The sequence below is a fragment of the Ceratotherium simum genome, chromosome 14 (genome assembly GCF_057802395.1).
Source record: "Ceratotherium simum simum isolate JZ-2026a chromosome 14, ASM5780239v1, whole genome shotgun sequence".
NCBI lineage: Eukaryota > Metazoa > Chordata > Mammalia > Perissodactyla > Rhinocerotidae > Ceratotherium > Ceratotherium simum.
In genome coordinates, this window is record NC_141913.1 from 60,717,544 (window position 1) to 60,861,722 (window position 144,179).

Consider the following 144,179-nt stretch of genomic DNA (forward strand, 5'->3'; position numbering starts at 1 on the left):
CCAGCACAATCGAGACCAGCGGCATAATATCTGACTTTGCTGCTACTAAAGCATTGGGTAGCATCCCCAGAAAACCCGGCTCACAAAGAAACTAAAACTGGCTCTTCAAGGGCCCGCGNACAATCTCACCCNTNCCNNAANGCATCCTAAANTCACCAGACAGAAAGGTGCTCACTGNTTTGGTGACNAGAGACTCAGCTAATAGGCCCTGAGTGCATCTCGGTGAGGGTGAGACCTCTCCAGGGACTGGGACATTGGCGGCGGCCATTGTTGTGGCCTGGTGTGAGCGTGCTGACACAGACGCCATTGGAGTTTTCCCTGAGACCTGCTAGCCCAGGGTCTGCTCCACCCGCTAGAGCACCGATTTAATCCAGCTCAGCCAGGGCAGGCAGCCCACCCTAGAGACTGGCCCCACCCAACAACAAGCCCTCAGGCAACGTGTGGGCCTGCATAGATTGGTGACTGGATTTTCTGCAGCCTGGCAACTGAGCTGACTTGAGCGGGGCAGGGTGTGCACAAGGAGCGGGTGGAGAGTGTGGGGTGGTGGCGGAGTGTGTGGGGCTCCCGCCGTGGAGAGACTGGGTCCGCTTGGGGAGGTCGGGCGCCACACGGGGCAGGACTGTGTTGACTGTGTGTGTGGACCTGTGGGCGGCAGGGCTTGTCAGCTGCAGAAGACTTGTGCTTCTCAAAGACCCACATAGGAGGTTTGCCCCACCTTCCAAAGCCTGAAACAATTGGGTGCTCCTGTGCCTGAGGCCAGCCCCACCCAGCTGCAATCCTCAGAGAGCTGACAAGAGACCTAATAGGCTAGAGGTTTACAGCAATTCTAAGGCCCTGAGCCTAACAACCTGCCACGCTGGGGGCCTACTCACTTAAAAGAAATACTGCAACACAGATGTGGTATTAGAACTTGCAGCCAACTGTGCTGGGGCTCCTCACACCTGATAAAGAGACTGAAGGGCCCACAACAACTACAAGCAGCTGAGCATTACAACAGCTGGCCAGGAGCATAACTCAGCCTCCCTGGGCACCTATAGGGAGAGCTAACAGGCCACAATAGAAGCACACACGTAGCCCACATAGGGGCCACCCTGGAACATTGAGAACTGAGGGAAGCACACTGGAAGCCTCCTAAGCCATCACTTACATAAGGTCACCTATCCAAGAGCAGGAGACGAGCTGACCTACCTAATACATAGACACAAGCACAGGAAAGAGGCAAAATGAGGAGGCAAAAGAATACATTCCAAGTAAGGGAACAGGACAAAACCCCAGAAAAGGAACTAAGTGAAACAGAAATGAGCAACCTACCCGACAGAGAGTTCAAACTAAGAGTGTTAAGGATGCTAACTGATCTGGGGAGAAGAATAGGTGAACTCAGTGAGAATGTCAACAAAGAAATGGAAGATATAAAAAAGAACCAATCAGAAATGAAGAATACAATACTGGAAATGAAAAATTCATTAGAGGGACTCAAAAGCAGAGTAGAGGATACAGAAGAACGGATCTGTGAGCTGGAAGAAAGACTAGAAGAAATTACCCAAGGTGAACAGGTAAAAGAGAAAAGAATTAAAAAGAGTGAGGACAGTCTAAGGGACCTCTGAGACAACATCAAGCGCACTAACATCCGTGTTATAGGTGTCCCGGAAGGAGAAGAGCGAAACAACCGGGCAGAGAAGCTACTTCAAGAAATAATAGATGAAAACTTCCCTAACCTAAGGAAGGAAACAGACATCCAGGTACAGGAGGCACAGAGAGCCCCAAACAAGATAAACCCAAAGAGGCCCACACCAAGACACATCATAATCAAAATGTCCAGAATTAAAGATAAAGAGAGAATCCTAAAAGCCACAAGAGAATGTCAAGTTACATACAAAGGAAACCCCATAAGGCTATCAGCTGACTTCTCAGCAGAAACCTTACAGGCTAGAAGAGAATGGCACGATATATTTAAAGTGCTAAAAGGAAAAAACTTACAGCCAAGAATACTCTACCCAGCAAGGTTATCGGTCAAAATGGAAGGAGAGATCAAAAATTTCCCAGACAAGCAAAAATTAAAGGAGTTTGTCACCAAGAAACCAGTGTTACAAGAAATGTTAAAGGGACTGATTTAAGGGGAAAAGAGAAGACCACAAATAGGAAAAATTATCTATTTCCACGATTAGAACGTAATGGATACAAATGCACAAAAAAGAAGTTGGATATGATATCAAAAACATAAAAGGAGGGAGGAGGGTAGTTAAAGAGTACAGCTTTCAGACAGAGGTCAAACTAAAGTGACCATCAATTCTGTATAGAAGAAGTAAGGAACAGAGAAGGACTACTAAAACACTGAGGGAAAAAAAAAAAAAGTTGAAAAATGGCAGTAAGTACATACTTATCAATAGCTACTTTAAACGTCAATGGACTAAATGCTCCAATTAAAAGACATAGGGTGGCTGACTGGATAAAAAACAAGACCCATATATATGCTGCATACAAGAGACACACTTCAGACCTAAAGACACTCACAAACTGAAAGTGAAGGGATGGAAAAAGATACTCCACGCAAATGGCAATGAAAAGAAAGCAGGGGTAGCAGTACTCATATCAGACAAAATAGACTTTAAAACAAAAACTGTAAAACGAGACAAAGAAGGGCATTACATAATGATCAAGGGAACAATCCAACAAGAGGATATAACACTTGTAAATATCTACGCACCCAATGTAGGTGCACCTAAATATATAAAGCAATTATTAACAGACATAAAAACAGAAATAGACAGTAACACAAAAATAGGTAGGGACTTTAACACTCCACTTACACCAACGGATAGATCATCCAAACAGAAGATCAATAAGGAAACATTGGCCTTAAACGACACACTAGAACAGATGGACCTAGTAGATATATACAGAGCATTCCATCCAAAAACCGAAGAATACACGTTCTTTTCAAATGCACATGGAACATTCTCCAGGATTGATCACATATTAGGCCACAAAACAAGTCTCCATAAATTTAAGAAGATTGAAATAATACCAACCATCTTTTCTGACCACAACGGTATGAAACTAGAAATCAACTATAGGAAGAAAATCAGAAAAGCCACAAATACATGGAGATTAAACAAAATGCTACTGAACAACGATTGGGTTAACGAAGAAATCAAAGAAGAAATCAAAAATACCTGGAGACAAATGAAAATGAAAATACGACATGCCAGAATTTATGGGATACAGCAAAAGCAGTTCTAAGAGGGAAGTTTATAGCAATACAGGCCTATCTCAACAAACAAGAAAAATCTCAAATAAACAATCTAACAATGCACCTAAAGGAACTGGAAAAAGAAGAACAAACAAAGCCCAAAATCAGTAGAAGAAGGGAAATAATAAAAATCAGAGCAGAAATAAGTGAAATAGAGACCAAAAAAACAATAGAAAAATTAATAAAACCAAGAGCTGGTTCTTTGAAAAGATAAACAAAATTGACAAACCTTTAGCTAGACTCACCAAGAAAAAAAGAGAGAAGGCACAAATAAGTAAAATCAGAAATGAAAGAGGAGAGGTTACAACAGACACCTCAGAAATACAAAAGATTATAAGAGAATACTATGAAAAACTATATGCCAACCAATTCGACAATCTGGAAGAAATGGATAAATTCTTAGAATCATACAACCTTCCAAAACTGGATCAAGAAGAAGTAGAGAATTTGAATAGACCAATCACCAGTAAGGAGATCGAAACAGTAATCAAAAACCTCCCCAAAAATAAAAGTCCAGGACCAGATGGCTTCCCTGGTGAATTCTACCAAACATTCAAAGAAGAGTTAATACCTATCCTTCTCAAACTCTTCCAGACAATTGAGGAGGGGGGGAAGCTCCCTAACTCATTCTACGAAGCTGACATTACCCTGATACCAAAACCAGACAAGGACAACACAAAACAGAAAATTACAGGCCAATATCACTGATGAACATCGATGCGAAAATCCTCAACAAAATACTAGCAAATCGCATACAACAATACGTTAAAAAGATTATACACCATGATCAAGTGGGATTTATTCCAGGTATGCAGGGATGGTTTAACATTCGCAAATCAATCAACGTAATACACCACATTAATAAAATGAAGAATAAAAATCACATGATCATCTCAATAGATGCAGAGAAAGCATTTGACAAGATACAGCATCCATTTATGATAAAAACTCTGAATAAAATGGGTATAGAAGGAAAGTACCTCAACATAATAAAGACCATATATGAGAAACCCACAGCTAATATCATCCTCAATGGTGAAAAACTGAAAGCTATCCCTCTAAGAACAGGAACCAGACAAGGATGCCCACTGTCACCACTCCTATTTAACATAGTATTGGAAGTCCTAGCCAGAGCAATCAGGCAAGAGAAAGAAATAAAAGGGATCCAAATTGGAAAGGAAGAAGTGAAACTGTCACTATTTGCAGATGACATGATTTTATATATAGAAAACCCTAAAGAATCCACCAGAAAACTTTTAGAAGTAATAAACGACTATGGGAAAGTTGCAGGATACAAAATCAACATACAAAAATCAGTTGCATTTCTGTACACTAACAACGAAGTAGCAGAAAGAGAAATTAAGAATACCATCCCATTTACAATTGCAACAAAAAGAATAAAATACCTAGGAATAAACTTAACCAAAGAGGTGAAAGATCTGTACACCTAAAAACTATAAAACATTGCTGAAAGAAATTGAAGAGGACACAAAGAAATGGAAAGATATTCCGTGCTCTTGGATTGGAAGAATTAACATAGTTAAGATGTCCATACTTCCTAAAGCCATCTATAGATTCAATGCAATCCCTATCAAAGTTCCAACAACATTTTTCACAGAAATAGAACAAAGAATCCTAAAATTTATATGGAACAACAAAAGACCCCGAATAGCTAAAGGAATCCTGAGAAAAAAGAACAAAGCTGGAGGTATCACACTCCCTGATTTCAAAATATACTACAAAGCTATAGTAACCAAAACAGCATGGTACTGGCACAAAAACAGACACACAGATCAATGGAATAGAATCGAAAGCCCAGAAATAAACCCACACATCTATGGACAGCTAATCTTCGACAAAGGAGCCAAGACCATACAATGGGGAAAAGAAAGTCTCTTCAACAAATGGTGTTGGGAAAACTGGATAGCCACATGCAAAAAAATGAAAGTAGACCCTTACCTTACACCATACACAAAAATTAACTCCAAATGGATTAAAGACTTGAATGTAAGACCTGAAACTGTGAAACTTCTAGAAGAAAACATAGGCAGTACGCTCTTCCACATCAGTCTTAGCAACATCTTTTCAAACACCACATCTGACCAGGCAAGAGAAACAATAGAAAAATAAACAAATGGGACTACATCAAACTAAAAGCTTCTGCACAGCAAAGGAAACCATCAACAAAACGAAAAGACAACCTAACAATTGGGAGAAGATATTTGCAAACCATACATCTGATAAGGGCTTAATCTCCAAAATATATAAAGAACTCATGCATCTCAACAACAAAAACTACCAACCCAATTAAAAATGGGCAAAAGACCTGAACAGACATTTCTCCAAAGAAGATATACAGATGGCCAACAGACACATGAAAAGATGTTCAAAATCACTAACTATCAGGGAAATGCAAATCAAAACTACAATGAGATATCACCTCACGCCTGTCAGAATGGCTATAATTAACAAGACAGGAAACAACATGTGTTGGAGAGGGTGTGGAGAGAAGGGAACTCTCATACACTGCTGGTGGGAGTGCAAACTGGTGCAGCCACTATGGAAAACAGTATGGAGATTCCTCAAAAAATCAACGATAGAACTACCATATGATCCAGCTATTCCACTGTTGGGTATTTATCCAAAGAACTTGAAAACACCAATTTGCAAAGGTACATGCACCCCTGTGTTCATTGCAGCCTTATTCACGATAGCCAAGACTTGGAAGCAACCTAAGTGCCCATCAAGGGACGAATGGATAAAGAAGCTGTGGTATATATACACAATGGAATACTACTCAGCCATAAGAAACGACGAAATCCAGCCATTTGTGACAACATGGATGGACATTGAGGGTATAATGCAAAGTGAAATAAGTCAGAGGGACAAGGTCAAATACCATATGATTTCCTTCATTAAGTAGTAGATAATAACAACAATAAACAAACACATAGGGACAGAGATTGGATTGGTGGTTACCAGAGGGGAAGGGGGGAGGGAGGAGGGTGAAAGGGATACTTCGGTACATGTGTGTGGTGATGGGTTGTAATTAGTATTTTGGTGGTGAACATGATGTAGTCCATGCAGAAATAGAAGTACAATGATGTACACCTGAAATTTTTACAATGTTATAAACCAATGTTACTGCAATAAACAAAAATAAAACACAAAAAAAAAAAAAAAAAAAAAAAAAAAAAGAAAAGAAAAACATTTGGAAATGCTAAATATTGATAATAGCTGCCAAACTTGTTTCATCTACATAATTTGGGGGAATGTAAAGAAGTAATTAATGGAGATAGTTGTATTATATGGTCATTGTATTGGCTTTTATTCATAGGAATTATACAGGAGCAACATTTAGTACCTGAGTTTACTGGTCTACATATACTTAAGATGATCAGAAGTTCATTCTGCCATTTTTAGCTTATATATGTAAACATCATGAAAATGGCAAGCTATATACCTTTTAATTCCAGATGAAAGGCAATATCTGCAAGTATATTATTATTATTATTTTTTTTTTTATTGCAGTAACATTGGTTTATAACATTGCAAAAATTTCAGGTGTACATCATTGTACTTCTATTTCTGCATGGACTACATCATGTTCACCACCAAAATACTAATTACAACCCATCACCACACACATGTACCGAATTATCCCTTTCACCCTCCACCCTCCCCCCTTCCCCTCTGGTAACCACCAATCCAATCTCTGTCCCTATGTGTTTGTTTATTGTTGTTATTATCTACTACTTAATGAAGGAAATCATACGGTATTTGGCCTTCTCCCTCTGACTTATTTCACTTTGCATTATACCCTCAATGTCCATCCATGTTGTCACAAATGGCTGGATTTCGTCGTTTCTTATGGCTGAGTAGTATTCCATTGTGTATATATACCACAGCTTCTTTATCCATTCGTCCCTTGATGGGCACTTAGGTTGCTTCCAAGTCTTGGCTATTGTGAATAAGGCTGCAATGAACACAGGGGTGCATGTACCTTTGCAAATTGGTGTTTTCAAGTTCTTTGGATAAATACCCAACAGTGGAATAGCTGGATCATATGGTAGTTCTATCCTTGATTTTTTGAGGAATCTCCATACTGTTTTCCATAGTGGCTGCACCAGTTTGCACCCCCACCAGCAGTGTATGAGAGTTCCCTTCTCTCCACATCCTCTCCAACACATGTTGTTTCCTGTCTTGTTAATTATAGCCATTCTGACGGGCGTGAGGTGATATCTCATTGTAGTTTTGATTTGCATTTCCCTGATAGTTAGTGATTTTGAACATCTTTTCATGTGTCTGTTGGCCATCTGTATATCTTCTTTGGAGAAATGTCTGTTCAGGTCTTTTGCCCATTTTTTAATTGGGTTGGTAGTTTTTTTGTTGTTGAGATGCATGAGTTCTTTATATATTTTGGAGATTAAGCCCTTATCAGATGTATGGTTTGCAAATATCTTCTCCCAATTGTTAGGTTGTCTTTTCGTTTTGTTGATGGTTTCCTTTGCTGTGCAGAAGCTTTTTAGTTTGATGTAGCCCCATTTGTTTATTTTTTCTATTGTTTCTCTTGCCCGGTCAGATGTGGTGTTAGAAATGATGTTGCTAAGACCGATGTCGAAGAGCGTACTGCCTATGTTTTCTTCTAGAACTTTCACAGTTTCAGGTCTTACATTCAAGTCTTTAATCCATTTGGAGTTAATTTTTGTGTATGGTGTAAGGTAAGGATCTACTTTCATTTTTTTGCATATGGCTATCCAGTTTTCCCAACACCATTTGTTGAAGAGACTTTCTTTTCCCCATTGTATGTTCTTGGCTCCTTTATCAAAGATTAGCTGTCCATAGATGTGTGGGTTTATTTCTGGGCTTTCGATTCTATTCCATTGATCTGTGTGTCTGTTTTTGTGCCAGTACCATGCTGTTTTGGTTACTATAGCTTTGTAGTATATTTTGATATCAGGGAGTGTGATACCTCCAGCTTTGTTCTTTTTCTCAGGATTCCTTTAGCTATTCGGGGTCTTTTGTTGTTCCATATGAATTTTAGGATTCTTTGTTCTATTTCTGTGAAAAATGTTGTTGGAACTTTGATAGGGATTGCATTGAATCTATAGATGGCTTTAGGAAGTATGGACATCTTAACTATGTTAATTCTTCCAATCCAAGAGGACGGAATATCTTTTCATTTTTTTATGTCTTCTTCAATTTCTTTCAGAAATGTTTTATAGTTTTCGGTGTCCAGATCTTTCACCTCTTTGGTTAAATTTATTCCTAGGTATTTTATTCTTTTGTTGCAATTGTAAATGGGATGGTATTCTTAATTTCTCTTTCTGCTACTTCGTTGTTAGTGTACAGAAATGCAACTGATTTTTGTATGTTGATTTTGTATCCTGCAACTTTACCATATTCGTTTATTACTTCTAAAAGTTTTCTGGTGGATTCTTTAGGGTTTTCTATATATAAAATCATGTCATCTGCAAATAGTGACAGTTTCACTTCTTCCTTTCCAATTTGGATCCCTTTTATTTCTTTCTCTTGCCTGATTGCTCTGGCTAGGACTTCCAATACTATGTTAAATAGGAGTGGTGACAGTGGGCATCCTTGTCTGGTTCCTGTTCTTAGAGGGATAGCTTTCAGTTTTTCACCATTGAGGATGATATTAGCTGTGGGTTTCTCATATATGGTCTTTATTATGTTGAGGTACTTTCCTTCTATACCAATTTTATTCAGAGTTTTTATCATAAATGGATGCTGGATCTTGTCAAATGCTTTCTCTGCATCTATTGAGATGATCATGTGATTTTTGTTCTTCATTTTATTAATGTGGTGTATTACGTTGATTGATTTGCGAATGTTAAACCATCCCTGCATCCCTGGAATAAATCCCACTTGATCATGGTGTATAATCTTTTTAACGTATTGTTGTATGCGATTTGCTAGTATTTTGTTGAGGATTTTTGCATCGATGTTCATCAGTGATATTGGCCTGTAATTTTCTTTTTTTGTGTTGTCCTTGTCTGGTTTTGGTATCAGGGTAATGTCAGCTTCGTAGAATGAGTTAGGAGCTTCCCCTCCTCAATTTTTGGAAGAGTTTGAGAAGGATAGGTATTAAGTCTTCTTTGAATGTTTGGTAGAATTCACCAGGGAAGCCGTCTGGTCCTGGACTTTTATTTTTGGGGAGGTTTTTGATTACTGTTTCGATCTCCTTACTGGTGATTGGTCTATTCAAATTCTCCACTTCTTCTTGATCCAGTTTTGGAAGGTTGTATGATTCTAAGAATTTATCCATTTCTTCCAGATTGTCGAATTGGTTGGCATATAGTTTTTCATAGTATTCTCTTATAATCTTTTGTATTTCTGAGGTGTCTGTTGTAACCTCTCCTCTTTCATTTCTGATTTTACTTATTTGTGCCTTCTCTCTTTTTTTCTTGGTGAGTCTAGCTAAAGGTTTGTCTATTTTGTTGATCTTTTCAAAGAACCAGCTCTTGGTTTTATTAATTTTTTCTATTGTTTTTGGTCTCTCTTTCATTTATTTCTGCTCTGATTTTTATTATTTCCCTTCTTCTACTGATTTTGGGCTTTGTTTGTTCTTCTTTTTCCAGTTCCTTTAGGTGCATTTTTAGATTGTTTATTTGAGATTTTTCTTGTTTGTTGAGATAGGCCTGTATCGCTATAAACTTCCCTCTTAGAACCGCTTTTGCTGTATCCCATAAATTCTGGCATGTCGTATTTTCATTTTCATTTGTCTCCAGGTATTTTTTGATTTCTTCTTTGATTTCTTCGTTAACCCAGTCGTTGTTCAGTAGCATTTTGTTTAATCTCCATGTATTTGTGGCTTTTCTGATTTTCTTCCTATAGTTGATTTCTAGTTTCATACCGTTGTGGTCAGAAAAGATGCTTGGTATTATTTCAATCTTCTTAAATTTATGGAGACTTGTTTTGTGGCCTAATATGTGATCAATCTTGGAGAATGTTCCATGTGCATTTGAAAAGAACGTGTATTCTTCGGTTTTTGGATGGAATGCTCTGTATATATCTACTAGGTCCATCTGTGCTAGTGTGTCGTTTAAGGCCAATGTTTCCTTATTGATCTTCTGTTTGGATGATCTATCTGTTGGTGTAAGTGGAGTGTTAAAGTCCCTACTATTATTGTGTTACTGTCTATTTCTGTTTTTATGTCTGTTAATAATTGCTTTATATATTTAGGTGCACCTACATTGGGTGCGTAGATATTTACAAGTGTTATATCCTCTTGTTGGATTGTTCCCTTGATCATTATGTAATGCCCTTCTTTGTCTCTTTTTACAGTTTTTGTTTTAAAGTCTATTTTGTCTGATATGAGTACTGCTACCCCAGCTTTCTTTTCATTGCCATTTGCGTGGAGTATCTTTTTCCATCCCTTCACTTTCAGTTTGTGAGTGTCTTTAGGTCTGAAGTGTGTCTCTTGTATGCAGCATATATATGGGTCTTGTTTTTTTATCCAGTCAGCCACCCTATGCCTTTTAATTGGGGCATTTAGTCCATTGACGTTTAAAGTAGCTATTGATAAGTATGTACTTACTGCCATTTTTTAACTTTTTTTTTTTCCTCAGTGTTTAAGTAGTCCTTCTCTGTTCCTTACTTCTTCTATACAGAATTGATGGTCACTTTAGTTTGACCTCTGTCTGAAAGCTGTACTCTTTAACTACCCTCCTCCCTCCTTTTATGTTTTTGATATCATATCTAACCTCTTTTTTGTGCATTTGTATCCATTACGTTCTAATCGTGGAAATAGATAATTTTTCCTATTTGTGGTCTTCTCTTTTCCCCTTAAATCAATCCCTTTAACATTTCTTGTAACACTGGTTTCTTGGTGACAAACTCCTTTAATTTTTGCTTATCTGGGAAAATTTTGATCTCTCCTTCCATTTTGAACGATAACCTTGCTGGGTAGAGTATTCTTGGCTGTAAGTTTTTTCCTTTTAGCACTTTAAATATATCGTGCCATTCTCTTCTAGCCTGTAAGGTTTCTGCTGAGAAGTCAGCTGATAGCCTTATGGGGCTTCCTTTGTATGTAACTTGACATTCTCTTGCGGCTTTTAGGATTCTCTCTTTATCTTTAATTCTGGACATTTTGATTATGATGTGTCTTGGTGTGGGCCTCTTTGGGTTTATCTTGTTTGGGGCTCTCTGTGCCTCCTGTACCTGGATGTCTGTTTCCTTCCTTAGGTTAGGGAAGTTTTCATCTATTATTTCTTGAAATAGATTCTCTGCCCCCTTGTCTCGCTCTTCTCCTTCCGGGACACCTATAACACGGATGTTAGTGCGCTTGATGTTGTCCCAGAGGTCCCTTAGACTGTCCTCACTCTTTTAATTCTTTTCTCTTTTACCTGTTCACCTTGGGTAATTTCTTCTAGTCTTTCTTCCAGCTCACTGATCCGTTCTTCTGTATCCTCTACTCTGCTTTTGAGTCCCTCTAATGAGTTTTTCATTTCCAGTATTGTATTCCTCATTTCTGATTGGTTCTTTTTTATATCTTCCATTTCTTTGTTGACATTCTCACTGAGTTCATCTATTCTTCTCCCCAGATCAGTGAGCATCCTTAACACTCTTAGTTTGAACTCTCTGTCAGGTAGGTTGCTCATTTCTGTTTCACTTAGTTCCTTTTCTGGGGTTTTGTCCTGTTCCCTTACTTGGAATGTATTCTTTTGCCTCCTCATTTTGCCTCTTTCCCTGTGCTTGTGTCTACCTATTAGGTAGGTCAGCTACGTCTCCTGCTCTTGGATAGGTGACCTTATGTAAGTGATGGCTTAGGAGGCTTCCAGTGTGCTTCCCTCAGTTCTCAATGTTCCAGGGGTGGCCCCTATGTGGGCTACGTGTGTCCTTCTATTGTGGCCTGTTAGCTCTCCCTATAGGCGCCCAGGGAGGCTGAGTTATGCTCCTGGCCAGCTGTTGTAATGCTCAGCTGCTTGTAGTTGTTGTGGGCCCTTCAGTCTCTTTATCAGGTGTGGGGAGCCTCAGCACAGTTGGCTGTAAGTTCTAATACCACATTTGTGTTGCAGTATTTCTTTTAAGTGAGTAGGCCCCCAGTGTGGCAGGTTGTTAGGCTCAGGGCCTTAGAATTGCTGTAAACCTCTAGCCTATTAGGTCTCTTGTCAGCTCTCTGAGGATTGCAGCTGGGTGGGGCTGGCCTCAGGCACAGGAGCACCCAATTGTTTCAGGCTTTGGAAGGTGGGGCAAACCTCCTATGTGGGTCTTTGAGAAGCACAAGTCTTCTGCAGCTGACAAGCCCTGCCGCCCAGAGGTCCACACACACAGTCAACACAGTCCTGCCCCGTGTGAGCGCCCCGACCTCCCCAAGCGGACCCAGTCTCTCCACGGCGGGAGCCCCACACACTCCGCCACCACCCCACACTCTCCACCCGCTCCTTGTGCACACCCTGCCCCGCTCAAGTCAGCTCAGTTGCCAGGCTGCAGAAAATCCAGTCACCAATCCATGCAGGCCCACACGTTGCCTGAGGGCTTGTTGTTAGGTGGGGCCAGTCTCTAGGGTGGGCTGCCTGCCATGGCTGAGCTGGATTAAATCGGTGCTCTAGCGGGCGGAGCAGACCCTGGGCTAGCAGGTCTCAGGGAAAACTCCAATGGCGTCTGTGTCAGCACGCTCACACCAGGCCACAACAATGGCCGCCGCCAATGTCCCAGTCCCTGGAGAGGTCTCACCCCTCACCGAGATGCACTCAGGGCCTATTAGGTGAGTCTCTTGTCACCAAAGCAGTGTGCACCTTTCTTTCTGGTGATTTTAGGATGCTTTCTGGAACGGGTGAGTTTGTGCGCGGGCCCTTTAAGAGCCAGTTTTAGTTTCTTTGTGAACCGGGTTTTCTGGGGGTGCTCCCCAATGCTTTAGTAGCAGGCAAGGTCAGATATTATGCCACTGGTGTCGATTGTGCTGGGTCCACAAAATGCCCACAGCGGGGGCGCTCCCGGCTCAGGGCCCCGCGCCTCCAGGGAGGCTGCGTACCTGTGAGCTGCTCCCGGCGGCCGTGACACTGGCGGCTTGTGAAGGCGGCGTTTTTCCTCTCCAGAAGGGAGTCTCTGCCTCTTCCACCCCAGTTAGGATTGTCCGTTGTTGCAGGAGTTCCTCTCATCCAGTTTTCAGTTCTGTCTCAGGGGTAATTTTTCCACAAGTAGTTGTAAATTGGCTGTGTCCACGGGAGGAGGTGAGTTCAGAGTCTGCCTACGCCGCCATCTTGACTCCCTCTGCAAGTATATTAAAAAGCATATCAAGAACTCCTGTTGGAAATTTGTGACTCACTTTCAGATAAAGTGGTCATGTTGAGGAGTTCTAAGAACTTGAACTCTCTGACTTCCATGTAAAGAGAAGGAAATGGGAATGACCATGAAAAGTGGCAATCATAAATGTGGGATTATATAATCACATGAGTCTCCATCAGGGCTATAGCTTTCTCTTGGGTATATAGGATAGTTAGCTTAGAAATGCCTTACACATTTACAGTAAACTTCTACTCTTCCAGAACAATGTCATCATGCTCTGACCACTTATGAATACATACCACTTTCTGCTTTCATATTTATTTTAAAAAGAAGTCAAGATTGGACTTAGCATCAAGTTGGAATAATTCCTTTTTATCTATTGTCTGACAATCTCTGTCTTTTCTGGGTTTTTTTGTTTTTTTGTGTAAGGAAGACCAGCCGTGAGCTAACATCCAATGCCAATCCTCCTCTTTTTAGCTGAGGAAGACTGGCCCTGGACTAACATCTGTGCCCATCTTCCTCTACTTTATATGGGACACCGCCACAGCATGGCTTGCCAAACGGTGCGTTGGTGCGTGCCTGGAATCCGAACTGGCGAACCCCGGGGTGCTGCAGCAGAGCACGTACACTTAACCACTTGCACCACTAGGCTGGCCCCAATCTCCGTCTTTTCAATGGAGTGCTTAGCCCAGTCATATTTAATGTAATTCTCAATAAGGTTAAATGTGCTTTGGCCATTGGGCTGTTTTCTATGTATTGTGCATTTTTTTCCTTTGTACCTCTTTACTGTATTCTTTTATGTCAATTTTTTTTTATCTTACCAATTTAATTCCTCTGTTGATTTTAAACGATTTATTTGTTGTTTTTCAGTTGTTTTCCTGGTGGTTGCTCTAGAAATTTCACTATGCAGCTCAATTTATCACAGTCTGCTTAAGGTTAACACTGACTTAATTCAGATAAAATAAGACAAATTTGCTTCAATACACATCCATTTTTCTCCCCCCACTTTGTGCTATAATTTTCATATATATTACGTCTATATTTGTTATAAACCCAACTGTGAAGTATTGTGGTATTGCTTTCTGCAATCATGTTTTTTAAAAGAAATTTTTAAAAAGAGAAAAATATATTTACACCATCTTTTATATTTACCCACATCTTTACTATTTCTGGTGGTCTTCATTGTTTCCTAAGGATTCAAGTTATTATCTTGTGTCATTTCCTTTTAGGCTGAAGTCCTTTAGTACTTCTTGAGGATCAAACCTGCTAGCAATAAATTCTTTCAGTTTTTGTCTATCTGGGAATGTCTCTATTTTGCCGTCTTCTTCTTTTTTTTTTTTTTTTGTATATAGAATTCTAGTTTGACAGGTTTTTCTTTGTTTTAGCATTCTTATTTGTCATTCCACTGCTTTCTGGCTTTCATCATTTATAATCATACATTAGTTACTTATCGTATTATTGTTCCCCTGTGTGTAATGAGTCTTTTTTTTCTTGCTGCTTTCAAGATTGTTTTCTTTGTTTTGGCTTGTAGCAGTTTGATTATGATGTATCTAGGTGTGGATCTCTGTGTTCATTCTACTTGGGTTTGTGGAGCTTCCTGGATCTGTAGTATCATGCTTTTTATGAAATTTGGGAATTTTTCCACAGTTATTTCTTCAAATATTTTCTCTGCTCCTTTCTCTCACTCTTCTCCTTCTGGAACTCCCATGGCACATAGAACAGTATACTTGACGTTGTTCCAAGGGCTCTGAGGCTCTCTTCACTGTTCTTAAACCTTTGTTCTTTCTATTCTTTGAATTGCATAATTTCTATTGATTTACGTTCAAGTTCACTGGTTCCTTCTTCTGCCTCCTCAACTCTCTTATTGAGACAATTTAGTGAATTTTCCATTTCAGTGATTGTGTTTTTCGAGTATAGAATTTCCACTTGCTTCTTTTAAAAAATGTCTGCTTCTCTGTTGAGATTTCCTGTTTGTTGAGTCTTCACTATAGTATTTTTCTCCATTTTTTTAAAGATAGTTTTCTTTAACTCATTGAATATGCCTAAAATCACTACGTTGAAGTGCTTGTGTGCTATAGCCAACATCTAGGCCCACTCAAAGTCAGGCTTTTGGTTTTTTGTGTGTTTTTTTTTCTGAGCTTTGATTATGGTATTTTTTTACTTAAGTTGTTTTTGTTTTTTGGTCAGTTTCTATTGGTCTCTTTTCTCCCCTGAGTAAGGGTCACAACTTCTTATTTCTTCACAGGTCTTATACAGTTTTTTTGAACAGTAAACATTTTAGAAAGTAGATTTTAGCTACTCTGGATTCTGTTTTTTTCTTTCCTCTGAGTTTTTTTTTCTTTTTTAGTAATTTGTGTGTTCTTAAATTGTGGAGTCTCTCTTCCCTATGGTGTATAGGTCACTGATTTTTATGTTGAGTTTTTATTTATTCTGGCCATTATTTTTTAGCCTGACTTTTGTGGGATTAACCTGGGGTCTGCATAGCTTAGTGACCAACCAATGATTTGGTCAGTGGTCATTCTCAAACACCTTACATCTATCTGTATGGCTTTCACCCTTGCCAATCAATCAGTGTGAGTCAGGAAGCACATTCAGAGTTCAGCCACTTCTCCAATATGTCTCAGCTTTTACTTTCTTCTCAGCCCTCCCAGGTCTCCCTTGCACATGGGCAAAGTTTACAGTCAGCCAGAGATGTGTGAGGGCTGTCACCCTCTATGGCCTTCTCATTTCTAGGATCTCCTCATTAAATTTTTGCTGGTCTGATCTTTGCCCTAACTGAAACGGCAACCTGGGGCTGGAAAAGATGTGAGTTTTCCCCATTCATTTCCTAACAAGTTTGTAGCATTTACTGACAATGCCACCTTGAGTTTTCAGCCTCTATTCCAAGTCGACTGCCCTCTGTCCTCATGGGGCAGGGCTGCTGGTTTTCAAGGCCATCCCTGCCCTGGTAAGACTACTACATCATGAACTGGGTGGGAGTGGGGGATGGAACCGGTTCCAAGCAAGGGGGCCAGATAGTCCTACTGTTTTTATCCAATTTTAGTAGTTTTTATAATTAAATACTTCTCAATTTGTTGTTTAAATTTGGTCAATCTCCAGAGCCCTGAAATAGTTGTTTTGTACATGTTCATACTTATATTGTGGGAGATGATTTGCCAGGCTCTTCACACTGCCGTAGCCAAAATTCCCTCCATCAAAACTGGATTGAAAGAAGATTTTTATTATATCAAAGAGAAGAAAGGAGATGAAATGTGCTTATCCAGTTCTACTAACCTTTCTTTCTCAGAGTTCTCTCCCAGATCACATATCTGTGGAACAGCTTAATTGTTTGCTTTGTGTGTCAAACCCATCATGGTGTCCTAATTCCTTTCTAGCATCCTGGAACTCATTCTTTGACCAGGAAAAATAATTCTTCACTTCCCATCAGCGTGCCTGAAGGGTTGAAACTGGCTTTCACTCAACTGCACCCATTGCACAGGAAGATGAAATGGGCCAATATGCTTTTCTTTCTTGTAGGTATAGAGAAACCGTAAAGTATGTTATCTTAAGAAACTGCATCACCTGCTATCTGACATAAAGATTCTGTTTTCTTATTTCATCTTTTTTAAAAAATTCAATTGAGGGACCAGCTCAGTGGTGTAGTGGTTAGGTTCACACGCTCTGTGTTGGCAGCCCAGGGTTCGTGGGTTCAGATCTCAGGCATGGACCTACACACTGCTCATCAAGCCATGCTGTGGCGGCATCCCAAATACAAAGTAGGGAAATATGGGCACAGATGTTAGTGCAAGGCCACTCTTCCTCAAGCAAAAAGAGGAGGATTGACATCAGGTATTAGCTCAGGGCCAATCATCCTCACCAAAAAAAATTCAATTGAGATACAAGAGGAATTAAAAAGTGCTTTATGGAATATAACATCATAATGCTTTTTTGATGATGATCTGGTAGGAGACAAAGGGATTATGATGGGGAAGAGTTGTATTCTGAGACATGATGAAATGCTACTATAGGGAAACCAACCATGCATCAGAGAATTTTGTTTATTGTTAAATTAGTTCTCAATAAGTATAATTCATGTGCTTCAAATTAAAAGCAACTAAACTTTTATAGCTTTTCATATTAGACTTTTCATATAAGTAAATTGACAAATGAGAAAAAATGCTTTGTTAGACTCTGTATCTTGATTTTGTCTTCACATATGTGGTGAATATAACCACAAATAACACACCAGAAAGAGAAACACTCAGAGAAATTGGGAGTGGACCATTTTTTTTTTTCCTTCCCTGGAATATCAAAAGGAGATAAGAATAATTGAACTTTTCCAAATTTATAAAACAACTAGATTTCAGTTAATGCAAAGAAGGAAGGCAATGGCTGAGCAGATTCTTGATCTTGTACACGTCGATTTGTGTTTCACTTGGCTATTCAGAATTGTTTGAGTGTAAAATATGTTCCTAACGTCTTCTCATGCACTTAAATGTTAAGTTTCCTTGTAATAGGCTAATAATTAGAAATATTGGTAAGATTTCCTTTTATAATTATTTTTTATAAAATGTAATTCCTTTTATCCTGATCCTTTCCTCCATTAAAACTGAGACATATTATCTAATGAGACTGAGTTATATTCTCTGTGAAGGGAGATCACAAAAAGATCTTGCAGAACTGAGATTCAGTCTCTTGGTTTTGAGGTACAAAATTAGGTCTTTAAATCCCTGGCTTTCAGTTGCAAGAGCAAGCACTTGAGGGAGATAGAGATTTTACTTCTTCTTCCCTCCTTAGAAGCTTTTCTTGAAGTTTCAAAAGGAAAGCATGTATATAGTGGCTATATGTGGATGCTCTAAGAGCCACATGGTGAAGAGATGTGTACCACAGAGACAGAGAATGAGATCTCCAAGAAAAGATCCTGAATAGTACCTGCCCCTTTGAAGGGTTGAAAATCACAGGAAGGCAAGGTGTAGAAGGGGTGGAGAAAGAATTGAGAGCTCACCACTAGCCACTTCTTAACATAAAAACCAACCCTCCGAGCATTCACCAGGGCCAGTTTCAGTGTCTTTAAGGTAGTAAATACCATGTTTTCTGCTATGCCATCCCTTTTGCCCTGATGAAAACCATATTGCAAGGGAAGAAAAGTTAGCTCCTTTATAAAGCCACTCACAAGGCAGTCTGCTTTCTGGAGGTTTCTTACCAGTGGGGACTGATCTTCCTGAATTTGCATTTGCATAACTATAAGGGGCCATGCATGAGATTCTTCCCACATAGGAAGATTTATTTCAGATGACTTGAGGTGTCCATCTATAGTCATAAAAACACTAGCATTTTAATTTTTGCATCGAGGCAGGCACACTGTTATATACCTAGAACTTTGGAATTTAGCATTCTCAAGTCATACTGCCTTATTTACTGTAGGTAAGAGAACATACAACTTAAGTCAAGCAAATATAACATTAACTCATCAGCGAGATCTTCCCTAGAATTGAGCAACACAAATGATGAAAAACAATACATGAAAAACTAGTTAACATTTTTTTAGAAAGAAAAATACATGGGCTTCGTATTCCTCAGATATAAAACATATCATGGAAATTGTGTTTGTAAGTGCCAACTAGTGTGACTTAATAGCAAGAGCCTGACTTTTCGCTCTCTTTTTTAAATAGCTGATAGATGAGGCAAGGGAGATTTATCACTTTTTAATTAAGCTCACGTCAACTCGTGAAGTTTATTTCAGTACAAATCTGTTGACCAAAGTCCTTTTTGAAGAAGCTGCCCTTGTTGAAGCTTAAGTATTCATGGGAAATTTCACAATAAACGTAGACTGCTCCTTGAGCTTAGCTGCCACATTTCAACCAAGAGCAACTGTGCATTCTAGTGCTTCCTATGTGCCCAGCGTATTTATGGAAATGAACTTAAGATCAATCTTTGTTATTTTAAAGTCCAGAGCAGCAGGTCTCACTGCCAGAGGGAAAAAATGAATGCTGAAATAAATCTTTTGAGACTCCAGTTGAACCCCAAACCAACGGACACTGCACCCATGACCTGGTTGCTGCTCCAAACTTGAATTTGGAGGCCTCTGAACATGACCAACAGCATCATTGATTATACAGAAACAAAATTAAAATGTGAACTGTGGTTCTTGTTACCAAGGTTCAATAGTTTCCCTTTTAATAAGAATCAAGACTTTTGTTAAGTTTTGGACATGAGTTGTTGTATGTCTCTGGTAAGTTGAAGGTATTAGGAACAAGGGAAAACTGTTAGCCAAAGGAGTCACCCGATTTCAACAGTTTAGAAAGTAACGAAGAATTTGTGGCAAATCCAGATCACAATGAAGCTTACCCAGATCTAAAATGACTCTCACTTGCTTTTCAAATGCTACTTGCCATTTAAAAGGCTGACTTAACTATTGTGAAGATCCAAAATAACAACCATAGCCTTAGTGAGCTTGAAATGGAGGTCAACAGTTCTGTAAACGGAGACATTTGGAGCTAATGGAAGAGGTCAGGGCAGGGTATGAAAGTTGGAGGAGCCTCTGCATGCAATATGTGATAACTGAGGCCAAGAAGGTCAATTCAGAGTGCATGGTGGCATTACAAGGTGCCATGGTCCCAACGGTGCTTCTCGTTTTAACTTCCACTAGTCTCTTCCAGCAAAGCTCTCCTCTCCCTCCTCTTAGAAGAGCTCTGTGTTTCGTCTTTGATTCTTTCTCATGGTTTCTCTGTGCCCATAACCATTTTCAACCGTCAATATCCCATGCATTTCTCCCCTTCCACTAGGAAACTTTGTCCAAAACCTCCACGACACAGACTGACAGGTCTAAACTTTGTAATCAAACTTTCCTTGGTGTCAACCTCTGCTGTTTCTTGCACTGGTATTTGGTAGCCTTTCCTCTCATCTCGGCCTCTGGTCCTGTGATGTCTGAACCGGCATCTGCATTGCTGCCAGAGCCTTCTTTCTAACACTCAGATGTCATCGTGTCACTCCCCTCTGTAGAAACCCTTTCAAGATGTTCCTACCAGTCACGTAAACTACTCACTCTGTCATAGCACCTGGGACATTGAAGCACACTTACTTATTGTCACATCTCCTGCCTCTCAGGGCTGAGGAAGATATCATTTCTGTGTTTCCATTGTTGAGCATTTGCATTGCACCTGAACAGTAGGCATGGACATAGGAGGGGACAGGACTGTACGATGCAGTGTCATTGGGCCTCAGGAAGAGAGAGCTCAGAGTTCTTGTGCACGTGGGCTAGGGGGCAGACTTGTCAGAGGGATGACGTAAAGTGAGGGTTAAATGAAAGCATTTGGAATTGGTGACTAGGAGGCTGTTGATAATCTTCAAAAAGGAAATTACAGGAAATTGGTGATGTTAGAAGTCAGATTGGGAGGCTGAGAGAGTGAAAGAAGCAGGTATAAACTTCTCTCTCAAGACGTGGGAAGGGAAGGCGAAAAGTGGGTGTGCAGCTGGAGGGTAAAACAGGGTCAAGGGAGGATTCTAAAATGATTTTTATTAATAATTTAAAAAATAAAGAATTGTCAATGTGTAGGCTGTCGTGACCTCCTCTCTTTGCAGAGTACTTGGGAGGCTCTGGCTTCTGAGGTCCCCCCATCACTAGGGAAGCTTGTTATGACCTTCTGTAACCATGATATACAAACCAGGATTTTACAGAAAAACAGCATAATTAAAAATGTCACTGTTATTGCACCGTATTTTCTTTACATAGGAGCAGGTGGAGGCTAGGACCTGGGGGCAAACAGATACTTCTTTGTTGTTGTAATATGAAACAGAGTTGTTTTTTTTAAATTATTATTATGACTTAAGGCATTTCATTAAAATTGATCAGCCAGGTTTAATGCAGGATTGACTGCTGTGAATTTGTAAATTTACCTTAAAGAAAAACCAATTTGTGTCAAAAAAATCTACTAACAAATCACTCAAGTAACTATTAGAACGTGAATTTCTGTACTGCGTGAATGATGCGGTGGGGTAATATTTACAAGCCTTGTGTATCTGACTGGAGATGTGTCAGTGGTGACAGACAGGGGTCAGGACAAGGGCTGGCTCAGCCAACTACGACTTTTGCACCTTTTCACTGAAAGACAACATCCATCCGTTTGTTCACCAGCATCTATGCGGGGAGGCACTGATACGTGGATACCACCTGCTGAGTGGTGTGAAATTGGAAGACAAATGGCATTTGTTTACTTGCTAACTCTTGGAGTCCATAGCAGAGGGTGATACTGGACTTGACTTAAAAGGAAAGCGCTGTGGGGTTACAGCTCTGTTTTCCTTGATCGTGGTGAGAAAGACGTTCCTGCAGATATTGCTAAGAACATTGTAAATGCAGAAACTGTAAATAAATGCAAAGAGCCAATACACTTGTTATTATTTGCATTTTGGCTTTTATCTTAAAGCCTATTTGATTTTCATTTATATGTTTCAGTCCAGATCCTTTTCTCATTCTTGAAACCAACAATTATTTTGGGGGCTCATAATATGAAGGAAGAATCTGATTAAAAAAAGGGACATGTATCTTGTACAAAAATATTAGCATGAACTTTGTATTTTAAAGTGTATTTCCTAATGTACGAATTTATCACAAATTCTTATGTTTCCCAACATATGTCCTGAGACCTGAGTCATATACAAATGTTACAACCTTCATATTTTGTATGCTGATAACATAGATGGTTCAGTTGATAATGATTTCTATACCATTCTAAGTGTATTTGATCTATTTTAGTTTTGAATTTCTAAAAATTCTTACTTTGTTCCTTTTTGGTATTTATCAAGAAAACAGCAAACTATGGGGGTTTCTGATTATCTAAAATAAATTGTGAGGATGAATCTCTTTCCATGAATGTAAGTGAAAACTTTGAAGCACAAATAAAACCTGGATAAAGACTTTGAAAAATGCTAATATATAAGCCCCTAAAAAGGGGAGACTATTCCTTCTTTGCCAAATTCTCCCTGTGGTGCTCGAGTGTTCATGAAGACAGTCAAGAAATAGTGTCTCTTTTTACATGGGATGACTCCATGCCATTTTATATGCATTGATTTTAATAATTTTAAATTGATCTGAATTTGATTTTTAAATTATATAAGTACATATTTTATTATATATTATTAATTATATATAATATAATATATATCTATTACATATAAGATACAACGTATACTTTAATAAATTAACATATATAATTAAATTATCTATATGTTAAATTAAATTATATATAATTAATATATAATTTATATATATATAAAATTAAGCAGCTGTAAAGGTACACTCTTGAGTTTTATGACCATTTTCATCTAAAATTATCTAATTACTAAGACGTAGTCTATCTTTGACTTAATATACAAATAGATGTAGCCAAGCGGTGGGCCTGATCTGATCCCTTGGCATAACCATTTGCTATCTAAACATTAAAAAAAAAGGTTATTGTCACTATGTTGTTGAGTCAATCACAAGACACACTGCCGGCTGTCCACTCCGCATTCACACCTGCCCTCACTCCCACTCCAGTGGACACACCTAAGCTTCCATGCATGTCTGAGGAAGCACCTCCTCTTTCAGCTATGGGGGTAAACCCTGATCTGTCTGTGCCAGTCATGGAACTCCCGTTACCTCAGTCTTGGTTTAGAAATAGTCATGTCATTCATGAAACTTCTCTCTGATGGGGGTTTTCAGAAGAGTTTCCTTGCTCCTCAGTTAATAAAAGAGGAAATAATTCTTTGTTTTCCTGGAGGTTAGCTTGTCCAGGTGTGGCTCTGAACTGCTCTGGCCATAATGGGAGAGCCTGAGGACAAAGCCAGCGTGTTGAATGGGGGAGAACTGGGAGATGAAATGAACCTGGCCTGTCATTACCTCACCAAGCTGCTGAATCCCGCAGCACTGGAGCCGCTTAAAGCTTCTTGTCACATGAGAAAGCAAATTACTTTACCGTTTAAGCCAGTTTGAACCAGAGTTTTCCTTCTTGAGGCTAAAGTATCCTAACTGACAGTTGTCTGCTGATAATGATCACCATCAAGAACATAAACATTGGCACCCAATGGGGCTGGTACTCTTTAACATTTAGTGAAACTTACTAGAATGGAAAAATGCTGAGTACTTTTATTGATGATGTCACTCTCTGAGGAAAATGAGTGCCCTGGATGATAGCCTTAAATTTCATAATGAGCTTGAGTTGGGGATAAAAAAATTATACTATGAAAAACTATAATAAAACATAAATGGCAGCATCTACTTGGAATTAGCTTAAGGCTACAAATGAACAGGAATTAATGATAGTTAAGACTTATGACATCTGGCATATGGTTCCAGGTGCTTTAAACCCGGGTAAGGCAAGATCAAGCAAGTAAGAGGACCAAGGTCCCATAGCAAGTAAAGGACAGAGCTGAAATTCACACCTAGGGAGCTAATCCTGGAGTGTGCCTCTAATCATTAAACTAAAGAGCCCCATCACGCTGTAAGTCAGGGAGCAATGGGCCAGCCCATGTGGTTCTATGTACATAGACCATGGAAGGGACACTTGGAAACCCCAGTTCACGTCAAGTCATTTACATAAGATTTAGACATCCCTTTATGGAAAGCATTGGAATGCATCCAAAATAGTATAATCAAGTGAATTGGAAAAGATTGACATATTAAGGGTCGTTTATTATAGAAAAAAATAAGTCGAGAAAATACAGGAGATTAAATTTATTTAGACAAGAAGAGATATGCACTGATTTTTCAAAAATTAAAAGTTTTGTTGCCAGAAAAATGGTGATCAACTATTTCCATAATAAGATAAAAACCATTTTTTGGGCTCTTACAGTATGCCAGGCACACATTCTTTATGCAATCATTTTTGTTTCCTGGGAGTCAGACACTGGCTTTGTTTCTGCTCATTTTTTCCATTTCTGTTCCATTTTCAGTCACAGTGTTATCTATCTCATTTTTATACTAGTTATGACATCTTTATTTTAATGTTAATGTAGATACATAAACATAATGTATATATATTTTTCAAAGAGAAGCATGCTTCTTTGAAGGATGAATTAAAGCCAGAATTTACTGTGCCATATTTAACCAAAATTGATGGACTATTTGTTATAAGTAAAAAATACCTTTCATTTATTATGAAACTATTACATGTTCATTGTAGAAAAATTAGAAAGTAAAAAAAAGTGAAATAAGGCAAAAATTTAAAAGCTTTAAGTCCAAAGATAATCACTGTTGACACTTTGTACTGATTCAAAATTATATGCATGTGTATGTTTAAGAATTACAAAGATGGACTAGTACTGTACGTGGTATTTTGTGATCTGCTTTTTTACTTGCCTAAATTTTAAAAAGCTTTTATATTTTGGTAAACAGTTATTTACAATATATATTGTACTTCTTGCAAGCGAGGTATGCTTCATTTATTTTATTCAATCCTCTAATAGTGGACATTTGCTTGTTACTTATTTTTAGTATTACTAAGAGCTTTGAGTATAAATTTCTGGTAATTAAATCTCTTATACATTCTTAATTAACTCTTGAGTACAAATTACTCAAAGAGGAATTATGAGGTCAAATTAAATGCATGTTTTTAAAACTTTTGATAATTACATGCTTGTAGGACATTGATGTTTCTTCTTTTTGAATTGTCATTTGATAAATTTTGTCCACTTTTAAAACTGAAGAACTTGTATTTTGTATTAATTTATGCTATGTCTTTATATGTTACAACTAGTAATTCTTTATCCTACATTACAAACATTTTGCCCATTTTATGTCCTTATACTGAATTTTGTTTACTTTGCCTTTTGGCAGAGTCAACCTACTGGACACTGCCTTAAGGATTTCATTCATTTCCTTTTGCTTAGAAAGAGCTTACCCAATTCCAAGTGTCTTTGCATATAAATGGACATTTTCAGCCTTTCAATGGTTTGATTTCCTAATGATTTTCTGACTGGTTATTTTTACAATTATTGCTATTGTTTTATTGATTTTGACACTTTTAGCTGATTTCAGCTGACTCTGTTGGTTTCCTCATATCATCAGAAAATGATAATTCTGGTTTCTTTTAAATTCTTATACCTTTTTTTCCTTCTCATGTCTTATTACATTGGTTAGAAAATCAAACATCTGATATATTATTATAGTAAGAAAAACAGGCATTATTATCTCATTCTAAACTTTAATGGAATTCTTGTAATGTTACATAATGAATACTATAGTGTCTGGTTTTTTGAAATGACCTCTTTTTCATGTTAAAGAAGCATCAGTCCATCTCAAGTTTACCACCTATGGATGTTAGGTTTTATCCAGCAACTTTTTGAAATTTATCATGATAAATTATAGTTTTTCTCTTTTTATCTGTTGATGTTTTAAACCAGGTGGATCAATTTTCTCATTGCAAACACTCCTGAATTTCTGGAATAGATCCTATGTGTTCATATTCTATTATTCTATTGTAATCGGCTGATCTTGGCTACATGTGTTGTGCCTGTTATGATAAGTGAGATTAGCCAGTAGGTGTTTGTTGTTGTTGTTATTGTTGCTTATTTCCCCATGTTTTGTGTTTTCCATATGTTTCTGTATTCTGGAATACTTTATGTATCAAGGGTAGAATCTGCTCATTAGAAGTGTGAAAGAAATTGCCAATATAATCATTGAGGGGTTATGTTTTTACTGGAAAATATTTTCTCTCTTGGAAAACTTTGGGGCTCTCTTCTATAGTTATGGGCCAGATGTAAGCCTTCTATATCTTCTTTAGTCTCTTTTGGTAATGAGTGTTTGATGAATTTAATTAGCACAGAACTATATACATTTTTTTCTTATTTTAATAATCTTGCCTGTATCTGTTTTTACGTCTTCTTAGTCTTAATTTTGTGTGAATTTTAAAACTCTTTATTTCTAGATTATACATCAAAAAGTTGATTTTCTCAGCAGCCCTAAAATGCTAAAATAGTGTCTGTCCCTACTCTTTTTAACAGCTCCATTTTGGTCATATTTAATGTTAACTCTACACCTTGCATTATTCTAGGAAAAAAAGAGTATGTCTTAATTATTTTAAAACCTAAATAATAATAATAATGATGATGATGATGATGATAATGAGCTTAAATTAATTCCTGGTTTTGCTCTATTGAAGTGCATACAGATTTAAAATGACTGTAGTCTGAAATGGTTTTTACAGACTTTTACATTGCAGAACTCAGTTCTGAGATAAATATTTCCCATTTTCTTAGTATCGTTTAGTTACTTGCTTGTTTTAGTCTAAGTATTGCAGTCTCTATGATTTCATGGAAAGATAAAATTCCTCTACATTTCCGCTTCTCCTTTTCTCTTCACTTGCTAATGATGTCAGTCATTTTGTTTTCCAAGATTAAAGATAAAGGTTTTAATCTTGAATGCCCGATACTATGCCCAGGCCAAGCTCAATGAAAGGAAACAGGGAACAAAGTTATTTACCTCACTAAGAACTACAGAGTAGAATATGAAGAAAAGACGGCTTCTACAGAACAGAAACGGAGGCCTGAAAACTCCAGACTTGAGATTTAAAAGAAAAGATAAGATTTCCTCTACCATAGTCATCGATAAAATACATATACCAGTCTGCTTCCCTTAACTCTAAAAGTGTAATTTCTGTAATAAACTAAGTTTCATTTGGATTTTGAAAGGAAAAGTTCGCGTGAATCTCCTTGGAAATCAGACACTGAGAATTTTGTTAAGAGATATCTTTTGCTTTGGCCAAGTGGTTTATGATTTTAACAATATTAAATTTTTCTACTTTTTAAAGAATTGATAAGATTCCTCTGTAATTTCTATAACTTCTGGGAGGCAAACAACAGGAATATCAAAAACTTTAAAAACAGTTTGTGGGTTCAACTTTGTCCTTGAGAAATGCGTAAAGAATTCTGTTTTTACAAGCAAAGGCAAATTTAGCCGTAGCTCAGAATGAGGAAAAATAATTCAAATTAATCAAGTTTTGCTAAACATTAAAAAAAAGAAATTGATTTTCTAATATTTTAAAAGACTTCTTTGAATTTTTTATTAAGCTATTTGATTCTAAATTATTTTACAGTCAATCTGTAATTCTTTATCACGCCAAGTTTCTTTTGTTTTCCTTTATCTAACTTCTCAATTTGAACTCTTAGTTGGATCTATATGGTTGTAATTTTGTTTAAAAGGGAAAGTTTGGGATATTTTAAGTTAGCGTACGAGCATAGTGTTGTCGGCATTCAGACACACAGCGTCCTCGTTAATTCCCACACGTCCCACAATTGTAGTTTGCGTTGTTCTTTGCTCAGTTATGAGGGAGAGTGGTCTTGCTCTGCTCCCAGTTTAAGAGATTGATTTCCTTGTGGTTGTTTAAATATTTCTTATTTATTTCTAGTATGTGTGTGTGTGTGTGTGTGTGTGTGTTTGTGTTGAGATAATATTGCCTATATAATTTCTATTTCTGGGGAATTCAGTAAATTTTCTGTGGCATATTATGTGATAAATATTTATACATATTTACTTAAGACTGTATGTAGATTGTGATAAATAGTAATTTCTTGGTTCAATCGTATTGGTTATATTATTTTGTTCTTCTACGTAATTGAATAATGATTATTCACCCACCCTTGCTCCCTCCTCCCTTCCTCCCTCCCTCCCTCCCTCTTTCCTTCCTTTCTTCCTTTCTTTTTTCCTTCCTTCCTTCCCTCCTTCCACAGATAATTATGAAGTCCCTGTTCTGTGCTAGGCATAAAGGCAGTAGGAAATGCACAGAAACAATTAGCTCACGGAAGCTTCCAGTACAGAATGACTGTTGTTAGACTGAGAGAGGTGTTTAAGTTTCTCATTACTATTTTGTACCTGTAACAATTTCCTCATCTTTCTAATAGCTTTGGCAATGTGTGTATATGAGCTGTTACCAGTGCTTATCTTCATAGTAAAGTGAATGTTTTTCTTTCTTTATACTGTTTGATACTTCCTTCTCAGGTAAGTCTCTTTTCATTTCTGTCTCATTAACTTTTATTTCTTGTATCATAAAGTCTGACTTTCACACAGAAGTTTTCCAGTTTTCTTTTTCTTCTCTGCAGGCTGAGAGCCATTTTGCACAATGCTTTGCCTCCACTGTTCTTTGAATGAGGTATCCCCAGGCCTGGTACAGATCAACGCATTGGGTGGGAGTCCTTTTTTTGCCTGTCACAGCTCTCCACTGGGTGGTTTCAGAATACACTTACTTATTACATTGAGTTACTAAGACATTCATTTATTCAATTTTTCATTTACAACAGATATGTATTGAGCACCTGTCATGTGCCAGGCGTTAAGCTAGGAATACAGCAAGAATCAGATGAAACTCCTAGTACTCATGGAGGGCAGGGTAACAGTGATGACTAGAACACGTGGTACCCACAGACATGCACACTATGGAGGAAAAGCATGGAGGGAGGGACCTAGGTGGTGGCATTTCCAATCTCAATGAAGTTGTTGGGGAGGGCCTCATTGAGAAGGCGTGACATTTCAGGCAAGACCAGAAAGAGGTGAGGAAGTGTGTTGTGTGGATATCTGAGGAAGAGCCTTCTGTGCAGAGTGGGTGCCAGTGCAGGACCTCTGAGGTGGGAACATGCCGTGAGTGTTTAAGGAACAGTCCTTCTCAGCCGGCTGTTGCTAAGTGAGTGAGGGGGGAGGTGGAAGGAAATAAGGTCAAGAAAGTGTTGTGGGTGATGACAAATCAGGCTGTGTTTGCAGACTAAGGTCAAGACTTTGGGGCTTTATTCTAGGAGAGATAGGGAGCTGCTGAGCTAGTTTGAACAGAAGAGTCACGTCAACTCATTTATGTTTTCACAGGATCACTTGGGTTACTATAGTGAGAGAGATTAAAGGGGGCCAAAAGGGCCAGTTAGAGAACACTGCAACAATCCAGGGGAGATAGGGTTGTGGCTTGAATCAGGGTGATAGCCGTGAGGCTTTAAAAAGTGACCAGCGTCTAATCTCCAAAATATATAAAGAACTCATGCATCTCAACAACAAAAAAACTACCAACCCAATTAAAAAATGGGCAAAAGACCTGAACAGACATTTCTCCAAAGAAGATATACAGATGGCCAACAGACACATGAAAAGATGTTCAAAATCACTAACTATCAGGGAAATGCAAATCAAAACTACAATGAGATATCACCTCACGCCCGTCAGAATGGCTATAATTAACAAGACAGGAAACAACATGTGTTGGAGAGGTTGTGGAGAGAAGGGAACTCTCATACACTGCTGGTGGGAGTGCAAACTGGTGCAGCCACTATGGAAAACAGTATGGAGATTCCTCAAAAAATCAAGGATAGAACTACCATATGATCCAGCTATTCCACTGTTGGGTATTTATCCAAAGAACTTGAAAACACCAATTTGCAAAGGTACATGCACCCTGTGTTCATTGCAGCCTTATTCACGATAGCCAAGACTTGGAAGCAACCTAAGTGCCCATCAAGGGACGAATGGATAAAGAAGCTGTGGTATATATACACAATGGAATACTACTCAGCCATAAGAAACGACGAAATCCAGCCATTTGTGACAACATGGATGGACGTTGAGGGTATAATGCAAAGTGAAATAAGTCAGAGGGAGAAGGTCAAATACCGTATGATTTCCTTCATTAAGTAGTAGATAATAACAACAATAAACAAACACATAGGGACAGAGATTGGATTGGTGGTTACCAGAGGGGAAGGGGGGAGGGAGGAGGGTGAAAGGGATAATTCGGTACATGTGTGTGGTGATGGGTTGTAATTAGTATTTTGGTGGTGAACATGATGTAGTCCATGCAGAAATAGAAGTACAATGATGTACACCTGAAATTTTTACAATGTTATAAACCAATGTTACTGCAATAAACAAAAAAAAAAAAAAAAAAGTGACCAGCGTCAACAGGATTCTCTTGTAAATTGGATACATCACATGACAGAGGGAAGACTCAAGGATGACTTCAAGGGTGTGGTTTGACGCATTGCAAGGGTAGGCTAAGCTTTTACTGGGCAGTGGGAGAGGCAGGCTTTAGTATGAAGACAAGAGGTTTGGTTTTGGACATGTTAAGCTTGAGATGTCTATTAGTATTTCAGTGGAGATGGCAAGTAGGCCGTTGGATATAAGAATGATCATTTATAAGATTAAGTCAGATGAAAACTGAGAATTGACCATGTGGTTGTTGTTGGAGACTTTGAAAAGAGAAGTTTCAGAAGAGTGTTAGAGGTAAAAGTGGGGTGAAGAGAAAATGGTGATAGAGGCATTGGAGACAGCTGGAAAAAGCATCTCCAAAGAGCTTGAAATGAAAGGGACACTTGAAGGGGTTGTGAGTCAAGACAGTTGATTTTTTTCTGAATGGGAGAAATAACAGCATCTTTGCATGTTAACAGGGACAATTCGGTGGAAAGGAAAAAAATTAATGATGTGAGAGAGAGGGGACAGTTGTTGGAATTCATCCAAATGGGAAGGAATTGAGTGGGTAAGTGGAAAGGTTAGCCTTCGCTGGAAGCTGGCAGATCTACCTTCACCACCCAGCCGTGTATGGGCACCTATGAAGGCAGCTGAGCGTCCATGAAGGTGGGCGTTTTGGGCAATTTCTCTACTAGCTGCTTCTCTTTTCTAAATGAAGTAGGACAAGGTCATCAGCTGAGACTGCAAATGGGCTAGAAGCTATCAGTAGTTTGAGGAGGAGCAAAGATGTGCAACAATCGTCTAGAAGAAGAGGCGAGTGAACAGATAGGATTATGCAGCCTGACTGCTGGGCTGTATGAAAGGGCCACCTGCAGTGAGTAATCATGAATTAGAGGTGAACCAGTAGTAGGGTGTATGCTCTTCTCCAGTTACTGTCAGCTGTGTGAGAGTAAGAGCAGGTTAGGCAGAGGGCTGGATTACACCATGTTGGGTTTTGCCAGGAAAGAACAATGAAACAGCAGTAGGGCAAAAGAGTTGAGAGTGTATGCAACAGCATGTTTACAGTGATGGATGGTGGACTTCAAGATGGAAAAGGTGGGAAGCGAGTACACAAGAAGGGTGAGTGACTGTGAAAATAGACACATGTTCACAGTACAGATTCAGTGACCAGCATCCTGACAGGAGTGGGGGAGGCAGCTGGGTCGATGCGCAGGTACAGTGAGGGGAGTATTATCTGGGCTCTGCTTCTTCTCTGTTGCTGATGAGGTTGCTGTGTTTACTTTTTAAATTCATCTTTCTCTTTGTTCATGACATTACAGGTGGATCAGTGAACATATTTTGTCTTTATGCTTCCTTCTGGACCTCACCATCATGCCAATCCTAGGCATTTCCCATGCTGCTGATTCCATGTGCAGCAATAGAATAGAGTCCAAATTCCCTGCACCCTGTCAGTCCCTTTGCCCAACCTCTAGCCATCCTTCCTCCAAAGGGGAAGCGTCTGCCATTGGCAGGTAATGTTGCCAGTTTTCAGAAGGAAGAGTTGTATGCCATCTTTGTCTGTGTCTTCCTTTCTTCATTCATCTCAGCTCCATTAGTACTCCATCCACCAAAAATTCTTCTTTTGTTAAGGCAGATATATGACTCCTTCTCTAGTTTTCAGAGTGAATATTGGTCATTTTTGTAAAGTTCTGAGAGTGGATTAGACACATGTGCTTAACTTACCAGAAAGTTCATTGTTAAAGTTCTTGGAAAAAATAGTCCATACTCACTATCCATCCTCAATCCAACATAATCTTTTTTTTCATACAATTTTGCTGAAACTGTTCTCCAGAATGACACATATATACCATGTTAGCTATGTTTAAGCCAGGATCCAGAATACGTAAGCCATATCCAGCTATCAACCACTTTTCTTGAAGACCAAACACAGTACGTGCTTACACCCTTGTTCAGAGTTAACACCCAAATTCCATATCTACTGCAAGGGCCCAGTAATACTGAACTGACCGTTTACTTAACTTCAAGGTTCTTTTTCATCCTCTGATTTTGAGCTTCAGGCTGAAGTAGATCTTGACTCATCCTTTCTATATATGACGCCAAAATAATAGATTTTACAAACATGGTGTAAACCAGGCCTCTCTTAATAGCAATGCATGAGAGAAAACATCTGAGAAGCCTGGATTTCTCTATTAGTTGTCTACAGAGCATAGCTAGCTGAACAAGTAGAACCCAATTTACCTCAATATGCAATAATTTAAAGAGTGTGGACGTTTATTTCTCTCACACACAACAATGTCAAGGTGTGAAATTCAGGTTAACTGGGCACCTCTGCCCTCTAAGGTTATTTAGGGACCCAGGTTTCTTCTTATTTTCTGCTGTCATCCTCAATACCACTGACATTTTCTGCTTGGCTGAAGCTCAGTGACTACATCTGGATTCCTGACAGTGGGAAGAGGGAAGAGAGAAGAGAGTTTGAGGTCTTAATTCCCAAATCCAGAAATGACATACATCACTTATGTTCACATTCCATTAGTGAGAACGTAGGCATATTGCCACATCTAACTGCAAAAGAAGCCGAGAAATGTAGTCTAGCTGAGCAGTTATGTATTATGAGACAGATGAAGATTTCATTACCTTTGAGAAGGGGAGAATAGATTTTAGAGGAGAGCTACCAATCTTCTCCTCAATGACCATCTTCTGCAATAGTATGTTTTTAGAAATGGGAGGAAAAAACCAACTCCATTTGAGATAAAATTAATAGAATGAAATTCTTCAGGTCCTAAAAAATACTTACCTCGCTATCCTTTGCAAAGCTCTGCCTCTTCTACATAATATTATTTAAAATTCTAGTGTTTTTTTATTTTATTTTTTTTGTGAGGAAGATCAGCCCCGAGCTAACATCTGCCAATCCTCCTCTTTTTTGCTGAGGAAGACTGGCCCTGGGCTAACATCCATGCCCATATTCCTCCACTTTATATGGGATGCTGCCACAGCATGGCTTGACGAGTGGTGCGCCGGTGCACGCCTGGGATCCGAACCGGCGAACCCCGGGCTGCCGCAGTGGAGCGTGCGCACTTAACCGCTTGCACCACTGGGCCGGCCCCTCTAGTGCTTTATTTTAAGAGGTACAGAGATCATCTAGTGTAGCACAATCAGAATTGTTTAATATTTAAAAATGATATCATACCAAAAACAGTTGAAAAGAACATTTAGTTTTGAGGAAAATAAGACAAAGGGGAATCCTTCTTACTATCTGAATTTTGTGAAAATCTATCATATGAAAGAGAAATCAAGTGAGAAAAGGTTGTTACAATGACTGAGAGGTTGAGCTGTGACTTCTCAGATCTCTTCTGGAATGATGTTTCTCTGAAAAATACTAATTCATTCAGTATCCTTAACCAACACTTATTGAGCTTCTCCTGTTGGCCAAACACTTGGCTGGATACCAGGCATACAATAATAAGACATGACCTCTAGCCCCAAGTTCATATGTGTCACATCATGTCGTACATATTTTCAACTACATTTTCTATTTGCTTCAATAATTGAATCTCCTTTACCTGAGAGCATTTCAGATTCTGCCTCTTTACGTTAGCTTAGTTGACTGTTGGTGTTTAGTTATTAGTTAATGGATTATCACAGGACAGTCTCAAATAGAAACTATATCACTTTTTTTTTCTTTTACAAAAATCTGTGCATTAGAAATTTTTTTTGAAAAATTATGTTTTAAATGCCCAATTAGAGAATGTAAACTAGAATCAGGTGGTGAAGATAGATTTCCAAAGCAGTTGGACAATATATTCAATTTCTTTTCATCTTGAATTGTAAATTTGATCTGTAGGGCTCATGGAGATTAAAAAATACTTTAAAATTCACATAGTATAGAAAGTATGATTTTTATGTGAAATGAATTTTTCAAATTCACACTTTTCCTGCTTTACATCAATGCTTGTTTTGGCAAGGTCATCATTACTATTCACCACACCAAGACAAAAGAAGGGAAAAAATCATCACACTTCTGATGCACAAAGTACCCTAATTTTAGTTACAATCATTTATAGAGGTAAAGAAAAAATATAGAGAGAGAAACTTTGTGTGAGAAATTCAAAGCTTCTAATTAATCAGTCTAAGCAAGGAAACCCCAAATCCTTTTATTTTTTTTAACATACTTTCAGGAAGAAATGGGCATAGTGGATAAATAAGTAATCATGTTGGAAAATCATTCTCTTAAAGAAAGTCTATTACAGGTACAATTTTTGAAATTATTGTTTTGTATTATTTTATATTAAAATGCATGTATATCAATAACTTTTAAAGATACTTCAGAACTACGTAGTCATTTATATATGAAGGCTTTCTGAAAAGGTTCTTTAGAACAAGACCTGGGAAGTATTTATTCAGCAATTGAATGGAAACCTCCAAACTTAACAAAAATGCCAATCCGTCAGTCTCAGGACTAGATGTAGCTCTCCGATCTGCCCAGGGAACCAGGAAACTCGCCCAGCTCATCACTAAACTTGCTTTTCATATAACATCCTTTGGGCAGAGACATCTGTCTGCCTCATTCACCACTGGGTCCGTGAAGTCAGTGACAGCAATTGGCCCATAATAAATTCTCGATAAATATTTGCTGAGTGAACACATGAATTACTCATTTCAGAAAGACGTCGAGTCTCATTAAAAGAGACATCACCATGATGGGTGTCCATGCAAGAACTCTGTGTGGGCGCAGGGCCACCTGGCAGGATCAGGGCAAACTTTCCTTCCAAGCAGATGTGGCCTTTGGCAATATGTGAGGTGACTTTTCTATGTGTTCTTTACCTTTTTAAAAATTAAGGTATAATTTGCTTGCAATGGAGGGTACACTTCTTGTATGTTCCTTTCACTGAATTTTGACAATTGCGTGCGCTTGCGTAACTACCAAACAAAACAAGGTATAGAATATCTCCATCACCTTGGAAAATTCCTTCGTGTTTCTTTCCAGGAATTCCAATGTCTGCCCCTCAACCCCCAGGCAGTCACTTTCCTGAGCTGTCTCAGCAGATTAGGGGCTTGTCTCGTTCGTCATATACAGAAAAGTAAACAGTATGCATATTTTGTACTGGTTTCTTTGACTAAGAATAACATTTTTGAGATTCAGCCATATTTTTCTTGTATCAATAGTTTGTTCCTTTTTATTAGGGAGTACTATTCTATTGTATGAACACATCATGGTTTACTTATCCATTCTCTTCTTGATGGGCATTTTGGTTGCTTCCAGCTTGGGGTGATTTTGAATAAGACTACTATGGCTATTCTTGTACAAGTCTTTTTGTGGACATATATTTTCATTTATACGTAGGAATGGAATTACTAGAAACTGCAGATTCATGTTTATCTTTATATGAAACTGCAAAACGAAGTGATTGCCCCATTTTACACTCCCCCCAGAAGAATAGAAAACAGTGCTCCACACCCTTGCCAATATTTGGTATTACCAATCTTTTTTGTTCTAATCATTCTTGTGAGTGTGATAGGGTATTTCACTGTGGTATTCATTTCTATTTCTCTGATGGCTAATGATGCAATATTTTAATGTGTTAGCTATTCTTGTATCTGCTATTGCTAAATGTCTGTTCAAGTCTGATTTTTATTGGGTTATCTTTTTATTATTGATTTGTAGAAGTTCTCTGTATATTCTGAGTGCAAGTATTTTGTCAGCTATATTTATTGCAATATTTTTTCCAATCTGTGGCTTATCAATTTATTTTTTTAATAGTGTATTTCTAGAAATGGAAATTTTTAATTTTGATGAGTCCAACTTATCCATTTTTCTTTATTATTAATGCTTTTAGTGTTATTTCTGAAAAAGATTTGCCCATTCCAAGATTGGCAAGATAGTCTCCTATGTTTTTGTTTTTTCTAAAAGTTTTCTGATCTAGATTTTATATTTGTAATTCATCTAGAATTAATGTTTTTGTATGGAATGCCTAGAGTTAATGGTTCACTGTTTTCCGTTAGATATCCAGCTGTTCCAACACCATTTGTTAAAATAACTTTCTTTTCTTCACTGAAATGACTCAGTACCTTGCTCAAAAATAAATTGACTGTATATGTGTGGGTCTATATCTATTCTCTTCTCTTCCATTGATCTATTTTTCTACCATTACACCAATACCACATTCTCTTGTAAACTCTAACATTATATTAAGTCTTGAAATCAGATAATGTAAATATTCAAACTTTACTCCCTTTATACAACATTGTTTTGGTTATTCCAGATCTTCTGCAATTATATATAATTGTATATTATATAATTTATATAGTACATAATATATAATATTCTACTATATGTAGAATATATTATAATATATAATATAATGTATAATATATATGTATACCCACACATGCACACATATTTGCCAATTTCTTCCCAAAAGCCTACTGGGAATATTATTGGGATTGCACTAAATTTATAGATGAATTTCAAGTGAATGGACATATTACATTATTGTGTCTTCTAATTCATGAACATGGTATACCTCACCATTTATTTAGGTCTTTCTAGACTCTTCCAAATGAAATCAGTCGCCTCAGGCAGAGCTACAGAACTCTTTGTCTTCACAGCCTGCCTCTCACTCTGGGCAGTAAATCTGTGACACCGTACCACAGCAGGAGGCCAGGACAGTGACCTGCTTCTCCTGGAATAACAACCCCTGGTCTACAGGTGGGTGCTGGGGAACATGTGGTAGCTCCTGATTTTCTCTGCTTCTCCCTATTGGTGAACCTCTGCACTATGAACAAGTAGGGTTGGAGGTAATTGGGACCCCGGTGTTGCCAACCTGCTGGGGTAGATCTAGTTGCCAATCAAGTAGGTGGGATAGATCTCCTTCCCTACAAGTAGTATCTATATAGAGAAGGGAGATCTGGCCGTTTTGGCCATGCTTGCCTGCAATAGAGCTTCTGCAACATGGGGCAAGGGGAAATGAACAATCCTGATGGCTTGCCCCTCCCAAGGTGAAATCATAGCTGGGGTTAGAGGGAGACCCCGTCTTCTTGGCTGCTCCCACCTGGAGTAGAGCACTCAAGAAGAGCATCTGTAACACTGACCAGTAGGGGGGAGGGGATAAAGGGTGTGGATTGTGTATGAAATGTTGCAGATTCTCACTGTTCTTACTTAGATATGGTAGATTTTCTTGAATAAATGCTTCTCCATTTTCTGTATGCCCTTAGGACAATTTCCAGAGACTTTAAATGATTTACTTTTATAGTTTTTACCAGTTAAATGGCTGTTTTGCTGGAGAGAGTGTTTGACAGTCTTCTCACTCCATCATTCCAGAAGTCCCACGTCCAAGCTCATTGGTTTTTTGATGTCTTATTTTAAGAGCAAATTAGCCATGAGGAAAGATGGTTCTTCCTGAAGACATGGTTATTGGGAAGAAGCCCAAGCCCTGTGGACAAACAGTGGAAACGCTGCTCCAAGCTCCCCTTCACCCAGAGCTCACTCTCCCCAGGGGTCCCCAACTGCCCCCTCTCAGTGGCTCATGACCTTGGGGTCCGAGTGGCATGCCCAGACCTGTCATCTTTCATGGTGAGCATTCTGGAATATGTCACTGAGGTTCACTAGTTATATAATTCTCAATTCTAAATGCTTCTGCTCAGTATTTGGTCCCCCCAGGGTCAGGTGCTCTGTGTTGCCTTATACAGCAGTAAGGTCAACTCATGAATGAATTAGCATAATGTCCTAATGGGAGAAGCCCGAGGGCACCCCTGAGCGTGCTCTTCCCTTCCAGGTGGCAAATATGCAGCTTTGAGGGATGATCTTCCTATTTTATAGTCATAGACAATGGTTTCCAAATCTTAGTAACTATGGCAAAGCTTTCACCGTACCAAATGAAAAGAGAAATAATGTCAATTGTAATGAGTTTTCACGAAGCCAAATTTAATCACTTTAAAGGACTGATTCTGGCCTTATGTCTTTGCTATTGTTGTTAAAATGACCTTTCTGTAATAAAATATTGGTTGCAGAAGAGGGTAGTTTTGCTGGGTTTACTTTTAATATTGTTACTTTATATTCTTGCATTGCTTATGTCACTATGTTTTGCAAATGTCACTATTTCCCAAGTCAAGGACCTGCAGCTCTCACCACAGTGGTGACTAAGGGTGGACATTTCAGATCAAATTAGGGACAACAGAAGTGCCGTTGCACCCGCTGAAGGAGGCATTTTGGGCCATGCAGAGATTTTCTTCACCACTTAAATCCACGTATCTGGTACAGGATCTCATAGTGGTATTCTATTAGACAAATTCCGATGGTTATAATCCATTCGACATCTTACCTTTCGCTAACATATAATGTTCTGTCTGAAACCAAAGTCTTGCTAAGTCAGAATAACAACATCTGTTGCTTCCATCCAATTTCCCAGGCCCATGATTTTGATACAGATGGAAATCGGATTAGTCTAATGGTTTACTCACCATACAAAAGAGATCACTTATGTTTCAGTACCATGCTACTTTCTAGGAGGCTATAATGAGATTTTTGTTATTAAGGAATAATCACCCAATTCATTTAATAAAGTCTAAAAAGCACATAAAATAGAGTGCTGGCCCAAAATAGAGCCACACATGTGTTTAACTATCCAGATTTTATAATTTTGGTACATAAGAAGGCTTTGCATTATTACAATAACTCTGTCAATAAAAACTACCTAATTTTGCTACAGTAATTGATTCAGAAAGTTTTGGATAAATCTGATGTTTTATACCAAGTGTGTAGAAAGTCAGCCCTGGTGGTCTAGCGGTTAAAACTCGGAGATCTCACCACCACAGCCTGGGTTCATTCATCAGTCAGGGAAGCACACCACCCGTCTGTAGGTTGTCAGACTGTGGTGGCTGCGTGTGGCTGTGATGCTGAAAGCTATGCCACTGGGATCTCAAATACCAGCAGGGTCGCCCATGGTGGACGGGTTTCAGCGGAGCTTCCAGACTAGACAGACTAGGAACAAGGACCTGGCCACCCCTTCCAAAAAAATTGGCCATGAAAACCCTATGAATAGCAGTGAGCACTGAGAGCTGGAAGGTGAGAGGACGGCACAAAAAGACCAGGCAGGGTTCCGCTCTGCTGTACACAGGGTCGCTAGGAGTGGAAATTGACTGGATGGCAATAACAGTAACAAAAACGTAGAAAGTATATGTATTTAGTAAAATCATTTTCTGCGAACTGAAATATATAAAGATTTTCAAATGTATCTTTTTCTCTTTTGTAAGGTAAATTAATGTTTTTATTAGTCATTTGATGTCATTCAGATCCCATTTTTAGAATCTAGCTAATTTGATAGTTCTTTGTGGTCACAGGTTACTATCTAACCAAAACGATAAACGAAAGTGCCACTGAGGAGCTGGGTTTTAATGCTTTCCTTTCGCTCGTATCTTCATCTTTCTTGGTTCCACATGACTTTCTTTTACATTGACAAGAGATACCAGAATCTGGAAATGTCATGAGCCACATTTGACTACTTTACAATTGAGGAGTAATTTGAGTCAAATTGTTTAAGAATTTCTTTTCTGATGATGATGATGATGATGATGGTGGTGGTGGTGATGACTGTAGTTACCCTTCCGGAGCATGTATCACATGCCAGGCACTGTTGTAAGCACGTCACGTGCATTAATTCATTTAATCCACATGACAACACTGTGAGGTTTTAAGAATGGAATAATTCGCGTGGGACTGGGTGAATAACCTGAGCTTTTCCATCTGCCAGAGCAACCTTCTCAGCCCTGGATGCATGTTGATTCACCAGGGGCACTTTGAAAAAATGTAGGGGCCTGAGCTCCACCCCTAGAGGTTCTGATAGAATTAGCCTGGGGTGGGACCAGGCATCGGTGTTTACAGTCATGTGCCACATAACGACATCTTGGTCAACGATGGGCTGCTTGCACGATGGAGGTCCTATAAGACGAGCATCGTATAGTCTCGGTATGTAGTAGGCTACGCCATCTGGGTCTGTGTAAGTATACTCTATGATGTTCGTACAACGATGGAATCGCTTAACGGCACATTTCTCAGAATGTATTCCCATGCATGACTGCAAGACTTTCTTTTAAAAAGAACCTGGTGTGATCCGTCCGTGCTGCCAGGGTTGAGAACTACCACTCTGGGGTCCGTCTTTCCCTTAGTGATTGTGTGTCTCAGGAAAATCATCTAACCTTTCTGCACGTCATCTGGAAAATAGGAATAATAACTGCCTTCATAACACACAAGTCAGATGTGTTTTGAGAAAGCAATAATTTATTGTTTGCTAATGTATTTTAAAAACTGAGTGGTTATTATTACATATTGTCATTAACTGTGAACAATGTCAGGGTAAAATGAGGAAGAGACGTAAAAACATTGAACTTGCTAGTTTGACATTATGTTTTCTATAAACCCAACCCTGTAAGATGCATGGGGAAACAATCCCAGTGGTGACTTTTGTTCTACACAATAGGATTCACTGGAAGTAATGCAGAAGGCCAGGATGTTGATGCTAACACAGCTTCTAAGAATGGAACACTTCACCAGTTTCTTGGATCTTGAGATTCACAATGCAAAACTTTTCTTTTCTTTGTTCTACCCTCAGCAATCTATCCTGTTCTGGGAAGGGACCCAGAAGATATAAATTTAAATACAGAAGAATATATCTGTAAGATAATTGAACAGCTGCCAACAAACATATTTCCAGAACAGAGCTCTAGCTACATGCTGGATTATATGGTACAAAATAGTCATAATAAGGTTCATAATCAGAATGGGAAATAATCACAAAAAAAAATAAGATAACCTTTTATTTGCACGAGTCACATTAAATTTCAGTGACATTTGATCAAAGGATAGATGTATATATGGATAGTCTATTATGAACCTGGCTTTTTTGAATAATGAATGTTGAAACCAGGGCCGTATTTAAATCATACTGGCTACACACTGATCCTTCACAACTCCAAAATTTGGGGTAGGCTTTGGGATGCCTGCTAGGGGAGACTGGCTTTTCATAAGCTTCAAGAGACACCAGGCAGCAAACAGAACTCAAGATTGCTGATACAGCCGGGAGGAAGGACTTTGAATTGATAGTCAGGTTGGTGTCTTTGGAATGTTTTCAGAATTACACAGGGCCCATGGATACGAGAGAATTTTATTTACTAGAAATATTTGTTTATTATATTATTATACATAAAATATATACAATATGTAAATAAATATATATTTTATTGTATATTATATTATTATTTATAGAAATTTTAAATTACTTTTTTAAAAAATCTACATTTTAATAGATGTCTATTACTATTTTGATTTGGCATGTAATACAATATCAGAACTCGCATACCAAAAAACAGCAAAAGTGTTTACTTTGATGACCCTGGAAACAAGGGGCACCCTGCCTGCTCTGTCAGTGCTATTCCCAAGGCTGGGTTACTTCCTGTCTTTGAAATTCAGACACAAACACATTCACAATGCCGAATACATGTAAAACATTTTCTTTTCATTTAAACGTGTTTATAAGTTGTATGAAATGATTCACGCTTATAACACTCCTTTGGCAAACATTGGCAGATACAGATTTTTGTCACATAAATCAGTTGCAGTCTGAGCCAAAGCCATACTCTCTCTCTCTCACATATTTGACAGGAGTGTACACAAGAGCTACACGATGCCAAGACTAATATTGTTTTAAATAGATATATGCTACATTTTAAAAGGGAAGAAATCAACGTCAAATTGGGCCTGTTGGATCACACGTAAGTTATGCTGCACTCAGGAGACAGAATGCAATGCTGCTTCTCCAATCCACTTACACACCCTGATTGATAACTATTGACTTCCTAATTAGCCTTTCAGATAGGTTTAGAAAAATCCGCGGGCCCCCATTTTTCCCAAGCGACCTCGTTTCCACTAGTGTCTCGGGCTCCCTCTCACGCCCACGGGCACAGCTGTTGCTTTCTCCATGTCGTCCCCATGGCCAGCCACTCTCTGCCTCTTCCTGTCCCTCCTGCATGGTGCCACTCTGTGTTCCCTCGCCCGCTCCTTAGCCCTTGATCCTTCTCTTACCTTTGCTCCTCTTGTGTACACTCTCCCTCAGGGGTCTCACTGGTTTCCACAATGTCAGTTACCAGCTGTGTTACTGTCCTAGGGCTGCCACACCAAAGTACCACAAACAGGGTGGTTTAACAGCAGAAATTGACGGCCTTACCATTCTGGAGCCAAGAAGTCTGAAATCAAGTGTCGGCAGGGCCACGGTCCCTCTGAAACCTCCAGGGGAGGATCCTTCTGGCCTCTCCCAGCTCCTGGCGTTGCCGGCAGTCCTTGGTGTTCTGTGGCTGCATCACTCCAATCCTCCCTGTGTCATCACACGGCCTTCTCTCTGTACGGCTCTGACTTCACCCGGTGGTCTTCTTATAAAGACACTGATCATATCGAATTAGGGACCCACCATCCTCCTGTATGACCTCATCCTAGCTTAACTCATTGCATCTGCAAAAACCCTATGTCCAAGTAAGGTCACATTCTGAGGTACAGGGGGTTAAGACTTAAACATATTTTAAGGGGACACAATTCAGCTATAATACCATCTTTATAGAGTCCCAAAGCTATCCTCCAGGCTAGACTCCCTCGCCCCTAGACTTTCAACTCCTGAGGTCATTTTCTTTCTTCTGGTGGGTATTTCAAACTACATGTAGACGGTCCACAGAGACTTCAAAATCAGTATGTCTACATTGGAGTGCATTATTTCCCATATTCTGTGTTCCCCTGCTGTGGTCTCTATTCCTGTTGGTTGATATACCCAGTTACCTATCCCAGAATGATGGGTGCTTGGGCCTTTCAGAGCTGGTCAGTCATCTGCGGCCCTGCTTCTGCCTCACCTGCTGTCATTTGACACTGAAAGCTCTTCCTGGAGGGGGCACTTATTTCCCAAGCTGCTTGGAGTACTGCCCATGAGAGCCCTCCCCAAAAACCGCCTTTAGCTGAAAAGAAGTGGCTTGCCCAAAGTTTTAGCCTGCACCCAGTGGCTGGTTGTAGCAGAGGAATAAAGGCCCTGCCTCCCTGTCCCAATTTGGGACAACTTGCAAGAGCTGTCCCAGCCTCAGCGCTGCCCTCTCAGGTTGGCTGAGGGACATTGCAGCTCAGTTTCCCCTCTACTCCTTCTCCCTTCCTCCCTCTCCCTCGTGGATATTGGACCGGGAGCACCCCGTAATGAACTTCCGGCTGCTAATCTCCACGTCAGAGTCTTCTAACAAGATTCTGAGCCAGTTCATCTACCGGCCAGTGGGCTTACAATGAGGGCCTCAACCCCGACTCAAGGTGAGGCAAGGATGGCCCTGGGCACAGGTTGTTGGTGAACTGGGATGGTATCCTGGGTGAAAGAAATGCAGTAGTGGGATACATACATCTGGCACCTGGTAAATATGGGGGAAATAATAATGAGAAGGACATTGGAATTGTATAGCTACTGCTGGTGCCAGTGATGCTTAGGAGAATGATATTAAAATTCTGAGGGTAATTAAGGCTGGATGTGAAGAGCGGAAGGCCTCCTTGGCAACTTACAGAGACTCTCATGTCCTGCAGTCAGGGGCTAGGAAGCTGAGCACCAGGCCTAGAACCTAATCATGAGGGTGGTGGACTCCAGAGAAGGAAGAACTCTTGACCTAAGCAAGTCTACTGGGCCTAGTCAGGCCCTGACAGGGAAAGAATGGGGCCCTGAGATCGGAAAGGAAATCTGCAAGATGCACTTGAAAACCTCATATCTCCGGAGTCCCCTCAGCCCTCAGAATGTAGAACTACTGATTGTCTCCCTCTTAAAGGCTAGTTCTCATTAATTAAAGATGTGGGACCTCTTATTTGACTGACAGCATGGGACCCACAGGGTTTGCCCCTTCTCCCCTCCTGAACAACAGCGCAGTAACTAGGGATAAATCTCGCATTTGCTCGGCTCGGGAATGCCTGGGCCCACTAAGGGAGGAGAGGGACCCCATACCAAAGGAGGGGTGGGCCCCAGACTCTGTGTGCCACTAGGAAATGAGAGAGCATATAAATGAGTGGATTTTGAAGGTGCTGGTTCAAGAGCTGGGAAGGTGGGCAGAATGTACTGTAACAAAATAGAGAATTTATCAGTGTAGGGGCCCTGTCTTCAGACACAGGATTTATATCTAGGCAAAGACAGGGAGATGGTGCTACCACACTGCTAAGAATGCTTTTCAGAAGCCTGGAGAAAGCAATGGCCCACACTAAGCGAAGTGGACATGCTGGGATTGTGAAGCATTGATGAAAGCAGAGATCAAAAGGCTCTGAGAAGGCAGCATTCAAGAGCAGAGATGAGATGTGACATTAGGCCCTTTGGAGAAGACGTGTGCGTGCATGTTTGGGGAGAGGCTATGGGAAGACGATTGTCAATGGTAAGTTGATGAATATAGAGAATCTACTTCTAAATCTCCAAAATCCTGTACTCTGTATAGATGGTAATTTGTTGAAGTTTTCTGTATAGTCTTTTGTGTGCATATTTGCTTAAGAAATATGGTGGTAAGACTGGTGGTAAGACCACATGATTATGAAGAGCGCCATCTGTCTCTCTCACAAGAAGGGGCTCTGTGATGGAGGTACGTACAGATGAAGTCCAAATACCTAAAACTGGGATAAAAGGCATTTTTTTATAGACTTTATTTTTTAGATCAGTTTTAGGTTCATAGCCAAATTGGGAGGAAGGCACAGAGATTTTCCCATTACCCCCTGCCCCCACACATGCATATTCCTCTCTACTATCAACATTTCACACCAGTTGGTATGTTTGTTACAATCGATGAACCTGCACTGACACATCAGTATCCCCCAAAGTCCATAGTTGCCATTAGGGTTCACTCTTGGTGTTGTACCTTCTATGGGTTTTGAAAAATATATTGTGACATGTATCCACGATTATAGTATCATACATAGTAGTTTCACTCCCCTAAAAATCTTCTGTGCTTCACCTATTCATTCCTCCCTCCCTTCTAATCCCTGGCAACCACTGATCTTTCTATTGTTTCCATAGTTTTGCCTTTTCCAGAGTGTCATATAGTTGGAATCATACAGTATGTAGCCTTTTCAGACTGGCTTCTTTCATTTAGCAGTATCTGCATATCTTTTTAGTCTCATCTGTCACTAGTCTTTGTTTTACAACTTAAACTTCAGCAGTTTAAAATATGTATGGCTTTTCACATACAACACGATACGTGTCTGTGCGTTAGCTAATCCTACCTCTCTGGCTTGAAAAGTCCTTCTCTTCTACTCTTAGGCCAGCTAGCAATTTCTCTTGATTCACTGTTGCAACAGCGTCACCTCCTAGGAGCCATCTCCCCACCCTCCCCTTCTTGGAGTTGTGATTTCTCTCTTCAACACTCTCACAATACTCTATGCATATCTTCTTCATCGTATTTACTGCCATTGATTACAGCTATGTGTTCACATTTTGCTTACATCTTATGTGATCTTTGAGTGCAGGGACTGTGTTGAGCCATCTTTGCATTCCAAGTATCAAGCGTGCTGCCTGGCACACAGCAGGAAAACAATCTAAGTTCTACACTGTCCGTGAAGGCTGTGAGCATTGGCAATGAAGGAATGACAAGGAATCACCTTCAGTCATCTGGAGACAACACAAGGAAGGACTGACACCATGTAATGATATGTGGCTTGATGGGACTTTCCTCAACCAGCTATCATTCCCCAAACCAGAATGGGACGGGAGGGCTCATTAAAATCCCAGGATGCAGGTAGCCTGTCTTCCTGGTTTGCTTGAGGGATCAGCAAAATATGGTAGCCTGGAGCAGGACACATCCCTATGGGACTGAGAAGTGGTAGCAGGGACTGACCTCTGGGAGGCAAGACATGAGCAGCAGCAGGGGAAGGAGTGGCAGATGCGGTGATTAGATGTTTGGGGAGCATCCAGGTAGATGCTCAAGAAGGGAAGGATTATTAGTCTTCCCGTCAGGTTGGTGTGGACTATTGGCCCAGCGGTCTGTTAAAGTGGTCAACTGAGGCCCACAAACTGATGGACAAATGTCCACATATCACTAGGCTTTCTTTATAAACATAATTTAATGACTGCTTAATATTTCATATCTGACTTGGTCATTTGTTAACCCTTTGCTTCCAATTGAATATTTATGTCTAGTTTGGTACTTTTATTAAAATAATACTACAAAGAGCTCATTTGTGCATACATTTTTTTCTGTGTTTCCATAGGTTCAATTATTATAAGTAGAATTACTAGGCCAAAAAGTAGAAACATATTTTATTTATCACTTTGATTTAATTTTTTTGAGTGTGTAAAACATTCATGTGATTCATAAATCAAAAATAAATAAATCAAAAATAAAAGGATACATTCAAAGAATGTTTAGTTGTATCCCTATGCCCTCCACCCATCTCCACCCACCCATTTTAAATAATTTCTAGTTTATATTTCTCTCGTTTCTTTTTGTAATAATATGAAATATGTATATTCTTATTTCTCCTTTCTCACACAAAAGGCAGCATATGCATATACTACTCTGTATCCTGATTTTTCTCTTATTTTTTCATAAAGACCTTCCTCATTCTTTTATGGCTGCATGATAGTCTATTAGGTAGCTGTATTATAATTTGTATGACTTTTATTTCCCTATTGATGCTCATTTGGATTGAGTCAGTCTTTTGCTTTTATAAATAATGATGCAATGGATAATCTTGTTCTTATGCTGTTTCATATTTGATGTGGTGAACCATCAGAGTAAGTTCCTAGATTCCCAGAAATAAGACCAGTAGGTCAAAGGATAAATGCACATGTAATTTTGCCAGGTATCGCAAATCCTCTTCCATATAGTTTATACCTTTCTTTTCCTATGAGAGCTCCTGTTTCCCTACAGCTTTGCCAACCTAAGATGTTGTCAACCTATGTGAACACTTTTAATCCACATTTATTTCCCCAGATCTGTGCCAATTTGTATCCTTATGGCCTGGTGGGTAAGAATTGACACTGCATCTCAAAAATTAACATTCTGGATATCTTCTGAGGACAGTGACCAAGAGAATGGAGATCCTTGTCATGTGAGGAATCTGAGGCCTCGTTTGCCTTTTGGGGTGGGCAAGTTTTCATCGTCTTGGGCTAGTCATCTTTGTAGGAAGTTTAGTATCCCCTGGCCCCTTCCCAATAAACGCTAATCATTAAGACCATCAAAAACCCCTGTACGTTTCCTAACACCCCCTGGGACTGTGATTGGGAACCACTGAGAGGAAGAGAAATTCCAGGATCAGGGAAAAGGAGACCCAGAGATCACATGGTAGCTGTCTGCAAATATTTAACACTTGCTAGGTGCCAAAGCAAGAGAATACAGGTAGGTCTTTGGAATAAACAAGTTTTAGTTCAACATAATAATAATTTTCCACAACCAAGATTTGCCAATGTTGGAATGAGCTTTCTGATAGAAGGTGCTCTCCAGTATGGGAAGTTTAAATAGGACCTCGATGGCCATCCTTCAGGATGGCTGGAAAAGGAATCATGATATGAAATGATAGAAGGACTGGCTAACTCTAGTTATAGGATGCTTTTTCATAAAACAAATTTTTTTTTTTTCCCCAAAACCACTCTCTGAAACTTTCAGTGTTGGAAGGTCATCTACCCTCACATCCTTCTTGATGTTTGCATTTCTCTTCAATATGTGTGACACTTGGACACCTAGTCTACATTCAAATCACCCTAAGGAAAATAAGCTCACTGCTCCCAATACTTTTTGTTTATGAAAAAAGAAACTTTGCCATTTTTCTAAATATTTAATTTCCTGAGAACCAGTTTGAATTTTAACATAGACAGGAAAAAATTGTATTGGGATATTTCCAGTGACCAAAGCAAACAAATCAAATGGTACTTTTTTTACTGTTTTCTATGCAAAAAACCATGTGGAACAGGCTCTCTGAGAATACAGCTAACTCATGGTGGAAACTTCTAGTAAAAGTAAAGCTGGTCTCATTTCTCCTAGACCCAGGATTCTATGTATGCTACTGAATTCAACCTGGTAAGATGCTATAGCAAATAGCATTATTGCTCTAAAACTTGAAATACAAGCTTCAATCTGGGTGCCCACTCAAATGGATCAAGTCCTATATTTAAATGGAATCAGGTGTTGTTCTCCTGCAGTTGGGCACATTTTTCCTTTACTAATGAAAGTAAAAAATGGAGCAATTAAAAAGAAACTAAAATATTGCAAGCACTTAGTCCTTGGTAGGTGAGGGGGGCTTTTAAATTTTATTTTATTACTTTTTATTTCAAACATAACATAAACCAAAAATTAATTACAGCAATTACATAAATTATTTGAAAATACATAATTCCAATAATTTCAGTGGTTGTATATTTAACAAATCCATATTGTCCACGTATTCTTTGCCAGCCAGTCTACGGGAGAGGGGAGCAATAAAACCCACTGGAATTGAATGAGCATCTGCTCAGGCTTCTAGCCAGTCTCTGTTAACCCCTGATTGCTAGAGGGTTCTCTCCCTGCCCTCACACAACACACTGGGCAATGATGAATGCCAAGTGTTGCAACAGGGCCAGGCCAGTCTACCAAAACACCTGGTCACAGAAAGTTAGATTTCAATAAAAACAGAAAGATTCGTCAGAAGTTGAGAAACAACATGGTGAGACAGGCAAAGCAATTCACCCCGGTCCTGTTTCCACAGCCATGAGACCCCGGACAATCACTTTTCCTCTTTGGGCTCATAATGATGTTTTTCTCTAAAATGGGGAGGCCTCTTCCAGACCCATGCTTTTGTAATTTACTCCAGGCTTTTGCAATTTACTTGACTACAGTAAGTTTCTTCTCTTGTTCTAGAACTGCAAGTGTGTTTGAAAGGCCCACAGAATCCATTTTACTGGGAATGGATCCTAAGAAGCGGGGTCCATTGGGTTTGTATCTGGGTTTGTATCTGGCAGCCCACGGGTGACATCCAGGTCTCATTAGAGGCAGTTCAGACCAGAAAATTCTTGGACGAGCATCTTCCGTGACACGTGATGATGTTCTCCTCAGATTCTCCCATTCTCAGCTCTTTATAGTAGATCTAGTGTAGGCATTAGGCTCTGCAGGATCTCGGCCCAATGGGGAGTCAAGTGTATGTGGGTTCCTCTGGAGCCTGCAGAGAAGGGGCCCATGCCTGAGGTGCCCGTGGATGAGAAGCCCTTCAGAGAGACCCACTGTTCTTGAAGAAAGCAGAGGAAAGAAGCCTTGAGGGGAGAGGAAGAACAGGAAGAACATCTTTGGAATGAGGAATGGGGTTGACGTGGGGAGAGGGAAACCAGTTGAAAACCAGCACTTCAAAGTTTTCAGTGTTTTAGGGTAATGGAAATGCCGGGCATACTGCCCACAAGAACTCTATATAGACTCAGAATAGCAGAAAGAGAGAGATTTGGCCCTGCACTGACTGCTGTTTTTTTTTTTTTTTTTAAAGATTTTATTTATTTTATTTTTTCCCCCCAAAGCCCCAGTGGATAGTTGTATGTCGTAGCTGCACATCCTTCTAGTTGCTGTATGCGGGACTCGGCCCCAGGATGAACGGAGAAGTGGTGCCTCGATGCGCACCGGGGATCCGAACCCGGGCCACCAGCATCGCAGCGCGCGCACTTAACCACCAAGCCACAGGGCCGGCCCCTGACTGCTGTTTTTATTAAAATTGCATTAACTAGAGGTTAGTTTCACAAAGCAGTTTCCTCTTCACCAAGGTCTTGAAACATCATGGGTAAGGAGGAGGAAGAGGTCATAAATTGGGCAAAATATCTCTTTCACACCGAATCACTTTCCTGAGAATCATAGAATTTAGAATCCAAAAGGGGATCCACAGGTGACTCATGCAATCCTTTCTTTTTTTTTTTTTTTTTGGTGAGGAAGATTAGCCCTGAGCCAACATCTGTTGCCAATCCTCCTCTTTTTGCTGAAGAAGACTGGCCCTGGGCTAACATCCGTGCCCGTCTTCCTCTACTTTATGTGCGACGCCGCCATAGCATGGCTTGACAAGCAGTGCTTCAGTGCGTGCCTGGGATCCAAACCTGCAAACCCCAGGCTGCCGCAGCGGAGCATGTGCTCTTAACCACTGCACCACTGGGCCGGCCCCAATCCTTTTATTTCTTGATGGAAGAAAACAAGGCCACACAGAGGTTTGATGCTTGTGTGGGGTAAAAACCCAGGAACAGACCTTAACATGCTGAGTCTCAACAGGCCCTGGTTTCAAATTCTAAGTCTTGCTTCATGGACAGAGCTTATATCTTTTGCAAGGAGTCTCAATGGCCCATCTTGTTTTATTATGATCACCTTTAAAAATAGACCTATTTATCCATTTTTAAGGCTATTTTTAGCCCCTTGCACAAAAATGTGAAATTTGCAGGAGAAAGAGAACTCAGAATTAGTGTTATGCTGAAAAAGATTTCTAGATTTAAGTGAGTTCAAAGTGAATATCAACGGTTCACATTGACTTGTATAACCACTCTGCCTTAAATAAATGACTTTTAGCTTCATTTAGAGACATCTCAATTATATATCAAACCCCTTTAGTAGTTTGAATAGATTACTTCAAACAGACATGTCCATGGGCCTAGATACAGTTGAATCCAAGCAGGAGAAAAGATTATTTTACTGCTGTTAATTTTCTGAAAAACTTGTCTGAAAGATTGTCTGTTGCCAGAGAAAATGGAAAGATTAAAATAAAAAAGAAAAGCTTTGATACTTCTAACATCGTTTAGGTATCCATTCATTTAGCTGTCACATAGCCAGCTGGGAGAGCTTTATGATTTAAGACATACAATGCTTTCTGTGATCGCCAACACCATTTTTGGCAAGTGTTTTTCTAGCTGAGATTTTCATCTCCTGAGTTATCTGTACCATTGATGACAAAGACCATCCCAAAGTCAGGGGGCTTCCTCTAACTCTTTAACTTTAGCTTCCCAATATACAAGGCGATAGTTAGGGTGGGCCTTTCAGTACCAAATCTGAATAATAACTTTACAACGTTGGAACATGTGCTCCTGCTGTTGGCCATGGGAATCAACGGATGCATTCCATTGACACACCTACTCATCAGTGGTCTTCTGTGTTTACAAATCATTTGCTCTACACGTTGTCTCCCTTCAACTATGTACAAAGCCTAGCTCCAAGAAATGATTTAGAAATGTTGCAATTGGATATTCCTTTGACTTTCTCTGCTTGTGTCTTAGCAAGAGCCCGCTTTCCTTTCTGAGCTGATAAACAGTTATATTTCTCTATTCAAGGCAATCATCTGACAAGATCTGAAGTGCCATTGGCAGCCGTCCTCCTTTGTGTCTAAGGCCACTGTAAAACCTGAGTCAATAAGTGTTTAATACTTATTGGTTTATGGGGTGCTGATTCATAAAGGACTAGAGCTAACAGTATCGAGCGCTTTCCATGATTTGCATTCCCAATCACTTAGTAAATAATAGCATTTGTCTGAAAAGCAAGTCTAAAACTTAAATGCAAAAGCAATGAGTTTTCAGAAGGTAGTTGATTAATATTAAAATGAACACTACTATAAAGTAGATTTATATCATCTTAAAGCTTCTCATCTAAATAGAAGAAAAAAGGAAAAAGGTATACTGAACAGGAATAGGAAGTTTGAGCCTGTTGAAAAGTCTCGTGTTGATTGACGTCATCTTTGGGCCTGCACACGATTTTCAGAGAAAGCTCAAGAATTATATTGGTTTTGTGAGGGCTGTATAATGAGTTAGATAAACAAATCCTATAGTAACGTCTTTAAATTTGATTTGTAGCTACAAAGAAATATATGTATAAACATCTTTAAATGTAAACAAACCAAAATTCAAATTGGAGGAAAGGGGACTGATTCTCAAGTTTCCTTTTCATTCTAGGTAAACTTCAGCAGCCTAAGTTTGGCTTCTTCTCTCCCACCTCCCTGCCTCGCACCCCGGTTAACAAAATGAAACATTACGTCTTAAAGGCCCTTTATTTTTAAGTGAACATAACAGAATTGCCAGATACTTAGGGACTGGTGAGGGCAAAAGCTTGTGACTGAATTCCTTGACAAATAAGATGATGGTGGGAATTTTTAAAAAGGTAAAAACCATTGTCTTTATTTCAAATCCAGGAAGGAAAGAATTAAAACAACAGCAACAACAAAACTACACAAGGTACACAATCCTAGTGTCTCCAGTACAATCTAAGATATAAATCACACCCAGATAAGTATCTTTAGTGAACAATGGACGGACCTTTAGTTTCCAGATAGCAGTGATTAAATGGGCACGAGCACAGAAAGAGAGGTCATGTTACTGATGTGTGCAAAGTGACACCTGATGAAGTAAAAGTACAATAAGGGGAAAAGTCCGGAAAGGATTGTTCTTGCCCAGGTATTGCTATGTTTGTGAAGCAAAGTTGTTGATCTTGTTTTAAAACGTGTGTGGATATCGGTGTGTGCTTTAAAAAACTTTAATTCACCTGCTGACAAGCTGTTCTGACAGCTTTCTCCTCCAGTGGACTCTGCGATCTGTGTATTTGCATAAGAAATGAAACCACCCCACTTTGATGGGCAACCAGCCTTTTGTTTTAATGCTAATTTGCTACTTGACCTTTTGCTTCACAAACTAAGAATACTTAGTGCTCACAAACATTTGGGAATAAAATGTTTTAGAGGGAGATCATAATCCATCCTAAGATTGTCTTTCTAGGTTAATAAAAACAATTCCCTTGGAATCTAGTATGGAAGTCCATGGAAATTTCAGTTACCTAGAATCTGAAGGGGTGAAAGAAGGTTGCCTATTAAACAGAAGAGAGAGGCATTCAGATGTTAGTGGAGTTTCCTTAGGTAGGTAAATGAAAAGTAACATCAAATGTAGTTTTGCATGACTACATTTTCAATAAGTATTGCACTATCTCGTCTGAATTTTTTTCTACCATGAAAATTCCTTGATAATTGTTTTTTGTAATTTTTTGAAATCTCTTTGATCTAGATATACATCTGAAAGGAAAAATAATTTTTCATGGAAAACAGTGATAGTTACAATCATCAAGGAGGAAACTGTAAGTTAAATTCTCTAATACTGACAATGTACACAAGAGAACGATAAAATGTATTGGGCATTCACAAGCAATCACATTAATTGAGGATTTAGTGGACATTTCAGTTTATCTCATACGAAGAGATATAGGTGTTTACACCCAGTACACCGGGTTAAAATGAGACTTTCAAATGAGAATGTTACTGAACCTCAGTCTCCCTAACTACAGAGTCAGTTTACTGAACTCTAAAACTAGAATTCGGCAAGGTGATCTCTAAAGTCCACTAAAGTGTGATGAATCTGGGGTTGTTATAGGCGAGAGTAAGAAAAGGCTGTGGTCAACATAGAACAGGGGCTGGAGAGAACTGTCCAGAACTAAAAAGTAGACTTTCCTCCAGCGTGAGGCTGCGAACCCAAGTAACCACATCTAAGAGAGTCACATCCAGAAAATTCCATATTCACCCTGAAAATCCAGAGAAACTTGCTAAAGTCACACATCCAGTAAGTGGTGGAGTCAGGGTTCAAATCCGAACTGCCTGACTCTGTGGTCTTCGCCAGTCTTCACTCACCTCTCTAGGTCATGGTTCAGATATGCCCGAGTGACTGCACATGATCTCAGGCAGAGGTGATTATCGGCTGCATGAGAGACCCCCCTTCAAGAGTTCGTCCATCTTTACCATATTTAGAATCTTTCAAACCTTGTCCATTATTCTAATAATTGAGAGAAAGTGGCCAATTTGCCAGAAGTCTCTAAGTAATTCCCTCAATACTTACCTTCACTTTGACACTGAAAATCTCATGCCATCCACAGGCCCACAGAGGCTGTTGTGTGGCTGCGGTTTCAGGAGCCCCAGCTCCAGCAGCAACACCAGCATCCTCTGCTCCTCCTTCCTCCCCACAAGTCTGAGAGTGGACTCTGAACACAACTGTGTGGGGGGAGACCAATTCTTTCTCTTTGTAAAACAGAATAGTAGAGAATATTAAGGAAAGCAATAGAATAGAATAGAAAATATCAGAGTATATATCATATTATGTCATATATATATGGTAAATAAACTTCAATTTAGTTTCATTTTACATAAAACATACACTGCTTCCTGACATAAAATATATTTATAGCTGTGGGTTAACTCAAGTGATGTCTCTTAGACAAGGAATAAAAGAATAACAGGTGCTTAAAAGAACAAAAAACTAGTATTAATAATAAGTTCATGTTTGTACTCTGGAAAACATCTAGAAAAGGCAGCATTAAAATCAGGGGCTAACAAGAACCCAGAATCACATCAAGTTAAAATAAAGAATGATTTTATTTTGCATAGAACCATATACAAAACACAGAGATCCTATCAATCGGTATAGACCCACAGCTTAAATAAACAAAGTTTGTAGAAGCGAAATGTTCATGAGTAACCAGATTTAGTCTTTGAAACTTATTTTCCTTTTAACCGATGTTGACCGTGGGATATGAATTTGTTCGATAATGATGATAAGATCACATGTGATGCTCATTTAAAGAACTATTTCTGTATACAGCAAGAGTAAACACACCATGTGCTACATCTTCCTTGCTCTCAGTCAACAGTCCTGGAATAAACCCAGTTGCTGGTCTAAACAGGCTTCACCTGTGGCAGCCACCTCAGGTGCGGGTATGGGACTTAGAAGGAAATTACTCGCCTATGAGTTGTTGGTGCATCATTTCCATTGAAGAGAGACATAGTACAGTAGACAAGCAATGCTCGCCGGTTAGAAGAAAGCAGCTTTGTGGTTTATTTACAAGGCATTCTTTCTTTAGTATTCTTTAGTATTTAGTATTCAGTATTCTTTTAAATACTCATCATCAAGTGGTATTTTTATCTTAGTACCTCATCTCATTGTGTGGCTCAATTAGTTCATATTGGCTTACTCTGTGGGTCTGGGTAAACCATATGCCTGCAGGAAAAAAAAATGAGAAAGAAAAGAAAAGAGCTCATCATCTTGTAGCTGTCATGAATGTAAAAATCCTGGCAGCAAAGTGGGACTTGTGGTAATAATTGTGACACAATAGATTTTGACAAGACAGGCTGTTGATATGTTCATTTGCATACAGGTGTGCAGCACCCTTTCTTCCATTTCTACACTGCGGGCCTGGACGTAAGGGCCTGGAACATTCCTACAGAACAAGGCCTTGCTCCCTCACTTCAGGGAGGTGTCCAAAAATCTCTCCACAAGGAAGTGGCATTTTTGTTTTTGAAAGAAAAATTTATAAAAGAGAAAGGATAAGAAGATAAACACAAGACAAGATTGGAATGCTGTAATAAAACACGCAGCTAACCATCTCAGAACTCTACGTCTAAGCATTAAGGATTGATTTACCCATCAAATGATGACAGGTCTTTGTTAGCGGATATCTAGACACTATAAACGGAAGAAGAGGGAAGATCATCCATCACTTTGGCCTACAGTTACCTTCTTTTCAAAGATGCAAGCTTAACTTTTTGTGTTGTTTTTGCCACATGGGTATTTTTTTCAAAGAAACAGAAATTCTAGTTACAATGGCATGAGTTAAAGCATCCTAGGAGTGGTGGTAACTGGCACATCCGAATTCCACAACTAGAGTTGCAAATTTGAGACCTGCCTGTCGGTTTCTGGATTTTGTTAGAAACTAATCAGGAAGAACTTGAATGGAAGAATGTATGTGTATCACCAGAAGACAATTGACAAGTACAATAAACTTCATAACCATTAACTTTGCAAGAACATAGTGATGGATAAGTGTGATGTACAGTTTGTAAAGAAGTAAATAATAACAGTTAAGATCAGCCCTCTTCCCTAGACTGTGACATGCACTCCTGCAGTATTAGATAAATATTAGTCACTGGTAACAAAAATAGTTTCCACTTCTGGTCTAGAAGATTTTGGAATCTGAAAGCTCACTTTGGTAAGACAGCAACTACATTTGTAACATCAGACTTTTCCTTGACACTTAGCCTTACTAATGCCTCGAGCAGAGCTAGCAAGCTTGTGGCTCACCCCAAAAACTCCTATGACTGGATGGCTTCAGCTGCTTGGTGACCCACCTGTGTTCTTGGCTCCTGTGTTTGTATCTCCTGCCCTGGATTTCCTGAGCCTAGACTGAGTTCTAGAAGTCTTCCTGGAAAAAATATTTTCATCACAACGTGCAGCCATTACCTGTTTATTAAAAACAGTATTGTGTTTATAGGATTCCTTCTTTCTAACTGAAGCATTTTCTAGAACATCTGGTTGGTTACACTTTACATAAATTAACAGACTGTCATCTCCTCTTGACAGTTACCTGTTTACTTTCACTTCATTAAATGCCATTTTTCAGAAATAGCACAAGATATAGGAAACACAACATGTAATTAAGCAAAACAATACAAATAAACATAAATAATCATAATGAAAACAGGAAGGAAAAAATCCACTGGAGCATAAAGCTGGGAATTTGACTCTTACCTGGTTTTTGAAGGTAAACCCAATGATTGCAATAATGTTCTAGGAAACCATGTTAACTAATTTGCTTGTAATGTATATAGTGTTTTATCTAAAATAGATTTAAAGTCTTACATTTTTAAATTCATTCTTTAGGTGGAGCTGAGCTCCCTTTTTAACTATAGGAAAATGCATGTCAAAATATTAGGGAAACCTATTAAGATAAAAGAGAAGAGGATCTAACACGGACCACATGGGAATAGTAAGCAGATGAAGGTGTGAGGCTCTGGGGATGCACTGAAAGTTGTCTGAGACCCCATGTGCTCAGCAGTTTTCAATGTCTTATTCCAGTTCTGCATCTTACGTGGAGCAAAGCATTTTAAGGGAGAGAAACTCGTACGCACATTTCTGACTTCTCAGTTCGTGTGTTTTGCTTCTTTGATGAAAATGTCATTATCTCCATTTTTATCTTAACTAACTTTACCTATAGAGAAGTTTGTTTTTTATAAATTGATACGTCTTTTATATGGATGAGCAAAAATTTATCAGGCCACTATTTTACAGAGAGCTTTTTTAAAAATTTCCCTTTTCTTTATTGTTTTCATTTTTTCTACCTAGTTAGCTATCATCTATCTATCTATCTCTCTATCTATCTATCTATCTATCTATCTCTACTACCTTTCAATGTGATCCCTGGGCCATTGGAGAGGAAAATATAACAAACATTGTATAATTATCAGTAGTTATAAATTTCCTGTTACTATTCATACCATGATCACATTTAAATTATTTAATTCTATCAGTGTTGAATATACATTACTCTCAACAGAATCTAATATTTTTCTCATAATATACATAATACCATCTCATTTTCCCCTCAACAAATTGTCATTCTTCTGCTAAGTATGTCAATCAATTTCTTTCAGCTACTCACATTCCACGGGCCAATGTCTCTGAGACGTGCAGTAGAAGGAGAAAGAGAATACATTTCTGCCAGGTTTTGGAGGAATGGGGCTCCATTGGCATGCCAACATTTATTCCAGAAGTGAAAGTAATGTGCTAGGCAAAATACAACCAAACTTAAAATTATTCAACTCAGTGGAAAAGTGCAAAATTTACAATCCATACTTTCCGGTCTATTCTCACTTTCCCGATGAACTTTTCTCCCCCAATAACAGTCCTAATAGACTTGCCAGATTTGATACATAAAGGTTGTTAAATGAGAGAAGGAAAAGCAAAACCCACTAAAATAGATGAGACTATTCCTCAATTGAATCTACGTGGGGCCTTAGAGGAGAATGACGACTTTATGGCCTTCAACACACCAGTCAGCCTTTGGCAAACTAGGTTGGCCAGAAAATGTGTGTAAATTAAATGCTTAATGTGTGAAAGGAAAAAACTAGGCATTTTCAACTGCACAAAGATAAAACATTTTTGTGTGGCAAAGAATGATAAACAGAAATCAGGAGACTCAGAAGGCTGAAAAACATTCGTAAAACATATAACAAAAGGTTGCCATCTCCCATGTGTAAAAATCTCCTAAAATTGATTTAAACATTACAAATAATCTAAGAAAATTGTTAATATGAGCAGGAAATTTATAAGGGCCAATAAACAAATAGAAAGATGTGACATTTTCCTGGGAGTCAGGGCGGTGGGGACTAAAGCAATAATGAAATCAGACTGGCAGAAAAATGAAGGAAAACGATAACTTCTGATGCTACTGAGGGGGCGGGAGGAAGGTTGGCTCCAAGACTGCTTATGGAGTGGGAGGTGCTCCAGACCTTTCCAAAAGAAGCTTGGAAATATTTCTTAAAATTAAAAAAATAAATACTCTTGAACTCAGTAATTCCATTTTAGGAATCTATCCTAGAGAAAAAAATTAAAAAACAGCACCAGTATATAAGAATATATTCTCAAGATTGTTGGGTACAACATGGCTTATGATGGTAAAACGAAAAAAGATGACTCAAAAGAGGAGTGGTTAAATATATTGTGTTACAGTTTACCAACCAGGAACAGTTAGATACGCTGCATTGGAGTCCCACATACTGTGGAGTGTTGTGCAACTATTGCAGAACGAGTTACCACTAGGCCCATTAGAGTATTTTTAAGTGGGAGCAGGAAGTTGCAGAGTATCGTGGGCATGACATTATCCCACTTTTTTGAAAATGATCACATATGTGCACAGAGAGCTGGAGGAGGATGTGTGCCAGATGTTGCCGCTGGTGGTAGCAGGGTGAGGGGTTTGAGAGAGAGATGGAGCAGGGCCGGTAGACTCTTATCTGCTCTTTTGAATTATTTCATGGGTTTGCTAATTATATGGGTCATATGTAACTTCTGTGATTCAGAAAATAAAGAATTAAAATAAATGAAATGTGTTTGTAAGAAAGATTATAGGGAGAGATGCAAAAAAGCAAGCCGGTTAATTTAGTCATCATTTCCCCTTTGTTAAGGAGAGAAAGGTAATTCAGTGCCAAACAAAGAACAGGAATCAGCCTGCCTGGGTCCCACCCCAATTTACCACCTCAATATAAGAAAGCTTTGGAGAATGATGTGGCACGAGTTTAGGTTCAAGCCTGAACTGTGTCAGTCAGACTTAGGCACACCTGGGAGGTCTGGAGCGCCGAGCAGCAGGCCTGCCAAGGGTGTTCACGGGACGGACCAAATCACCACCTGGAGGAAGGCGCGCCGAGGGCAACGTGCAGGTGGAGGGTAGGGGGCCTGGCGAAGGAGAGCAGTAGCCCCTGGACGTGTGTGGAGCATCTTCTTTCAGGGTGTCTGCCCCGCCCAGCTCTCCTGGAGCAAAGCCTGAATCTCAGGATGAGGGGGTTGATGAAAGGGGTCCTCAGAATGTGAGCCGTGCGTTCCCTGACGGGAGATGGCGACAAGGCCTTACGCAGCAGGAGGACAGAATGCCTTGGTCTCTGGGCATCGGCCTCCTTCCTGCCGGCCCTAAGGATCTTGACCCCAAGGTGGCGTCAGCAATCCCTCCTCAGCAACATCTTGGGTGGGGTGTGGTAACAGGTAACAATTGTGTCCCCGCGTGGAGCAGTCGAGGAGTCAAGCGATGGATTCTTTAGGGTGCCAAAAGGACGAAGGGCTGGGGTGCCGTGGGCCCCAACTCCAGGAGGACATTGGGGCCAGGGTTATCGCCAATGCAGGCTTGGGAACAGAGCGCATTGCCCTGGGGCCAGCCCTGGGGTCTGAGGTTTGTCCTGAGGTCAGTGGGCCTGGAAACACGAAGGGCAGTAATTGAATATCTGTGGACGCCCTAATTCTCCTGGTTGGATATTCTTCTGTAATGCTTGATTCATCTGCTTCAAAATCATCGTCAGTAAAGAAAACACATCAGGCATCAAGAGTAGACAGCTGAGAGTAAGAAGAGGGGGAGACCGTGTGCCCAAGATTGTATGTCTGGCTCACGTCTCTTTGAGCCTCAACCCCTTAAAGGCAGCAGCTGCGTCCTGGGTCCTTTGTTCAGCGTTCAGGGTGCTACAAATCCCTCGTGGACAGCAGTGGGGGCCACATCCCCGCACCCACCTGCGGACAGCGCACTCTTAGCTACTACCTGCTGCCCACGGGTGAAGGTACACGGCACAGAGACTCAGGAGCCGACACAGTGGAAGCCGCCAAACGTGGATTCTCTGTTGGACCTGGAGCTCTTGAGGTCTGAATTGGTGCTATTTTTAACAGAGAGCAGGTCCCCATCCTCTAGTTTGATATTTTAGTCCTCTTAAATTTGGCAATCTCTCTTTGATCAACTCTAGCTCAGATGTAAAATGTGTCAGTGTCCTTGGGCACCGTCCACACTGTGGACAAGCCTGTGCTTTGTGGCTTCTGCAGGAGGCTCTGGCATCACAGATCTTCATCTCTGGTTTTGGCCTGTCAGATGCATTTTATATCTTTTTGTCTCTTGCATAATGCCTGAGTGTTTGGCTTTCCTTGGAGAATGTTGGCTGCTCCAAGATTCCACTACGCTCTCTCCCATTCTCATATGTGGTCCCTTCAGAGACCAGCCCAAGACAAGTACACAGGCCTTTTTTTTTTTTTTTTGAGGAAGATCAGCCCTGAGCTAACATCCATGCCAATCCTCCTCTTTTTGCTGAGGAAGACTGGCTCTGAGCTAACATCTATGCCAATCCTCTTCCTTTTTCTTCCCCCCAAAGCCCCAGTAGATAGTTGTATGTCGTAGTTGCACATCCTTCTAGTTGCTGTATGTGGGACGTGGCCTCAGCATGGCCGGAGAAGCAGTGCGTCAGTGTGTGCCCAGGATCCGAACCCGGGCCGCCAGTAGCGGAGCGTGCGCACTTAACCACTAAGCCATGGGGCCGGCCCTAGTACACACTTCTTATACTCGGAATCTGGATGCCAGGAAGTTCATCACTGGACACTAGTGGCCACATTTCAGTGGAATAAGATTTGGGTACACATGGATATCTTTGTGCAGATGTGACATTGCAGAGAAAAAAGGGTGGCAGGCAGGAGGACTTGCTGAAGTGAGGGGGGCACCCCCATGCTGACCACTTGGCTGGTATAGATTGGGAACTCCCCAATCCAGCCCATGGGGAAGTGAGCAAGGCAGCCAGGCCCTGATGATTTGGCCTAAACAACATATTCATTTGACTGATTTTTTTACAGTGCTGATTAAACTAGAGATTTTTCCTTGAATTGATTGGTGGTTTTGAAATTCTGCAGACCAAACCACAATCAAATCCTGTGGTCGTCCCCATGTTCCTGCTGGCCGCTCGGTAGGTGGACGCTGAGCTCAGCTCACGCCCATGAGGTATGGTGCTTGGAGCCAAGGATGTAACAGAAAACAGAGAGAACAGCAGAGGTGGCAGGTAAAAAAAGGCAAGAATCAAGCACCCAAAGGAAAAAAGAAATAAGGTTTGAGGACTCAGGACAATTGGAGAGGGATCATGGTGAGACGGAGACTGTAGCTGTGGAGTCAAGAGCGAGAATCGGAGGGTGAGCCCAGAAGGAGCAGGAAGTATCTTCTTTGACAATTTGTTCATTCCAAAAGTATTTTTGAGCTCCTATGCTGTGCCAGTTCTATAAGGTAAAATTTGCGTCCTGACTTTCTCAAAGACTAGGGGCTTCATGCTCTGAAATTAAATGGTTTTTGCATAGAGATTATGGCAATGCTTCACAGACATAAAAAATAATGCATAGTTCTTTTGTCCTCACATTTTCCTTTTGAATGAACAGCTTGAAGGTGTAACTCTAGGCTCCTTCAGTCTGAGGCTGCCGTGGGATGGGTCACAATTAGCTTCACTTCAAGTTACGCTGAGTTCAAGTTTGGCATTCGTCCTTCTATCACACTGGTGATAATCCCCATCTGCCCTCAGAGTCAGTCCCTCAGAGCAAAATACAAATCCCTTTGCCACCTCTAACTCGCACTGCCTTGTTCTACGGATAAGAAAACAATGTTTCAGAAAAATTAAGTAACTTTCTCAGTCACACATTTATAATGGGTAGAGCTAAAATTTGCCTCCATTTTCCCTCCAGATTGTGTGTGTGTGTGTGTATGCACATAATATATATGTTGATATGGAAGGAGACATCAGCTAAATATTGCCACCTCTCTAAACACAGCACAAAATATCAAGAAAATCCAAATTTTAAAATGTGTACTTTAAATTCAAATCTGCTTATTAATAATGTAACTAAAAATATATTGAGCTAATACTTGGTTTTTTAAAAAAGAAGATTCAAAAACTTATAATGGAATAAAAAAGTGAGAAATGTATATGGTTTTAAGTAATGAAAATGATGATGATGGTAACGGGGATGGTAAATACTTACATCATGGAGGACATCTCTCCCGTGTCAATCTTTGTGTTTGGAGTTTGGCATAAGTTATTTAAATTATTTGTTAAAATGGTGCCAATATTTTTAGTCTTAAACAATTGTACCCTCCTAGGAACCTCCTAATTTTCATGGTTAGTAAGATGGTATTATTGGCTTGCCTAATTACAATTTGGAAACATTTGTTTGTAGAAACAAGGTTATAAAGGATGGCTAAACAAGCTAAAATAATATTGTTGGTGAGGAACTCTAAGTTTATTATAATTTAATCCTATTTAGTCCTAGAAGCCTAGTATTTTGTCAATGGGAAGAGAAATGTATTTATTCATTAAAGATTTATTGAACGTCCTAAGAGACTGCGGGAATTAGAAAATGAATTTACCAGCCAAACTACAAGTGAAATTTTGCAGCAAATCTACCATCAGTTGGAGACTGCTTATTTGCATTACCCGCATATGAAGGTGCTGAAATATTTGCTGTAATTGAGTGCAGAACTAGAGCGTCTGCATTCAACACCCAGTCTCACCGTTGGCTTTATACTTGACCTTAGGCAAGGTTCTTCAATCCTGTGTGCCTCTTTTCTTCAGCTGTAAAATGAGGGATGTTATGAAGACTAATTGAACTGATGGATGTAAAGGATCAGATGACTGCCTGGCACATAGGATTAAGTGAATTAGTATTGTTATTGTATCAGATGTTTTTCCTGCATCTTTTGAGATGATCATATAGATTGTCTCCTTTGAGACGTTAATGTAGGGAATTAACTGAATAGATTTCCTCACGGTAAAGAATCCAGCATTTGCAGAATAAACTCAATTTGAGAATAATATCCTTTTTTAATGCATGTTGCATTAAGTTTGCTTAAATTTTGCTGAGAATATTTGCAAGTGGAGTGAGATTGGCTTGGCATTTTCCTCTCCTTTTATTGTGCTTATCTAGTTTGATATTTGGGTTATACCACCCACAAATGGGGAATGTTCCCCCTTTGTCTGTTCCCTGGAAGGGCTTGTGTAAGGTCGGTATTTCTCAAACGTTTGATAAAATTGTCAATGCCAGTGTCTTCTTTGTCCATTTTGCCTCCAGAGGGTTTTAAAGTATTGACTTAATTTTTAAAAATATTATAGAAGTAGGGTTTTTTTATTTCTTCTTGAGTTATTTATATTTTTATAGCAAATTGTTCATTTTGTCTAAACTTTCAGACATATTGGCATAAAGTTTTTCATAATGTTCTCCAATATTTTAATATGTGCTATTTTTGTAGTTGCAACCCTCTTTTCGCACCTAATATTGTTTATTAGTGTCTTCTATGTCCTTATGAGTCTTGATAATTTTGTGCATTTTATAATTTTTTAGTGAAATCAGCTTTTGGTTTTGTTGACTCATTCCATTATGTTTATTTTCCTCTTTTATTGATTTCTGCCTTTTATTATTTCATCCTTTTATTTTCATTGGATTTATCCTGTTAGTATTTTAATATCTTTTAAAAATTGAATTGAATAAATATTTGGTTCTTTTGTAACATAAACATTTAACATTATATATTTCTCTAAGTACAGTTTCAATCAAAATCACAAATTTTTTATTTATAAGTATCTTTTGTTTATAAGTATTTTATAATTACCTCTTTGATTATTCTTGACCCTTTAAAAGAATTCTAAATGTAAGTTTTAAAGAAAAATTTTTAGTTACCTTTTTTACTGTTAACTTGTAACTTAATTGCTGATAATTTAAAAACATGGTCTGCATACTACTCATTCTGTGAAATTTGTTAGGACTTGCTTTATGGCATAGTAAAGGTTCAACTTTTGTCAACATCCTATATATAATTGAGAAGACTATATATACTCTAAATGTTGAGAGAAGGAGATTATGTACATTATTTAACTCACATTTGCTAATATCCTTTTCTACTCTCTTTACCAATTTTTGTTTCTTTATCAATAATTGGATAAATTGTAATAAATGTTTCCACTATGATTATGGATTTGTCGATTCTTTCTTTAAAATCTGAAAATTTTTCTTTGTATAATTCAATACTTTTCATTAGATTAATATACATCTATAATTGTTGTGTCTTCTTTCTGAATTTATTTTTCATCATTAAGTGGTAACCTTCATTCTTTTTAATAATGTATTTTACTTCAAGGTGTTATTTTTTCCTACTATAAAGCTACTCCAACATTTTTGTTGTTTAAGATATTTTTCCATCTTTTTACTGTCTACTATTCCATGTCCTTATGCTTTAGCTATGTATTTAGTAAATGCACACACATCTTAATTGATAAGTTTAGACCACTTACATTTATTGTTATTACAAATGTATTTCTGCCGTTTTATTTTGTGGTCTCTGCTTATCTTGCTTTTTTATATGTTTCTTTTCTTCTGTTTTGCAGCCCACACTTGATTGACACATTTGGTTCTATTACTTTTCCCAGTTTTTAGTGAGTCTGTTTCCTGGCTGGACATGTACAATACTCCCTTCTGTTTAAAAATTCCCCCACTGATAGATATTGCATTGATCTAAATGCCTATTCCCATAGAATATCACTATATTAAAGATTATGTCTTTAAAATACCCTTTGTATTCCAATGGAGTGTCTTTGTTGTTTTTTTCCAAAATAATTTTGAATATTCTTGGGTTTACACTCTCCCAGATCAATTTAATAACTAGCTTGTAAAGTTTAATAAAAAATTCTGTTGGAATTTTCATTTGAATTACATTGAACTTACAGAGTAATTATGGGAAAAAATACCAACTATAAAATATTTAAGAATAAATGTGATATAGATATCCATATTTTTCAGGTGTTTTTAAGTGTCTTTTAAGAATGTTTTATAGTATTTCCATAAGCATCTTGTACATACATAATCTGAGATTTATTTTTAGTATTTACTTATTTTGATTGGAATTTCTCTTTACATGTTTTAATTTATTATTATTTATTTATTTAAAAATTTACCAATATAGATATCTGAGTCTGTTTTAAGGGGTAAATATTTAGTCTTTATTTAATTTCTTCAACAGTTTTCTGTTTAAGTTTCCTAGTACATCTTTGCCAAATTTTGTAATTTACCTTTCAAGATCAATTTTTGTAGCTAGATATATTTAAAATTGAGAATTCTCGTGTGTTTTAATCTGCCAGGTACCAATGGTTATGCTTGCCTTTCTTCCTACTATTCTTTACTGATGATATCTATCATTATTTTTTGATAATTTTTGACATTGGTTTGTTTATTTTATTGGGTTTTAAATAAAACTCTTATCTTTTTGAACAATTCTACTTTTTGTATGTCATTAAAACCTCATTAATCTGGTCAAGTTTTCCTTCTATTCCTTTTGAATTTATTTCATTTGTTTCCAAATTTAAAGGCTTGTTAATTTATTTCCTTATTTTTGTGATTTAAGGCTATTTTCCCTCCACATTTGGCTGTTTCTGCTTTTCACAGAACTTGATAGAGAGTAGTCTCTTTATTATTCATTTCCAATTTGTAATTTCTTCTGTAATTTTTGTAACCCAAGAATCATTTCAAAATAGATATTTTAATTTCTAGGCAACTACATTTAGATGGCAAGCCTTTTGCCATAATTTCTAAGTTTTATAGCATTGTAGCTTTGTTTCCTCAACTTCATGTCCTGACATTGTTGAATTTAGTATCTCTTTTCTATGTTGACTTTTTCTCATGTCTGGTGATCTTTTGATTACTCTTCTTTGCATTTGAGGTTGTTAATTTTTAAACGCTCTGTAACTGTTGCAGGGACTGCATTTGGACAGAGGCAGGGCACAAAGTGAGCTTTTATTGCTGCTTGTCTAGTGTAAGGTTGCAAGAAGATTCGGCCACGCGGATGGGCTGTTTCTCACAGATTCTTTATGGTTTCTGGTCCTCTGAGGGCTCCACTTCTCAGTTTCTTAATGCAATTATCGATTTATGTGTATACGTGCATACATAACACACATACATCTTTTGTATTTTCTATAGATGTTCGATCGGGAAAGAAAGGCTATCCTGTATGCTTGGCCAGCCATCTTGAATTAGAGCAATGGACTGTTCAAAACCATACTGGATAGCCTAAATGCATACATTAGAAGTGAGGAAAGATTTCAAATCAAAAGTCTAAATCTCCATCTAAATATACTAGAAAAATAAGAGCAAAATAAACTCAAAGTAAGCAGAAGGAAGGAAGTAATAAAGATCAGAGTAGGAGCCGATGAAAATTAAAATTGAAAAACAATGGAGAACATCAGTGAAACAAAACAAGTTCTTAAAAAAAAAGTATGGGCCAGCCCCCTGGCATAGTGGTTAAGTTCGTGCACTCTGCTTTGGTGGCCTGGGATTCGCAGGTTCGGAACCCGGGCGCGGACCTATGCACCACATATCAAGCCGTGCTGTGGCAGGCGTCCCACATATAAAGTAGAGGCAGATGGGCATGGATGTTAGCCCAGGGCCAATCTTCCTCAGCAAAATAGGAGGATTGGCAACAAATGTTAGCTCAGGGCTAATCTTCCTCATCAAAAAAAAAAAAGTCAATAAAATTGATAAACCTCTAGAAAGACTGACAAAAATAAAAAGGGAAAAGACACAGATTACCAATACCAAGAATCAATTTGGTGGGGCCGGCCCCGTGGCTTTGCAGTTAAGTGCGCGCACTCCGCTACTGGCAGCCCGGGTTTGGATCCTGGGTGCGCACCGACCCACCACTTGTCAGGCCATGCTGAGGCGGCGTCCCACATACAGCAACTATGACATAGAACTATCTACTGGGGCTTTGGGGAGAAAAAGGGGAAAAAAAGGAGGAGGATTGGCAACAGATGTTAGCTCACGGCCGGTCTTCCTCAGCAAAAAGAGGAGGATTAGCATAGATGTTAGCTCAGGGCTGATCTTCCTCAAAAAAAAAAAGAATGAATTTGGGGATTTTCACTACAGATATTGCAAGCATTGAAAATATAACACGGTACTATTCTAAGAATGTTTGCTTATAATTCAAAATTTAGAAGTAATTGAAAAATTTCATGAAAATCAAAAACTGCCAAAACTCCACCAATATGAGATAAATAAACTGCCCTATAACCTCAGTCAGGTCATTAAAGTCAACATCAACAGTGATAAATAAATCTTGTTGACGGTATGTACCCTTGATGTAATGTGAAGAGAACAGTACTTCTGTGGTCTTCCTCCCAAAAATGCAGACATACAGTCTCACTAGGATAAAAACATTAGAGAAGCCCAAGTTGAGGTGTTGGAAGGTAGGATCCTGAAAGCTGGTTAGAGAAGATCTAGATCTTTTTTTTGCTGGAGGTTTCTTTTCGTTTTAAATCAATTTATATAAGAATATTAATATTTTCCCACATTTGCTTTCCTCTACCTTTATTTATATTCTAGTTATTGATTTGGAGTCTGCAAAGAAATTTCTATATCAAATTAGCTATCCCATGTGGGAGACTTAACCTGTACCTTTTTCCCCATTAACGGCTTACTCTAGGTAAACCAGTTCATAACGCAAAAGCCGTAACATAAAATAAACACACCTCCTAGTACAGTATCCCATTTCTCTTTTCAGAGCTCTCCAAATCTTTGCAGCTTCTTAGAGTGCATCATTAACCACTAAGTCGTCCCATCAGAAACCTTCTGCTCTTCTGTACATATTTAGCTGACTATAGATTTTCTACTTTATGCAAAGATACAACACAAATCCAAAAGTCCCTAATATAACGTATAATACAATAAATTATAGTTTGGAATCAAATATCAACTTTTAAATTTTATATTTATTTCATAAAATGAAATTCTCAGCATTAGCATAGTATGAATATTTCCTAGGTAACATGTAAGCCATTGTAGGCCATTCATTTACTGCATTTCAACTTTCTTCCTGCGCCCAGAAACATAAAATAAACTGCTGGGTAATTAGTTTATGTGGGAAACGTGAGTGATTGGAAGGTATTAAGAAAGCAAACAACTCACTTTCAGTAGAGAGACTATACACATTAGTTGAGGCTTGATAAGTGAGCTCCCTGTGCTCTGTCTGTAAGAGCGTATGTGCCTTCTCACCTGCCCAGCACCCACCGGCAGGGCGTGTAAGGATATTGTCTGTGATCTCCAGGTGGTAAGTCCACATCACTCTTCCTGGGTATCCCACAACTTAACCCCCGTGCACACAGGTTTACTTGTCTTTCTTCCCTTTCACCACACACCCAAGTCCTTCACCATTTAGATTCTTCATAATATTTTTCTCTAATCTCCATGTCTTATGATCAAAAGAAAAAGTTATTTTGTGATATCCTTCATAGTTTTTATCATATTATGACAAACTTCGTGGTGCTACATATTGAATTAAGAGTGAAAACAATAAATCTTTTACATGCTGCAGATTAAAATATCTAAGCGGCTGAATCAATTGGTCTCTTTTCACACGCATGTTTTGGTCACATACAGTCATAGACTAAGTTGTAATCTGTCTGCATTGATAAGCATCTGATTTGGTTATTAGTTAGCCAGGCAATAAATACTCCACAGAGAAATCTCCACAAACTCCTGCATCTAATGACTACTCAACAGTTATTTATACTCCAGTATTTTACCCCACTCCGAATATCTACATGGTGGTCTAACAGGCATCTAAACCAAGTCCAAACTCCTGTTTTGTCTCCAAAATTGCTTCTTCCTCTTTGGTCGTCTTCTAAATAAATTGAAAGACATTCACTCAGTTGCTTAAGCCAAAATCCTGGGAAGCAGACCTGACTCTTCTCTCTGATACCTACAATCGATCTGTCAGCAAGTCCCATTGACGCTGCTTTCTATCCCAAACACATCATCACTCATTCCGTAGTGCAAGACGCCATCATCTCCGGGCGAGGATTGGAGAAGCATCCGTGCCTCCTGCTCTTGTCCATGCTCTGGGCTATTGTATGTACAGCAGCCACAGCGGCCCTTGCAAAGCTGAAACCACACCTTGCCACGTTCCTGCATATGCACCGTGAAGGCTCTACAATATTTTATAGTTAGGTTAGATGCCCAGAATCTCGTCTGCATCACTAACCTCATTCTTACAGGTGTCCCTCTGGCTCACGTTGTTCCTGCCACATAAGCTGTCTGGCGATTCCTTGGACACAGCAAGCTTGTTCCCATCTCGGGATAGAGAAATGTGCCAACAGACATAGTCTCTACCTTCACGAGAACTTGCGCAAATTATCTGGCCATCTGGAGATAACAGTTCCCTAGACTTTTTGTAAATGTTCCTTTACTCGATGTTGTTAAAGCACCTACCATAGTAACTAACACAGTATAGGAAATAAAAATATATTAGTTCTTCAATGCTCAAAAAATTAATTTATTTTTTCTTTTTATAAAAAGTAATGTCATGATATAAAATTATTGCTGTGTACAATTTTAGCAACACCCCATACTTCCTTATAAGTGCTAAATTGCTCTCTCTTGTTTACTAGATTTTGCCTTCAATTTTGATGCCAATAATTCTAACTTTATTGTTCCTATCCTTATCATATTCCCACCAATTGTAAAATTTTAGCTTTTAGACGCACTTTAAATTATACATATTTTTTCACTATATGAACATACTTTTTTTCAATAATTTTTTGCAATTATTTTGATAGCCATAGTTTATAACAGGTATTCCTAATTCATTTTATGCATTGTACTTGTTCTTACAAATAATGTAAAATTAAATGTATCGTCTTTCATCTGTAATTACGAGATTGAATAATTCTTTTTTCTCTACATTGTCATTCTTTTTATCTTATTGTCCTAATTTTCCATATTCTTAAGTTCACAGGCCTCATCACTGATTTGAGTTTCGGCAATGTAAAGTTGGTTTCTATTTTATCAAGTTTCTGGTTCCTTGATTTTTTTTTTCTATTTTCTATTTATATCCTATTGCATCTCTGCCTTCCCATTTTTCTTTTTTTCTGTTAAGTTCCATTCTTCTTTAACATTGCCATATGTTCATATCTCCTTTTGAGGATACCAATCATATGTCTTCTAATTTTTCACCTTTTTTATAGAACACCATTTTCAGTAATATATGTTCTTCCTCTTCTTCCTCTGTTACTTCTGGGAAAATTTCCATTACATAGGTCCACACATTTGTTTTTCTGGTTAAATCTCCTTGATCTTGAAAGACACACTTAGGCATTTCCCAGCAGACAATTTAGGCCGAATGTACATGTCTCCAAGCTTTCCACATCACGGGTATTGGCAACTTCTCTCTCTCGGGGTTAATACACATAGTCCCTTCCTTAATTCACAATGTCTGGTAGGTATGGGATTGCGAGAGGCTGTTCTCTTGCCACGGTAGGAGATCCTATGTGGTTCTGTTCTGACAAAGCAGAAGAAGGTCCTGATCACAGAGTCACAGAGCAGCAGAGAGTACTCCGGATAGGATTTCTGATCTACACTTCTGTTATGATTCCTCTCCTGAGACGAAGAGGGAAATCTAGGGAATGGCCCTCCACCCACCTTTCCTACTGACGTTTCATACACTGGAGGTGATGGTGTCTAAAAGGATGCCAGAGGGGAGCACTTTGGGGAGTTCAGATCACCTCAGTGTGGGGGGAGTTTTCTTATCTGAATTCTCCATGGTGACCTTTAATTATTTAGATAATTAGTCCTATACCAAGTTCCATTTTCTACATTTTCTATAAATTCCTCCTAGCTTCAGATTCTATCCTTTAATTCTTTGATATTCATTGAGTATGAGTATTGTGATGTATATTACTCTACATCAAAACCCCAAATCATAATTAAATAGTCATGTAAGGCATGGTATATGAAGTAAAATGCAGATGCCTATCTTAGGTATCTAAAACTCTAGGATGAATGGCAAACAGCTTTTACCCTGACTCAGGCAGCTGTAGTTACAGTTAACTAAACTGTCCACCGAGAAAATACAGTTGAGTGGGACCAGTCACATGCTCTGCCATCACACCAGAATCATCTGGAATTCTTGAGCAATAATGTGGATGATGAAATCTATGGGAGGCACCCATCTTTCACTTTAGTCATTATGTGTCCTTTCCTAGCTTGCTAAAGAAACAAATACAGAGAAAATTTGACTGATACAATCAATTTATAAATTGATTTGGTCAATGTATTTTATGGACTTGCTATTTGGAGGAGTCCAATAAGCCCTGAAATGACCAAAAGTCAGGTTTTACAACTGACAATGGAGAGTGGAAGAGGGAAGAGAAGGGACCAGCATTTACACAGAGAGAGCCACTTTCTCGGTACCTACATGACGCTGCAGCCCGTCCCTGTGTGGTCAGTCCAATGAGAGCAGGCTGGTGAAAGCTGGTGGTCCTCCAGTGAAGGTATTGTAAAGGCTGGTCAAAAATGGTATAAAGTACTAACGATGCAGCGTTTTTCTTTGAGATGGATGTCCCAGTGGCTATGAGTAAGCGGTGACTGATTTAGGGCAAAGGTGGGTGGGTAGTTTGTAGTTAGCTTGGGTAAATTATACTGGAAAACTCTAGGAACTACTTGAAGCACCTCCAGATACCTTCAGTCATCCCCCCACGTGACCTGTGTCTGTCTGAGGAATGCTGCGTTGTTAGAATTCTAGGTAGAATCCTGCCATGAGCAGTATTTCTTAACAGATATTAATGTTGGATTTTTCTCTCCCTCCCATGTCATCTCAACCCCCATCACCCCAGCACTGGCTACAGTTTGTGGAGATTTAGATCAGTGTTGGCCAAGCTGCTCTTCTGTGAAACAAGATGGCAGAGGATGCAGGGGAGCTGTGAAAGAAAGACTACATTGTACATCTTCTTAGAGACTCACCATGCAGGTGAAACTAGGAGGGCTTGAGGTGTCCAAGAGCCAAGATATCCATTTAACTTAACTGAGTATTTCCTGTCACCTTCAAGCTCAGCCCCAACCACCCCTGTAGCAAAATTTCAGCATCTTAAGACTGGGCCTTGCAACAACTCTTTGCAAACACCGCTGGAGATTGTTTCAACCTCTTCTCTGATTGGCTGACAATATGGAAGTAACATCAGTAGCAAACAGACTTCTCATTGTGACAGATGGGCTAGGGGTATTTCGTTTTTAGTCTGTTTTGTTTAGACTTTATGTTGACAAAAAGAAAAAAAATAGGAAAAAAAAGATTTCCTGGAAACAGGGAGGTGTTTGTTGTGTTTCACAAGATGCCTGAAAGGCACAGGATTCCCTTCAACTTCAATCGTGAAATGATCACACTGCCTGAGGGGTATCAACAGTAGCAGTCTGGCATCTCACAATGCAAATCAAACCCTGAGACTGACAAACAGAAGACGGAAAATTGATATTCTACTAGTTTCAAGAAAGCCCAAAGTAATATTTACAAATAATATTTTTGATGATGCCAGGAGAAACAATTTAAAAAAAAAATAAAACAGAAAACCATAAATTCTTCTACAAGCAAATAGAAATGCAATCCTCACAATATGACTGAGCAGTAGTCTTTCTGGTGAATGTGCCCACTGCTCATTTGTGAGGGAAACACATATGGACCCATTAAATCATGATATGGGGTTTCTAGGTTAAATTGGGATTGCCAATGGGAAAATCATTTCCAGGTTCAGTGGTTTAATTTTGGGTTGACAAGATTAAGTTTTATGAATGCATAAAAGAAAAGGAGGAAGAATGACAGAAGAGCAAGGCATAGAAGTTAGCAAAATGCTTTATGCCATGCTCAATAATTTTTAGTTATCATTTGCAATTCTTTTTGTTGTAAATATAAATTGCTATCCATTGTTTATTCTATTTTTTTCATTATCTGCGTAATTCGTCATTGTTTTATCTGAATGTTTTTTAGAACTCTATGTGTTTCTTTTTTTCAGCTCAGGAAATGTTTCATTGGAAATTTTTGATATAGACTTTTCTGAGGTTTAGGATATAAATATGAAAGTGCTTATCCCTCACTTTCTTTGCTATTTTTAATTTACAGATTGCACAATCTCTTCCTCTTGAGGTTCCAGTCACTTCTGTATTGCAACAATTATTTATTACTTGCAGAATTAAATCCTCGGAAAAAGCTTCCCTCATTCTTATAGGCTTTTTCTTCCAGAGCAATAAAAAGTTAGCATAGTAAGTAAAATATGTGTTTTTTTTAGTAGAGTGAGATTTTTCATCAGATGTCTGGACAGTTGGAATCCCCTTTCATGCCCACAGCATTCCTTCTGCCAAATTTCTACTCTGTGTTTCTTTTCAGCTATTGCCCATATTCTCCTTCTGGGGGAGGGGCGACACTTTCCTTGTACCCTCTGTGTTACAGAGTCCCATCCCATCCTCTGTACCTGCCTCTCCACTGCCAATCCATTTTTAATTTGTGCATTCAATAATGTTTTCTTTAAAACTTTTTATTTTGAATTAATTATATAATGACATGCAATTTTTTTTTTTTTAAAGATTTTACTTATTTATTTTTCCCCCAAAGCCCCAGTACATAGTTGTCTGTCATAGCTGCACATCCTTCTAGTTGCTGCATGTGGGACGCGGCCTCAGCATGGCTGGAGGAGTGGTGCCTCTGTGCGCACCCGGGATCCGAACCCGGGCCGCTGGCAGCGGAGCGCACGCACCTAACCACTAAGCCACGGGGCCGGCCCAATGACATGCAATTTTAAGGACTACTACCATGAGATCCTGTATACCCTTCACCTAGATTCCCCCAGTAGTAACATTTTGCAAAACTATAGCACAATATCACAACCAGGAAATGGATATTTATACAATCTGCCGGCCTAATTCAGAGGTCACCAGTTTTACATGCACACATTTGAGCGTGCGCGCGCGCGTGTGTGTGTGCATTTGGTTCCATGCAATTGTGTTCCATGTGTAGGTTTGTGTGGCCAACACCACAGCAAACACACAACAGTGTCGTGACAAGGCCCCCTACGCTGTGCTTTCCTAACCCCAGGCACCTCCCTCCCACCCCATCTCTAAGCCCTGCCAACCACTGTTCTCTCCTGTCTCTATAATGTTGTCATTTCAAACGTTATGTAAGGGGAACCACAAGGTATGTAACCTTTTGATATCTCTGACAGCCCTTTTAACCAGGCCACACGGCCCTCATGTTCTTGGGAACAACACCGTTTTTCCTTGAACTGACCTTTACAATAATTCTGCTTCTTAGTGTCTTGAAATCTTCAACTCTGACAACATCAGCTCCTACTCAGTTATAGCTACCTGTAGTGAGGGTTGCATTTTGCACCTGGAACCCAAAGGTCGTCTTGTCAGCAATTTTGCTCTCTGGCCACAGCTGTTTGGTTTTATCCCTCAGCTTGCTGGGGACAAAACTCTTGCTCCCTTAAAATTCCCTTTGAATAGTTTTTTTTTTTTTTTTTTTTTTTTTTTTTGTGAGGAGATCAGCCCTGTGCTAACATCTGCCAATCCTCCTCTTTTTTTGCTGAGGAAGACTGGTCTTGGGTTAACATCCGCGCCCATCATCCTCCACTTTATGTGGGACGCCGCCACAGCATGGCTTGCCAAGCAGTGTTTCGGTGTGCGCCCAGGATCCAAACCGGCGAACCCCGGGCCGCTGCAGCGGAGCGTGCGCACTTAACCGCTTACGCCACCAGGCCGGCCCCCCCTTTGAATACTTTTGACCTCTTTGCTATGACAGAAAACAGACTACTTTGCCGTTTAGAGTGAGAAAGAGTCATAGGATGAGGCCAGAGAAGCAGGCAGGACCAAACCATGAGCTGAGAAGCTTAGATTACCTTGGGTCTGAAAGATCTCCAGAAATAATGCTGGGCCCAGTTGGCGTTTTGAGTTCTCTCAGAAGGGGGCGCCATCATCTTTCCTGGCCTAATTCTTACAGATACCATCTTGGGTACCTACTATGTACCAGGTACCATGCTAGATAGGTTTATACAATTCACTCATTTCATGCTCACAACATCTTTACCATCAAGAACATCAGGTATGTTCAGCTATGAACCCCTCACAGCGATGAAGTAAATTTCCTCTGGTCATGAAGTGGGTGGAGAAGGACTAGAATTTACCATTAAGATGAAAAATCCCTCTCGGAATAGCCTTGCTTAGGAATGCAATCAATCCCCCTGAATCTAAATTTCATGAGTCCCTACAATGACGTAATACACAATACTCTTCCCCTTCTCCTGGGACCATTTCTTTTTAGTAGTCTTCCTCTAGTTATGATCCTTTTGCATAAATTTATGTGATATCTATAAGATAATACACACTACTTTCTGCTATAATTTGTTTAATACTTTATATTTACACTTTTTCAAATTCTTCTATGTCTTCATTGTTGCCTTTTCCTTAGAATCTCTTCCATTATTTTTCTTCGTTCTATGTCATACCAATATATCATTGCCCACACAATATCCATTTCCTACCCTACACTTCACATTCAGGTTAGAGTCCTTCTGATCAAATTCTTGTTCTTTCCTTTAAGCCTTTGTAAGACGGTTGTTGCCCACTGTCTATAAGCCCATCATTCAGATGTCACAAGCAGTGATCCAGAAAACTACATGCTCATGCTTTTATCTTTAATCTAGCTACACATATTCTACATCCTTTTTACTCTTTCAAAGTTAATAAAAATAAGTTCCAGGATTTTTTAAGGTCTCTCATTTATTCTCACATGAATCAGCAGAAACAAGTAATAGTCATACGTTTGATGAATCTTGGCAGTCCCTCCCTCATCCCTGGGAAGAGAGAAATTTTCATTACCCATATCAAGGCGATGTATGATTGCTTTCAGACTTCTCCTAGAAATTCACAAGGTCTCCTGTTCCTGGGGTAAACAATAGGATCCACTGAACTCATGGATACCTGTGGCTTTTTGTTCCCTGAAGATGTGTGAGATGTAGGTCTTCGTATGAAACAGCTCCATTCTGTGTCGACAAAAACTTGGTAGACTATTTTTGTTGAATCCTGAACTTCCGTTTACTAACCACTTGGTAGGACTTTTGCATCCTCACTGTATTTTTAAAATTTTCAACAGTTTTTCCTGGGCAATTTTTTCTATCCTAATTAGGAACTCTTCACCAACTCTAATATAAAGAGAGAGGGAGAAAGAGTGTCTCAAGTCTTCTCATCCTCTAACAGGGGCTCCAGCTTGACAGGACATCCAATTGGTGTGATGACTTCAAGTAGGAGGCATGCCTGACCTTCTGGTCAATGGAAACAGGTTTTCAATAGCCGTATGTGAGATCTGAAGCTGAATGGGAGTCTTTTCTCTCTTTACAAGAACTTTGCCTCTGATCTGTTTACTTTTGAGCTGCCAGTGACACTAGAGCTTCTGGGAAATCTGTAATTGAGTTGGCCTGATTGCTTAACTTCCTTTCAAGATACAGTTTTGTTGCATTTGCTAGATATGAAACATCAGCAAAAAATATATATATCACATTGGCTATGTGTGCAATCCAGCTTTCCACTTCAACCCAGCATATGCAGCAGCAGAAACAAGCACCTTCTTTTCCAGATTATTTCCTGCCCTTTGTCTACTGTGCTCCCAGCTAGCTATCCCCAGTCCCTCTGAGAGTCCTACTAAGTCTGGGATTTAGTTCCTTAATTAGTAACATTGTATGATTACTGTGAACAAGTAGTTCAACATCTAATTTCCTAATCACTACAATGTCAACGTTTGCAATTTCAGGTGGAAAAAGGAAAAAGAAAATATGTGGAAGCTTTGGGAAAATATCTACTCTAACAACCACCTACCAGAAATATGAATGTCACTTTTTGAGAATAATAAAAAGAGCAAGAAAAAAACCTCACCTCCAACAAGCCCTTGAGGGGTACAAAACAGAATATCTAATATTATAAACCATATCCTAACTTTTAAAAGTTATACTTCTAGTTGATCTGAATTTTATTTCATTCTCTGGATAATACCAAGTCAGAAATTCCCTGGAAGTCTAACATAAAATAATTAGATGGGCAGCATATCGTGTATCTAGTCTTGTAAGAAGAAAATCGAAAGATTTTTTTAGCTTCCTTTTTATTGGTCTGATTTTTAAACCCTTGGGTGTGTCAAGAAGTAGAATTTAAGTAAGTACTAGAAAACTTCTGAACACAGTTGTCCTTCAACTTGTCAATTACTTTGGGGTAGTGTGGGCTAGATAGAAATGTATCTGATTTTGTTCTTTCTTTTTCTCCAGGATTTTCTGAGTTTCCAGGTTATTCAACTAAGCACAAATTGCTGTTCATACAGATGCTCTGCCATGATTTCTGATTTGCTGGCTGTCATTCCCATTAATACCCAACTCGGCTGTCAGAACTGTCACTCCTTGTGGTTGCAACGATTTGTTTCATGCAAGGGACTTGATTCACGAGGAAGAGGGGGGAGAAATAAAAACCCCGCAATTGTGCTGTTTTTGACTTGCAAGTACACATGGGTTACACAAAAGCATTAGGAAAAAATATATACACCACTTTCATCTTCAAAAACTAATTGCCAAGCACAGAACTTGGATATATTTTTTAAACTGAACAAATACTCCTCGTGGAGCTTGAAATTTGGTGGAATTCAGATCAGCTCTCAGGAATATTTCCATCCACAATTCTCAAGTTGCTTCATCTGACATAGCCCAAAGCACAATTCTCCAAATGAAGAAAAAGGCTCTGTTTCTCAGAGCACACTGCCTCGCAGTGCCATCGTAAAGCACCTGGGGGTGGTATGTTGGCAAGCAACTCCGAGTCCCACACGCTGCTTGCCTCTTGGAAGGCCTAGTTCTCCGAGACCCCAGATAGCAGAGTGTCTGGTAAAGTTTAATTGCGGTGCCATGTTCATTCCAGTTTTCAGCAGAATTTCAGTCTGTGCCTTGAAAGAACTGGATACTGTGTTGAGTGACTGGGACAATAACCATCATCTTGCGCCCCTCGCATCTGATGCTGGTGTTTCTCCAGTTCTGGTCTCATTTCCCTGCTCAGCTGGGAATCCTCCTATTTGGGTTGGAAGGGGAGGAGGCAAGGCTTCACCTTCATACCCATTTCTCACACACAGGGTGAGAGGCCCTGCTCATGTTACAGATGGGTTTGTGAATGCCACAGACTCCTTGGTGTCAGGTTGACCAGCAAGCCCCTGCCCTTCACTCCATGGTCCTCCGTCTCAGAGCTTCCTCCTCTCCCTGCTCCAGCACGCCTTCCTCCAGACAGTCCCACCTCTCCTGTTTGAATGGATAGCTACTCTCTTTCTCTTTTCCTCCTCATCTGCAGTTGTCTTACATTCTTTCTGGCACTCCTTTGAGAAAAGAATCTTAGGTATTTTCTCTGAGTCTTTGTTTCTGCTCTGGGGGAAGAAAAGAAGAACCTTACCACACACGAATCCTTTCAGTGATATCCTTTAAAGATCCATCCTGTGCTTGAAAATCCTCAGTGAGAGCACCCTACACTCAAGGGGACAGTCCCAAGGATGAGAGACATAGAGGTTCTTCCTCATGTGAACATGAAATCTGCTGATAGTGACCATATGGAGACTTCTACTATGTCTCCTTCTAAGCCTCTCCACTCCAAGCTAAACATCTTCACTTCTAAATCTCTCCATTCATCTCACCATCTCAAGAATGACTCATTTCTGTCTGATAAGATCCTTTGTAAAATGAGATTTCTAGACTGAACACAACGTTCTAGATGTGATCAGCTCATCATAAGGATGCATGAATTTCCTTCTTATGGTCTTTATACTCATCTCATTTATGCAATATAAACCACAGTTTGGTTTTTCTTTTTTTTTACCAGCTAGAGTGTACCATTGGATTACATATAATTTATAGTCAACTAAGATACACTAAATATCTACTAGGAAAGGAAACAATTTAGTCATTCAAATGTTTGGCATCAAATAGCATATATTCAAATGCTTGAATTTTCAAGTAAATTCAGTTGAAATTGGTGTTTCTCCAGTTCTGGTCTCATTTCCCTGCTCAGCTGGGAATCCTCCTCTTCTGGTTGGAATGGGAGGAGGCAAGATTGCGCCTTCATACCCATTTCCCACACAGAGGGTAAGAGGCCCTGCTCATGTTACAGATGAGCCCAAATAAATTCAAAAATTAGTTCCAAAGAACTTGGGAACTAATTTTCCATTTGATTCAAAAATTTAGTCATGTTAGTTTCTTCAATAGTTTGCAATAATTTCAAAGAGTGAAAATCCAAAAATTGTTTTCTGGAAGTAATTGAATATATAGTGAATTAGAAATTAAGCTCATACTCTAAAAAAAAATATTAGTAATTGAGTGAAACAGTACTATTTCCATACTGTCTAGAACAGTAGCCTTAACTTTTCTTTCATAACATACATGACTAATCATGTGGTGAATGCCTTTGCATGAAAACAATGTTTTATGCCAGTCAGGGGACATTTTCAGTAAACGCCACCCTTCCGCCTGCCCCACAAGTAAATTAGAATAAAGGTGAGTGAGCCCCAAAAAATGTCATTCAAGATAGTCTACAGAACTGAATGTTTTGGGCATAAAAATATGCCTTCTAGAAGAAAACATAGAAGAATATTTTCACTACTTTGAGGTAGGAAAAAAATCTCTTAAACAGGACACAAAAAGCATTAACTATCAGAAGGTTCATAAATTGCACTTCATTGACATTAATAATTCCTATTTAATAAAAGACACCATTAATAATGTTAAAAGTCAAGCCACAGACTGGGGGAATATACTTGTAATACATCTATCCAACAAAGGCACTTCACAATAAAAATATCCCAATGAGCCTACAGTAAGATGTTCACCATCATTAGTCATCTTGAAAATGCAAATTAAAACCACAGTGAGATGCTACTATGGTACCAAGTATTCATGAGGAGGTGTAGCAAGTGGATTTCTCATATATTTCCCACAGGAGTACATATTGTTACAAAAACTTTGAAAAACCGTCAGGTAGGAGAAACTAAAACTAAACATGCATCTGTACTCTGACCCAAGAAATCCACTCCTGGGTACATGTGCAAGAGAAACATGCACCTATGTTTACTAAAATACATGCATAAGAGGGGCTGGCCTGGTGGCATAGCGGTTAGGTTCGTGCGCTCCTCTTCAGCAGCCCAGGGTTTGCAGGGTCAGATCCCGGGTGCGGACTGACACACCACTTGTCAAGCCATGCTGTGGCGGCATCCCATATAAAGTGGAGGAAGATGGGAATGGATGTTAGCCCAGGGCCAATCTTCCTCAGCAAAAAGAGGAGGATTGGCAACAGATGTTAGCTCAGGGCTAATCTTCCTTACAAAAAAAAAAAAAAACACATGCATAAGAGCATTCCCAGCAGCTCTATTCATGGTGACCAGAAAATGAAAACAACCCAGATGGCTAACAACAGAAGAATAGATAAATAAATCACAATATATTTATACAAGGAAGCACTGCACAATATAAAAAAGGACAAAACTCCTGCTATTTGCAACAACATGGATAAGTCTCACAGACATGACGCTGAGTGAAAGAAGCTAGACACAAAGAGTGTAAAGGGTGTGATATTGTTTCTACGGAGTTCAGAAACAGACAAAACTGCTCTACGATATTAGAAATATGAAGAGTGGTTATCCCTGGGGGTGACTGACTGAGAAAGGGCAGAAGGGAGCCTTCTAGGGTGCTGGAATGTTCTATACATTAATACCAATGGGGCTATATAGATGTATGTATATATGTATAAAATTCATCAAGCTATACTTTTAAATTAGTGCACTTTACTGTATTATGTCATATTCTAATAAAAAATTAAAAAGAATGGATTATGGAGGAAAAAAGAAGCAGGAGGTGAGACTTACCCAGCTCTGCCTTCACTTTAGGATATAGCAAGCTGGAAACTTAACAACAGAGAAATATGGATAAATTACAAAATCATAACTTTTATTGAACCATCAGAGAGGTGAGGTCACAAGAACACCAAATAGCCTTAAATCCAAGGAAAGCCAGGTCCCCCAAGGAGAGCTGAGGTGTGTGAGCTTCCTCACCACCTGAGACAGAGCCAGGGAACAGGAAATTCCAGGCACCACACAAGTGGGTAAGAAAAACTTGGTTAAGAATTGAAAGCATTTCTAAAGGCCACATATGGACTAGCGTGAGAATTAGACTCCTTGGAAGTCTCAGATGCAGCGGAGGTTTGTGCCCACTTACAGGATTCTTTTCTCAGATGCTCATGAGAGGTACTGGGTAGAGTGGGAGGCCAGAGAGCAATTCCATGATGATGCAGGCCTGGAGAAGAGGACTGGCCACTGCCAGGATAGGCATGAAGCCTGCCTGAACCTTCCTCCTTATGAAATGAAAGCCTCCTCCTGGGGGAGAAGCAGAGAGCATGCTGTCCACAGGCACAGGTGAAGACTCACTGTGGACAGTGGGTAAACAAAAGGAAAAAACCTTCTACCCTGGGGAAGAGGCTGGAAACTGTTAGGCCCATAATCCTTTATCCTATGCCAGGAGAAAGGCAGGAAACTCTTCCTTAAACAAGACCCACCAATGGCACAAGGCAGCGATTGGTTGCAACAGGAGGAAAGTCAGAATCGACGGGAAGCCCCACCTCTTAAACTCAGGCACACAGAGCCTCCTGAAGATCAAGGCTGGATAAGAACTATACCAGCCAGAACTCTTGAAGGCATTGGGGGAAAAATAGAAACTGTCAATCTAGAATTCCATACCCAGCCAAAATATCTATCAAAAAAATGAAGTTGGAATAAAGACTCTTAAAGGGAAACAAAAGCTGGGAGAATTCAATAGCAGCAGCTCATCAGGGAGAAGAAATAAGACACCAGTCAGAGACTTAGACAAATACTCTGAACATGATGAAAAAAAGTTAATTTTTCTAGTTTTTAATCTCTCTAAATGATCATGTCCAAGGTAAAAATATAAGCAATGTATTCTGGATTTATAGCAGATGTAAAAGCAAAATGCCTGACAATAGCACAAAAGACAGTAGGGAGAAATTAGAAATATACTGTTATGTTTTTTATAGTGCGTGTGAAGCAGTATACTCTTATTTGAAGATACACTGTAGTAAATTGAAGGTGTGCATTGTAAACTCTAGGACAGCCACAAACCATTTTTTTAATGCTTTGTTTTGTTTAGAACAGTTTTAGGTTCACAGCAAAATTAGAGGAAGGTACAGAGATATCCCATATGCTCCCTGCCCCCACATTGCACATCCTCCCTCATTATCAATGTGCCCCATCAGAGTGGTACATTTGTTACAATTGATGAACCAGCACTGACACGTCCTTGTTACCCAAAGTCCCTAGTTTATATTAGGATTCATTCTCAGTGTTTTACATCCTATAGTTTTTGACTAATGTATAATGATGTGTATCCACTATTATAGTATTTTTCCTATTTATCCCTCCTTCCCCCAATCCCTGGAAACCACTGATCATTTTACTGTCTCCATCATTTTGCATTTTCCAGAATGTCATATGGTTGGAATCATAAAGTATATAGCCTTTTCTGATTGGCTTCTTTCACTTAGTAGTGTGGCTTGATAGCTCATTTCTTTTTAACATTGAATAATATTCTGTTGTCCGGAGGTACCACAGTTTATCCATTCACCTGCTGAAGGACATCTTGGCTACTTCCAAGTTTTGGCAATTATGAATAAAACTGTTAAAATCATCCATGTGCAGGTTTTCGTGTAGACATAAATATTCAACTCCTTTGGGTAAATACAAAGGAGTGTGATTGCTGGATCTCATTGTAAGAGGATATTTAGTTTTATAAGAAACCGCCAAACTGCCTTCCAAAGTGTCTGTACCATGTTGCATTCCCACTGGCAATGAATGAGAGTTCCTGTTGCTCCATATCCTTGCCAGCATCTGGTTTCCTCAGTGTTCTGGATTTTGGCCATTCTAACAGGTGTGTAGTGGTATCTCGTTGTTGTTTTGATTTGTATTTCCCTGATGACATATGATGTGGAGCATCCTTTCACTTGCTTATTTGCCATCTGTATATTTTCTTTGATGAGGTGTCTGTTAAGGTTTTCAACCCATTTTTAAAACCAGTCTTTTCTTTTCTGATTATTGAGCTTTAAAAGTTCTTTGTATATTTTAGATAACCATCCTTTATCAGATGTGTCTTTTCTCCAGTCTGTGGCTTTTCTTCTCATTCTCTTGATGTTGCCTTTCTTAGAGCAGAAGTTTTTAATTTTAATGAAGTCCAGTTTATCAATTATTTCTTTCATGGATCATGCCTTTGGTGTTGTATCTGAAAAGTCATCACCATACTCAAGGTCATCTAGGTTTTCTCCTAGGTTATCTTCTAGGAGTTTATAGTTGAGCATTTTAGATTTAGGTATATGATTCATTTTGAGTTAATTTTTGTGAAGGGTATAAGGCCTGTGTTTAAATTCATTCTTTTTTCATATGATGTCCAGTTGTTCCAGCACCATTTGTTGAAAGGAGTGTCTTTGCTCCATTGTATTGCCTTTGCTCCCTTGGCAAAGACGATTGGCTGTATTTATGTGGATCTCTTTATGAGCTCTCTATTCTGTTCCAGTTATCTATTTGTCTATTCTTTCACCAATATCACACTGTCTTTGCTTTTCTCCTTCAAAATTATGTTGGCTATTCTGGGTCTTTTGCCTCTCTATGTAAACTTTAGAATCATTTTGTAAATATCCACAAAACAAATTGCCAAGATTTTGATAAGCATTTCATTGAATCTATAGATGAAGCTGGAAGAATGGACATCCTGACAATATTGTGTCTTGCCACTCAAAAACTTGGAATATCTCTCCATTTATTTAGTTCATTGATTTCATTAATCAGAGTTTTGTAGTTTTCCTCTTAAAGATCTTGCATATATTTTGTTAGCTTTATGCCTAAGTATTTAATTTTTTTGAGTTGCTAATGTAAATGGCATTGTGTTTTTAATTTCAAATTCCACTTGTTCATTGTTGGTATATGGGAAATGGATTGACTTTTGCATATTAACCTTGTATCCTATAACCTTGCTATAATCACTTGTTAGCTATAGGAGTATTTTGTTGATTTTTTCTGATTTTCTACATAGACCATCATGTCATCTGTGAACAAAGACAGTTTTATTTCTTCCTTCCAAAGCAGCATATCTTTTATTTTCTTGTCTTATTGCATTAATTAGGATGTCCATTGCAATATTCAAAATAAGTGGTGAGAGAGGACATCCTGGCTTTGTTCCTCATATTAATGAGAAAGGTTCTAGTTTATTACCATTAAGTATAACGTTAGCTTTAGGTTTTTTACATATATGAAATATTCTTTGTCAAGTGAGAAAGTTGTCCTCTATTCCTAGTTTAGTGAGAGTTTTTATCATAAATGGGTGATAGATTTTGTCAAATACTTTTTCTGTCAAATACTTTTTCTGTATCTATTGGTATCATGTGATGTTTTTCTTCTTTAGCCTGCTGATGTGATGCATTACTTTAATTGATTTTCATATGTTGAACAGCCTTGTATACCTGGAATAAATCTCACCTGGCTTTGGTACATAATTCTTTTTATACATTGTTGGATTTGATTTGCTAATATTTGGTGGGGGAGATTGTATCTATGTTCGTGAGAAATATTGGTCTGTAGGGTTTTTTTCGTGCAATGTCTTTGCCTGGTTTTGGTATTGGGATGACGCTGAGTTAGGGAGCATTCCCTTTGCTTCTATCTTCTGAAAGAGATTGTGGAGAGTTGGTACAATTTCTTTCATAAATGTTTGCTGGAATTCACCAGTAAACCCATGTGGCCCTGGTGCTTTCCCTTTTGGAATGTTATTAATTGTTGATTAAATTTCTTTAATAAATATGGGCCTATTCAGATGGTCTATTTCTCCTTGTGTGAGTTTTGGCAGAATTTGTCTTTCCAGGAATCAGTCCATTTCATCTAGGTTATCAAATTTGTGAGAATAGAGTTGTTCATAGTACTCCTTTATTATCCTTTTACTATCCATGGGATCTGTAGTGGTGTTCCCTCTTTCATTTCTGATAATAGTAATTTTTGGTATCTCTCCTTTTTTCTTAGTTAGCTTGGCTAGAGGCTTATCAATTTCATTTATCTTTTCAAGGAACCAAAAGTTTTCAAGGAACTTTTTCTTTTTTTAAATTTTCTCTATTGATTATCTGTTTTCAATTTCATTGATTTTTGCTCTAATTTTGATTGCTTTTTTTCTTCTGCTTACTTTGGATTTAACTGGCTCTTCTTTTTCTAGTTTCCTAAGGTGGAAGCTTAGATGATTGATTTTAGATATTTCTTCTTTTCTAATGTGTGCATTTTCAATGCTATAAATTTCCCTCTAAGAAATGCTTTCACTGCATCGCACAAATTCTGATAAGCTGTGTTATCATTTTTATTTAGTTTGAAATATTTTTAAATTTCTCTTGACATTTCTTCTTTCACTCATGTGTTATTTAGATGTGTGTTGTTTAATATCCATGTATTTTGGGCTTTTCCAGCTATCTTTCTGTTATTGATTTCTAGTTTAATTCCATTGTGGTCTGGGAGCAGACATCTTATGTTTTCTATTCCTTTAAATTTCATAAGGTATGTTTTACGGTCCAGAATGTAGTCTATCTTGTTAAATGTTCCATGTGACCTTGAGAAGAATGTATATGATGCTGTTGTTGGATGAAGCAGTCTATAGATGTCAATTATATCCAGGTGGTTGATGGTGTTGTTGAGTTCACCTATGTACTAATTGACTTTCTGGCTGCTGGATCTGTCCATTTCCTACAGAAATGGGCGGTAGTTGAAGTCTCCAATTCTAATAGTGGATTCATCTATTTATCGTTGCAGTTTCTGTCAGTTTTTTCTCATGTATTTTGATGCTTTGTTTTTAGGTGCATACGCATTAAGTACTGTTAAATCTTCTTTGGGAATTGACCCCTTTATCAGTATGAAATGCTCTTCTTTATCCCTGATAATTTTCCTTGCTTTGGAGTCTGCTCTGTCTGAAATTAACATAGGTACTCCCACTTTCTTTGGATTAGTGTTAGCATGGTATATCTTTCTCCATCAATTTACTTTTAATCTATTTTATTTATATTTAAAGTGGGTTTCTTGTAGACAGCATATAGTTGGGTCTTGTTTTTTGATGTACTCTGACAATCTCTGCCTTTTAATTGGTCCATTCAGACCAGTGATATTCATAGTGATTATTGATATAGTTGGATTAATATCTACCATACTTGTTACTGTTTTCTATTTGTTGCCCTTGTTCTTTTTTCCTTTTTTGTCTTCCACTCTTTCTGCTTTTTGTTTTAATTGAACATTTTGTATGATTCTATCTTCTCTCATTTCTTAGTGTATCAGATATACTTCTTTTTTTCTTTTTTTTTGTAGTTGCTTTAGAATTTACAATATGCATTTACAACTAATTCAAGCCCACTTTCAAATAACACTTACTATTTCATGGGTAGTGTGAGTACCTTATAATAACAAAATAACCCTCATTCCTCTCTCCTCTCCCTTGCATCATTGCTGTCATTCATTTCACGTATATATAAGCATATGTGTGTGTGTCTATATATATATATATATATATATATATATATGTATATTCATGCTCAAATACATTGTTATAAATTTGAACAAACTGTTATCTGTGAGATCAACTAACAATAATAAAATTAAATTTTTACTTTACTTTCACTTATTCCTTCTTCAATGTTCTTCCTTTCTTTGTGTAGATCTGAGTTTCTGACTTATATTATTTTTCTTTTCTTTGAAAAACTCCTCATAACATTTCTTGCAAGGCAGGCCGGCTGGAAACAAATTCTCTCATTTTTGTTTCTCTGAGAAAGTCTTTATTTCTCCTTCCCTTTTAAGGGTAATTTCTCAGGGTAAAGATTTCTAGGTTGGTGTTTTTTTTCTCTCAGTGCTTTAAGTATTTCACTCCACTCTCTTCTTGCTTGCATTGTTTTTGAGGAGAAGTTGGAAGTAATTGTTATCTTTGTTCCTCTGTAGGTAAAGTGTGTTTTACTTTGGCTTCCTTCAGAATTTTTTCTTTAGCTTAGATTTTCTTTAGTTTGAAAATTATATGCCTAGGTGTACACAAATAATGGTATTTATATTTATGTAATGGCATTTTTGTATTCATCTTGCTAAGTGTTCTCTGAGCTTACTGGATCTGTGGTTTGGTATCTGACATTAATGTAGGGGAAATTTTCAGTCATTATATTTTCATATATTTCTTCCTTTCCTTTCTTTCTTTCTTCTCCTTCTGTTATTCCCATTATGAGTATGTTACACCTTTTATAGTTGTCCCACAGTCCTTGCATATTCTGTTTTGCTTTTTTCAGTCTTTATTCTCTTTGATTTGCAGGTTTAGAGGTTTCTATGATATATCCTCATGCTCAGAGATTCTTTCCTTTATCTATTTTCTTTGTCTACTTTATCCATTAGAGCCCTTAGGATATTAATCATAACTGTTTCAAACTCCCAGTCTCATAATTCCTGTCTTGTCTTGTTCTGATACTTGCGCTGTCTCTTCAAGCTGGGTTTTTTGCCATTTAGTATGCCTTGTAATTGTTTCTTGATATTCAGACATGATGTATTGGGTAGAAAAAATGCTGTAAATGGGCCTTTAGTGATGTGGTGGTGAGTTGTGGGAGGAGAAGCATTCTCTAGTCCTATGATTAGGTCTCAGTCTTTAGTGAGCCTGTGCCTCTGGACTGTGAACTTCACAAGTGTTTCTCAGTCCTTTTTTTCCCCTCTTAAGTGGGAGAGGTTGGCTAGAATGGGCTGGAGTTAGCTGTTTCCTTTCCCTTAAATCATTTAGGCCCTGGTTAACTAGTGTTTCCTGAGATCAGGCCTTGTTAAGAAGAAAAGAGTGCTCCAGTGTATATCACAATGGTCTCTTTTCCCCTCCCTCAGCTGGTAGCACAAGGGAATTTTTCTGATATTTTGTATGAGAACCCAATTGAGCTCCTAGAGGTAAAACTCACAGAAGCATGTGTTTCCCCCTATGACTGGGTCCCCCTGGAGTCTTCAAGTCTCAGATTTGTCTACTCTGAGCCTCTAGCAATTCATCTATCACAGTTCAGGTTTTCCTACCACAGCACTGGTTCCTGTGGGAGTTTCTGCTCTGGTATATGGTGGTTTTTTTGTATCCATCTGTCTGTCTTTCCAATTTTTGGGGTAATAATTTGCCCTGTGACCTCACTTCTCTTACCAACCTAAGAAGAGTTATTGATTTCTCAGTTTGTTCAGCTTTTTACTTGTTGTTAGGAGGAATGGCAATTTCCAAGCTCTTAACATACAGAACCAGAAACTGGAAGTATCCTCCCCCAAATTTTTTAAAGCAGTATAAATAATGAGTGAAAAGAGGAGATAAAATGAAAACGTAAAAAATCTCAAGCCAAAAGCAAGCAGGAAAGATGGGGAGAAATACAAGAACTGGTGTAACAGATAGAAAAAAATAAGAAAGTTGGTAGATTTTACTCCAAACAAACATATTAATAATTATATTAAGTATAAATGGACTAAACATACCAATTAAAGACAGATATTCTCAGGTTGGATCAAAAAGAAATAATCACCTGTATGCTGTCTGCAAGGTATCCACTTTAAATATAAGGATATGTGTAGGTTAAAGTAAAAGGATATAAAAAAGTTATTCCACATTGACACTAATGAAAAGAAAGTGTGGCTATCTTAATACTAGACAAAATAAACTTCAAAAGAAGGAAGATTTCTGGGGTAAGGCATGCCAATACATAATGATAAAAGGGTCAATTTACCTAAAAGATGTAACAATTCTAAATGTGTATGCATCTAACAACAGGGCTTCAAAATTCAAAAAGAAAAACTCAGAGAACTGAAAGAAAAAATAGAAAATACAAAATTATATTAGACTTCTGGTTTCAGCTCCAAGATGTAAGGGGCTTGGAAGTCATGGTCCTCAATGTTACAACCAGAAAAAGCTGAACAAACTGAAAATTCACAACTTTCATGAATTGCTGGTGGGAACACTGATTGGAAAAGCCACTCTGGAAAACAGCTTGACAGTTTCTCAGGAAGTTAGATGGACAGTTACCTTCTAATCCAGCAATCCCACTCCTAGATCTTATCCCAGAGAAAAGAAAAGGTATGTTCACACAAATACCTGTACATAAATGTCTAGAGCAGAAGTATTCATAAGTGCTTGAACTGGAAACAATCCAAATATCTTTCAATTGGTGAATGGATAACCAAACTGTGGAACACCCATACAATGAAAAATTACTCGGTAGTAAGTAAGAACAAACTACTGATACACACAGTATGTTTGAATCTTAAATGTATTTGTTAAGTGAAAGAAGCAAGACCCAAAAGGCTACATATTATATGACATTCTGGAAAAGATAAATTGTAGAAATAGACCAGTGTTTTGCAGGGTTGGGGTAGGGATGAAAGATCACTACAAAGGGATACGAGGAAACTTTTAGAAGGGAAGAAAATATTCTATATATTGATTGTAGTAGTGGTTATGTGGCTGTTTTCAGTTTTTTAAAACTAATAAAATTGTACACTGAAGGAGAACTTTACTTTCTTAAATTATAACTCAATACACTCAATTTTAAAATGATTAACTTGAGCTGTATTGTTTGCTACTGTTTAGACAAAACTTTATCCCATTTATAGATTTTAATAAAAGAGATAAATATAATTTCTGGTTTAAAAAGTTGAATGTAACAAACCAGAGGAATTACTAATTAGCTGATGTCAAGACACTTATACATATTTCATTAATGCTTCATTTAAATATTTGTAACTGTCCCTCCCAGTCACTATTGTATCAACCTGCATCCCTTACATGTATAGGCTCCTTGATTTGTTTCCAATTGGATGACAGTAGTAAAGAGAGGACACATTACCCACTTGAACATCTGTGAGAAGAGTGGATGTATAGTTTTATACACACAATGCTTAGGTATCTCAAACTCGTTGCAATATTCAGAAGCTACAATTTTAAAAAGATCCTTGAATTTTAGTTTGGAGAAGGGTTGATGTAAAACAATGTCCGCTTTTCATTCCCGCATTCAGCAGACAGCCAACCCATGATCCGTCAGAGAGGGGGTCTGGGAAGAAATGGTACACCTCCCTTTACTTTCCCCTGCCCCCTTCCTGTGGGCACTCCCTGTTGAGTGAACCTCACTGGTCGGTAGCGGACTAAGAACCTTGTTGATGCAGTCTTAGGATCAGCCTCATAGGGCACAGAGCTGGATGGAGTACTGTGTGGATCTCAAGGGATGCGTGAAAGATATCCATCAAAGTATCCTTCATTGGAAAGAATATTTCAGTTTGATGTGTCAAAATCTATCAATCTTAGCCCTTATGGCTTATGTTTTGGGAGTCTTAAGAAATCCTTGGTCTGAATGCTTTTTTGGATTGCTGTACATCAGTTTTTAAGTGATTTGGGGTTTAATTCTACTTTCCCTTGGATACCTGTGTTATCTTTCAGTCCAAACTGGAAAAACAAGTAACCATGCTTTGATAGGAATGCCTTTAAGGGGTAAATAGATTCCAAAAATCTAATTATTCTGATTAAGAATCTGGAAAGTCTTAATGAAGTAGTGAAGAACGCTGGTAATTCTTCTGTTAACAAGAAAAATGTACAGCAATCTGAAACTCTACAAGAAGCCAAAGGAAAAAGGAATGGCCCCAATATTAGCATGATGGTTTAGAGCACCAACTTTGAGGCCAACCTGCTTATGTATGAATTCCAGCTCTAATGGTTAGCTGTGTGATCTTGGATAAGTTACTTATCTTATCTGTGTGTCTTGTTTTTTCATCTGTAAGATGGGGTTAAGATGAGAGCCCTTCATGAGTTAACACATACCCACTTCTTAGAACAGTGCTGATGTGTATTAGTGCTGTGGGGGTGCTCTCCACGAAAGGCACTCCTTTAAACAACGATGACATGTTGGAACAGAAATCAATTTGACCTTGATCCTTCAAACATTCTCTGTCAAGGGGCAAAGATTTAGTGAAATGGGTTCATACTTTTTTTCCACCAGTCCAAACGATTTGGTTTTAAAATAGACAGTATCACGTAGTCCTAAGTATTAGATTTGTTATTTGTGTTTTTTTTTTCAATTTTTTGAAACAACCCATAGACAGATGGGGAAAATATAAATATTATAATAACTAAATTAAAATGTAACAGGATAGCCCACCAACTTTGGAGGTGAAGGGGCTGAGGGCAGCTTAGAATTGCTAGGCTCTACCTCTAAAAACAATCGTAATAAACTTTAGGGCTTCAACATACAAATTTGGGGGGGGACACAAACATTCAGTCCATGAAGTCATCTAATTTAAATTACGGTGTTAATCACCAAAATAACTACAAATAATATGTTTTGAATGGGAATTGGAAATAGAAAAGGAGAGGTATTTACTTTTTAATTTAATTAATTTATTGCTGGAATTATTTTGTACTATGTACATATATTACGTTAAAAATAAAAAGAAATATAATTTAGGAGAAGCACCCCTAATACTGGTTGCTTATGTTGTGCACGGTTATTCCAAGGTTATTTTTCTGGATTGAAAGGAAGACAAGGCAGGAACATTGCTGAAATCATTGTTAAAAACATTAAATGAATCAGAAGAGAAAAAAATCTCCATGCATTTTCACAGGGAAATATAGTTTTAAATGTTATTTTTTTTGTTTGTTTTTAAAAATACATTTTCCTCTTGAAGTTTTTAATCATTAGGTCTTTACAAAGGAAAGAAAATAATATTGCCATAATTGAGATAAAAGAAAACTTCAAACACAGAGGTTGTTTTTTATGATTCCTAAGGGGAAAATTTGATAGTTATTTAGAACGAGAATCTGAGGAAGGATGATGTGTGCATAGCTTTGAAAATAATTTGTTGGTGCCTGTTACAGTTTAAACCAGTAACTTCTCACTTCTTTGTGAGGTAAATAGCTTCTTTGACTTCCAAATTGCAAAGGACAACTTAGGGTCAAGATCAGGCTTCTGGCTGATATGAAGTAAACAAGACTGTCAAAATGGCAGAAGAAAGGCCTGCACCTGCCCCAGATACCGACACAACCACCTATTTCTGGAAGCATTTGGACTCCAGGCAGTACTCGGAGGGTCCAGAGGCTACTTAGTCAACCAGCCAGTTCTGGAGTTAGTTAATTCTGGAATTCATAATTCAATGCATGTACAGCTGGTGTTTGCAGCCAGGACATCTTTAAACTGTCTCTCTACCAGGAACTTTCAGTCCTAGCTCTTCTTGGGAAGACAGAAACACTTCTTTGAAAACAGAAGGAAAAGGAGGCCAAGGTCAAACAGTGTGCTGGGAAGGTAATGGAAATAAACAACGAGAGAGAAAATAGGTCGACTGAACTTTCTCAGGACTGCATGTTCATAGGGGCCCTGGGCTGCTATTTGGGTCAAAATGCTGAAAATGGCACTTTCCTGTGGTTCCCACTTTTTTTCCTCTCATTCAGCACAGCATAGAACTAGAGAATAAAAAAAAAATATTACTACAATAATTGTAGGCTGTTTAATGTGAGCTATCGTTTACTCTAATATTTTAGAGAGCCAGCACCACCTTAAAATTACCTTCATTTTTAAATTTCACTTTTAACCAACGTGAAGAGTTATCTCCGCCAACCATTTCTAGCAGCCTACCTTAAAATCTGTCGATTCCACAGCTTTTTCTAGATCAATGTTTAGTTAATGAAGCACTATTGCAACAGGTTCTCATGTTTTTAATTTGATCTCCATGGCATTGTGGGAGTCTTAAGTTTCCGTAAGCACATATCCCCACACTTTCCTTGTCACAAGAAATAGGTATTCATTTTAGAGGTGCAGGGCAATTACAGTAACAATCAGACGCCTCTAGCGGCCACTCAAAGTGATAGCCTGGAAGTTCTAATTTCTCAGGAGGCAAAGTCACAGCTCCCAGCTGAGGCAAACCCAACAGCACAATGACCTCCAAAGTCACGGCACCACCAGGCTAAATGAAGTTTATACTAACTCATCACTTTTGTAAAATCATTCTGAATACTGCTTAACAGGATAGATGAAGAAGGAATTTCATTAAAAAAAGGGTCCAACTGTTGCCTTCTGTTTCTTGGAGCCTTACACCGCCAGGTTCCCGCAGACAGCTCTTGGTCCATTCATATTTCTAGGACAAGCAGACATCTTCCCAGTGAGCTCTTTAGAGTGCGAACATCAGAACTTCAATAGCCACATTATGAGGTAATAAATATAATACCGATGTGGGTCATTTCTTGAAATACCCATCCTTCACACAGCAAAACACTGCAGCAGCTACAACAAAATCAAATTGAAGGGAGAAAAAAAACACATATCTTCAAATAACAACCAGCAACTAAAGTTATTTCTTAGTAGAAGAAATGGGGCAAATTGCTGGGATTCCCTCAGGTTTTATTACAAGTGTCCATTTCCGGGTTTTGTTACACTTTATTGCGTCAAAACGTGAATGCATCTGTCTCCAATGGCGCTCATTTTTCCAGCCATTTCCCACTGCATTAGGGACAGAAGCCCACCTGATGGTGCCCATTCTGTTTCAGCTTTATCACATCGCTGCACTCGGAAGGGCTGAATGCAATTTAAGAAATAAAATAAAACAATGATTTCTGCCATCTGAAACCTGCTTTGAAGACTCACTTGAAAATACGGCGGTGGGTTGATGCAGGTAGATGAAAGCACAGAAACACCTCTGCTGTGAAACGTTTCTGCCTGTTGAAATGGAAAATACCCATGAGTTGTAAAAGCAGATACACCTCACAGGCCCCAAGGCCAAGCAGCAATTGGGATTTTGCTATTTAATCCCAAATTTCACTTTAGGATTCTTGCCAGGATATTCTGATTAAGCTATTTTCCAAATGGGTTCCTTCACTGGGTGCCATGAGGCCCTCCCTACTCAGCCTCATGGCAATGAAAGTGCTTGTTCTTTCACTTGGCCGTGAGGTGTTCATCATCCTTTACTGACCTCTCCACTTCCCTATATGACCTCCCTGCCTCGCCTCACCTCTGTTTCTTACCTTCCTCCACAGCAATTCCTTTGAGGCATTTGGTTTTTCTTCCCTGAACTCCAGTGGCTCTTTTCAGTCCCTGTTGTCATGGCGTACCTTGCTCTTCAGCTTATGTGGCTTATGGAATTACTCACGCAACCACAGAATTACAGAACGTTAGAGTTGTGATCAGGTAGGACAATCAGAGCTCCTAAAGTCAAATGATGGGCACATTGGCATTGCAGCCATCAGCGTAGGGTCTGTATGACCGTGGGCATCTTACATAGCTTTTCTGATCCCCAGTTTTCTCATTTCTAAATTGGGGCATGGAATTGCTGTGTTAAATGAGATAACATATGTGAATCCCTAAACATTGAGCTAAAAGGTCTTCTCAACACAGGCTTCCATGATCTTTCCAGGCGTTCCATCCTGTCTGCGTGCTTCCAGATGGTGGTGTACCAACTCTATTACGGCAAGGTCATGTTCTGCTGCAGCTTCTTGTGCATGTGCTTTCCCGTTTGGTAGTTAGAGTCTTGAAGTCAAGGACTTGCCTCGCTTACATTTCTGCTTCTCTCCAAGGGAGGGAAATAACAAACAGGAAGCACTTAATAACAGTAAGTAACTCATACATTTGATAAATGAATAAATGCTCATTGTAAACCATAAAGAGCCATATAAACATAAGGTGTTACTAAATACACAACTGGAAGACCCCTTACCATGATTTACAACATCCCAATTTTATAAATGACAGAACAGAGGTACAAAGAGATGGAATGCCATTTCTATATCCCCTGGGTAGCCACCGATGTATCTGAAATTAGAGCCACGTCTCTTGACTTTCAATTCATAACACTCTGCACCATTTCCATCTCTTTGTGTATTTTTACTTAACATGTAAACTATAATCCTCTTAAACCAATGATCATGTAATCTAGTTCTGTATAAATTGTTGCCATTTCAAAAACGCTCCGTAAACGTTTGACAGTAACAATGATGATAGTGGTTGTGATGATTCTGATGATGAAAAATTTTGGGGGATATTTCGGGACTTTCAAATATCCATGTAAACTAGCATATGCATGTAAACCATTGCACTACATTTACTGGGATAAAGAATGATGTAGGTTTTTTCTTTTGGAAAAGAGAGGTAGAATTATTAAGCAAAATTCAAATTTGTTTTACTATGATTCATTGTATTTTATTTTTAAATAAATGTCTGTATTGTTTTATAAAATGATGCATGCATTTCTGCTTGTGGAATTATAGGTGACTGAATAATCTGAATTCCTTTTCTCTTATAGTATAGCTAGATCCTGGGGAAATTACAGCAAAGTTATTTTTAATGGTTTGTTGAGCTTGGTGGAAAAAAAGAGACATCTCCAAAGAGAAACAAAACAAAAACCAAATGATAGAAAATGCTTATGAGTGAGAATTAAATAACTATAAAATCAAATGCTGTTCTAGAGGTAAACGCTTGTATCAGCCGCTAGGAAACTATTCTCTGGGACCACAGCAAAGTTGGGGGTGAAAGGGAGGGAATAAACCCAGAACTCTCACTTTACCTCCTAAATCAGTACCCTTCAAGGGGCCTGATGTGACCCTAGATTGGTAGCACTTATTGATTCCCAGAAGCAAATACAAATTTCTATTCTAAAGGGAAGCAACTCCAATTTAGGCCTCAGGATTTCCACAAGTTATATGTAATAAAACATGAATGCAAAATCTTACCATTTGTAAGAGTCAGCAGAAACAACAATTAAGAGACCCCTATAGACTTCAGATATTGGAATAATCAATGGAGAATAGGAAAGCATGAAATGATTATGGAAATAAAAGATAGAATTAAATAAGATTTTAAAAGGAATCGGAGACAACGTACCATGTTCTAGAATTCTTGAAAAAGAATTAAGTAGATTATTTTTTTTTGCTGAGGAAGATTTGCCTGAGCTAACATCTGTGCCAGTCTTCCTCTATTTTGCATGTGGGATGCCACCACAGCATGGCTGATGGAGTGGAGTATGTCCATCCCCAGGGTCCGAACCTGTGAACCTGGGCCGCTGAAGCAGAGTGCACGAACTTAAGCACTAGGCTGCGGGGCTGACCCCGAGTAGATTTTTTAAGAAATGAAAAATTTAACTATTGAGATTAAAAACTCAATAGATGGTTTAAAGTTCAGAACAGAAACAAAGTAGAGAATTATTGAATTGAAGGTTGGACACCAGGTTACCCAGAATACAGCCCAGAAATAAAAGAAAATTGGAAATATGAGAGTTAGGAGAAACATGAGGTAGAATAAGATCAAAATGGAGTCTCAGAGGGAAGAATAGAAAATGGAGAAGAGGCATTATTTGAAAAGAAAATGGATGAATATTTTCCAGAAGTGATGAAAGAAAGGAATTCATTGATAAAGGAAACTCAATGTAAACAAACAGTATAAATTTTAAAAGACGTTTATGCTAGATACACTTGAATAAAACTGAAAATCCTCAGAGAAAAAAAAAATCCTAAAGCCAGCCAGAGAGAAAAGAGAAATCACTTATGTATTCATAAGAACAGAATAAAAGCAGATTTCTCAATAATAAAAAATAAATAAGAAAAATATTAGAATATTATCTTCAAATTCCTGAAATAAATTAACCACCTAAACTCAAAACTAAATTTCAAGAAAAATGGAAAAAACATAAAACTATGTTAATTGAACAAAAACAGAGAATCTGCCACCAACAGACCTATAATGAAGTAAATTTTAAAAGATGTCATCAAAGGAAGAGAGGAAATGATCCCAGAAGGAAAAGAAGAAGAAATGGTGACCAAAGAAATAAGTATACGTGCAGGCAAATCTAAAGAAACATTTTTGTATAAAATAGTATTAATGTTTAATGGAGTTTAAAAAACAGTCCCAAAAGACACTGTTATGGCAAGCTAGACTTAGAAGTAATTGTTTTAGCTGCTCTATGTTCTGGATATTTTGCAACATATTGAAGAATGCATTGTTAAGGCACTTTTGTTGGTGTGAAGTCCTACAAGTTCTACCACATGCACAGATATTTGTAACCACAACTAAAAGCAAGATAAACAACAATTCAAAAACCCCCAACAAATTCTCTCATCCTATCTCTTTGCAGTCAGACTCGTCCTGCCACCTCCAGGTCCTGGACACCATTACTATATTCTTTATCCTTACGTTTTTGCCTTTTCTAGAATTTCATATACGTGGAATCACATAGCATGTAACCTTTCAAGATGAGCTTCTTTCACTCAGCATAATGCAGTTGAGATTCATCCAAGTTATTGTGTATATATCAATATTTGTCCCTATTTATTGCTAAGTAGTGTCCATTGAATGGGCATACTCATGGCTTGTTTATCCATTCACCCATTGAGACATATTTGGTTTTTTTGAATTTGGTTGCATGTGAATAATTCTGCTCTAAACGTTTGTGTACACATTTTATGTGAGCATAAGTTTTCTTTTCTCTGAGATAATACTTGAAAGTGAGGCTACTGGGTCATATGGTAAAGTTATGTTTACCTTCATAAGGAACTACCAAACTTTTCCGCAATGGCTATACCATTTGGCGTTAACACAAGCTATGCATGCGAGTTCCAGTTGCTGCACATCCTTGTCAGCACTTGCTACTGTCCGTATTCTTTATTCTAGTCATTCTAATAGATGTGTAATGGCTTCTCAACTGTGCCCTAATTTGAATCTCCCTAATTACTAATGATGTTGAGAATCTTTTTGAAACCAAGGACAAAGGAGTTCAAGTTTCACTGGATTAGGGTGAAACCACGCCTGTACCCACAAGGTTAACGTGGGAAAAAATGTAACCAAAGTTTCTGAGCTTGCTTTGCAGAACAGCAGGAGGACGGCTGATAAGAGAGGAACTTGCTGACAGTCCCCCACCTGACTGAGCATCTTGCAGGAACATTGAGAAGCTAAAATAACTGGTTGTAAGCTTTACACCAGACTAAAAATCCATGGCATGCAACACATAGAACACCCCTGAATTTGCACGTGACCCATGAAGAAATATGAAAGACAGTCACACCTGCGCAGAGCACTCTTAGAACTTCAGCCCCCAAGGCTGCCTGCTCCGCCTCCCTGTCTCTGTGTTTCTTATTCTCACTATGTGCTTTGGAAAAAAGCTTAGAACTGTACTAGGTAAGCTAATCTGTAACCTGCAGAAAGAATATAGCAGAAAATTTACATCCTCTGCCCAAACTGTTCCTTCTGTCCCCAATAAGGAAGGAACTGAAGTTTTCTTAGATTCCTCAGGAATGTTGCATTGAGTAGATCCACTACAGAGAGGCACCCAACCTTCTGCAGTCACCCATCACCTGACATTTCTGAGCCCCCTCCCCAAACCCATTTACCTTATATAAGTCATTTCCAGATCAGTTCCCCTTTGAGATCTTTTTTTTTTAGGACAATAGTCCACCATCTTCCGATTTGCTAGCTTATCGCTTATTAAACTTCTTTCTCTACCACTGCCTGCTCAGCCTTTATCTTGTGGCAAGCAGATTGAGCCCTTGTTCAGTAACACTTTCATGTGTTTATTGATTGCCTGTATATCTTCTTTGGTGAAACTTTTGTTGAGATCTTTTGGCCATTTTTAATGCAGTTTTGTTTTGTTATTGAGTTTTGATGATAGATTCTAGAAACATGTCCTTGGATGATTATGCAACTTGCAAATAATTTCTCCCAGTCTATGACTTTCTTCTCAGGGTCTCTTTATGACATTCTTCATAAAGCAAAAGTTTTTAATTTTGAATATTGATGAAATCCAATTTATAGTATTTTCCTTTATATTTCATGCTTTTGGTGTTATATTAAAACTCCTTGCCTAACCCATGGTTATAAAGACTTTCTTCTATGTTTTATTCTAAAAGTTATGTAGTTTTATATTTTATATTTATATCTATGATTCATTTCGAGTTAATTTGTATAAGGTGTGAGATTTAGGTTGAGGTTCATTTCTTTGTATACAGATATCCAATTGTCTCAGCAGCATTTGGTGAAAGACTATCCTTTCTCCATTAAATTGTCTTTGCATCTTTGTCAAAATCAGTTGACCACATTTGAGCAGGTCTATTTATACTCTCTGTTCTCCTCTATTAGTCTATGTGTCTCTGCTCTCACTAATTCAACACTATTTTGATTATTGAGTGTACCTTAATATCAGGTAATATAAGCCTCCCATTTTGTTCTTTTTCAAAATTGTTTTAGATATTCTAGCTTTCTAGTTTACATTTCCATCCCCACTTTAGAATCAGCTTGTAAATATCTACAAAGAATTCTGATTGGATATTGATTGTGATTGCAATGAACCTGCAGATCAATTTGCAGAGAATTGACATTCTAACTGTATTGAGTCTTCCAATGTATAAACATAGTATGTCTCTCTATTTCTTAAGGTCTTCAATTCCTCTTAGCAGCATTTTTTTAATTTTCACAATATAGATCCTACACAAAATTTTCTTAGGCTTATAACCTAAATATTCCATTTGGAGTGGAGATACTGTACATGATACTCTTTTCTAAATTAATATTTCCAGTTGTTCATTGATGGTTTATAGAAATGAAATTGATTTTTGTATGTTGACTTGGAATCTTGTATCCTACAATCTTTCTATATCCACTTGTTAAAGAGATTTTTGTTTTTTGTTAGAATATTTGAGATTTTCTCTGCAGACACCTAGGTCAACTGTCAACAGGGATAGGAGTGGTTTTATATCTTCCTTTCTAAAAGGACATTCATTTTGATTGTTTTTTTTCTTTTACCTTGTTGCACTTGCTAGGACTTCAGTGTAATATTCATTGGGAGGGATAACACTGAGCATCCTCGTCTAGATATCAATCATAGGGGAAAGGAAATGTCTTCATAATTAATATGGTATTAGCTATGAATTTTGTGTAGATGTCCTTTATAAAATTGAGGAATTTCTCTTCTGTTCTTAGTTTTCTGAGAGTTTTTATTATACGTGGATGTTAAATGCTTTTTGTGCATCTATTGAGATAATCACGCCATTTTTCCTTTTGGTCTGTTGATAAGATACATCACATTGATATTTGAATGTTGCTAATATTTGATAATATTTGAATGTTTAAACAGCGTTGTAAAACTCTAGTACAATATCACAAAGTATTTATATTGATAGTGATACAATTTACAAATTTTGTTCAGATTCTCCTGGTTTCAATTGTACTCATTTCTCCCTGTATCTGTGTGTGTGTGTCTATGTCTCCTTGTATGCAGTTTTATCCCATGTGTAGTTTGTGTATCCACCCTCACAGTCAAGATACTGAACTGTTCTATATCTACAAGGATACCTCCTGTTGCTTTTATAACCACACTTGCATTTCTCCTCCCTTCCCACTCTATCCCTGATCCTTGGCAGTGACTAATCTGGTCTCATTTCTGCAATATTGTCATTTCAACAAAATTATATAAATGGAGTCATATGGTATATAACCTTCTGAGATTGGCTTTTTTCACTGAGTTTAATTTGTTTGAGGTCCATTGACATTGAGTGAATCAGTAGCTCATTCTATTTCATTGCTGGGTACTGTTCCATGGAATGCAAGGGCCACAGTGTGTTTAACCGTCCACTCACTGAATGACCTCTGGGTTGTTGTCAGTTTTCAGATATTACTAATAAAACTGCTCTGAACATTCACGTGAAGGTTTTTGTGTGAACGTAAGTTTTCACTTTTCTGGAATAAATCCCCAAGAGTGCAATTGCTGGGATGTGGTAATTTCATGTTTTAAAAGCAACTAACAAACTGTTTTTCTACAGTGGCTGTATCTTTTTACATACCTCCAGCAATGTATGAATGATCGTTTCTCTGCATCCTTGCCAACTTTTGCTAATTTCACTATTTTTTACTTTATCCATTTTGGTGAGTGTGTAGTGATATCTCACTGTAGTTTTAATGTGCACTTCCCTAATGGCTAATGATGTCGAGCATCTTTTCATGTGCTTATTTGCCATCTGTATACCCTCATCGGTAAAATGTTTCTTCACATGTTTTGCTCATTTACTAAATAGATTTTTTTTTTGACTGTTGAATTTTGAGAGGTCTTTATACATTCTAGATGCAAATACTTTGCAGGATATGTGGTTTTCTACCAGCATGTAGCTATTGTTTCATCCTCTTCTGGGGTCTCTCAAGACTCTGATTCAACTCAGGGAGGAAGGACCCTATCTGGCCCCCTTGTATCACCGGTCTGGAGGTGGATAATGCTGGACTGGGCTCCTTTCTTCTGTTGTGTAGGGGACCCTAAGATTCCCTACACCTCTGTCATCCCTCCAGTCATTGGGTCCCTAGCCAGGCTGTTTTCCCTTTTCCCCTTCTGGAACGTTTCTTTGGTCATCTCTTGCATTATTTCCAGGCTTTATATTTTTGTTAGCAGGAAGGACTATGGAGAGATAAGTCTATGCCATCTTGTCTGGATGGCAGTAGGTCATTCACATTTAATGTGATCGATTAGGTTAAAAGCTACCACTTTACTAGTTGTTTTTGACTTCTTTCATCCTTCTTTGTTTCCTTATTTCCAATTTTTCTTCCTTCTCTTGGGTTAATTGAAAAGTTTTTATGATTCCTTCTTATCTCCTCTGTTGACTTATTATTTATATCTCATGTTTTTTAAAAAGGTGATCATGAATTCATCAGAGACTGCTTTCAAATAATAGTGTATGTCTTCACATGCAGTGTAACAACCTTACAACAGCATATTTCCAATTATTGCCCACCATCCTTCATTCCTACTGGTGTCTGATTGCAGCCATTACAGGTAAGCAAGTGACAAGTCTTTCTTCCTGAAGCTGTCAGTCTCTCCTTCAATTTTGGGTGAGTTGTCAACTCTGCATCTTCAGTTCTCCAATGATTAAAAAGAAAGTTATGAATTTGAAGTTAGCTTGGAATTTTTTCATTGTAAGTTTGGTAGAAACATTCTTTCTAGCTTATTACATCTCAGTGAAGAAATATTGATTTTTAAATATTACACTGCTTCATCATAATGCATTTTTGTGTTCATATATTGTTGAATTTGATTTTTAAAAATCTTGTTAATGATTTTTGCATTTATATCCATGAGGTATATTGATCTGTAGATTTCTTTCTTATAATTTTTTTTATCTGGACTTGGTATCAGCTTAATGCTGGCCTCATAAACTGAGTTGAAAAGTATTCACTACTCTGCTATTTTCTGAAAGATTTTTGAGGAATTGTTGTTATTTTTTACCTTTACCAGTGAAGCCATTTGGATCTGGAGATTTTTTCCAGTAAAGATTTTTAACTGTAGATTAAACTTCTTTAGTTTATATAGGGGTATTGAGATTATCCATTTCTTCTTCAGTAAGTTTTGGTAATTTGTATATTTCAAAGTATTTATCCATTTCATCTAACTTGACAAATTTATTGGCATAAAGTTTTTTCACAATATTCCTTTACTATTCTTTTAATGTATGTAGGATATCTAGCAATGTCACTTCTTGTATCCCTGATATTGATAATTGTTGGATTTTTTCTTTTTTGATCCTATTATTATTCTTTAATTTCTATAGGGTTTGTAGTAATGCCTTTGTATTCATTGCTGACATGGTAATTTGTGTCTTATTTCCATTTTTGGGGGGTTATGGTGGCTAAGAGAATTTAAATTTATTTTCGTAGAACCAACTTTTGATTTCTTTGGTTTGTTGATCCATTTTCTAATTTATTTCTTTCTGCCCTTATCTTCATAATTTCCCTCCTACTTAAGGTTTAATTTGCTCTTCTATTCTTTGAATTTTTTTCCAGCTTTATTGAGATATAATTGACATAGTGTGTAAGTTTAAGGTGTACAACATGATGATCTGATACATGTATATATTGCAAAATGGTTGTCACAATAAAGTTAGTTCAAGTTCCATCTTAACGTGGAAGTTCAGAACACTGATTTGAGACTTTTGTTCTTTTATAACACAAGCATTTAATGCCATAAATTTTCCTCAGAGCATTGTTTTAACTGCATCACACACATTCTGAAATGCTAGTTTTTATTTAATTCAGTTTAAGCTATTGTTTAACTTACCTCGTAATTTCTTCTTTGGCCTATAAATTATTCTGACATGTGTTATTTAATTTGCAAATACTTAGGGATTTTCCACCTATCTTTTTGTTATTGGTTTCTGATTCAATTCTGTTGTGATCAGAGAATATACTTTGTATCATTTCAGTCTTTTAAAACTTTCTTAGTCTTGCTTTTGTTGCTGATATTCGTCATTTGTGATTGTGGAGAGGTAAACCTTGGCTGGGTTTCCCAGTGTTCTTGAAAAAGCTCCAGTTTCCTGACTCTTCACCGGACCCTGAGAGTTTGATCCATAGTCATGTGTCTAGTTAATTGCTCTCATCCAAAAAAGGTAATAAAACTTCTCTTATGTTTTTAAGAGGGCCAAATAGTTACAGCCTAAAGGTCTCCAAGGATGAGTAAAGCCCAGGACACTGGAGACATCTCTATGTGATGAAAACCAAGACACACAATCTGCTGGCCCTTAGAGAGATCTACTTACACCAAAGGACTGAAGTAAGGACGAGACCTTCTAGAAAGGAGGGAAACAGCTACCTCCTTTCACTTCATAAGCAGGGAATAATCATTTGTTCTAGCTCTTCACCGTAGTGGTTTCCTAGAGCTGCTGTAATAAATTGCCACAAACATGGTGTCTTAGAAAAGAGAAACTTATTTTCTCATGGTTCTGGGGCTAGAGGTGTGAAATCGAGGTAGGGCTGTGCTCCCTGTGAAGGTTCTTAGGAAGAATGTGTTTCCTAGCTTGGCTGGAAATCTTGGCTTACAGATGCGTCTCCCATCTCTGTCTCCGTCATCACATGGCTGTCTCCTCTTCTCCCTCTCCCTCTGTGTACTTCACCTCTTCCTATAACGACACTAGTCATATTGCATTAGGGCCCACCCTAATGACCTTATGTTGACTTGATTATCTATTTCCAAATAAGATCATATTCATAGGTACCATAGGTTAGGACTTCAATGCATCTTTTGGGGGGGTCAAAAATATACCCACAACAGATGACTCTTGGAGATTTCAAATTTAACATGTCCAAACTGAAATTCTGATATTCCCAACTGAAACTATCCACCAGCAACCTTCCTATTCTCATCTGACATCAAGCTCACCTACCAGTTATCCAGATCAAACATCTTGGAGTCATCTCTGACTCCTCTCTTTTTCTCACATCGCATAACCAATGTCTAAGAAAGCTTGTTGATTATCTGACCTCACCACTTCCATTGTCACTGCCTTGGTTCAAGACATCATATTTATAATTGTTTCATAATGTTACAGTGTGTCCCTGTACTATAGCTTATGTAACTAGTCTCTTAAAGGTTAACTTTTGCCCTGAGTTTTTACTCATATAAACAGCCTTGCAATGATCATCCTCATGCAAACATTTTTGTGCCCTAAAGCAATTATTTCCTCCAAGTTCAATCCTGAATGTGGGCTCACCGACTCAAAGGTAGTCCTGTTTTACATTTTGTTTTATGTTGCTCAATTGCCTTTCAGAAAGATTGTCTTAACTGGTTCCTTTTAAATGGTCAGTAATTCATAGCTAAGATAAATTTTTTTGCTTTGTGATATGGGTATTGGTTTTTGAGAAAAGTCAAGCCATTTGCTTCTGAAATTTACTTTAAACTCACCCTTATTGTGTGCCCACCAGGCACCAGGCACAGCTATAGACACAGGTCCCTGCTCTCCTAGAGCCTAAATTCTAGTGGGGGAGACAGACTATAATTAATAAACGTTATAAACACATGAACTATGTGGTATATTAGAAGGTGGTGTTCACAGTGCAGAGAGCATGGCAGGGTAAGGGGGCCAGACTGCAGGGAACTGCAGGTTGCCATTCTGGATGGAAGGTCAGGCCAGGTCCCAGGGAGAAGTCAGTAACTGGGCAGAGGCGTGGAGGAGGAGTGAAGTTAGCTCTGCTGCCACCCACCTGGGGAAGAATATTCCAGCAGAGGGAACTCCAGGACAAAGTCCCCGAGGTGGGAGCATCCCTGGCGTGATCAGCAAGTGAGAGGCGACCAGGGGCCAAGCTGGGCGTGGGGAGCAGGAAGTGAAGTTGGAGAGGCAGCGGCTCTGCGTGGTCAGCAGGCTGGGGAGGCAGCAGAAGGACTTCGGCTGCTCCTCTGTGACCCGGAGCCCTGGGCATATGGAGCAGGGAGTGCCCTGAGCTGGGTCATGTTTTGGGATAGCACAGAGGACGGACTGTCAGAAGCAGAGGTGCAGGCAGTTTCCAACAGCTTGTTCCTCATTTCTTTCACCAGAAGTACCTTTAACGTTGGTATTTCTACCAATACTATACACATTCCCTGAGAAAACAGAATCTTTCTCAACTGTGCTTCTCACTTCCTTCTGAGCTCTCACAAGAATTGTCTTTAACATCCATATTTTTACCAATGGTCTCTTCAAGGCAATTTGGGCTTTCCTATTATGCTCCTCCAAATAATTCCTCCATCCTCTAACTATTATCCAATTCCATAGCCACTTTGATATTTTTAGATATTTGTTACAGCAGTACCCCACTCTTGGTACCAAACTCTGTCTCAGTCAGGGCACTGCTAGAGAAACTGAGCTAGTGGTGTGTATGTGTGTGTGTGTATATATGTTTGTTAAATATACATATGTATGTATCTTTATATAATATGTAGATAGAGAGAGAGAGAGGTTGAAATGATTGTGGGGGCTGGCTAGTCAATCAGAAATCTGTAAGTCAGGCAGCAGACGGCAAACTCGCAGACAGAGCTGACACTGCAGTTCACGAGCAGAATTTCTTCTTCCTCAAGGAAACCTCATTTTTGCTTATAAGTCCTTTAGCCTGATTGGATGATGCCCACCCACATTATCGAGGGTAATCTCCATTACTTAAAGCCAACTGAAAAATCACTTCACAGCAATGCCTGGATTAGTGTTTGATGGACGAACAGTGCACTACAGTCTAGCCGATTTGTCACATAAGCCATCACACTCACCAATGGGTTATCTGGCCATTTGTGTGGGAAGAATACCCATCAGTTCTGATTGCATTGCCTTAGGGCTAAGAACTAGGGGCAAAAAGGAGCTATTGGACTTATTATTTACTGTGAGACATTCAATCAGAAATCTGTCTCTGATCCAAAATGCCTCATGTGTGAGTTCAAGATAAAATTAACAAAGATGAATATTAAAAACCCAACAGTAATATAACAATGAAGCATAAATTTTAAGGGAAAGTTTTACTAGTTTAATTAAATGTTACAATTTTTGAGAACACCTTCCAAAACATGTATCAAGAATTTATTGCTATAACTCAATTAAAAGTCTCAACATCTGTTGACTGTGGATAAAATTTGTCTGTACTCACTAGATTGTTAATATAAAATTATACTGTACAGTGAATATTAACCAGTCATGGAAATAGTCAAATTGACCATATAATACACTTTGGCTCCTTCATTCATGTCTTTTCTTCTATCAACTTATTTTTGTGTTTTTTTATTGAGTTCATATTTTTATTAAATCCTTCTATAATGGGAAGCACATAAATATATTTGTTGCTATTTCTTTAATTTTTTTTTCCAATTGGGTTCTTCTCATAGGGTTTACATGTTTTTCTTTTATTTCATTAGCTAACTAATTAATTATGGTCTTTAATACACTTTTATTTTATTTTGGTCTTGGGAATACAGCAATGAATATGTCAGAGAGGATCCTGCACTCCCGGAACTTAAATTCTTGTCCTAAGAGACAGATGATCAACCCAACAATACATCCCATTGACCATCTCTTACAGAGACAGTCCACCCAGCCTGGAGTGCACTCCAACCCCAATGAACTTGTCTTGAAACACACTTGCCATGGAAGATGGCGAGTTCACAGTCCTTCCTGATCTTGTAATGTCCCACAGCTGTCAAGGGAAACTTTCTCTTACGAGGTTTCCTCCTCTGATTTTATCCAGAGCCACCTTTTCCAAACTATAAGACATTATGAGAAGTCTTAGAATTTAATCAATTCATATTCTGAGTTTGCTTTTTGGAGGCAGGGATAGAATTAAAATGTTCACCTGACTGATTTGAATTTTCAATTTCTTATCTACCACTACCCCATATATTTGAATTGTTGTTGATGGCAAATTTTTGCTTGGTTTTTAATTTTGTGTATTCAATTTGCACCTTTATCTTTAATTTGTACATATGGATTTTGCCCCCTTGTGTCCAATTTTCTTAGGTGTTGCATGAGCAATATTCTGTAACCATGCTTCATTTTGCCCTCTTCACCTGAAAATCTAGCACTTCATTTAAAATAGTTACCTTAATGTCTCCTAGAACAAAATTCATTGATATTCTGTAATAGTGATCTTTCGTGTCTTTCTTCAGTGTCCACAGGCATTCAGACAGATGATCCGATCTGTCAGCTTCACACAACCATGTCTGTAGGCTCCAGATGAGTATCTGAAATCAATAGGGATGGAATTGTGGTAATTAAATTATAGCACTTACATATAATTACACTTATGTAAAAAATATCCTCCCCTACTCAGAGCTGCTCCTGAATATGATAGACATAAATCTTTGCAAATGATCTCCTTGGGGGAGGGGGGTGGAAAGAGCGTTAATCTTTAAAATTATGCCGGGAAAAATTAGGATACTGGAACTATTTCACTTCAGAGAAATCATTTGATTCAAAGTCCAGCTTTAAACAGGTTCATTTCAGTGATTTTTATCTTTGAAATTAATTTTGATGCAGTTCTTTCTGCAAAGCTTCATGGTGGGGAAGCTGATCTCCTAGGCTGTTTTGCTTGAGGATTGAGAAAAGCAGGGCCCTTGGAGTCAGGCAGTCGGTCTTGCACTCTCATATCATTGGGAGCACATGTCACGCTGGGCACCTAGTAAGCATTTTTTTAATGAACTGATGCTTGTTTGAGCAAGTTGATTAACTAACTGACATCAAAAAAGAGTCCTGCTCTCCCAAGCATCCAGTAATGTGGCCTTGATGATTACTTGGTGTAGAACAGATCAGTTTGCAGATTGGGCATTTACCACCTCAGACATTCAGAAGGCCCAGGTTTGTGAGGGTTTGCAAGAAAGCTGGCTACAGGGTCTGACTGGGAACCATCCCACTGGCAGCTAGTCCTAGGTTAAAGAGATGGGCCTCAATGACCTAGTCAGGGTGGAAGGACCTTGGGGCTCCTTGGCGTCAGAAATAGATTGGCTATAAACGACTTCATAACTTACAGAACTTTAACCTTGAGCTATAAAGGAAAACCCTCTAAAAATCTGTCCTAGTTTAATGGCAGTTCATTTGTCTTAGTTTTTGATAAGTTCAGTCTAAAGCTAGTGTAGATTTAGGTCACATTAACAGAATTATGGTGATCACTACAAGGGCAGCCACCATTGGTCGAATTGTACTCAGTGGGCAGCCCAGACCTGGCCTAGGTCCTGGCTGAAGGCGTTCTTGTCTATGTGATGAGTCGCCACGTTTGTGAGGGTGAAGAGTGGGAAACGCTTCACTTGGGGTTCGACGGAAGGAACTGAGGGGAAAACTTACTCAGAGACCCAGGACAGTGGTGTACATGGCACATCTTTCCAAATAATCGGTGCTCCGTCCACAGGAGAAGTTAACGATAGTTTGTGTTGCTTCAAGCAGATGAGCTGAAAGCAAAGAGTTTTGGTGTCGCAGTTTCCTGCTTAACAGGAGGACATCCTCCTTGTGAGTTAGACTTGTCTGATGGAATAGGCTGCCTTGAAAGCAGCAAGCTCCCCGTTACGGCAAATGTGGCACAGAAGGAGCAGAAGGGGTCTATCTCCCCACAAACTTGTGGAGGAAATCTCTGCACTGGGTGGCGCTTGATCTGGATGTCCAGTAGTGTGTCTCTGAACGCTAATTCTTGCTGACTTTATGTTTATGTAACTTCCCCTTTTTTATCTCTTTCCAAATGTTTTTTAAAATTTAACCTGTTTCCTCTTATTCTTGAATTTATCTTTCCTCTTCCTGTTCTTTAACTTGTTACTCAAAATTTATCACTTTTTTCTCATCTTCAGTTGTCACATACAAATCATATTCCATTTCAATGAGCCTCCAGGAATGTTGTATAATCAAATATTGAGGCAAACATTTGATCATTGATCACTGCCTAGGAACAAAAATCTTTGCAAATTGCAAGTTTTAGCAAGGTGGTAAGTGTTGTACTAGGAGTGAAATATTTTGCTGAATATGCCTGACCTACGAGTATGCTTTTCATGGTTCCTTTTACAACCTCTTCAAGCTGCCAAAGTCAGTGATGAAATGAGAACAGGCCTGACAGATGTGGCCTGGATGGCATTTCTGAAAAATACTCAAATTGATCTTCCAAGTACAATATAAACCAATTTTGATAATCCAGGCCGATTTCTGTGGAGCACTTCTAGCTACTTCTCCCTCTCCCTCCATTTGGTTGTGCTATAGCTTTAATCACTTCATGGCGCAAATCATTCCCTTCAAATTAGTAACTATAAACATTTCACTTGGTTAAAGTTTCTTCTTATAATAAAATTTTCCTATCCAAGTATATCTTCAACTGTTCAAATAATTCTCATCTATTTGTTAATTCATACTTTAAAAAAAATAGTTATTGAGCGTGGGCTCTGTGCCAGCACACTGTGGCTACATGGCTGAATCAAACATAACCCTTGGTTTTGAGGAACTCATGGACTCATGGCAGATATACAGACAAAACGTTTGGTCAGCAGCAAACAGACATTGAGTCTGGCAAATAAAGCGTTCACTGAATTGAATCAGCACCGGCAATTTTGGTTCCATTGGGAAGGCAATTCCAACGTGCAAGTTCAATTGTCACTACCCACTGACCACTTTGTGTTTGGGATAAGAATGTCATATTAAGGAAGCCGGAACTGGTGGCAGCTGACTGCGATACGGGAGTCTTCTCTGGGACCCCTGCAGTGCTGTATACCCGCTGGCACACGCTTTTACTATGCTTCTACTTGGAGGCTTCTGTCAAACCACCTTTGAGTGTGGTTCATTAAATAACTGGAAAGTGGAGGCATAGATTCTTATAATTTAAAGAGTTTTGTTATTACCGACAGATTTTATTAAGCCCAGGTTGATTTGTTGGGCCTGCGGGCAAGTGTTTATTTTCTCACTTGTATTACCCTGTGCCCATCTTGCCATGCCTGTTCCTGTGCATCTTTGTTCATATTATAGTACATATTTGCAATTTTTTAATCAAGAAAGTTGTGAAGGGCACAGTTTACTGAGTGCTTTTACAGAGAGCACATAGACTGCTAAAGAAATTGATTCTAGGCGATATTGGGTATTTTTTCTCCTTTTGGGTATAAGAAATAAGACATTTAAAGTTGTCGTTGTCACTTATTTTGCACTTGAATTTGCTCTTTTGGTTAGCAAATTTTCTCATTTCATTACAATTTACTTTTTCTGCTTCTCATATTGGTGACCAATCAAAAGTCATTTATATGGGTTCCAAATAACCCATGATATGTATTCCCAAAAACAGTAAGTTTCCTACCACATTTGGCTAGGAAACTAGCCAAATAAATAAAGTATGAAGTGATTGGGAGGCAAAAGCAGGCACTGCTCTTCATATAGGTTAGCTAACTATCTGAATTGTGGAAACGTACCCATTGATAAACCACTAGCCTCCACCAACCCAAACCAATGCAAAATGGAAGATATATATCTACTAACCCCTTTAAAATTCCATGACTTAAGTAGCCCAGATTATGCTTTTTCCTCCAGAAATATCGGGAAACTAGTCTCCATTTCCTTCTAGGAGTTACAAAAATACATTTGTCTTTAAATTGAAAGATCTGAGTTTAAGAACAAGTTCTATCAACATTTGATTTGAGGTTTTAAGTTTCACTAGCTACAAAACAAGAATAACACTATTGCTATCTATTTGTGTCTATGACAAGGGAAAAAGGAAAATAGGTACAAAAAAGTGTTTTAAAATGATAAATTTTTAAATTAGTAAAATAAGTACATAAAGTGCTACACAAATATAAAGTATTATTACTATAGTTATCATCATAATATCATCATCAAAAGCATATTGTCCTAGTTAATCTTCCTTTAACATGGAAAATTTAGTTGGTCATAAATTATAAATTTATATATGAGCCATACAGTATAAAGATACAGGGCAAATGTTCAAAAATGTAAATAATACATAACCATGAAGACACTATGCTTAGTTTAGCAACTTCCTTCTCACAGTTACAAATGTGTTTCAGATAATGTCTACGTGATGCCAAAGAATTTTCAGCTTTCAAGTACTTAGATATTTGGGCATGATGTACATAAAGCATAAATTTTTCACTTTTCCTCTTCAAAGATACATTTTACGGTGGATTGTTACTGTTGAAACAAATGAGAAGTATTATTTGCTGCTTTGTAATCACTCTGGCTGTTTGGAGAAAGACATATAAAACCATAGAATCATTACTTAGTTGGAATTTCACATTTTCAGACAGTACTGGTATGGTAAAGAAAAGGAAGGATATGGGAGATGGAGCTAGTAATAAAAATTAAAGCGTTTCCATTTTGGCAGATGCCCATCACATATGTCCATCTCTAAGCCTGTCCATCTCTGCGTTTGAGAGAAGTGTTCTCATGACTTAATACCGCCCTTCCCAGAGACAAAGGACAAGAAATGTAATCACATGATTTTGCAATCTCTGCTGGTCTATCACCTTCCAAGATGGGTGGAAGGTATTGCCTCACTCCCATGAAAAGCCACAGCCACTTATTTGTTTCTCCCCATCTCTGAATAGTCCTTCTCTAACACAGTGACAATTTAACCACATGGGTATCCAGAGACCGACTCCAATGCAGACGACCCTGTGTAATGTTCTTATACTATAGTAATCTTGGCTCACTCTATGGTTATTATTAATCATACTCATTTTTAAAGATAACTTAGTTTTAATACATTGTCAATGCAATTCTCTAGGGTACATAAAAAGTGATCTATCTTGGGCACATCTGCTTAGTTCCATTTCCTCATCCTGGAGCAGCTATCTAATATTTCTGCTTTTAGCTAAGGGAAGTGACCTAAAGTAAAGACGTGTAAAGTACACCCTGATCAGTGTTGTAACTTCCAAATGTCTTTGGGGTCACTGCTTAAAAATGGTGCCAGAGAGTAATGGCTGCATATTATGAGCATTAGGACTCTTCCGTTGGCATCTTATTTAGTTCTTAACCTGGCTTGTGCTGCCAGGGACGAGGCTCCCTGCTTAGGGGAGGGGTAGGAGGAAGGATATTTCAGAGAACCAAATAGCCTCTTTGAGAGACTCATAAAGCTACAACTGTAAAAATGGTCTGCTATTTAAAGCACTTAACTGGTCGCCTACCATCTTGCTATTTGCTTAGGTGTGTGGAATAAAATTTATTGTGTCCAGAAAGCACCATTAATGCTTCGATATTAGACTGAGTCACATGAAACTGATTTTTTTTTGTAAGTAAAAGTGTGTTCCAATATTAACAGTTTTGTATGGTTCAACCTAATACTTGGGAATATTTTTATTCCTCCCGCCTCAGCAACTTTTCCATAGAAATGGAAAATAAAGCTTGCCAGTTCAAGAGATGTTAATATTCTGACTTGCCCACATATTTGTAGAATGGCACATTCCCTTTAAGAGGTTCCGGCTAGAAGCTACTTTTGTAAGATGTGTTCAGAGTAGCTAGACTAGTTCACGAATGATCTTTAGTAACTAAAGCAAAATAACTTTTTTTCCTTCACAAATTAGGAGCTTCAACAAAGTCTGATAAATAAATGATCCTATTTGCTCCATTCTAAGATTTGTCTGTCAAATATAGGCTTCTCTGTGGATATAAGAAAATAATTAATGTGAAGAGGAAAATTCAACATAACTGCATCAAATACATGTACCAATTGTGAGAAACATCGCAACGTTAGAGCTGTTAAACTGATCTGGTGGGGAGATTGGGTGAGAACATTTGTATCAAGGGAATTTCATTTATGCAGTTTGTATTGGAGAACATTAGGGATTTGGGGGCAAAATCCAAACTACTGTTATGAATAAGTACACAATGAGTTCAAAGACATAAAGGCATTTGGAATAAAATGTAATAGGTCAAAGAGCAGCATTAGTTGGCATTTAGATACTTAGGAATATTTCACACTCTTCCACCTAAGACATTTTTTCCTGGAAATGAAACCTAGGTCTTGCTGTCAGAAAGCATATCAATTTAAACTAAAAGGAGTTAAGATTATCCAGGCCTTGAAGGAGGAAGGGTGAAGATGTGTGTGCAGGAAGTGTGCATGCTTTGACAAAAGATGCAGTAAAAAGCAAAAAAGAAGCGGCTAATTGAAAAAGAAACTAATTGAGATTGATGAAGTCATGTTAAATACTTCTCATATGTGTACACAGTTAGTTCTAGGCGGAAGTAAAGCGACCCCGGAAATAACTGCGCATACGATGGAAGCGAGGATGGTTATTGTCGGCAGGCTTCTCTATGCCCTGGTTCCACGAGCAAGAGAAAAGAAGGTTAACCTGTAAATAAGGTCCAATTCGATGAAGCTGTGATTGACTCAAACACTAGGCATGCTTCTTCCAGATAATATCTATTGTATATAAAATAATTTCATTAGAAATAAATTATTTGATTTATTTAGTTAAAATTTGTCCTTTTCAGATTAAACATATGAATACCATATTCTTGATATGGGATATGGAAGTATTTTAAATCTGAATGAGCCTCTTGATGAAGAAGGTCAGAAAATTGTTCTCCTCTATTGCCAAATCCTGTGGCATCACCAAACACCTGGGGACTGCCATTCAAGGGTTGAGAAACAGGTCCTGGCTTATTTTATCCAACATTCTTTGACTACTTTGAATAGACGACCTGAAATCTGCCCTGTTCAGTTATATCCCCTTCCGATCGGTACCCTTCATTTTCTGTATCTCTGGATCCAGGAAGAATGCTCTCATGACCTAGCCCCACTCCTCCCAGAGACAAGACGTGTCCTCTCTGCACTCAGTATCCTGTGGCCCTTCTGTGTTTTGGCCGTAACATTACCCTGGAATTCTCACAGTTCTTAAATTGACACTCCACACAGTAAATCTTCCCGTGACGTTATAGAAGAGAATCTTTGTCAACATTTTGTGAAGTTTCAGAGATGTGGAAGCATGCCATTCTCATAAAGTGATCATTTGGATTTATTTTTGAAGCAATCATCAAGTGTTATTTACAATCTGTTTCTAATGCATTAAAATCCTTATTTAAAAGGTTTTCTGTGAGCCAGTGGCCCCTCTCCTAGAATAGTCTGTGTTAACAGGGGGGAAATGTCTGCAGCTGTCTCAGGTACTGTCACTAGTGGTTGATTATGTATATTGCCATAAACTACGTGTATAAATTATGTTTATTGTGTTATAATTAGTAGCACTAACAGTGCATAATATCAATAAGGTCATTAAATATGTAAATAATAAATAATAGCAATATTAATGCAACCAAGGAGCAGTGCTCGATAGCATCATCTATATTCTGTCAGCTTAGGACCACATTTCTCATCATTTCATCAGGAAGACATGGAACGGAGCCACTCACCAGTTTAATGAACACACAGCCAAGTGCAGAAGTTGAATGTAGCCTTGCTTAATGGATGGGAAAATAAAAGCTGCAGGTTTTTTCCCTAAGAAATGGGGAATGCCGTACAGTATTGCCTGTTTCACAAAGCACTGGATGTTTGGAAATTTGAAAAGTGGATTGAGGGCAAGTTGGGGGAGACCTATTTACCTTTTCATTTAAAATGGTGTCTGTTAAAATTTCCTGACACAGCTGCTCCTATATTCCCACTAAAAGCCTATGGAGATATAGGAGGAAAAAAGGAGACACAAAAATAAGGACTTTCAGACAATTTATAGGCTGAATCTTGGAAAATTTTTTTACTGACTCCCTGCCAGTGAATCTGGATTAAAGAATACAGTTGATGTTCTTTAGACTAAAGTGTCTGGGAATCTCAGGTGGAATCAAGCAGCTGACCAGGCTGAGAAGGGAGATCCACACTCAGATGTGCAAGTGGGCCTTAGTGCATGTCTGTATAGACCATTCCTTTGTTTGGTGATAAATTTTAAAAAGTATATCTGTAGCATATGAGAAATGGGATATCCTGAATATGAAGAGAAAGAGCAGAATGCTGAAATGTATTTCTAGCAAGACATAAAATTAAATTTTAGAAAACTCTTTGGCATCTTTTCAGTAGTATAGTTATGAGCTAGGAGTGGAATGTCAAGGCTGGAAGATCAATTTAACAATGTGTGATGAAATGGGAGATACGTAAGGGAGACAGGATTGCAAAAGATCCAAAGCACAGTACCAGGAAGAAAATTTATGCTGGAGGCAGTACATGTCAGAATTAACACTAACCAGAAAATGAATTATCAGTATGGAGAATAACTTTGAGAAGCTGTTCAAGAGGGGGAGACAGAGGAAAAAACAAAAACAAAAATTTTAAGAGATGGAAAAGTCTCAGACGCAACAGGATGCCCAGCCTAAGATAATAGCTTTCTGAAGAAAAAAAAAGAAAACATGTGGAGGAGGATATTCATAAAAGGCATAGCTGCAGAAACATTTCTGGACTGAAATAAGACCTGCTTATGTAGATCAGAAAGTCTCAGCATGTCACTACGTCCCAACCACGTAAAAGGTCCAGTCCTTTTTATAATGCTCCACACTTAAATATGAGCCAAGAATGAAGAGAAATTTGAAGAAAGCATTCAAAACGAAAGACAAAGACCAAAATGAAGAAAAGACTAAAAAGAATATTGGAGGAAAAAGTGACTGAGATTGAAGAAAATTATTGATATCCTCTGAGAGATAAAATAACATATTCTATTCATGAAACAAGAGTAGGATGCAATAAAAACAGAATATTCTGAAGTCAGAAAAGCTCTATTGAAAATTAAAAATATAATAGCAATAATTAAGAACTTAGTGAGTAGAATGAAAGATAAAATTGAGGAAATCTCAAAAGAGCAGAGCAAACTCACACACCCACACAAGAAAACTAAGAGAGAGAAGATGGGAAAATCAGAGAACAAATCCAGGAGCTCCAACATCGGAGTAAGTCTTCACTTCTAGAATGAAATTCCAGTGAAAAAAAGGAGAGTTGGAAGGAAATAAACCAAAAGATAATTTAAAAAAAAATGATTTTAATTAAAGGACATGAGTTTCAAGATTGAATGGGCCTACTAAGTGCCAACACTAGGGATGAAAGCAGCCTCACACCAAGACAATGTGTCATGAAATTCAGAGAAAGAAAAGAAAACCCTACACAATTGCAGATGGAGAAAAAACGTGATTCATAGAGAGAGCCAAGAATGAGAATGATATTAGACTTTTCAATGGCAACTTGAGATACTAAAAAAAAATGGACAAATACTTCAAATTACCAGGGAAAATTACTTCCACCCAGGATTCTCTACTCATCAAACTACCATCAAGTATGCGATAAGAATAAAAACATTTTAAACCATGCAATATCTCAAAAAGTAAAACAATCAACTCAAGAAATATTAGGTCATTTAAATAAAGTAATAACAATATTAAAAAGTTCAAATATTAATTTTTTAAAATGTGAACTAAACAAATAGCTTAGATAAACAGGCTGTGTACTCAATTTATTTTCTAAATCTGGCATATAACTTATACCAAAACCAGTTGAAAATGCTATAAAAATAAAAGAGAAATAAAGACTCAGAAATTCTAAATTAAGCTTTTAAAAATAAAATTTAACAATATCTTTTAATAACAATCATTCTTAACCAAATAGAATTTATTCACAGAATATGAGAAACTTTAATTATTGGAAATTTGTTAATGTAATGATCAGATCAGTAGGCCAATTAAAAGTTCCACAGAGTCATACTAGTATTGTTGTTAGAGCTCTTATCTTATGCCAGAAAACATGGTACACACTTTTCGAATCCTTAGGATTACGTGGAAAACTGAAAACCAGATTTCCTTTCGTGATGGTTTCACAGGATACACAGGAAGTAGGGGTAACAGCAGTTGAAGGTCCCTTTGGATCTAGACTTTAAGAGACTATGTGTGATTCAAAGCAGGTTGCACTGGGAACTGGAAACACGATTCCACTATGCTTAGGTCAGCAACCTGTGCTCACGTAGCCAAGATGTCCCTCAGTAGGTGAATAGATAAATAAACTATGATGCATCCAGACAATGGAATATTATTCAGTGCTAAAAAGAAATAAGCTATCAAGCCTTGAAAAGATATGGAGGAACCTTAAATGCTTATTACTAATTGAAACAAGCCAATTGGAGAAGGCTACATAATGTAGGATTCCAACTATACGACATTCTGGAAAAGACAAAACTATAGAGACAGTGAAAAGTTCAGTGGTTGCCAGGGATTTGGGGGTAGTGGGGGGAGTTTGAATAGTCAAAGCACAGAGGATTTTTAGGGCAGTGAAACTACTCTGTACGATACTACAATGATGGATACATAACATTATACATTTGTTCATACCCTTAGAATGTACAACGCAAAGAGTGACCCCTAATATAAACCATGGACTCTGGGTGATAATGATGTGTCAGTGTTGGTTCATCAATTGTAACAAATGTACCACTCTGATGGGGATGTTGATAAGGGGGGAGGCTGGGCGTGTGTGGGTTCAGGGGGCTTATGGGAAATCTTTGTACCTTCTCCTCAAATTTGCTGTGAACCTAAAATTGCTCTAAAAAAATAAAGTCTTAAAAAAATTCAATTGGATAAATGTTCCCCACTTTCTACAGAGCCTTACAATCAGGCAGTTGACAGCAACTGCTGTCAGGTGTTGGAGTCCCTCATGCCCCACACTTATCCATTTGCTCTGGCTCTGGCTTCAGTGTAAATTCAGCCTGTGTGACTTGGAGAGCAGGTAGCAAGGCAAAGTATGCAAGCAAATTTACATACAGCAGTGCTTGGAAGAGGCTCCTGTGTGATAAAAATGGCATTTCAAAGCAGTGAAAAGGAGAAGTTCTTCAATAACCAACTACAGGGAGTGTGTGTGCATGTATTCTGATCATGTGTTCTGATCTCTTTTATTAATTTAACCAGGAGAAATTTGAAGATTCATGGTTAACTACAGGTGCAATTTCTTTTTATCTTATTTTGAACACAAAGGACTGATTTCTACCTGATCCGTCTACAAAGACGTAGCTGAAACCATTAGCAAACAGGACTCCTAAAGAAAGGGTTCAAGGACGGTGTATGACAACGACACCCAGTCGTCCTCAGAAAAGCTAGAGTCTGCTTTTGGGGAAAGAATACAGACACGTTGACTCTTCTTGCTTTATGAGACAAATTTTTGGTCTCACCTGTTCTAGGAGAAAAGTGGTGTCAGACCTCTCTCTCCTTGTGGGGATTGTTACAAGAGGCTTCCTTACCAAAGTTGAAGGTTCAGCAAGGAGGGAGCAGGTAAAGATATTATCAGAGATGCTAATGTAGCCACCATTGAAAATCTTATTTAGGGGCTGGCCCCGTGGCTTAGCGGTTAAGTGCGCACACTCTGCTGCTGGCTGCCCGGGTTCGGATCCTGGGCGCGCACCAACACACCGCTTCTCTGGCCATGTTGAGGCCGCGTCCCACATACAGCAACTAGAAGGATGTGCAGCTATGACATACAACTATCTACTGGGGCTTTGGGGGGAAAAAAAAGAAGAAAATCTTATTTAAAAAGGAAAAATGTGTTTTAAATAATGTATATTTCATTAATTTCCGATCGTGAGGGTGTAGTTCCCATCGAGGGACATATACCAGAAGCCAGGGAGCAGGAGAGGCTGTGCCCGTGAACTCTGAAAAAACATAGTCAATAGTTTAAGTTTATATTTGGGCATAAAAATAAATACCTACTGTTTTTCTAATATGAGCTAACATTAGTAAAGCTGGTAGAGCTACATAGATGACAAGACGGAACATCAGTCTTCTCAATTGGGAAGGACACGCTCCAGGGGGTACACAATTTTCATGTTTTTCAAAAAGGAGAATGAATTTTAAACAATTGAGTAACTCTGATTGAATAAAATATAAAATGATTCTGAATATAAACTCATAGAAGATGAGGATCAAACAACATCATTCAAATTAAAGATTGCATGTAAATAGACATGTACATATTAGTGTATGGCTATCAATGTGACTGGAAGAAAGACTGAAAGGAAAAACTCCAAAATATTGAAAATGTGTTTCTCACAATGGTGGGTCTAAGAGTTATTTTCTTTTTTGTTTTAATGTGTCTTTGCATAATTTTCTAAAATAACACATTGCACTCATAATAAAAACATGAATTAAAAAGAAAGCATCAGGGGCTGGCCACGTGGCATAGCGGTTAAGTGCGCACACTCCGCTGCTGGTGGCCGGGGTTCAGATCCCAGGCGCACACCGATGCTCCGCTTGTCAGGACATGCTGTGGCGGTGTCCCACATAAAGTGGAGGAAGATCAGCAGGGATGTTAGCTCAGAGCTGGTCTTCCTCAGCAAAAAAAGAGGAGGATTGGCATGGATGTTAGCTCAGGGCTGATCTTCCTCACACACACACACACACAAAAGAAAGCATTAAATGCCTGCGATGCTGATCTGTCCCTGAAGGGCTGCTCCCTGAGCCTGTCATAGGAGGGAGAGGAGTCGGTGCCTGGGCTCTGACCGTCCTGGCGGGGACTCAGAAAGAAATGAGGAACAAGTTGCTGGAATTTGCCTGCACCTCTGCTTTGGACAGTCCATCCTCTGTGCTATTCCAAAAGGTGACCTAGTTCACGTCACTCTCTGCTCGCCCACCCTGCCCCCTGCCCCCACCACCCCCAACTCCTGGGGTCACAGAGGAAAAGCCAAGTCCTTCCGCCGTCTCTCCAGCCTGCTGACCATTCAGGGCATCTGCCTCTCCGACTTCACTTCCTACTCCCCCCACCTCAGCTCGGCCACCTGGCCCCCTCTAGCTTCCTGATCACACCAGGGATGCTCCTGCCTCAGGGACTTTGTCTTGGAGTTCCCTCTGCTGAAATGTTCTTCCCCCGACATGGACCTGCTCTGATCTGGAATGATCCTCCAAGTTCCTGGAGGAATCGCATAGGCGATTAGACACCCACACCCACCCTCATGCCCCATCCTTATCACCGAATCTCTGAGTACTCTCAGCTTGCGGGTGAGATCTACTCACTCACCCCGATCCGCATCTCTGAATAGTTTGTAACCAGGGGGTCTTCTCTCTTCTCCACATGCACTCCAAATCTGCTTTACCTCCATTAAAAAAACAACCATTTCCTTATAGGTCTCTAGAAGTCAGCTTGCCCTGGTATCCCTACTGTGTTTTTTTCTTGCATGCATTCTCCTACAAAATAGTTGCCTAGATGCTTCTTGAGTATTTCTCAGGAGGAAGGATTGATGGATTTCCCAGTGCCAGCTCTCCTGGGGGCCCAGCACTCAGTAGGCACGGCTACCTTCCTGGATGAGATGTTCATAGAAAAATGTCTCCTCCTGTTGACAGCCTCATCTGCAGTGTTTCCTAGCACCTCACCTAGACCGTTTCTGGTTACCTGGATGCCAAAGTGAATTATTTCATTAAAAGTAATGCTCATTATCAGACTTTCAACTGCTCTTAAGGCTACTTGCATTAGCCCTCTGTCTTTGGTCTGAGCTAAATTATCAAAACACCCACATGTAAAATGAAGAAGTGCAAAGTTGAGTTACCTGGATGTATTTTTCCAGACGGGTTTGTGATGCCAAATGCCTAAGCACAATGGCACAATACATAGCTCTGGGTTTCCATTTGGGGTACATGTTGAGACCTGGGAGCAAGCAGGGCACTCTTAAGAAAATAGCTATTGTGAAGGCAGAGCGTACCCAGAGGTTTGGGTCTAATCTGAGATGGTTAAATACAGCCACTGTGTGTGGCTGCTGATGCAAGCCTTGGTAATATTTTCTCATTGATAAACGTTTTCATTGCCACTTTACCCCAAACCCAAAAGCCAGGGATATGTGTACTGGCAGATGGGGAAAAACAACAGGAAAATGCTGAGTAATGTATCTCGCCATTTCTCAGATTATCTCCCCTCCCCACTCCAACTTGCAATAGGTCACTTTTAAGCCCAAAGGGAAAAAATTTTATTGAGATTTCAGGGAATTCTTGGAAAGGGTTCTGGAAGGTAATGATGTTAGGAAGTAACAATGTCTGCAGTTAAGTGTTGCAGAGTCTGCACAACATAATGGGACAATGTAATGAGCCATCAATGAGGATGGTCCCTTGTGGCTCCACCGCTGGTTCCCTCTTGTTCCCCATCCTCTGGTTCTGAAGCCCCAGGGCTAAGTCCTTGATCCTCCTCTTTGGGTAATCTAAACTCACACTTTCAGTGATCAGAGCCATTTTGTGTCTTTCAACACAATCTATATGCCAAAATTCCTAAATTTATGTCTCCTGCCCAGACTTCTCACTTGAACTCTGACTTACATTGAGCTGCCAACTCAAAAGCTCCACTTGCAGTTCTAAAAGACACCTCAAACGTGACATATCCCAAACTGAATTTCTAATCCCTCCTATTGCTCCCCCCCCCAGAAAAAAAAACCACATCTGACGCCACCACCTCCCTCTTCTCGGTTAACAGCAAACTCCATCATTCCAGGTGCCCGTGCCGGACACCTGGGCATCACTCCTGACTCATTCCCTCCTCCAACATGCATAACCAACCATCCGCAAACCCTGTCCCAGCACATTCAGTACGTACCCAGCAACTAACCACTCCTCACCGTCACCCCTCCAGCTTTCTTCCTCTTCAGTCTTTTATTTTTTTGTGTGTGAGGTAGATTAGCCCTGAGCTAACATCTGTTGCCAATCCTCCTCTTTTTGCTGAGGAAAATTGGCCCTGGGCTAACATCCACGCCCAACTTCCTCTACTTTATATGGGCCGCCGCCACAGCATGGCTTGACAAGCCGCGCGTCTGTCCAAGCCCGGGACCTGAACCCGCGAACCCCGGGCTACCGAAGCAGAGCGCGCAAACTTAACTGCTACGCCACCAGGCCTGCCCCTTCCCCTTCAGTCTTTTAATATCCTTGACACAGAAGCCAGAGCCTCTTGATCAAGTATAAGCCAGACCCTAGGTATATGGCCCTCTGCAGCTGCCCCATCTCTTTTCTCTCTGGCCTCGCTTCCTCCCACTCTTCCCCTTACTCCTTCCTCTGTAACCCTTCTGGTTTCCTTGCTGTTTCTTAAGTTTACCCAGCATGCTCCTCAGGGCCTCTGCATTTGTTGTTCCCTTTGATTGGAACACCCTTCTCCAGAAATCTGCAGGTCCCTAGTCAAGCTCCTACAAGTCCCCAGTCACCCTATTTAAAGTCTGTAACTTTCTCCCTCATCCCTACATCCCTATACTCGCGATCCCCTCCTTACTCTGCTCTTTTCCAAAGCACTCGCCACCTTCTAATGGATGGTATAATGTTTTCATTTATGTTTTATTTACCTTTTATTTGGGGTATTATTGAATGTCTCTACCATCCCACAGAACCTCAACTCTATGAAGACAGTGATTTCCACCATTGTGTTGTTTTTTCCCCGATGAATCCCAAAACATCTAGAACAGTGTGTAGTTCCCAGTAGATGCCCAATATCTGTTTAATGAATGAATGCATTCTCTGTAGCTAAGGTTTGTATTTAAGCAACGGTATTTTAAGTACTAAACTTCCAGTTCTAATATTAATACTAAAAAACAGCACACCCAGTGTGCATGAACTTGAGACATGAAGAAAATGCTTTTGGTGGAAAAGAGGATGTTCTAGGACCAGGATGGAAGAGTTTGCGAGCAGGGCACCCTTGCGGGCTCAGCCAACATGCTTATGAGAGTGATACAGTGAATAGCAATACCATATACAATAACATACTATTGCATTGTGTTGTACGGTATGGCATGGCATTGGGCTGTGTCAGATTACCTACTGAGGTATATTTTTAAGCTATTAAAAACTGGATATAGCTCCATCCTGGTTGTATTTCATAATATTTTCATTTAGATATTCTATTTTCCTTACAAAGTCAAAGTCACTATCTTTGTGTTTTGTTTTCACTCATATGTTTTCTTGTTTAGCCTTTACAAATATTAAATCAGAATGGTCCAGGTATACTCAGCCAATGTTATAACATTGACCTAGCATCCTGATAGAATGGACCAAGTCACTCAACCAATGGTATAGTTGTTTTCATAGAGTCTTTATAAAATGGAACAAGTCACTCACCCAATGATATAGTCATTGCCCTAGCATCCAGATAGAATGGAACAGGTCACTCACCCAATGTTATACTCATTGTCCTAGTGTCCTGATAGAATGGACCAGGGTCATTCACCCAATGGTATAGTCATTGTCCTGGTGGAATGGTGGAATGGTCCAGGTCACTCACCCAATGGCATTGTCGTTGTCCTAGCATCTTGAGAAATGGACCAGGTTACTCATCCAATGTTATGGTCATTGGCCTAGTCTCCAGATAGAATGGACCAGTTATAGCGGTCATAGTGGTTGTACTAGCCCCCTGATCAGGTGGGTTGATGTGAACACTTAACTTCTAAGAAAACTCCTTCTTTATTTCTCACCCATCAATCAGAAAACATTTTGATTCTTCTTCTATAGGCCAAACTCTAGGCTAACTGTTGGGGATACAAAGAGAGATAAAGTTATAGATTCTGCCTCCCAAAATGTTGATTTTCTTGTTTCCAGACTACAACATATTAGGAACAGTATATGCTAAGGGCAGAGAGAATGTGGGCAAGTACCTTAACCTTAGTAAGAAGTGAAAGGGAAAATCCCTTTAAAAGCAGACAGCAGAAAAATAGCAGACATCAATAAGCAAGAAATAAATTTTAAAAAGCAGACAGCAATGAATAAGAAATATCAGCTATCTAGTGTCATTTCTTATAGGAACAAATAGCTATACACACATCTCTAGTTTCTAGGTCATTCCTGTAGTTTATAACGTGGATAACTACAGCAAGGAACCTATGTTCTAAATCCTGTTTAAGAAGGCAGGCATTCATAGAGTATAATTGAAATAATTCCATCTAAAATTATATTTAAATTTTATACATCAGGAAATTTCCTAATGTCGTTATGTTAGGAAGGAGCACTTTGAATGTCTGAATGTGCCCTTTTATGTGTTCAGATGTTTAATATCTTGATGACAAAGTTTCTGGGTTATTTTGTCTTAAAAATCAACTCTGAAAATTTTCCATTTTCATTAAAACTTTTGAGCAAGTGGTCTAAAGAACCATTATAGGTAGATCTTTTCCATTTCCCAGAAACTCCTTTCTAATTCGTAAGCATTGGCAATGCAAATTTACAAGACTAACACTTTTATGGTTGGAAAATGCAAAATGTTGTCAGTAAAATAGAGAGGCTCCTACTCTATGTTGAACAACCTGTGGGATGTTTCACTCCATATATTTTGGATATTTCTTTCTGAGACTGTACTCGAAATTTATCAGTTGAAAATAAGCTGATGGTGACTAGGCGTGATAGCTAGCTGCATCCACTGGCAAGTGTGTGCTTGGAGCTTTGAGGCTCTCAGCTGACTTCGCTGATGTTGGGGACATCATGTGATGTAAGAGCTCAGGCCCGCTCCAGTTACTGGAGAGGCCACGGCCCTCCTCGTCCTGCCGTACTCCTGGTTGCAGTTTGCATGTGCGGGTACCTCCTTGTGAGGCATCACCTTCTTCCACAGGGAAGCAAACACTAATAGTTCTGATGTTGTTTGAACCTTCCAAGAAGGTCAAAGTTGGGACAATTACAGCTATCTGAGTGATGTTCAGATGCTCATATTCCCAGAATAATCCATAACTAACTCTATATGATGGAAATATCTCATGTTATTCTTGTGTTTGCCAGCTTGCAGTGTCATTCCAGATGGCAAATACAAAAATAGCACGAAACATTTCCTCCTGAAATGCAGTATTTGAAAGTGCTCTGCTAGCCCGGTAACAGATCCTCCAAGAAGTTCCCACATTCCAGTTCTAATGAATGTAAGCGATATGCCCTCCTCCCCTTAAAAAAAAAAAAAAAAAAGTCCAGATATTAAAATGCTTCATTATAGCAAATTGCTGGTTGTTATTAATGTCATTATTGGTTGCTTGCAAAAGTCCCCTCTTGCACCCCTAAGGAAATACCCCGTGCTTTATTCCTAGACTCTGCATTCATTACAGGAGGAGCATCTCCAGAGCGATAGAAACACAAAGGTCTCAGTTGTTAACACGAAAGTGGAGCTGCTTAAATTTGATTACCTTGTTTAATGAAGTGTCACATTTATTTACAAGATGACATGATGAATCACATTACTGCGTCCATAAATCAGCTTATAAAAATGGACAAATGGTTCAATAAAGTGATGCATTTACAAATTTGAGATGAAGATATTTGAACCCATGCTGATATTTCCCACATTTTTAAAAAAATGCTATTTTGAGATCAGCCTAGGAATTAAATTTGATGATGTGCTTCTTAAAATTTTTCCTTTTCTTCTTTCACAGAGGCCCTGAATTCTGTCTTGGCCTCCATTTGCATGTTGCCGGGACTGGGAAATCTCCTTGCCTTCAACCTTCTCAGCATCAGCATCCGCAAGCGCAGCCCTCAGGCCCCCGGTGGCTTCCACAGGGAAGGCGGAAAATCACCGTGATGTCTGACAACCAGACAGAATTGCCGGGGGCCTCGGCTACTCTTGTCTCAGCTTTTTTTTTTTCCAATCTGCTGGGTGGAAAAGTAGGAGCAACCCCTCAGATCACGGGGTGAATGCCCACATCTGCTGGGAGCACATTCAAATCCACACTCACTGCGGTCCTGACGGGGGGAAAAGCAGAGTCTCTGATGTGTAGAAAGAACAAATGTGAAGTTAAAGGATGGGGCCCGGGTCTAGTGATGCTGCCTCTTCTCGTGGGCATGGTCGTCAGACCCACAACCAGCCGCAGTTACGATGCAATGGGAGGAAGCCCAGGCAGGCATCACTGGCATGGGTCAGGGTCTGCTCTTAGCAGCTGTGTCACGTGACCAAATCCCTTGGTTTCTGAACCTCAGTTTTTCAGGAGTGGATTGGGGTGAGGGAGGAGCAATTAATAATCTCTCTAACATAACCAGGCTGAAAGAATCACAGTGATGGCATCCACGGTCACACTCCAGAGCTGACACGGTGAGTCATACATCTGCGAAATAGGACCTCTTCTTTTGGATTCATGAAAGATATGCTGCACGGAGATGAAGGAAGAAAAATGGTGAAGATGTATTCATTAGTTACCATTATTTGCCACAACCAACAGTGAACAGGAAGTGTTTGGTACTTTTCCAAGTTAATTTTCTCCTGGAAAGCTAAACTTGTATTAATCAGATATAGTGAAAATGGATTGGAAATTTGGGTTAGAAGACTTGGTTTCATAATTCATCTCTACTGTTTACCAATTGTGTGACTTGGACAAATGACTCGTTTTCTCATCTTTAAATGAGATATTGACACCTAACTTTCCAAAATCATTGCGAAGGGTCTCCCAGAAGCCCTGATACATCCAATCACTGGATACATGGGAATTTCTTCCCATCCTCCCTCTTTCTCTTCTGCCCTCCTTCCCGCCCTCCCCTCTCTTGTTCCTCCCGCCCACCCCACCCCCACACACAATCATACAACTCACATTCTTATGTATAGTATTCCCTGTATACTGAAAAGTAATCTTGGTGAATTTTAATTGGCTGTACTTTTAGTATATTTTGAGGGTGGCCCGTAGAAAAACAAAAGAGGGGTACTTAAATTTAAGCCTCTAGGAAGATAGTTTACAGAGTTCTTAATTTCAGTCACAAAAGGTAAATATAAGCCGTCAGACGCTGTCCTTCTGGATTTTCTCACCAGGCAAACAAATAACCTAAACCTCAGATCTCTGGGGCCTCAGTGGAGAAAAAAAAAAGAAAGAAGAAATTTGAAGCCATCGTGGCCTTTTAAACAGGACCCAAACCTAGATCTTAAGTAGAGAGTTGGGTAAGTATTTGGTGGGGTGAACCCACGGGAAGAATCAGCGTGTACTGATTGTAAGGTTGACAATCTGAGTATTTGAGATATCTTAATGAGAACAATACTAAGAAAGGCACAATTTCATTCTCAGACTCTGGGGACCCCAGCGCACTCTGAGGCATGGAGTAGGGTCAGATCCACGGCAGCATTTTACCTGAAGAGCAACACCCACCTGCCCATTCTCACCATCTCCACTGGGAACCAGAGTCCATTCAGAAAAAGGACCTCATTTCCAAGCCCTCTTAGAGGCTCTTATATCCTTGACGGGATAAGAAGCTTTGGCTGTTTTTCTTGATCTCTTTGGCAACTTTTAAGTCACTGCATGCTGAGATCTCTACTGCCTAGTCAAAAAACTAGGAAAATTCTCCCTAAATTTAGAAACCCACCCCTCAATCTTGAGCCTGATAGAATGTAGTTGAGTTTGGCTGGAAGGAAATTCCTGGGATGGGATCTCGAGTTTTCCTAGGAATCCACGTGGGATGGCCTTGCCTGTCTCAGCACAGGTCTGCTCTGGGTGGCCCTGCAGATCTGCTCACATAGGCTCACAGCGCTGACACATAGCCCGTGACATGTCAAGGCCTCGCACACATGTGGCCTCCACAGCCATGTGGCGGGGTGGGCGGGAGGGCAGCTGTGTGTGCACAGCGCCAGGTGGGGGTGGGGACAGGGAGGAACCCCACATCTGAACCTGAGCTTGCATGCCACATCTGCACAGAGCGCCCTTGAGTGACAGGTGTACATGGATGCCACATCACTGCCAATATGTTATGAGACCATGGTAACAATCGTGCATCTCCAGGGAGTATGCTGCTTCATTCTTCACTATCAGACATGAAAGAAATAATTCCACGTGCCAGAAAAGGATCTCTGATAAAAGAAAACATTGCAGCTTTCATGGCACTGGAGTTTGCCCCGAAGCAATAGCTTTGATGGGTTTTTTTCAGTCTCTTTCTTTATGTTTACAATTAATCCATGATTATCTACAAACAATCTTCTGGCCTATAGGGTTGCTAGTAGAAAAGAATTGGTTTCTTTCTTTAAAAAACATTCTTTTTTAGAAATTTACTTGAACATTATATATAGCAACATTTACGTAGTGCTTTACCATTTACAAACAACTTTCACAAACAGAACCTAATTTTAGTTCACTTAATCCTCACAACAAACATGTGAGGTAAGAATTACAAGATTATCTCTGTTCTGTAATGAATAATACTAAGTTTCATTCAAAGGGATCGATAAACATGGAATTATCCCCTGAAAATTTCTTGACACCCTTTTGATGAAATTCTCCTGCCACCCAACCTATCAATGGAAACCTGTGAAGAAATGGTGGGATTGTTTGAAATGGCCGAGATGTCTGAGGCTGTTTCCTGTTTTTCCATGAAGTGCTTCTCAGTTACACATGACAAGGATGATGGTAGGAAGTGGAACTCAAGAACTCTGCTCTATTTTCCTCCTCAAAGTCTTATTTATTCACCAGAATTTGCTTTGTGTCTAAGAATCCATGACAAATAGAAAGCAAATTTACCCAAAAGAAGCATCAGCTTTGTGTCACAATTCCCCATTCTGTAGGGTTTGAAGTGTAAAGCACAACACAGAGCTAAATCTACATATGCTTATTTGTGTATACAGATGGCTGTATTGCACCCTCATTACAGCATACGCTTGATCTTAATTAATTAAAATTAAAAGCCTCAAACTGTGGTAGCAAAGAGAGAAAACCAGAGTCCTCGCCCAGGAACACCTTGGATTCAGGAGACTCTGACACCAATCACTACCCAGGGCAAGTGATTAGATCAGGAACACTCAGCTCTCCGGCTTCCCAGGAGCACAGCAGTGGATGGCGCCTAGTCTCATCTGCTTCGTGATCTGAAGGCTGTGATAACATCTCCACTCTGGTTCCAGTCAGTCCCCATCCTGACCTCAGGAGCTCACAGGCCAGGAGAGGAGGAGGAGGCGTTCTACTGCGCCCACGGTGGAAGGACTGCAAGGCCTTCTTCGGAAGAGGCAGCTAGGAGAAGTGAAGTGGAGATAAAGTTAACTCAGGTGCTTGGAAAACTGTCGTGACTGCATTTGAACGGTGGATAGGAGAGATGAGAAGTGCTTCTATTGGGGAAAAGTAGGATAGAGTCTCACATTAACTGATCCCTAACCTCTTCATCTCTGACCTTTATTATTCTCAACTGTAAAATGGGCATGTAACCAGTCGAAAATTCTATGATTCTTTACTTTGACTATTATTGGATCAATGGTGAGTTGGGGGAGAAGTGTCTGATGAGTGTGGGCAAATCTCACTCTAGTCCCCTCCTTCCTTCCTCCTTATATTCACTCATAAACCCGGAGCCTTGTTCTCTGCAGGCATCAGAAGCTAGGTGCACAAACGTGATAAGGTGCCTGGGTTCTCCTTGCAAGGCATATAATGATTCCTTTAATTAAGTGTCCCCAGAGGAATTAATTTTCCTCCTAAGCTTAGTTGGCTCTTGAGAGGATGTTTTCATTATTCTCACTCCTCATAGGAGTGGGCCCAGGCAATTCACTGCCAGACTTGTCTCGTAAAACAGAGCAGTTGATGTTTGGAGAGCGAGAGGGATGACATTTGGGGAGGAGTTAGGAAGGATGGCTCCTCCTTCTCCTCCCCCAAGACCAAGCCCTGGTGGGGCCAAGCGGAGGCACTGTTCCTGCCCATGAGGAAGCCTCCATGGAAGACAGGGAGCTCGTCCATTGGGCAAGCATGGACAAACCTTTTGTCAAGCATGTTTTACTCTGCTTATCCCAAGATCAATTCCAAGTAAACCTCGCTGTTCAACACTTCCAGTGGTTCTAATGAGCAGGCAGAGCTGGGGGTGCTGATGCTACACGAAAGACAAGACAAGGCCGGTGTTGGGGATTATGTTGGACTGCCATCAGGGGATGACCCAGCAGTTCGTCTCCCAGAGAGAGATGGCCTTGAGCTGTCCACTCACTGGAGTCCAGTGGAGAGGCCCACGCTTCCCATCTGGTGCATCTTGACCTTCTCCTTCCTGGGTCTCTCTCCAGGTTATTAAGGTGAGAACATGTATGCTCCAGTCCTTTCATGCCTCTCTGCCTTGCTCGTCACCTCTCAATGGCCCTTCTTACTCTCACCCAACTGCCTTCCTGTGTGTTCTCAGGACCCCCATGATGACCTTTCCTTCCAATATTCAGCCAACTTTCACTTAACCTTATAATGATTGGGGGGAATAAGGACTTAGAAAATTAAAAATAACACAATTAATATTGTTTAAAAATCTGTTTTGCTTGGAAAACATTGGGGAACAGAGTCAGTACGGGATGGTGACAAAGACCTTTCTGCTTAGGAACAACCGGCTGCAGTAGCTACTGTGTGACCCTGGACAAGTGACGTCACTGTGTCTCAGTTTCTCCATTTGCCAACTGGGGCAACAGTAGTGCCCACCTCATAGAGCCAGTGGGCGGCTCAAATCCAAGCACACGCAGGGCATTTACGACAGGCCAGGTGTGCGGTGAGCGCTCGGTAGACATTTGCTCCTGTTACTTTGGATGTTGACCCTTCTGCTTGCTTCACGCTCAGAGAACACTGAACAATCGTTGACACCACCCGAGTGGACAGCACTAACAAGATGCACCGGGCTCAGGCCAAGACTAAGATGGAGCCCAGTGATCCACAGCTAGAGTCTCCATCTATAGATTCCATACATTGTGTGAGTAGATTGCTTGTATTGATTCAAAAGAATTATAATATCCAAGGAAACACAATATATGTAGGGGAAACATTCATAATTCCTAAATGATATACCCTTCATATTTTCTAGATTTTGTGACTTTACATCATTCTCCCCTCAGGTGGATTAATATGGCCAGAATCCACTTTGCACACCCTGTTGCTTTTATTTAATTAAAAGGGAAAGAAACTATAAAGTGAAAGTGATCCTTTCATTTTTTTTCCTTGCTTACTCCTGCTGGAAACTTCCTCTCGCCAAGATCCACTTGGGAAATTTCCATTCCAGGAATTTTTTATGAAGTTGCAAGAGACAAATTAGGTGATTTGAGTAAGTTAACATTGTGTCTGCTGCTTTGAAGATCACAATACACAACATAATATATGCTATTTGCCTTGTGGGGGATGCAAAACTTCATTAGTTGAGATTTTATAAAACATTCACAGACTCTTAATCAAGAGGCCATTCTAGAAGGACAGGCAGAATGGTAAGGAACACTTGGCCGATAATAGACATGGATATTTAAACTATACTCTGCTAGTTTGTGCAGTGACACCGGACCCCATAATGTAAAAATGGAAACAAAGCCCTGTGTTATAAAGGTATATAGCATTAGTAGTGTACAGACAGCAAACTTAGACTTATTACTCCGGAGTAGCTTGCTTAGACACAAATAGGATGCATTGAACTGATTTTCAAGGTTGAAATTATTGTATATTCATCCATGTTTGCGAATTTGGCCACCTTGACCGTTGCTGACAACTGATGAGCTTTCTTCTTTCTAAAAACAAGAAAGCATTAATTCAGCATCTTGGTTAATAGTCTTTTCCTCCATTTGTGCCTCCCTCCTGGTTCACAGCCCCCACACTTACTTTTTCGGGGAGACTGTGGCTTCACCTTGTTTAGAGGGGAGATTATTTCAGGAGAATACATTTCCCTCTAGCTGTATTAAAGGAACAAGATTTTCTCCGCACATTGGGATTGCTTAAAAACTCTAACCTGGCAAGTCACCTCCATCTATCCAGTGTCCCCACCATGGTCAGCAGCTCGGGAGTGGACTAGCGGCCAAAGACCCACAGGCCCATGGAGCTGACCAATCTTCCCTCCCTATCTAGCAGAGCATGGAAGTGACTCCCCATGCAAATACAAGTGCCACGTCCCCAGGTACCAAATGAGATGGAACACCTGGTGGGAGCCCAACCTGAGATATCTATGGCAACCCTGGAAGCCACTAGAGTAGGAAAACTTCAGCATTGCTACTAATTCCCTCTCAGAACCTCTACGCTGCCAAAAAACTGTAGTACTGAAACAGCAGCTGGGGGAAGAGAGGCACAGTGTGCTATAGACAAGGACTGTTGATGTTCCCATACAGGTCAGACAGGGATCCCATGATGACATGTCACCTCATGAAGGGCCAGGGGCATTTACAGTGCTGTTGGGCAGAAGGATCAAATGACTAGAATGCCCTAAAATGCTCCAATTTGACTTAGCAAAGAAGACAAATGCAGGTCAACCTACCCCTTACTGCATGCTAGGAGCCCATCTGTAGCTTATAAACTGCTTTGGAGGCTATGTAGATGGGGGTCTCCCCATTTCTTATCTTGGGGCTATCAGTTTCCAGATTCTTTCCTCTTGGAGAATGCACCTTTTATTCCCATTCTATTTTGGCAGTCGGAAGAGGTGCCTTCACGGAGACTGCTTTATCTGGGGAAAATGGCTCTGCGGCACACTCAGGCTCCTGGGCGCACTAACTGAGCAGTTTCAGGCAATAGAAGAACCTTGGCAAAATCTGGAAAAATTGTCTTCAAACCTACAGAGAAAAAGGTCGGAGATTTCTCCCCGTTCCCTTAGCTCTAGCTCCGTCAGCTCTGCTGTCTCCCCTCTCCTCCCTCTGTCTTCACCCATCTCTCATTCCGGGTGGACGTCTTTCTGTTTATCGTTCCCTTCCTCCCTCCTTCCCTCTACCCTCCCTCCACTCTTTGTATCAACATGCCTCCCGTCCAGTTTTATGTTACTGTCTTCCAACTAACCAAGCAGGGATGTTTTTAAAGATGGGCTGATTTATGGAAAGAAATAAAAACAATCCGAAGGATAATAACAAACAGATTGGAGAGATGAAGGAATTATTAAGGAGCAAAGCCCAGGCAGGGTTTTGTGCCATTATATACGGATCGTTCCCTCTGTCTGAAAGTCTCTGTGCAAACGTTGGGCGCTCTTCTGCTTTCTCTTTCCCTCTCTTCTCTTTTTTTTTCTTTTTTCCTTTTCAAAACAAAAATAGAAAGAAAATAATCCACAAAACAGGGCTTTAGCGTATATGTTTGTTCATGTTTTAGAGAGGAAAAAAAAAAAACAGGGCATTGTGTGAGAGAGAGCTGCTCTGCGGTGAATCGACAAGGGTTTATTATTCCGGGCAGCACTCAATCAAATGTGGCCCTATGAACAGAGAGTAATGTTGGCGAATCATCCCGGGGGCTTTTTTTCTGTGTGTGAGTGGTATCCATCTGTCAGCTGTCAGTGCCAGTGAGAGATATACAGGGCTGTCACTTCTCGTCAAGCAGCATTTGTGAAGTCTTTTGCAGCTGCTACACAACACATACTGTCCTTACTGAAGGCCAGCCAGGAGTCAGACACGATTGTGCTGGCCAGGGCGGGAGCGAGAAAAGAGATGTCAGGGCTGCTCTGGGATAACAGTGTCGACTCGTCAAAGACACAAGTACAAGCTGCAGTTGTTTCCTTAAAAAAGAAAAAAAAAAAGGAATTAAATTAAAGGAAAAAAAAAACTCTTAGAAGGTAATGTAACTGTACTTTGTCTCCAGAGGATCCTATGCAGGTTGGGGTTCGAGGGCCTGTGAAACCCATAACAGCCACCAAAATTTATATCCCAGTAAATGAATCTGTTCAAGGTAGAGATTGGGATACATATTTTTTAAATCAGCAGAATATAAAAAGAGCATAAGTTTTTTATAGTCTCCCCTAAATAAATTATATTACTAAAAAGATTATGCATATGCATAAAAGTTTGCATAATAGAATATATGCTTAATATGTGTTTATAACGCAAAAATGATAATCATGAACCATGGACATGCCCATACTATAGTAATGCAGACGTAAAAAACTGGGTTAATTTTGATATGGAAACACTCTGTTAATCATTACTGTAGGACTCCATTGGACATTTCAATATGTTTATTTATAGGGTGACTTCCACTTAATTGAATTATTTTAAACTAACCACGGTTCTGGTTTTCTGATCCCTCGTCTCCAGGAAGTTCTTTGTGCAGCACCTGCCTCAGCAAAACTGCCTTTGCAAACCCTTAGCACACCCTGGCGCCAGTGCACAGCGAGGAATGAAATGGAGAAGTTCAGTGTGCTCTTTTGTTTGCTTCTTGTTTTGAAGTATTGCAAAATTTGGTTATGTTTTAGTTTCTGCTGGTTTGACACAGGTCTAGTTAAAAAAGAAGTCAGATATTTTTGACTTCCATATATCATAGATTCTTATCTTCAAAAAGAAAGGACTAAGGGATTTCTTGGAAAAATGAAGAATTAATTGATGGAAGAGTCATTGAAATAGTCAAAAGAAGAAATGCAGACAGAGTCAGTGCTCAGAGTAGTACCTTATAAGATCCTAATGATGAGATTTCCTGGAGTGCATAAAAGGAGAGAAAGTTAAGGCTGTAGCCAGTGAAATAAGTATCATGAGGCATATTGACTAAACTATCTTGGACTGAAAGCCTGAGATGTAATGTTTATAGTCCTATAACATAAAATGCCCTCTTCATGAACCAACAGGTGGAGGATGTGATTGAAGTGGAAGAAGAGAAATTGATGAATCATGCTTGTTAAGGTCATAGGTTCAGTTCCAGGGGACCCTGAAAGATAAATTCGAATTCACACTTTCTGTATTCAAAGAGGCTATAATCAGGTTGTGAAGACCACATAAATATGACAAAGTTGAATAAACCAAGTACTTACAAAAGTGTTCACGTACAATTTAAGAGGGTGGGCAATATAGCGCAATTTTTGTTTTAACTAAATGGATCTGAGGCAATAATTGTTATATATATCTAAGAAGGAGATCAATCACTTCAGATCAAAGTCACAAATCAACACTGGGGCGGGAAGGATGAGAGGGACGCCTTAAGCAGAATGAAGAGAGGAAAGCATTTCAGGCATGTTTCCATTCCCTATGGCTGCTGTAACAAATTACCACAAACTTAAAGGCTTAAAAAAACCCACAAATTTTTTACTTACAATTCTAGAGATCAGAAATTCTAAAATCAAGATGTCTGCAGGGCTATGTTCCTTCTAGAGGTTCTAGTGGAGAACCTATTTCCTTGCCTTTTCCAGCTCCTAGAGGCTGCCTACCTTCCTAGGCTCATGGCTCCTTCCTCCTTCTTCAAGGCCAGCAGAGCAGCATCTTCAAATCTCTTTCTCTCTCATCTCTGCTTCTGTCTTTGCATCTCCTTCTCCCTCTGTTTTGTTGTCACATCCCCTTCTCTGATTCTTACCCTCCTGCCTCCCTCTGATAAGGACCCTTGTGATTAAATTTTGCCCACTTGGATAGTCCAGGGTAATCTTCCCATCTCAAGGTCCTTAACTTCATCACGCCTGCAAAATCCTTTCCCACATCTAAAGTAACATACTTACAGATTTCAAGGATTAGGATTTAACAATCTTTGGGAGGGACCATTTTCTAGCCACCTGTAGGCAACAAAGAGCTTGGAGAGCTTAGAGCTGGGAAACCAATGCCACACCGGGGGAAGCCTGGTTGGAAGCACTTTGCCTGGAGCTAAGGGATGGAAAGAAAAGTGAATTTAGACAAGCACGGAGTCCGTGGTGGGACCAAAGTACAGGGACTGTTGAATTCCAGGCGTAGAATATGGAGAATGTAGGGAGGAAGGTATCAGATCAGTGTGAGGGAAACTTTCTAATAAAGAAACAGTTCAGAGATGCAACGGGGAAGTAATGAATTCTCCGACACCAGAGACGTTGAAGCAAATATGAGTGGGAAGGCTAGACAGAGTTTCAAGATTCTCCCAGTTCTGAGATTCTAAGATACTTCTGTTATCACAGAATTGACACCTACAAGGTCTTAATTCAAAAGCATGCATTTTGCAGGACTAAGAGAAATTTACTGGTCTCTCTTTATGTGAAACTCATTAGAATGACAAAAATTATATCATATACAGTAAGATTGTATGGTTCACATTGTCACTAAACAATGAAAAGCAAGACTTTTTTTTTTTTTTAGATTTAAAAGCGTCTGAGCAAACCTTGAAACAGCCTGAAAGCTCTGCTTCTCCTCATCGTAAGCAAGCATCAAATGGTACGTGATACAATTGAAACGAGCCAGGATCCCATCAACCATTTTGACCTTTGGTATTTTGGTTGTTACCCCAATCAGTTTTTCAAACCCAGATGAGTCAAGAAGAAAATTTAGAGATGAATAAGGGAAACTGAAGGATTGCATGTGCACTGCACACACTATTGGCAATGACTCCCAAACAGAGATGTAAAGGAAAGCAGCTCTGGGTTTGCAGTTCGCGTTACAAATGTACGTGAAATCTGTGTTCTACAGGAGTAAATCCTTCAGAGTGACTCTCCCAGGATGACTGCTCTGTGGCCTCACTTCACCAAAGGAAAATTGACGGGATTACAACAGATTGCCTTGTAAAAGTTATTCTTTCCTGGGGGACACAAAAGAAATGGGCTTCTGTGGAGGTGAGGAAGAGTGGGGAGGGGTCATGATACCAGTTATCATGATTAAGAAGCCCAGGAGGCAAGGGGATCTTTATAAACTTAGTTATTCTCAAGGATAGAAAGCGACAAGCCCGAAGTAAATTGGATCTAGAGAAGCCTGTTTTCCACTAGGTACCGAAGAGGGCATTCTTTGGACGAGAGAAACAAAGAATTATGGCTTCTCTCTTACTATTGTGAAGTCACCAGATCATATAGTGTTTAAATGACTTATCACCATTAACATTGTTTTTTTCTTTCCCTTCCTTGCTCCCTCCTTCCCTTCTCTTCTCCTTCCTTCCTTCCTCCCTCCCTCCTTCCTGGCTTTCTCTCTCTCTTGCTCCCTCCTTCTTTCTTTCTTTCTTCTTTTCTCTTTACCCTTTATAGTGCAGCTTCGTGGAGACAGACATGCCCTTTAAATCACATCTCTCTCCGTGTCTCTGTGGGTTATTTACCCAAGCTGCTAAGATTCAAGATGGGTGCAATACACGGTAAGAGGTGGGTCTAGAGGTGGATGATAGTTATCGGGCAGCTCCCACTGACAGGAGACTGTATTTCAGAACTTTTGAGTTTTGTGTCGCATATGTGCATGTGACAATATCGAGATTGATGGGCATCTGGACGCTGTTAAAATACATTCTGTGGAAGTCCTCACTGCCTTGACTTACAATAAACCTAAATTTGTAAATTAGCAGAACACACATTGCTGGATATTCTTTGAATCTTAAGACTTCTAAGCATGAGGAAATAGTCAGCAAGTTGCAAATCTTTAGCAGAAATAGGCGTAAACTATGAAGAGATGAAAGCTTGGGTGTAAAGAAAAACGCAACAAAATGTGTTTTGTGTATTGACATTTTTATTAGCAAAATATAACTAAAGGAACAAAATTGACAGGGATAAAATTTTCCAACCAGCAGTGGTACAATTATAGCTTGGAGATCTTGTCAAACATCAGGAGACCATTAAGAAGCAGTCCTAGTCATCACATACCAAAGAAAACAAATCGACAAAAAATACCTTGTCAGGGTAAATTCCTTTCTGCTCCAGATCCCAAGCATCTAGCAATTTTCTCCCCAGGAGAGGTAATGAAGTGAATGCATTAGAATAACAATAATAATAATTCCTATGGTAGTAAATTATTTCAGTTTTATCCAAATTTCCAAATGTCTCAGTTAGTCTAGTGGAGCTACAAGAAATCCTAGGAGAGAATGTGAAAAGCTCGGGTCAGGATCGTTGGCATGTGCTGACTTTTATGCTTCTCTTCTCCACGGAAATGCTTCTTTGGAGAAGAGTAGTGTAGAAAATTATTTCCTCCATTATCTTTGCTCATATGCCATTGCTTATCTAAATCCACCCTCTCCCCCTCACGCAGTGGGGGGGGGGCACATGTGCGCATGCGCATATGCACGCTTCGTGGGTGAGAATGGGAAGTATTTTGATTATGGCCTGGCCTTCTTAGGGTTCTTTAAGGCCTGAAAGATGGAGAAGTTTTATTATTAAGGCAATAGGAGCAATATAAAGAGAGTGAAGAGAGCTGAACATCATGGAGAGCGCCAAGTCAAAGGGTCAAGAGGGAACCCAGAGGATCACTGAAACCAATGGGATCAGAGACAGGGACCAAGTCTGATAGGCAGCAGGATTCCAGTGGCATCCCATTGTACGTCAAATAAGATCCAGTCACCTTGCCTTGGGTTACCAACCTCTACAAGTTCTCACCCTGCTTACCTCTCCTCCCTCATCTTCTCCTCCAGCACCAAGATTCAACCACTCCAGCCTTTTGGTCTGTTTCTAACACATATCAAACTTGTTCCCACCACGGGCCTTTACTCTGTCAGGATCAATCTTCTTGGACCAGAGATGGTTCCTTTTGCCTTTCAGATCTCAGCCTACATGTCATTCTCCATGATGTGTCTTCTGTTTCTGACCAAGACAGAGTTTCAGTACCTGGATTTATCTTCCTATCTGAAACAGTAAGAAATAAACTAAATTAAAGGACATAAATATATTTTTAAAACTGTTTTAAAGAAATTGGACATCAGGCAACAAAGGACAGAGATTCTTGAGATGCAGGATACAAATGAACTGAGTTCCCCAACAACCTCAATTTACTGACCAGAGAATTTCCAGGCCATGGTGCAGAGAGGAGGAACCCAGGAATAGCCAGGCAGATACCCTGAGTTGAGGAGACAAGGTGAAATTCAGGGGAGAATAAGGCAGTCAGACTCATGGGACAAAGTTCCAGAAAAGAGAACTGCACAGAAAGAGAACCTGAGAGATCTGCAAAGGGTAACCCTCAAGAATTTATCAAAGCACTCATCAGCACTTGCATGTGAAGAAACTAATTGAGCTTGAGAGAGGAACCATCAAAAAGCATTAAAGGGATGGATAAGTTGAATCTCATCAAAAATTCAAAAGTTTTGTGCATCAAATGATACCATTAAGAAAATGAAGACAAGGAACAGACTGGGAGTAAATATTTGCAAAATGCATATCTGACAAGACACTCACATCCACACTATGCAAAAAGCAAAGCAAAACAAAAACATTCTTCAATAATATGAAGACAATCAAAAAAGTGGGCAATTTCGGTAGATATTTTACCAAAGAAGCTGTATGAATGGCCAATAAGTACAAGATCAATATTACTTTAGGGAAATGCAAATTAAAAATGCAATGCAGCACCATTTCACACTCACTAGAATGGCTATAGTAAAAAGGACATGCAATAAAAAATATTGGCAAGGATGTGGAGAAAGAGGAACCCTCTAACATTACTTGTGAGAAATGCAGCCACATTGGAAAACTATTTGGCAATTTCTTCAAAAGTTAAGTATAAATTTGTGCTATGATTCAGCAATTCCACTCTTAGGTATCTACTCAAGAGACAAGAAAACACACGTCTATACAAAGACATACACATGAGTGTTCTTAGAAGCCATGTATAGGAAAATAGACTAGTAGTTGCCTAGGGCAGGGAACAAGAATTAAGAGCAAATGAGCATAAAGAATCTTATTGATATGATGGAAATATTCTAAAACTGATTTATGGTGATGGTTTCACAACTTGGTAAATTTACTAAAAATCATTGAATTGTACACTTGAAATGGCTGAACTATATAATATGTTAAAAATATATATTAGAGGAAACAGTACCATTACTCACACAGGGCCAAGTATAATACCTTTTCCTACCAGTAAGCCTGGAATATCTCATAAATCATGGGGCATTGGACAGACTTCTTAGAATAGTCTTGCCCCAGAAGCTGGGAATAATTAGCCCTAAGCTAGACACTGTTCTGATACCAACAAACAAATATTAAGAGCAAGACCTAAGTTCATGTAACTTAACTGCACCCCAGAACAAAGGTCAAAAATATTTTTAGGAATAGAAAGACATACAACAACAAACAAGGTAAAATTCTCAATATCCAGCTGGCATCCAATCAAAGATAAAGAGGCATACAAAGAAAGAAGCAGAAAAATACAAACTGTAATAAAGATTTTTAAAAGTCAGCAAACTGATATTGATCCAGAACTATTAGACCCAGAAATGTTAGAATTAGTAAACAAGGATATTAAACAGTTATAATAGCTTTATTCTGTATGTTAAAAACTTTAGAGACACAGATGATATTACAAAGATCCAAATCAAACTTTGAGAGATGAAAACCACAATGGCAGAAGTGAAAATATACTAGATGAGAACAAAAGCTATAAAATTAAACACACAGGCAGAAAAGAATTTTTTAAAAGTGAAACTGCAGATTTTGAACTGTGGAACAACTTTGATGGCTGAAAAATTTCCAAATTTGATTTTAAAAGCTTATAAATCCATAGACTCAAGAGCTCAAAGAATCCCAAGCACAAGAAACATGAAGAAAACTACACCAAGGTGCATCATAATAAAATTACTCAAAGCCAGTTCTAAAGAGAATTTTATAAGCATCTAAAGGGAAAGGAAATGTTAATTACAGAGGAAAAAAGATAAGGATGACAGCAAAATTGTTGTCAGAAATGATGCAAGTGAGAAGACAGTGGAGTAGCATCCTTAAAGTATTGTAAAAACAACAAAAACTATCATCCTAGATTTCTATAGCCAGTGAAAATATTTTTCAAAAAGGAAGGTGAAGTAATGACTTTTTTCAAACTTACGAAAGCTGTCTAGATCAGTAGATCATCATTACAGGAGTAGATCATTACCAATAGATCCATGATACAAGAAATGTGACAGGAAGAAAAAGACATCAGACAGAAAGAAAATGACACTAGATAGAAATACAGGTCTACACAAAGGAATGAAGAGCATTGGAAATGGTAATGCAAGGTTCTTTCTTATAAAATACATGAAATGCTATATCACTTAATGGCAAATGGTGATAAACAAAGGACAACAAAGGAGATAAAATGGAATCATAAAGTATACTCAATATAAAAGAAGGCAGAAAAATAAGAAAAAAAGAAGCAAAGACGAAATGAAAGAAAATTCAAAAAAATTTGCAAGACTTAAACATTCCAATAATAAAAATAAATGTAAATGGTACAAATATTCTATTTAAAAGGCAGAGGTTGTCAGATTAGATAAAAGAATAAGACCCAACTATATGCTGCTTACAAGAAATGCACTTCGAATATAAAGACATAAATAGATTAAAAGTAAAAAGATGGAAAAAAGATATACCATACTAACAAAAATCAAAAGAAAAATGAAGAGGTTTTATTATCAGAAAAGATATCAAAGCAAAGAATAATACCCAGTGTAAAGGTCATTTTGTAATTATAAAGGACTCAATTTATCCAGAGGACAGCCATATTAAACATTTATGTATCTAATAACAAAACTTCAAAATATATAAAGCAAAATTAGATAGAAATACAAAGATAAATAGACAATCAACAATTATAATCAGAGATTTCAATATCCCTCTCTCAATAACTGATAGAACAGGAAGACCAAAAATCAGTAAGGATATAAAAGAGTTGAACAATACTGTCAATCAATTTGATCCAATAAATATTTATAGAACACTCCACCCAACAACAACAGAATACACGTTCTTTTAATTTGCACACAGAATATTTACCAAGTCCATATTCTTGTCCATAAAATCATAAAATATATCTCAATATCTACAAGAATTCAAGTCACACAAAGCATTTCTCTGACCACACAGAATCAAATTAGAAATTGATAACAATAATAGTTCTAGAAAGTTCTCAAATACTTGGAAAGTAAATAACACATTCTTAAATAACACATGGGTTAAAGAAGAAGTAAAAATGAGAACTAGAAAGTAGTTTGAACAAAATGAAAATGAAAATATAACATAAAAGGAAACGTCGTCTCCTCAGAGAGGTCTGTCCTGATCACTCACTCTAAAACAGCTACCTAGTCATTCTCAATCACATGAGCTAGTTTTAGTTCCCTGTATAAAATCTCCTTATATCTGATATTTTGGTATTTACTTAATCCCTTTACTTGATCACTGTATCTTTCACCTTTAGAATTGAGACTCCATGTGAATAGAACATTGTCTGTCTTCTTCACCATTGTATCCTCAGGGCAGTATCTGGCACCTATTAGAATTCAGTAAATATTTACTGAATGAATAAATGAATGGATGGATGGATGAATACAAACAAGGCATCAAGAAGGATAATAATAAGGGTTGGGAACAGAAGGTAGAAAGACAGAGGAAAGGACGTCTTTGTTTTGGCCCAAACTGAAGATGGGGTGGGAATTTGCCCAACCAGGTGGGGGCTGGAGGGAGAGACCTCCAGAAATTTCACGTAGCAAACAGATCTTCTGAGCTATCTAACCATTTTCACAGCTGCTTTTATGATGCTTTGGCAAAGAGAACTTGAGTATTGCTTGCCTAAAGCAATATCCACTTTGACCACAATTGGTCTTGAGAACTACAAAGCACAGATTCTCTGTGGAAGTGCTCCTCCACTGCAAGAGTTTCTTTGCATTGCTTTTTGTATCTGGCACTTATCTTTCCTTTGCTTCTCTAGAGCAATGATTTCATTGCACTATAGCTTCAACAGCTAGTGCCTTGGAAATTCTTATCTGCGTGGCATGCAGGTGCAGTGGTGATAAACACAACATGAACAAAATTAAAATATGGCAAACTAAATTAAGTAATGAGTAAATCTCTCAAGGGTTTATACAAATCTCATAAACAAGCAGTAGTTGAACAGAGGGCTGGGGTTAATACATTTAAATTAACCTCAAACAAACCTCAATTCAAACTGTGTGTAGGTATGATAGTCCAGGAAGACCTACTCTCAGCTCAAAATACCCTTGATAACCTTCTGAAAGAACCACTGAGACTTTCTTCTTAAACAAAGCATATTATCATATTGATAATAGTTGTTTAAAGGAAAAGAGGGGCAAAGACACATATACATATATATATACGTATATATGCATATGAATATACACATGCACACACACATAGAGCGCGTTCTCATTATTCACGACAGTTATGTTCTATAAAGTCACTGTGAATACTGAATTAATGAATACTGAACCTATTGCTACTAGAAGAGATAGATAGATAGATAGATAGATAGATAGATAGATAGATAGATCATCATATATATGTATATATATAATCTTCATTTCTAAGATTTTTTCTAACATTTTTCATTTCTACTAACATCTAACATCTCCTCCCAGAGCTCTTCCATTTCTTTTTTCTAGTCTTCTTTTCTAGAGGTAATTACTGTTTCAGGTTTTTAAAAATATTTCAATATATTTTCACACAATTTTCATCTTATGAGAAAGATAATCATTTTCCAGTTAGTGACATTTATTTCTGGTTAGTAACATTTATCTAACGTTAAATTTTGCTGTCTTTTCCCACAATTTTTTTCTTACAATGGTTTTGTATCAGTGCTATGGCAGCTCAACCTTCACTACTCATCATGGGAGAAAAATGGATTTTCTTTAGGCAGTTACGTGTAGGAGATTCCTGTGTGAGCAGCTGAGAGGGAGGGCTAGAATGGCTCCCCACAAGGTACCCATCTAGGATTCGTATCCCATAGCTTC